General features: G+C 42.4%; 20 protein-coding genes across 20 annotated transcripts; 8 read left to right on the top strand and 12 right to left on the bottom strand.

Annotated features, from left to right (window-relative positions):
• Positions 1-16,421: 16,421 nt before the first annotated feature.
• Positions 16,422-18,857, bottom strand: K441DRAFT_574431 (HbrB-like protein; the record flags this gene model as incomplete). Its single annotated transcript, XM_067644099.1, has 1 exon — positions 16,422-18,857. One exon carries the CDS (start codon positions 18,855-18,857, stop codon positions 16,422-16,424), a length of 2,436 nt encoding a protein of 811 aa, XP_067501112.1.
• A 348-nt stretch (positions 18,858-19,205) lies between these two features.
• K441DRAFT_483396 (uncharacterized protein) lies at positions 19,206-19,460 on the top strand (the record flags this gene model as incomplete). The annotated part of the gene is made up of 1 exon (XM_067641910.1): positions 19,206-19,460. A coding segment is annotated over one exon (255 nt), but the record flags the coding sequence as incomplete, so codon positions are not given.
• A 480-nt stretch (positions 19,461-19,940) lies between these two features.
• Positions 19,941-23,344, bottom strand: K441DRAFT_574586 (uncharacterized protein; the record flags this gene model as incomplete). The annotated part of the gene is made up of 5 exons (XM_067644104.1): positions 19,941-20,538; positions 20,595-20,703; positions 20,761-21,642; positions 21,699-23,213; positions 23,263-23,344. The coding sequence occupies 5 exons, from the start codon at positions 23,342-23,344 to the stop codon at positions 19,941-19,943; spliced, it is 3,186 nt and encodes a 1,061-aa protein (XP_067501110.1).
• Positions 23,345-24,738: 1,394 nt separating this feature from the next.
• Positions 24,739-26,988, bottom strand: K441DRAFT_574054 (putative pheromone-regulated multispanning membrane protein Prm1; the record flags this gene model as incomplete). The annotated part of the gene is made up of 1 exon (XM_067644088.1): positions 24,739-26,988. One exon carries the CDS (start codon positions 26,986-26,988, stop codon positions 24,739-24,741), a length of 2,250 nt encoding a protein of 749 aa, XP_067501109.1.
• A 1,031-nt stretch (positions 26,989-28,019) lies between these two features.
• K441DRAFT_205087 (uncharacterized protein) lies at positions 28,020-28,997 on the top strand. Its single transcript, XM_067640507.1, has one exon. The coding sequence runs from the start codon at positions 28,221-28,223 to the stop codon at positions 28,719-28,721; it is 501 nt and encodes a 166-aa protein (XP_067501108.1). The 5' UTR covers positions 28,020-28,220; the 3' UTR covers positions 28,722-28,997.
• A 1,704-nt stretch (positions 28,998-30,701) lies between these two features.
• On the top strand, positions 30,702-31,187 carry K441DRAFT_449983 (uncharacterized protein; the record flags this gene model as incomplete). The annotated part of the gene is made up of 1 exon (XM_067641688.1): positions 30,702-31,187. A coding segment is annotated over one exon (486 nt), but the record flags the coding sequence as incomplete, so codon positions are not given.
• A 1,641-nt stretch (positions 31,188-32,828) lies between these two features.
• K441DRAFT_698416 (uncharacterized protein) lies at positions 32,829-33,931 on the bottom strand. The gene is made up of 3 exons (XM_067653059.1): positions 33,470-33,931; positions 33,357-33,413; positions 32,829-33,242 (listed from the first exon to the last, which is right to left on the bottom strand). The coding sequence occupies exons 1-3, from the start codon at positions 33,566-33,568 to the stop codon at positions 33,027-33,029; spliced, it is 372 nt and encodes a 123-aa protein (XP_067501106.1). The 5' UTR covers positions 33,569-33,931; the 3' UTR covers positions 32,829-33,026.
• Positions 33,932-35,446: 1,515 nt separating this feature from the next.
• Positions 35,447-36,980, bottom strand: K441DRAFT_688848 (uncharacterized protein; the record flags this gene model as incomplete). Its single annotated transcript, XM_067652236.1, has 7 exons — positions 35,447-35,571; positions 35,672-35,739; positions 35,898-36,095; positions 36,212-36,390; positions 36,499-36,535; positions 36,590-36,657; positions 36,780-36,980. The coding sequence occupies 7 exons, from the start codon at positions 36,978-36,980 to the stop codon at positions 35,447-35,449; spliced, it is 876 nt and encodes a 291-aa protein (XP_067501105.1).
• A 2,594-nt stretch (positions 36,981-39,574) lies between these two features.
• Positions 39,575-41,069, bottom strand: K441DRAFT_679579 (uncharacterized protein; the record flags this gene model as incomplete). The annotated part of the gene is made up of 2 exons (XM_067651278.1): positions 39,575-40,950; positions 41,024-41,069. 2 exons carry the CDS (start codon positions 41,067-41,069, stop codon positions 39,575-39,577), a joined length of 1,422 nt encoding a protein of 473 aa, XP_067501104.1.
• Positions 41,070-42,571: 1,502 nt separating this feature from the next.
• On the top strand, positions 42,572-44,401 carry K441DRAFT_688846 (uncharacterized protein; the record flags this gene model as incomplete). The annotated part of the gene is made up of 3 exons (XM_067652235.1): positions 42,572-42,618; positions 42,746-42,857; positions 43,022-44,401. 3 exons carry the CDS (start codon positions 42,572-42,574, stop codon positions 44,399-44,401), a joined length of 1,539 nt encoding a protein of 512 aa, XP_067501103.1.
• A 1,739-nt stretch (positions 44,402-46,140) lies between these two features.
• K441DRAFT_204865 (uncharacterized protein) lies at positions 46,141-49,777 on the top strand. The gene is made up of 6 exons (XM_067640506.1): positions 46,141-46,713; positions 46,832-47,045; positions 47,093-47,692; positions 47,748-47,875; positions 47,924-48,132; positions 48,182-49,777. Exons 1-6 carry the CDS (start codon positions 46,277-46,279, stop codon positions 49,657-49,659), a joined length of 3,066 nt encoding a protein of 1,021 aa, XP_067501102.1. The 5' UTR covers positions 46,141-46,276; the 3' UTR covers positions 49,660-49,777.
• A 1,266-nt stretch (positions 49,778-51,043) lies between these two features.
• K441DRAFT_664567 (uncharacterized protein) lies at positions 51,044-51,643 on the top strand. Its single transcript, XM_067649371.1, has one exon. The coding sequence runs from the start codon at positions 51,335-51,337 to the stop codon at positions 51,572-51,574; it is 240 nt and encodes a 79-aa protein (XP_067501101.1). The 5' UTR covers positions 51,044-51,334; the 3' UTR covers positions 51,575-51,643.
• A 157-nt stretch (positions 51,644-51,800) lies between these two features.
• On the bottom strand, positions 51,801-52,880 carry K441DRAFT_698412 (uncharacterized protein). Its single transcript, XM_067653058.1, has 3 exons — positions 52,652-52,880; positions 52,359-52,553; positions 51,801-52,289 (listed from the first exon to the last, which is right to left on the bottom strand). The coding sequence occupies exons 2-3, from the start codon at positions 52,539-52,541 to the stop codon at positions 52,074-52,076; spliced, it is 399 nt and encodes a 132-aa protein (XP_067501100.1). The 5' UTR covers positions 52,542-52,553; positions 52,652-52,880; the 3' UTR covers positions 51,801-52,073.
• A 1,324-nt stretch (positions 52,881-54,204) lies between these two features.
• K441DRAFT_574430 (Adaptor protein complex sigma subunit) lies at positions 54,205-54,872 on the bottom strand (the record flags this gene model as incomplete). The annotated part of the gene is made up of 3 exons (XM_067644098.1): positions 54,205-54,616; positions 54,669-54,751; positions 54,804-54,872. 3 exons carry the CDS (start codon positions 54,870-54,872, stop codon positions 54,205-54,207), a joined length of 564 nt encoding a protein of 187 aa, XP_067501099.1.
• A 462-nt stretch (positions 54,873-55,334) lies between these two features.
• K441DRAFT_688844 (Frataxin) lies at positions 55,335-55,834 on the top strand (the record flags this gene model as incomplete). The annotated part of the gene is made up of 2 exons (XM_067652234.1): positions 55,335-55,511; positions 55,577-55,834. 2 exons carry the CDS (start codon positions 55,335-55,337, stop codon positions 55,832-55,834), a joined length of 435 nt encoding a protein of 144 aa, XP_067501098.1.
• Positions 55,835-56,345: 511 nt separating this feature from the next.
• Positions 56,346-56,659, bottom strand: K441DRAFT_688843 (zf-CSL-domain-containing protein; the record flags this gene model as incomplete). Its single annotated transcript, XM_067652233.1, has 2 exons — positions 56,346-56,405; positions 56,480-56,659. The coding sequence occupies 2 exons, from the start codon at positions 56,657-56,659 to the stop codon at positions 56,346-56,348; spliced, it is 240 nt and encodes a 79-aa protein (XP_067501097.1).
• Positions 56,660-56,982: 323 nt separating this feature from the next.
• K441DRAFT_664561 (uncharacterized protein) lies at positions 56,983-57,953 on the bottom strand. The gene has a single exon (XM_067649370.1). It carries the CDS (start codon positions 57,780-57,782, stop codon positions 57,087-57,089), a length of 696 nt encoding a protein of 231 aa, XP_067501096.1. The 5' UTR covers positions 57,783-57,953; the 3' UTR covers positions 56,983-57,086.
• Positions 57,954-94,527: 36,574 nt separating this feature from the next.
• On the top strand, positions 94,528-97,145 carry K441DRAFT_204770 (exocyst complex component Sec6). Its single transcript, XM_067640505.1, has one exon. The coding sequence runs from the start codon at positions 94,670-94,672 to the stop codon at positions 96,950-96,952; it is 2,283 nt and encodes a 760-aa protein (XP_067501095.1). The 5' UTR covers positions 94,528-94,669; the 3' UTR covers positions 96,953-97,145.
• A 193-nt stretch (positions 97,146-97,338) lies between these two features.
• On the bottom strand, positions 97,339-101,247 carry K441DRAFT_574390 (NUC173-domain-containing protein; the record flags this gene model as incomplete). The annotated part of the gene is made up of 4 exons (XM_067644096.1): positions 97,339-99,120; positions 99,176-99,493; positions 99,544-101,133; positions 101,185-101,247. The coding sequence occupies 4 exons, from the start codon at positions 101,245-101,247 to the stop codon at positions 97,339-97,341; spliced, it is 3,753 nt and encodes a 1,250-aa protein (XP_067501094.1).
• Positions 101,248-101,470: 223 nt separating this feature from the next.
• Positions 101,471-108,325, bottom strand: K441DRAFT_641418 (uncharacterized protein). Its single transcript, XM_067646651.1, has 2 exons — positions 102,553-108,325; positions 101,471-102,483 (listed from the first exon to the last, which is right to left on the bottom strand). Exons 1-2 carry the CDS (start codon positions 108,128-108,130, stop codon positions 101,858-101,860), a joined length of 6,204 nt encoding a protein of 2,067 aa, XP_067501093.1. The 5' UTR covers positions 108,131-108,325; the 3' UTR covers positions 101,471-101,857.
• Between the last annotated feature and the right edge of the window lie 4,844 nt (positions 108,326-113,169).

Raw genomic sequence — 113,169 nt, 5'->3', positions numbered from 1 at the left:
AACCGCCGGTTAAAGTTCCTAGATATTTTAACACCTTATATAACTAAGAAATTTCTAGGGCGTTTTTATCTTTATGTTCTTCTGGTAGCTTATTATCTTTATTATACTAGCATTCTATTCACTTATCTAGGTACTTTAGCAGTCTGGGTTTATTAGGGTAACGGCTATAAAACTCCTAAAGCTTATAGGGGCTACCTATAAAGTTCTATATAGGGTACTAAGTAGGGTCTAGGTTATATCCTTTCCAACTAATATAATACTTTAACGTTCCCTTTATAAGTTTATAGGCTAGTATTTCTTTAATTTCCTATTTATTATCGTTGTTAACTTAAATTAGTAGGGAAGGTTTATTCTTTTATCCGGGTAATAGGTTATTTATAGCTTTCTATAGCTTATCCGGTAAAAAGATAGGGTAGACTTTAATTAAGTTTAGGAGCTTAACCTTATATAAGTTGCCTACTTTATTAAAAATCTTATATAGTCCTACTATCTTATAATCTAGCTTATGGCTAGGCCGTTTTATCTTCTAGTTCTTTATTATAACCTAAACTATATTATCTATAGTAAAATTAAGCTCGCGCCTATACTTATTTACTGTAAGGGATATTATTGCGGACACCTTAAGTTGCCCTTAGGATAACCCCCGGACGCCCCTCGGATGGTCGCCGGTCACATACCAGAGGCACGTACCCGTAATATATAGTCTCCATGATCCCAAAGGCCTTACCTCCTTAAGGATTCGTCTCTCTTACTAATCTATCCTGTTCTAATTATGTCCTTATAGCCCCCTATCTACAAGATCCCCTTATATTTAAATCCTTCCTATTCTTTTTTAGAAGGGTAGTCGGCTTTAAGGACCAGATTATTTGTTTATATCATTTATTTACAACTACTATCCTCCCTTAAAATCTCGCGACGACCTAAACAGAAACTCTATGGATACCTTATAGAAAGCTGTCGCGTAAAGGCAGGAAGGTCCCTCTAATAGCAAAAGATTGCGATAATATAACCCTTTAGGTAAGATGGTTGAATGAGCCCTAATACCTAAATACTCTAGGAGCTTAAAGACTCTTATACACCTACGGTTACCGCTGAGGAAAATGTAGATACCCTCTATAACGGTCGCAACGCTGCTAGAAAGTAACTAAAACCCCTCTAGCCCCACCTAGGCCAATTAGAAGATTAAGCGCTAGAGGTAACTCTAAGATCTTCCCCTAAGCTAAAAATACTAGAGGAATATACTAACGCGTTTAACTAGGGAACCAACCGGAACCCTCCTGGAAGACCACCGGCCTATAATTGGCATAGTAGTGGTATATAGACTGCTTATAAGCCAAGCGGGCCTACCCCTTTAGGTAATCTAAGCTAATTACTAACTTAGGACCCGAGCCTTATTGGGAAGCCTATACTAGCTACTAGTACTAATACTACCTCTATAATAAGAGCCTCCCCAGGCCTAAGTTTGGAAGGTTAAGAGCCCTATACCAATCTCCTTTAAGACGGATATCGGGAAGCTATTATAAGGCTCTTAGAAGCTATACGGGAGGAAGCTACTAATAAATATATTAGAACCCTTTAAGGGCAAATTTAGATCTAATAGGGTCTAATTTAAGCTAGATAAATTCTTTTATAACCTAGTTAAGGCTAAGGGCTTCCTAGGAGCTATCTAGTACCTACCTAAAGAGGTATAAAAGACTTAGAGAGTTATCTACGCTATAAACGGAAAAAGGATATAGACTAACTGGCTAAGGCCTCCGGTAGTTTAAAACTCCGCCATAGACCCAACGCCCAATAGTTGGACGATTGGGTTTGTAAGGTAGACAACTTCTTTAAGATGCTAATAATACGAGATAATACTAAAGAGCGTATACGCTGGATTATTAGTAAGATTAAAGACTAATTACTAAACTAGATTGCACTTAATTAGCTTATATGGCCACAGCTGCAAACCTTTTTAAAGAAATGGACTTAAGATCTGTATATTGTATAATATAATAATGCAGAGCTATTCTAGAATAGGATATAGCTAGACCGCCACGACTTCTGCCAGTTTATAAACTTTATAGAAACTCGTGCTTAATAGATAGATTTAGAGCCCTTTAAAAACAAGGACGGTAGCATTTATAAAAAGGAGAAGATCGGGTTTATCTAGGCTAAAATTAAGCTAGTAATTTATGATGAAATAAAGCGCGTAGGAGCCCTATTACGGATTACTATATATGCGGATTTTAAACGAGTAGTTCTAAATGCTGAAGACGCGGTAAGGAACTAGACCTCTTTTAGTAGGAAGCTAAGGGGTTACCAAAAGCGCGGGCACTTTAGTAGTAATATAGGGTAGACCTAACCTTTAAAAAAGCCGTTCTTAAAGAGAACTTTGGAAGGGTTAAAGTCAGAAACCTTAAATAATAGGAAAGACTCCTAGGGCTAACCTGATACCCGTCCGGCACCTTTATAAAAACACTCTAAGAAGTTAAGAGAAAACTCTAGAGGTAGATCTTATTAGAAAAATAAGTAGGGTGATAACCGTACTAATAATTTAAAAAAAAAAAAGCCCTAGTTGCGGACCTTTCCTAGCTATAACTAGGGCAAGATACGGAAGGAGAGACTCTCTGTATTGCTATTAAGCTAGAAATAATACTCCCTATAGATGAGGTATAATAGTTTTAAGCACTATACGATAGTGGCGCCGAAATTAATCTTATATAATATGATTTAGTAAAAGAGCATAAACTTATCCTATTGTAAAGGTGGCGGAAACCTATTACAGGCTTCCTAAATAAGTATTGGATTAAGCTATATAGTGCCTATAAGCTTATAGTATTAGTGGCTGATATATATAACCGTACTAAGGCGGTCGGCCCGTAACCCTTTTAGGCGGCTAACTTTATAGGTTATAACTTTATCCTTAAATACCCTTAGCTTGTGGAAGTAAATCTTAAGATACGCTTTAAGATAGGAGCCTTTAAATAGTAGAATAATAAAGATTTAAAAGGGCGTATATTACTAATAAGCTTAAAGGACATCCTAGAGAATATAGCCCTAGGTAAAATAGTATACGCTCTATACCTAAAGGAGTATCGGATTTAACCCCTATTTAATAGTAAGATGGGTATAGAGCTTAGTATAGATGATAACCCCTCTATAATGGAGACCCTATAGGGAACTACTAAATAGGTCGCGGAGATATTATAAGGAGGCGGCGATCTTAAGGATTTTATAAGATACTTTAACCGCTATGGGTTACTCTGGCTTAAGTAATATACGGAAAGTATACTATAGCACCTTAAACGCTGCGTTAAGGAGTTCCCTACCCTCTATTGGCTACCGTATAAAACGGTTCGATATATAGTGGTAACTATATATAAGTAACTATTATAGCGCATAATGCTGCCTGTAAGTATCCTAAGGGAGCTCCGGGACCTACTTAATAATAACGCGAAGGATAAACGCGACCCTAATTTGTTAAATATTCTAGTAGGCCTAAGGGATTTATTAAGGGTATTTTTGGGTAGGAGAGCTAAAGTCCTACCGTAGAACTTAAAGTATGATTATGCAATTAATCTAAAAGAAGGTAAATAACCGCCGAACCTTCCTATTTATAACCTCTTACGTAAAGAGCTTGAGATCCTATAGGAGTACCTTAATAGCTTACTAGAAAAGGGATNGATNCGGCNTANTAAGTCNCCGTTAGGCGCGCCGATNNTCTTNNTCCTAAAACNAGATAGAACTATAAGGCTATATATAGACTATCGCGGTCTTAATAAGATTATAATTAAAAACTGTTACCTACTACTACTGGTTAGTAAAATGCTAAATTAACTATTTAGGGCGAAGATCTTTATAAAGTTAGATTTATAAGACGCCTATTATAGGCTCCGTATTAAAGAAGGGGATAAGTAGAAGACCGCTTTTAAGACCTAATACGGCCACTTTAAGTATCTAGTGATGCCTTTTAGGCTAGCTAATATACCTGCAATATTCCAATCGTATATTTACAAAGCCTTAGGGGGACTAGTTGACCGCATATACGTTATCTATTTAGATAACATTTTAATCTACTTAAAAGACGAGAATTAATACAAGTAATACGTCCGCGAAGTACTAGAACGTTTAGATAATTAGGGCCTCTACGCTAAAGTGTTAAAGTATATCTTTAATATTAAGCAGGTCGAGTTCCTAGGTTACATTGTAATACCTATAGATGTAGTTATAGACCTAGTACGGGTGTAGACGATCTAGGAGTGGCCGGAGCTAGAGAGCTACTAGGATATTTAAGTATTTTTAGGCTTTGCCAATTTCTATAGGCGCTTTATCTATAACTACTTAAACGTTACCTAATACCTATCTAACTATATTATAGAAGCTTCCTAAGACCTGACCTAAGAAGTAAAAAGCTTAAAGGCGGTAAGGAAGAAAACTAAAAAGGGACTAACTAAATAGTATAAGCTATAGTTATAGCCTAGAAAGGTTTAGGAGGGTTTTTAGGAACTTTGCGTAAAGTTTATAAAAGCTCTATTGCTGCGGTATTTTAACCTAGATTAGCTATTAATAATGATAACTAATGTATCGAATTTTGCCCTCGCTAGTATTCTACTGTAACTTAATAGGCATCCGGACGCTACCTAGCTCTATTAGAGACCAGTAGCATTTTATAGTAGAAAATTCTAGGGACCTAAAGTTAGGTATTATACCCATAATAAGGAACTACTAGCTATAGTCAACTGCTTTAAACAGTGGCGATACTACCTTAAGTACGCGAGCTATACCACTTATATACTCTTAGATTACTATAATCTACGCTACTTTATAACTATAAAGGAGCTTATACCTTAATAAGCTAGATAGGCAGAGGAGCTTACGTGATTTAATTTTAAGATTGAATATAAGCCAGGAGAAAATAACCCTGCTAATAAACCGTTATGACGGCTAGACTATACTAAAGGCTTTAAAACGGGAGAAGGAAAATAGATAATAGATATCTTACTCCCTATATTGTAGAATAAGCTCTGGGTATAGGATGCTTAAGTACCCATAGCTCTATATACCGAGTCTTAGGCGGTATAAGCCCCATTGGTTTCTACTGATGTTCTGGCTAGTACCCGGTCCGTTACTAATAAGGGTCCAAATATACCTAGATAGGACGTCCCTAATACATTCTTAGAACCTAGTAATACACTATCTCTAATTACTAAGCTATCCCCTTAAATAAATAGTGAAGCTATAGAGTAATTGGAACTTGGAGCCCTGTAATAACTAAAGGACTTTAACCTTGTAGCGGCCTTCCTAACGTACGCGTATTGAAGAGTTATAAGATTTATAGTACTATTTAGTCTTATACTTAGAGTAGTATGGGATAAAACAGCTTTTACCTAAAAACCATTTAAAGGGTTAATGGATCTCATCCGTAAGGTATAACGGAGGGACGCTTCCTATGCCATTCTTAATACGGAAGCAGATTGGAAACGTGATGGAAAGGAAGCTACTAGGCGCTACTATTGGGAACTAGACCTAATAGGCCTACTGCGTAAAGGTGGTAAGGTTTAGGTACTATAAGAAGCAAATCTACGATAGAAGATTCTTATGAAGAATTACAATAATCCTTTAGGCGGCTACTATAGTTAAGCAAAAATAGTGGAATTACTTTAGCGCAAATACTATTAGCTAAGGCTTAATTAGGAAGTAAAGGAGTATATTAGCTATTGCGAGAAGTGTTAAGTATATAAGATCCATAGGCATAAGCCATAGGGTCTACTTAAATTAGTTCCCCCCGCTAGTGAGCTATAGCAATATTACGCTATAGACTTTATTACGGATCTCCCGCTATTTAAAGATAGCTAAGGATAAATATATAATTCGGTCCTTGTACTTATTAATAGGTTTTTAAAGTACGTTTAATACCTTCCTATTAATAAGATAATTAATGTATAAGAGCTCGCTAACCTAATTAAGGAGAAATGCTTTCTTAAAGTAGATTAGCCGCACTCTATTATTACTAATAGGGGTAGCGTCTTTATAAGTTAGTACTGGTCGGATCTATACTTCTATTTAAAGATAGACTACTAGTATAGTACGGCTTTCTACCTATAAATAGATGGGTAAATGGAACGCTAGAACTAGAAACTAGAGTCTTACTTACGGATATATTTAAATTACTAGTAAGATAACTAGTGCGAGCTACTTCCGTACGCGGAGTACGCTTATAATTTAAAGCAATATATATTGTATAAGTATGCACTAATCTAGATTACCTATAGCGTTTGACTATTTAGGTTTAATAGTATACCCAATAATTACTAGCTAAGGCCGTATAATTAGTTATAGGATCCTACTAGGAAGTTTAAGGACATCTATTAAAGAGTATAAGGATACCTTTAAAAATAGGAGGAGTAATAGAAGTATGCGAAGCAGAGCCTATAAGATGCCTAAAAGTAGTAGAGACTTTAGTATAACTATAAGTACTAGGACAAGCATTTTGGAGTAGGTAATAAGGTTCTATTACGTTTAACAAATATTAAGACCCGTTAACTATTAAAGAAGCTTAATGTAAGATACCTAGGTCCCTTTTAAGTTAAGGAATGAATTGGTAAGCTAGCCTATTGTCTCTAGCTACCCCTATCTATAGCCTATATATATTTAGTGTTTTATGTAAACCTACTAGAGCTATGGCATAGACCACCGCCGGAAAAGAACTTCTGTCTAGGTCCAATTAAACACCCTAAAGTGGTGGGCGAGCGGTATAAGGTTAAAGCTATACTATACTATAAGTCTGTTAAGAATAAGCTTTAATTTGAAGTTAAATGGCTAGGCTGGCCCGCTAAGAACTCTATATAGGAACCAGAGGATTACCTTAATTATTGCGAAGATATTCTAAAAAAATATTGGGACTAAGGTCTATAATCTATAAGTCGCAGAAAGCGCTCTAATACTATAGTGTTATCGCGACCTATAAAAAAAGCTCGTAAAAAGAGTAAATAGGTCAAATCGGATATGGAATAAATAGGCTCCGGAAACTATAAGGATAAGGCTACAGCCTAAGGCAGGACGGGTTTTTAGCCTTTTTACGTATATAGTATAGAGTTAATAGGGCATTTTGCTAGAATTGTATTCCTATTTATTAATCTATACTAAAAACATTATTCCTAGGGCTTCTAAGCCCTTTCTGAAAGCCTTATAAGGCCTTCCTAAGTACCTAATTAAGGTCCTTAATTGCTACTATATATAAGAACGAATCCTAAAAGTCTAAACCACAAATGCCTAATTTAAAAAGCTACTACGCCTTATTATTAGGAGTAGGATTAGTATCCATTGGGCCACTAAGTGATGGCTAACGAGAATGGGATTTAGATGCCTTAGTAGGCGTACAAGTAGGTATAAAAATAGGGGCAGGATGATGAGGTGTAGCTAGAGCAGAGACTCTTAAACGCTTAATACTAATATTAGGTCCAAACTAATACTAATGAAGCTCTTGCGGCGTAAGCTTATAGTTAATAAAGATACGCTTAAGCCTAGAATGAATAGAGACGTTAGCTGGCTGGTATAGTCTAGAACCACCAAGACCTTACTACGGTAACTGTTAGTTACCTATCCGGTAGGTATCCGAAGGGTAACCTACCTAATAACGTATTATATTATGCTCTTTTGAAACTTAACGCGTATATGCGAACTCCTTCCTATAGTAAACAGCAACCTTCTTCTTATTACTCCTATCCTTTACCCTATCCTTAGTATACTAACCTTGCTCTTGCATTAGGCGTTACTAGCTAGCTTGCTAGGAATTATAGGTAGTGTAGATAGCCGTAGTATAGTTTTGAATTCGGCTAAGTTGTTTAGCATTTACGCTAAAATAAGAGAGAGCCTAGGCGATATAGTAGTTAAGGATATTAAAGGAACATCACTACTTAGGCCTAGGCTATTAAAGCTTAAAGTTAGTAATAGAAATCTATTAAGAATAGAAAAGCTCACCTTAATATAACTGCTGCTCTTGGTATATATGCATTAATTATAAAGACTAAAGGTATTGGATTTAATGTAGTACGTCTTATTATAAGCCTCCAGAATCCTATTATTAGATTTCTAGTCTTTTAAAGACGTATAGGTAAAATTATTTAGGTAAGACTAGCACTAGTTATAAGTTAGCGGAGGTTAGGGTTCTATATATAAAGGTAGGGCTAGGATACGCTATAAAATCTACTTAGAAGAGCAGTTAGTAGGAGAACGAAGAGGTATATTAAATTATTAATGGAAAAAAAGAAAATCTTAATAATATATTGAAGATACGTCCAAAATTGGATAAAGGTTAATAATGGGAAAGTAAGGTGTTAAGGAAAAGGAGCTGCTTAATAAGTAAAGGTGTCCTTATACTTTACCGTCTAATACCCTTCTAGTAAATAGCCGCAACCTTACTAATATAACTCCGTTATAATAGCGCTATTTAAAAGGAAGGAAACACGCGTATAAGTTATTTAACTATTACTTCCTTATAAAAACTAACTACGTAGCTAGGGGAAGGCAATTAAGACGTTAAATTAAAGACATATATGGGTTAAATTAGACCTAAAACGATACTATAGTATTAAAGAATAACGTTATAGACGTTCTTGATAATCGTATAATAGCTATAATTACTATTATAAAATGTCCCTATTTGCTAGGTAGTAGAGCTACGCTAAATATACGGCATAGGACTACCAGATTTAAAACTATATACACCAAATCTTAAGAGATAAGTCTCTTTAACTAACTAATTAATACCTTAACCGTATTTAATAGCCTAAGGGTAAATGTGGGAATAATACGTTAGTGACGTAGAGGATTATAAGAAAAGGATTATAAGAAAGAATTATAGATTATATCTTAGCAGTTAAAGACAATGGTAAGCTAAGGCTCTATATGTTAAATCCCATACCAAAAGGTTCTATAAAACTATATTGGAATATTAAATTGCCTATAATACTTATGATTAATTATAGACTAGCATAAAGGCTTAGAAGTAGAGTTGCATAAAAATCCCTATATTAGCCTAGGTAGTCACCGGTATACTTCCGGTAGACTTCTGATAGGTTTTCTAGCAATCCTCGCGTCTTTTCTCCAGTCACGTTTTTCCCTTATTAAGGTTTTTTAGGAGTTTAAAGCAGGGGTTAGATAGATAGATAATATACAGCGGCATGCTAATACCTCTTTAATATCTCTCCGAACCTCTTCTGGGACGAGCCCTTATAATCTCCCTACCGCAAGGTAATAGCGATTGGGGGCCGACCGTAAGAAGGGGGGGGGCAATATAAGGGATATTATTGCGGACACCTTAGGTTGCCCTCAGGACAACCCCCAGACGCCCCTTAGATGGTCGCCGGTCACATGCCAAAGGCACGTACCCGTAGTATATAATCTCCATAATCCCAAAGGCCTTACCTCCTCAAGGATTCGTCTCTCTTACCAATCTATCCTATTCCAATCGTGTCCTTATAGCCCCCTGTCTACAAGATCCCCTTACATTTACCTACTGTTCTATTAATTTCTGGGCCTTTTTTAGGTTCGTATAGGCTACTTTCTAAACTTCTTCTAAGCGCTTAGCGTACTACTAGGCTTCCTTATAAGATAGTTTTTCGCGTATAGTCTAGGGCCCTTCTAGTCTTTTCTAGTTAAAGCTTATATAGGGTAAGTAACCCATTTCTAGTTAAATAGGGGCAAATCTGGTAGAGTTATAGGGTAGGGTCGCTTAGGCGTAGTCTATTAAAGGCAATAGTTTAGCCTAGTTATTTTAGAAGTAGTTAATAAAAGGCCGGAGTCTCTAGTCTAAGTATTAATTTATAATCTCCGTTTAACTGTCTATCTAGGGGTAATATACCGTAAAAAGCTTTAGCTTAATACCTAGAATTTAGGTAAACTTATTTCAAAAGGCTAATATAAACTACGGCCTATAGTTAGATATAATAGTATTTAGTAGTCTATAAATTTAGTAGACGTAGTAAATATACAGTTAGGCTGCCTCTTTAGCATTAATATTCTTATAATAGGGAATTAAGAACGGGCGCTTACTAAAGTAGTTAACTAGGATTATAACTATATTATATCCGTTATGGTTTAGAGGTAGCTTATAAAAGTCTATAGAGACATATTACTAAAGGTAGTTAGGTATTAGGAGGGGTTTTAATAATCCTAGGGTCTTATCTTATGGGATTATAGACCTATAGCAGTCGTTGCAGTTCTGTATATAGCGGTCGATATCTATAACTATTTCGGGCCAGTAATAGCGGTCGCCAATAATCCTATAGGTCTTATTCTTTCTAGAGTAGGCCATAAAAACCTAGGTATATGCTTTAGTAATAAGCCGAGTCCGTAAGTTCTATTTTTTTACTACTACTAGCCGTTCCTAATACTTAAGTAATCCATTTTTAAGGGACTATAGGCTGGTAACGTTCTTTACCTTTTTACGGTACTTCTATAGAGAAGGGGCCATACAGTTTATCTACAGCAATTTGTTAATTAAGTTAAGTCCTAAAGGGTTAATAGGATATATCTTAGCGCCTAAGGGGTCTATACTTAGTTCTGCCTATATTTAAGGGTTAAGGTACTCTAGTCGTAGTAGCGTCTAGGTCTATAATAAGATCTTCGTAGCCGTATAGTTACCTAGGTCTTATTCGCGCCTAGTAAAAGTATCTACACGGTTTATAGCGCCTGGTCTATATATAATTAAGAAGTTAAACTAAGATAGAATATCCGCCTAGCGTACCTACTAGGCTGTAAGGGCCTTAGTTATTATAAAGTATTCTAGGGCCTTATAATCTAATACTACTTTAATAGGTTTAGGGGTCCCCTCTAGCTGTATACGCAAGTGCTAAAAGCTAAAGATAATAGCTAGTATTTCTTTATTATAGATGTGGTAGTTTAGTTTAGTATCTATTATAGTCTTTAAATAGTATATAATAGGGTGCCATTCTCCATCCGGTTGCTTTTAGGAAAAAATACCGGCTATTACGCCGTTTAAGGCATTAGTTTCTAGCATTAAGGGCCGTTTTAGGTTAAAGTAGGTAAGTAGGGGGGCCGATACTAGCCATTTTTTAAGCTTATTAAAGGCCTGTATATATATAGCGTTAAAGTAAAAGGGCTAGTCTTTTCTAGTAAGGTGGTTAAGAGGCCGGGTAATCCTGCTATAGTTCTTAATAAAGCGTTAGTAGAAGTTATAGAAACCTAAAAACGATTATACCCCCTTTACGGTCTATAGGGGCGTCCACTAGTTAATTACGGTCGTTTTCTCTAGGTCGGCCTTAATTCCATTTATGCTAATAATAAAACCTAGGTACTTTATACGCTTAACACTAAATTCTAACTTCTTAATATTAGCCTAAAGGCTAGCTTCGCGGAGCCGTTATAAGACTTTATAGACATGCTCCTTATATTCCAGTTTGTTCTTTAAATAGATTATAATATTATCTAGATAGGCCGTATAGAAGTTGTTAAGGTAGTTAAAGAGTATATCGTTTATATACCGCTGGTACATAGCTAGTCCGTTAGTTAGTCTAAAAGGAAGTACCTTATATTTATACGTCCTATAACGGGTCCGGAATATAATAAAATTCTTAAACTTAGGGTTTATTCTAATTTAGTAAAAGGCCTAGCGGATATTAAGCTTTATAAAAACCTTAGCTCTACTTATTTAGGTAAGAGTCTTATTAAGTAAGGGCAGTAGGTAGCGGTCCTTGCGGGTTATATTATTTAGCTTATAGTAGTTAATACAGAAGCGCAGTCCTCTATTTAGCTTTTTAATAAAGAGAATAGGTAAGTTAAAAGGGGCTTAGCTAGGCTTAATAAAGCCCTTATTTAGGTTATTAATAAGGTACTACTTTATAGCCTATAATTCGGCAATAGACTATAGGTAGAGAGGGCTAAAGCTAAGGGTGCTTCCCTTATCTTGCTTAATCTCAATCTTATAGTTATATAGTTAATAAGGTAAAAGCATATTAGACACTGCCTTAGAGAATATATCCTTAAATTTCCGGTGTTAATTAGGCAGTTTTTACTCTATTAGTTCTTTATCTATAAGCCCGCTTTCTTATCTACTAAGCTTACTTTCCTTTTCTTTAATTATTTAGTTAATTTTGTATAGGCTAGTTATAAAGGTAACGGTATTAGGCTAAACTAGGTTCTAGTAGAATCCTATAGCGCTAATATAGTAGACATTAACTAGTGGGAGGTCCGTAGGTTTCTTTAGCGTCTATTAAGCCGTGGTTTACGGTATAGGGTTTATAGTCTTCCTTAGCTTATATTCCATTTTCCGTAAATTATCCTTCCTATTTATTAGTTTAGTATAGTGTCTAATATCCCTAGCTTTCCTTTATAGCTTTATAGGGTTCTTTATAGGGAACTTAGCTAGGTTACTACTAACTTCCTAGGTCTTTAGTACGGGTAGCGTAATATAAGTAGTCTAGGGGTAGTGTAGTATATAGATCCGTTACGGGTTAAGCTATACGTCCTTCTTAAAGGCCTAGTCTTTACGTATAGCATCGGCCTAGTAAATGGTATTAATCTAAGGCTGTATAAGGTTTTCTATTATAATACTAATTTCTTTTATAAAGGAAGGGGTTAGGGGTAGAGTTTTGGGCTAGATAAGCCGTCTGCTCTATACTTTAAGCTATAAGCCTAAATAGGCTAGCCATTTTCTTTTTAAGATTATATTATAGCTTCCTAAGTCTATAATAAGAAAGGGGATATTATACTACCTTCGTCTATTAACGCGGAGGTGGATCCGCAAGATAATTATAATAGGTAGCCCTATCTGTCCGTTATAACCGCGAATAGGGATTAGTTTAGGCAGTTCTTTAAGGGGTATATTTAAAAAGTTAGCCAGTTTTATAGCGCACTTTGTGTTAATTAAAGTAAAGATATTTACTTCTAAGTTAGCTAAAGTAGAGGTTAAAACTTAATATCTATTATAAAATAAAGTATAAGGGATAATGTAGCTTCTTTTACTAACTAGCTAACCTAGATTAATATATAATATATCGATCCCTTTTAACCCTAGAGAGGAGTCTTCCTCTAGGGTTCCTCTTTTTCTGGCTCTATATTATCCTCCTAAATTAATAAAACCTTGTTTATTTTTACCTTTATTAGGTAGTTCCTTATAGGATAGCCTATTTAACTATATAAGAAGTAAGCTCCTTAATCGCTAAGGGCCTATATATTAGGGTCACTATATATAGGCCGAGTGTACACTAGGCCTATAGTAGGGGTAGCTATATAGCTAGCTGCCGGGTTAGCTATAGGAGTTGCCGATTATACTAGGGCACTATAGGCCGTACTCGCAGTTCTTATAGCCTAGTTTATAAGGTTTTTAGTTTTTAGCCGGTTAACATATACCTTAATTTAACGGAGGCCTTAGTTAATAGCTAGGCAATAGTCTATAAGTTTCTTTAACGTCTATACTATAGTATAAGCTAGTAATATAGCCTACTATAGGTCTAGGGTAAGCTTATTAAAGAGGTCTAGTAGTAGGTCTTCCTAGGAGATCTAGGCCTATCTAGCTAGGTATAAAAAGCGGGTTTAGAAGGCTAAAAAGGTCTCCGTTATTTTTATGTTTAGGCTTTTATAGCTAAGGCAAGCGTTTTATACTTTAAAAGGGTCTTTATAAATAAAAGATAAGTATTTAATTATTTCTTCTTTAAAGATAAAGGGGTCTATTAAGTCTTTAGTATATCGCGGGCGTAAATGCGTCTAGGTGTCTTCGCTAGTACAGCTAAAGACATAGGCCATTTTAGCTTAGGCATTAGGGAAGTAGTCTATATTAACTTTAAGCTTATCCTATAATTAAAGCTTCTAATTATTAAATATAGGGTCGGTTCCATCTGTAAGTAGTAGGGGGTCCACAACCTTTATTAACCGCTTTAGTGCTATATAGGCCTTAGTAGATCCACTAAGGCGCTAGGATAGGGCCTAAAGGACTATAGTAAGTCTTTAGTTATCTAATAATAACTTATTATTAGATATAGGGGTATCTCTAGCTTTAAGTAGCTCTCGTAATTATTTAATTTTGGTATTAGCAGCCGCAAGCTCCGCCTAGGGGGTTAAAACGTTAATTATTTCTTCGTCTAAAGTATTTAAGGGTCCTACAGCTGCTTTACCTACTGCTGTAGTTTGTGGTATGGTAGTAGGGGTATTAGGTAATTCTAGGTAATTTCTTTAGGGGTTCTAGTCTATGCGTATCTTATGGGTCCTTTCCTTAGGATTCTATTCTTTTCTTTTAGGTCCTGTCCTTATAGTCCTAGTAATATCCTTAGGGTCCTATTCTATATTCTTATAGATATATTTAAGTTCCTTCTTAGGAAGAAAGAGTAGAGTAAGCTTTAGATAATGTTAGCGACTTAGTTAATTAAGACATAAGTACAGCAAAAGGGTCGCGCAAGCCTGTACGATTGGATTATCTATAAACGAGAATCTAAAGCTAAAGAAAGGAAAGGAGAAGAAGGGGAGCGCCGCTCGAAGCTATATACGATCTTCGCGTCACGTGACCGCAATATGCGGCAATCTGTGGCAACTTGCCGGTGCGTAGTTCTGCCAAGTTCTGCCAGTGCCGTAACAAGTACGGTTTTTGTGACGGCGCTGGGGCACCGCCCCTGCAACGTCTACATGCAGCCTAGTCAGGGGCTCGCTTAGAGACTTGGCTCGTGTATATAGACCTGTCCTTTCCTCGACCTCCTTCTGCTCCTTAGCTTAGTATCTTCGTAATATAGCATTCTACAAGCTTCGGTTCAGAGGCATTTGTACGAGCCGTAACAGTTTTTATAGCAAACCCCTTTACCACATTCTTAGTACATCTAATTATTACTAAAATAGATAGTTTGTCGTAGTAAAACCTTTTCTTATATTACCTATGCTTATATGTTAAGCCGAGCCTTCTCTATATTGTTATTAAAATTATCTATAACGTATTCCACCACCGAGCCGGCAGAACCACCGAGCCGGCAGATCCATTTCCCCACTAAAAATCGTAAAAATCACAATATAATATCTTAACAACCACTTAATAATAAATTCTAATAATTTAGATTTAGACTTTTATATACACTCTGCAGCTTCTATTAAAGTTGCATAGTATATAGGTTAGTAGTTTTTAAGATATAGTAATTTGGCCATATTTTGGCCCCCAAATTTTAATATCTTAAAAACTACTAACCTATATACTATGCAACTTTAATAGAAGCTGCAGAGTGTATATAAAAGTCTAAATCTAAATTATTAGAATTTATTATTAAGTGGTTGTTAAGATATTATATTGTGATTTTTACGATTTTTGGTGGGGAAATGGATCTGCCGGCTCGGTGGTTCTGCCGGCTCGGTGGTGGAATACGTTACCGGTATAGATATAGAATCGCCTACCTAAGGCATCTTAAATAAGGGTATATTTAGTGCTTATATTCCGCTTAAGAAATCCCACTTTTAAATTAACAGCTAAAGTTATAGTAATTATACAGTAAGCTAAAGAGAAGACCTTTTCTATACGCCTAAATTCGCGTTTCTAATATTTCTATTATCCTTATATTAGATTATATATACAGTCAATCGAGTAGCGCTTCCAATACGAACACTATAAAATATCGCGATAGAGCCTTGATTATATAAAACTATTTATTAATATCGTAGATAATGCTGCGTGATGCCTTTTATTAAGAAAATGCCTGCATTTGAGCATTTGAGGCATTGGTTTTGATGTTCAAAACCGTAAAGAGCCCATAAGCTACGTTAGGGAAATAGTAGGGTAATGTTTTCCTAAGAATGGGAAGACGGCGAGTTCAAATGGGATTTGAGATTTATAGTGACAAACATAGCTATTTGCATGCAGATTTAGTGATATGGTAATACGCTAAGATTTTAGTCTAAAGGATATATAATGTGCGGAGATTCGGAGAAACGACATAACTTTAAGTACACTCTGACACTTTCAGACGAAATTTGAGAGTGGTGGGAGTGTCTGTCGTTGAACAGCTTAAACCCGCTTATTTGGCTTTTGAGAGATAATTCGGACCTTGGTAGATAAGAGCGCTCGCGGATAGACAGGTAGGAAAGTATCCGCGTTCAAACTATGACTTGTATAATGGAAAATGCATGCTAGAAGGACACGAGACACCTAGCTTCTTGATGACAAGTACATGATGATATGACCCATAAGGTTACCGCTTCTCATCCATTTTTGTATGTGCAAATGCGAACTCATCTGGAAGTCCTCTGTAAAACTGGACGAGTAACTCTCCTCTCATAAAGCCTCGCACGCCTCGTAACATCATCCAGACCCACACTTACCTGTTAAAACGCCTCTACAATGCACCCACACGATCCAAAAACTACAGAAGCATCCACACTGATTTCCGACCCAATACGCGCATTCAAACCCATTCCTCTCCAAGAAAGACAGAATCATACCGAGTCTCACTCTACGCCACTCCCCCAATAGCCAAAACCCCACCTCTAGGCACTCTCGGTCCTACAAATCCTCTCCTCTGCCTGCCCGTCCTGCCTCTACCTAGCCAATTGTACTTCAGCTCTTTCGTCAGCCTCTCCATCTTCGCTTGCGCCTCATCTCCACTCTGCACGCTCGCCAGTACGCTGACGCACTGAAGCATGCGTCCGACGGTCTCCGTGACCTTCGCCGAGTCCATAGGCTGAGGCGGGGGAGGCGGCGCGGGGGATTGCAGAGAGTGCGCGGAAAAGGAGCCTGCGGACGTATTCGAAGTAGCGCGGGAGCGCGAGGACGTTCCGAAAGAAGTAGAGGAGGGGGTGGAGTCAAGCAGGGTAGAGCTTTGGGAGTTGTAGCTGCTCATCGGGCCCGCGCCGGTGCCGTCTGATATGGATGTAGCAGTACTGGGGCGCACTGAGGAAGAGTCAGGGATCGGATTCGGGCTGTCCACGCCCGCGTTGAGGTTTTCTAGCGAGAGGCGCGAGAAGATGGCCATGAGCGTGTCGTTGCGGGGGAGGATAGCTATGTCGCGGAATGTGAGGAGAGTGATGCGGCGAACGTCGAGGTCCTCACCGAGTGTCGGGATGTTTTTGTTTGAAGCTGACATGTCGCTGTCGGGGAGTGCGGCGCCCCAGAATTCAGCAGCTGTGGGCGCTGTCATGAGAGAACCACGGCCTTTGAATTCAAGGTCTAGTGGCAAAAACACTGCTTGAAGGAACGGGAGAATGGTGGTAAAGACCACAAGCCACATTTCGACCAGATGGGGGATGAGACGGTCATCCGGGACATGGCGTAGTGTTTGATCCAGCGAGGAGAAGCCGGTTTCAAGGAGTTCACTAAGATCTTCTATTAGAATTGTTGGCGCGCGCTTCTGAATGCATATTCTAATGTGTACGGAGACGAGCGCATTGAAGTCTTCGATGGGCGGGCGAGGGTCTTCTCCTTCAAAGATGTGTAATAATCGTGCCTTCAAGAGCGGCCAGGCATCGTCAGGCGTAAGTCCTGGAATTCCAAAGGAGGCTCCTAGTCCAGATAGGTCATTTGGATATGATAGTGGTGCGCCTGGAGATGGACCTAACGTTACACCAGGAGAAGCTCCAAGACTGCCCACCCCTGGCCACTCGGAGCGCTCCTGGCTGAAAGACTGGTTTCGTTCCCTAAAAGGGGGCTCTAGAGAGTCAACAAGATACGGTGTAAACGAAGCTGCTTTCTCCTCTTTCTTCTTCTGTCTCAATGCGCGACCTCCATGCCTCAAATCCAGCCCACTCATTGATGCCGCGAATGTGCTTGAATGGCCAGGTGATGACGGCGCCGCAAACGAGTACAGCGGCTGCGGAGCATTCGGATCCGTTGGTCTCGAGTTACTCATCGCTGAAGACAACGGTAAATGATGGTCATCCTTATCCTTCAGCCTGTTCTTCTGTCTCGATAGAAAATGGTGTTTATGCTTCTCCTTCTCCTTCTCCGGCTGAAACATTGTCGCCCTCTCGGAAGGCACCAGCGTTGATGTTGATGCGTTCGCCGAAGAGTAAAGAGACGAAGCACTCGACATGCTTGGATCAACCAGACTTGTGGTCGACTGGTTCATCAACCTATTCAGAGCGCCCGTGCTATGCATGCTTATCTTATTTGGCGATGGCAGCGCTGGGTGCTTCTTGTCAAAATCTCTATCCTTGGAGATGCCGATGCTCTTCGGTTTCGAAAATAGTTTCATCTTCGACTTCTCCTTGACCGGTTTCTGCTGTAGCTCTGGCGGCGCTGGTGAACCGTGATCGAGCGGCAGACCTGGTGAATGCTTTGGACTCCTGGGAAATGCCACATTTGCTGCTGTCGTCGCCGCCATCTTGTGTCCTCCTAAAATCCCGTTTTGGTATGTCATACCGTTCGTTGCGAAAGTTACTGTGGTGGGCACTGCAGGCGGTGACGATCCAGGCGGTCGTCGTCCAGGCGGGGTTCCATTATTACTCCCTGGCTCTGGTATTGTGGTTGAGCGCTTCCGCATGTGGTGCGGATTCTGGACATGCATTGCTGCTTGAGCGGCAATCTGCGACGCTGTAAGGTGGTTCGACATTGCGGGCGCATTGGAGGGCAGGGTAGGCTCAAAATAGCCTTGTGATCGCTGGCGCGGTCGGTGGCCGAAGTGCGAGGTAGGGGTGGCGTGCTCGACGGTGGGAGAGTGGTTTCGCAGGGGCAGGTCGTGGGCGACCCCGCGGGGAGCTGCGGTGGGTCGAGAGAAGTTCTGTCCAGCAGCGGTATCAACAAGTGCGAGCACAGGCGGCTTGCCTTTTCGTGGCAGCAAAGGCGATCGTCGCTGCACAGAGAGGGTGGTGATTTGCGAGGAGTCAGAGTCAGAGTCGTCGCTGTCTCTGCTCTGGCGGTAGGTGGGTGTTACGGGGGGAGGTGAGGATGTCATTGCGCAAGGTTGTACAACGTATAGATGAGCTATACGAGGCTTGATATTGCGATCCAGGTGTTAATATAGCCTGATTCAGGTCATAGCCGGCACAACAGGAGGCAGATATAAGAGAGATATAGATGTCTTCATCGGAGATCCATAATGGATGGTCGTGGCGGTGACGGCAGTGATGGCGTTTGTACTTGGGAATAATACGAAGTGCAGGGCTGAGGTTTCGACAAGGTTCTCCATCGAGTGAGGATCATGCAGTCCTGCCTCATCTCCGACCTCGCTCCACTAGCAGAAATTTACCAAGCTGAAGAACGCGCTCCTATTCCTCCATCAACTATGTCTGCACCTGCTCAGCTCACTGCGCACTACACTTCCCCGGGTTGCAGCGCTAAACACTTCATCCACTCCCTACCGGAGCTGTCGTCTAACCCCTCCACCACCGATCGCACGGCTTACCTCTCGAAACTTCGTGCCGAAGCTGTTGAACTCCAGAGTAGTATCAACGCCTTTCTAACACAAAGAATGGAGGAGGATAATGCAGCGAGTGGCAAGCCTGCCGTTGATGATGCGAAAGAGGAGGATAATTATGGCGAGGAAGTTGTCGAAGAGGATGGATGAGAGACTGAACACTCGTACAAACAATAATTCGCCCTTTCCAAACATCTGGAGTTAGGGGAGCAAACAAGAAGGGCCATGATCAGAGCTGCTCTGTTCAGACGGATTCCTATAAGTAGACAAGGATGGGACTATCGTTGTCGTAGTGTAGAAAAATACACGGAACACCACATCGGCTGAGGATGCATACATACTGCTAATAGAGAACGTATTACGGATCTAGCAACTCGTTAAGGGGGGCATACAGCGTTCGGTTGCTGTTAGATATTATATAGCAGAGTAAGGAGTAGATGTCAAAGTGGACCTGAAAATGTATCTGATGGGGATATGAACAACCAAGAAGCCATCTCCAGTGTTCCAATTGCAATGCCTCTTATCCAATCTCTTAGGATAACATTGATTCCATATTCACATGTGTCACCCTTGCGCTACCCACCTCTTTGCTCAATTACAAACCTCCCTACTCAACTCTTCTTACGTCCAGCCTGCTCTCCTCCCTTCCGTAAACGTGCCCGTGCCTCTCCTGCCTGCGCTCCCCTTCATACAACCCGAATGCACTACAGTGTTATCCGCATACACTCTGATCGCCGACCCACCAAACCTCTTATGGCAAACAGCACAGTGCCTATCTTCGTCGATAACCACCCTCCTATTCCTCCCTCCAGGGTGTGCTTTCCCTCCCGGTCCCGCATTCGCACCTAATAGTAATGCTGCCTCTACTCCCACTTTCTCGACGTCCCTTAACCGCGCCACGATCCTCTCCTCGTTCATAACGCTGTTTGCGTTCCGTATTCGGCCGCGGAAGTAGCTCTCCAACTCCTTCACAGGCAAGGACTCAGGAACCAGGCCGAGTGTGGTGGAAGCAGGGAGACGAGCACCATGTTTGGATAGTAAGTCGAGAGCTGGGGGCCAGTTGGGAGCATGAGGAGGCGGTGGCGTGAGATAAAGACCCAGGAGCGTGTGGTATATTGAAGGTTCGGCATCTTCGGGATCAGTGGCTGTAGGGCGGATGGGTGAATGTTGCGCGTTCGTGGAAGAAGGGACCGCGGAAAGGTAAGTTTGGTTGCAGTATCTAGAGGCAATGAAGTGAGTAGGGAGGTGGGGAAGAATAGAGGGAGCGTGTCTTACTCTTCCGCCTTTTGGTAGTCTTTAAGTTGGAAGACATAAATTTGGAGGGCTTGCCTGTGCTGACCCATCTTGCTTAGCACGATAGCGCGACACTCGAAGAAGTCCGGATCTTTTTAGGAAGAGTGTTAGCCATATAGCGTTACATGTACTACGAATAAGTGCTTACCCTCTGTCGGCAGTTGGCTGCGAGCTCGAATTTTGTTGTATTGCGTGCTGCTCTTCAAAAATGCCTCTAATCTCCCCAACCACTGCTTCCGCTCATCACCGCTCTCAAACTCGTCCTGTCCCACTTTCAGTCGTTCTAAATATAGATCGATCAGACGCTGGTGGAAATCTGGTGTGAGATCATTCAACTCTTCAATTATATGCTCCAGATACCTCACTGCCAACTTCAAGTCAATTCGCTGCAGAAAATCGAGAACTTTGTTTCTCGGCAAGGTTTCCGCATTTTCTGTATCCGCTAAGAATATCTCCATTCCCAGCTCGGGGTCTGTCTTTAGCGGCCATTCTGCAAATTCGAGAATCAAATCGATCATCTCGGGAGGGAGCTGTTGCAGATACCCTATAGTCCTCTGTGAACCCTTCAAAGCAGGTGTGACCTCGTCATCCGCCTCGCTCTTGCCAAACTTCTCGAGTAACTCTAACGCTTCCCGATGTAACTTTTTGCCATGCAAGAAGTCGATAAGATCACTGTATCTTCCGCTCTCGTACAATTTCTCCTTGACGACATCCGGGTCGCAGAAATTATCTAGGCGGAAAAGCGGCCCTGCTAGACTAGGACTCACAAGCATATACGCTCGGAACAGAGTAGTGTCAACTAATTCTGCGACTTCGCGGAGTTTGATCTCCCAGTCGATAGGTTCTGGTGGTGATGGCTCTAAGATAAAATGGTGGAACGGAGGCTTGAAGCTCTCGGACTCGCTTTCGCTTGGAGGCTGAAGTGGCTCTTTGAGGGTTCCGTTGGTATTGATGTATCGTTTTAATTGTACTCGGGTTTGTGCGAGGAATGCACGAAGTTCATTGACTGCAATGGTTAAATCTCTCCCCTCTGCAGTATCATTAGCGACCATACATGTCTATAGTACTGAATTCGTATATGCTTACCTAGGGGCTTGTCTGTTGCTAATGTTTCCGAGATCTTTCCTCTGATGCTTGCAGTATCACTGGAGTCGGTTAACTTCAACGACCTCACCGACGATGTATCCGAATCTGCTTTTTTATGTTCTGTCTTGAACTTGCCGACCATCGATCGACCCAGTGAGGATACCGGTGTAGCTATGGTAGCTTTACTGTTAGTCGTACTTGTGCCGCCGTTGGCTTCCTCGTGGTCAGCTTCACTCTCGGCGTCCTTATTACTCTCGACAGAAGAGAGATCTCCAGCGATAGACTTGGGGTAGAGGGCAACGACCCGCTCTGGAGGTGCTTTGGCATCCGAGAATAGCTCTAGGGCCTCCCGATACTTTCGCAAATCAAACAAGCCTTGTGCTTTGAGCATTTTAATCTCTCGGACCTGGCCTCGTTTGTCTTTCAGTAGCGTATCCTCAAGCATCCCGAGTAAGCTTATGGCCTCGTCATATCGACCGCTCGCGACCAACTCATCGATTTGGGAGTCGTAGTCCAAAGCGTCCATTCTCCATATACACCGATCACTAGCCACCAGAAAGCCCTTCCCTGCGTGAGCTAGGCTGATGTTGGGCTGAGGGACGTGGAGGAAATTGGCATTCGGTAGAGCTATCGTCTGTAGCAGCGACAAAGTATCGGGGTTCCGGACTTCTAGCCCTCCTTTAGAAGGAGGCTGAAGCGCTAGCATATATGGATAGGAGTATCCGATTGCCTCTGGGGCTGAAGGCCAGGGAATTTGTCTTTTTTCTATAGCATTTCCGTCTGTGTCGATGAAGAGCGTATTCACATCCTTGGCCAACAGCATCTGTCCTTCCCCCAACCTCGTTGCCATTGGCTTTGGCACCCAGCTTCCCATACCCATGTATCCCATACCAGAAGAAGTGATGGCGCCGAATCGAGAGCCAGATTGACCGCCAGCGTCTCCCAAACCACCCGGCTTGTTGATGTCCGATATTTCCTGGCTATCAACATCCACCATGACAAACCCCGGATCCATCCCAGCCACAAGCTTTGTCCCAGTCGCCCATGTCAGTGATTTGACAGCCGCTACAAGTATGACTTCTGTTGCCTCCTCAGAGAGTTCCATGTCCTGCCATAACCATAATATTATCTTCCGCTTGACCGCGACCGCAAGCCGCGACACGATAGAAGGTATACCCGTGTTTGCATCCTTCACAATATCAGATGTGACCGCGAACGAAGTAGCGCCTTTGGTCTTCTCTAGCCTTTCCTGCAGCGCATAGCTCTGGAGGTCGTGGATGGACACATAGCTGTCGGAGAGGGAGACGAGGATATTCGCCTCTTTGATGATAGCAAGCTGCAGGATCGGTCTGCGAGAGAACTTTTCCTCTTCGCGGAGGAGGTCCGCAGGTCGGGTTTTAGGTTGTTCGGGTTGCCGATCGCCATTCTGCTCTGTCGTCTCGGTTTCGTCGTTGAGTTCGTTCACTCTGTAGATACGCAGGCTGCCAGTGTGCAGGCCGACAAGTACTCTATCGCCTATAATATCCATCAGAGGGTAAATCCGCAGTCCCGGATGGCGACTTACCATAAGCTAAGATAGATTCGATCCTGGATTTGTCCCGTTGTCTAAGCTCGATAATAGGTCGAGCTGTAAACGCGGACAACATGGTGGCACAGTAGAACAATGTCTGCTAAATAGTGATACTTCAGGTTATGCGACCACTCCAGCGCGGTCGTTTTGTGCTGCAAGCGCCATGTTGTTCGGGTTGCAGCTGCGAGAGAGCTTAAGCATGAGCATCATGTGGCTTGAGCTTCCGATGACGATTGAGGTCAGTGCTCCGTATCAAAGAAATGCTGCGTATTCGGAGCATTCATGATTCACGAAAATTGTTTGGCTTACGGATTCTCTTAAATGCAGTACACATATCACTAGGAAGTTCCATATAGTTGTCCGGGAGAGATTTTTTTGGCTTGGCTCTGTAGGGAGCTCGTAACTCTCCGCCGATATTATTTACAAATGAGTGACTGATAAGAAGCTAGCAGCATAACAACCTAGGCAAAAACTAATCCCACCCGGTTCAAACATCTTTTCAAGTCACCTCCCCTCTCTCGAAACAGAGGTTCGATGGGAACCGAAGTGACACAAGCACGTCCAGAAAGCCCCGGCCGAAGCAACGGGATCCAACAGGTCGCAAAGCGCAATACCCAACCCTACATCCAAAGGACGAGGATACTTCAGCCAGCCGTACAAACAACGACACCTCACTCTCCTCCAGCTCCACCCGCATTCCGTCTCGATCTTGGTCCTGAAATGAAAAGAGAAAGAGATAACGGGGAGGAAGGATTAGACGCTTGTTATCGATCTGCACTTACACTGCTCCGTTGGACAAGACAACACAGAACGGGTCAGGCCAACAGCTCCTCCTCCTTCTCACCACAGTCGGGTCCGAAGATACAACCGGAAGGGCAAGTGTAGAAGGGAGCAAATGAAAGGCGAATGAGCGATCATACCCAATCTGTCCGGCTCGTGCACAGCGCCTCACCAAAATCAACAACATCGCGTCCTAAATCCAATCTAACGGACCTCGCGGCCAACCGGGCAAGCCAACGGGAAGGCGGGGAGGAACTCAGATGGAGAAGGGAAATGATGGATAATGGAGAGCGCTGGAGAGGAACGGGATTTAAAGGGCTAAAGGAACAGACATACCCAAGGAGACATCTCGCGCTCGTGACATAAAAGATCGTCAAAATATCTAGCAAAAGAATGCTTTGAAAAACTTCAAATGTTCGAGGGGATATCATCCAACGCCGCGCGCAAAATGCAGAGCAAAACACAAACAATAAACCAAGAATAGAGTACACCAGTTTCCACCAGAGAGAACCGAAGTTCATCATCTAGCAGTTTTCCAAAGAGCAAAGCATCGATTTGGAAAGACCTCAGGGACCAAGGTACGTAACCTGAGCAATTACGTCTCGTCACAATCCGACAATTCGCATCCTCGTAGACTCAGGACTCAAAAGAGAAAAGGTCAGGGAGGATTGGCAATTGAATGCCAGCGAATTAGTCAGAAAATGGATTGTTCGCGGATTTTTCGTTAAAAGGGGAGTTTCCTCCAAGATCTCCGTGGCTGCTCGCTCGTAGATGGCCGGGGCGAGCTACCGAATCGCCGACGTTGTGCGCACCGACTTGGCCAACCTTCTCAGCTTCCGAGCTATAGGCGTTAGAAGTTGGCTCAAAGGTTGGGAAAGGTCGGGGTTGAATTGTGTACGGTGCGGCTTTGTTGACAGGATACTCATACGGCGGTGCTGCAGTATCAGGCTGGAAGTCGTGGCCTCGAAAGTTTTCAGTGACAGGATCAACGATATATGCTTGGCCACCTTCTGCACGGGTTTTTTGGCGCCAGAAAAGGAGCATACAAACACGGACTACGCCAATGAGCGCAACGAAGACCCAAATTAGAACGAGGCAGCTTGCAATGATTGCTTCTGTGCGAATGCCATTCTGAAGTTTATTCGTAAGTTCGAGAACTGAGGCAGAAATTTCGTCCGCGGTGCTGCTACCTGGGTCGGCAAGGAGATTCGCCGAAGAAGAATCACCGCTGATTTTGGCTATGGCACCAAGTGAGAAAGTGTCGTTTGCAAGCATAGGGAAGTTAACGTGTGCGTTATCTGAGACCCATGTTAAGGCTTTCTGAAAGCCTTGAAGCTTGAGCAGAACAAGGCAGTTTAGAACACCCATAATAGGGTCATACAGAATAGTCCCTCCAAAGGTAGTATTGAGTGCACTCGTCATCTGGTCCACAAACTCGTTTAAAGTTGAATTTACGGCTGTAGTGGTAATGTTAACCCATCCGAAAATATTCTCATTGATGTCGGCGTTTGTTGTGTTAATAGCATCGTTTACCCCATTGGCCCAGGTCTCGGAAGCGTTGTTGAGGGAGCTGACAACCTTATCCGCAAAGCCTGCGACCTGGCTTGTAAGTGCTGGAATCTCCTTTTCAATTGCCTTAAGGAGGATGTATTGGCATAAGCAGGCGAAAAGTCCAGCAAGTCCCAGGGAGAGCACAAAAAGTGCCGGGGTCGACGTCGCGTAGGCCACTGCCCATCTAATAAGAGTCTGCCGACGTGTGGATCCAAAGCGGTTTGCAACCTTGATACCGAATGTCGCTGTATACGGTCGAGAAGCTATGTAGATAACGTCCATTGAGTCGTACCCACTTTGACCGACAAGCTGGGCTCGTTGTTGCATCTTTTGCCATCGTCGGATCTCTCTATAGGCCATAGGAATGCATGCGAGGATGGCCAGAACCACAACGACGCCAATGAAGATCTTTCGGGCCATCATCTCCAACTTTACTAAACCGTCGAAGAAGTCGTTAATTCCGTTGTTTTCAGAGCAGAAGCTAAGTTGTTCCTTTTGGGGGACGGGTAGCGAGGAACGGTTGAATGTATAATTGCCCAAGGTTTCGCTAATGAGCTTCTTCACTTCTTCGAACGGAAATTTGATGACTGTTTCGGTGAAGTTTTGGACGTCGGCAAAGGTGGGTATGGAATTATTGAGATCCTGCAGGCCTGTGGAGATGTCGGTAGGCATTTCCAAATTCTTCAGCTTCTCGATATCCGTATCAAGGTTCAGCGTTGGTGGGTTAATATTCGCGAAAGGAATGCTCTTTAAACTGTTCATGAAGCTGTTGAAATCCGTTTCGAAGGTGCTTGTGACGCTAGCGATATCGTCTCCAATCGCGGGAATAGTGCTATTTAGAATTTTGACTACTTCATCCCCGAGTTGGACTGCGGCATGGAGACTTCCACTGACAGCAAGAGTGATTAGACACACGTAGGTCTGAGTCATCATGTTAATAACAAATAGAACAATGTTCTCAACGGCGGTGACACTGAGGTTTATCATTGATAGGAGCCCATTCGCTCCCCTTTCAACACCACCAGCGGTTAGCTCATTAACACCCTGTGCCATGTAATGAGGCATAGATGCCATAATGCTGCCAATATTTTCTACTTCTATACAGGCACGGAGGGCTTGTTGTCTAGCCGAGGAGAGATTATCGTTGATGCCAGCAATGGCGATAAGGGTTCTAACAAGAACAAGGAGGAGGAGGACAGTCCAGCGATTAAGCCATACTTGTGAGAGTCTAGCTCGAAGGCCGAGGTATGGTGTGAGGTATGGTGCTTGGTGTATTGAAGGCCGTGGTACATTTTGTGGGGCGTAGTAGTCTCGCATCTCATGATCGCCAGCGGAGAGAGATGGAGGCACAGCCGGGAAGGTTTGCTGTTGGTTCTCTGAGGAAGCCATGATGGCGGCGGGTGGTGCAAAAGGCCTCGGTCTGTGAGGATGAATATTAGGAAAAAGCCAGCCAGCGGCAAATGATGCGGATGCAATAACAGCAGAGGATCAGGAAGATATAGAGATGTGTGAAAATGCTTTTTGCTTCGTGGGTAGAGGAAGGCAGGGGAGTGCGGTTGATGATGCAAAAGAAAAAACTGCCAGAGAGTATGTGGTTGCAGTGAAGATAATTATGGAATTAGTGAATGGAATAAAGGAAAGAGACAATAGTATTCATCCACAATAGCCACAACAAAGAGAAGTGAGTCAGTGAAAAGCAATGCCGGGGGAGACAAGGGATTTTGTGAGTTTTCTTATAACGACAAAGGAAACGAATCGACATGAAACAGAGCAGCTGCACGTACCGCGAGAACTAACAGGACCGAATTGGCGACCTCTGTCTATTTTCTAGAACAAGAGGCCGCCCGACTGAGGCGTTTCAGCAGCCACTCAGTTAATCGTGGCTCTATTCTGGAACGAGCGGTTTCTTCGATCGCGCGGCCCAAATAGCCGCCCCTGGAGGTCAGAAGAACTCTTAGTGGCCAGTCATTTGGTTTCCCAGCTGCCAGCCTGCGGGAAGGTCCGAGCAATGCGCAAAGACCCTTTGGCCTTGCGATTGCTATATTCAACCTGGACGTCGGTCACTGGTCTGACGGTTTGTTTTGAGCGTTTGCCCTACGTTCCCAGACTTGCGACCATTGGATAGCAGCGGCTGAAGACGCAACGACAGCGCGACGCTGCTCGAGCTCTCAGAGCCGGTCAACGTTACGGTCGTGCGTGCTCTCAGGTATCGCTGACGGATTGTCGGTCGCAAGGGGACAACACCTAGGTGGGGGGAAAGTCACAGAGGAGGTGTCCATCTTTCGAAAGTTCGTCGCAACCGACCGTTATGTAGGGTTTCGTGGGGAGGCCGGTGGCGTTGAAATGGGCTATTCCCTGTTTTGCCAGGCTCAATGCAGACGTCATCTCATCAGTGATGGCGAAGTTATAATATCTCTATTGTTGCAATCATTTTTGCGTGTCTACAAGCCACGAAGCTGTTCAGAAATTACCCTACATGAAAGTCCTCCCTTCTCTGCCCTTCTCCACCCTTCTCAATGCGCGCGATGCGCCCGGGAGCACGATTTAGGCAACTGGGTTGTCGCCGCCACCGACGAGCTGCCAAGCTTAAATGAGTGGCTGCGGCGTAGCGCTTGCTGCAGATGTACCAAAGTCTTTCCCAGGGTCTGCAGCACTCCTTCCGCCAATCAACAACGCCTGCATCAGCGCCCTTGAAACGAGAAACAAATTTGTTTGTCAACTTCATCGCTCGTCGCACCACAGTCCTTAAACACCTTTCGTTGCGCTCGCATGGAAACGCAGCGCTATTTCTGGTTTCATCGCCCATGCAGCTGAATGGATATTCCCAGTCCCGGCGAGCGGTCACGCGTCGTACCAGGAAGTTTGAGCAGTTGTTCATGCCTCCGCTTTCCTCAATGACCCCTCTCGCCTTTGTAGACATCAACTCTCATACTGCCAACAACCCCTCACACGAGGTAAGTTTCTTAAAGTCTGACCTGACCGCCCTGTCCATAGTCATGGGTTATGACCGATCAATCCTCTATCCTACCAGCACAATGGTTGATGCGACAATGTGCGCAAGATCCGAACAGCGGTGGAAAGACACTTGTATCCAATCTGGAACATGCGGCTCGTTTCAATAAAGTGCATAGCAAGAAGAGATTAGAGTTGAAGACAGCATTCCATATGATTTTTCATGTCTAGCCTTCATGGAGGGAATGCGACTGTCCTCACACACTTTCCGAATCATGCTCATCATGCATCCTCATATTTCTTCTCTTTCAATCCAATTTATTCTTGCCGCATCCTTAACTATTTACTGCCAGTCACCAATATTATTTGAATGTCGTTCAAGCTCTCTTTCAGGCCAGGAAAATCTTTATGGGCGGACTGGTAACTATCAATGATGTATTGAGCCATTGGCGGGCGCTTGAGGAAGAGGTGAGGTCGCGAGAACGCGTTTTGAGTCAATTGTTTCCAGGCTAGTAGCGTATTGTATGTTGAGTCCGAAAGTCTCAGATGGTGAGTTTGACTCTTTGATGCGTTGAAGGGAATTAAATCAGTGCTGCTGTCTAGTTGTAATCCTGACCATTGCTCTTAATAGCCGGTCCTGCTCTCCACTGCTGTGAGTTATACCATTATCAACCATGTAGCTATTCGGCACTGAAATACCTCCATCTGCACATCTCCGAGTTCAGTCGTCCGCGTCAGTCGCCTCATACCATAAGGCGGTGTAAATATAGATTGCTTCCGACCATCTTGTGCCGGTAATGATGTGAGAGTTCTTCTGCCCCTATCAGTTAGAAGCCTTATCAGCTCCGGCCGCATCCCTCGTTATTGATATGCCGATTATCTCCCTTAGCCAGAGACCCGCCATTGCCGACCAGACAGCCACTAGATCTTGCGAGGTTTGCTGATCACATGTCTACATCACTCATTTACCTAACTCATTCACCTTTTTCCTACGCTAACCTTCAATTCCTACTAGCCATTTCTTGCAACAACCCAGGTCTTCGAATGGCGTGAAGGCTTCTTAATAGCATCCGTTGCCGCAACCTCCAGGCCAGTCTACAACTGGAAGCAATCGCCGCAACCTGAAAGCGCGGCAACTTTATCACTGATCGCCCACCTCTTATGTAGCGCCCTCACACATTGCAAAATTCCTCACACCGCCTGCTTCGGGAGGTCGGCGGCATTTGTATCTAAAGTATTGTCAGGTGAAATTGGCTCGTGACTCACTCTATTGACAAACTAGGAACAATAGCAAGGAGCAGGCCTCAGTATTCTTATTTATCCACATTCTTATTCATCTACGCGACAATAACAGCAATCTACCATACGTTTCAACTCCAATCTAGGCTCCACCTCCATTTAGTTTTGGAGACTCATCTCTGCAAACCCCAAGCATCTTTCCGAGTTTCCTTCCATTTATCTCAAAATCTTTATCATACTCCACGGATCTTAACAATCAGCCCTCCTGTAGCATATTGCATGACCAACCCCCTGTCTGCCTAAGCTATCACTCAACCAAACAAATCCGGGAACTGTTGGTCATCTCTTCCTTGAGTTTATGAGTCCCCACTAACTTCTCCGATGGCCGATTTCAGGAACATATTCGTGTAGGGCTGATACTCAACCCTTTAGGAAGTGCGCGACAAAGGACTTCAAGTACGTAGGTAAAAAACCAGAGCAGGATGCGCGCTGCTGTGAATGATGCACAAATGAGATGGAGGGGCGTATGGAAGCTTCGAGGGAGTTGAGGTAGGCTCGTTCGGTCTATTGGAAGCTCTTCATGAGTTCAGGAGCCTTCTTCAGTGCGACTTCAAATGTGGACAGACCATACATCGAATATTGCACAGACCATACATCGCTATTCCACAAGCGCTGTTGACATTATGAGAAATCGCTTAAATCGGGTGGTCCAAAGAGTGGATTGAGAAATTCATATGTGAATGTCCGCTAATAAAATTTAGACTTAGGTGTTTTTGACGGAAGATCAGTCCATTGCTTCACGAACGGATTCAAAGCAGATTTTTTCCATCCTTCCTGGATTCTGCCAAATCCCTCATTGCCTTTGGATCTTTCCATAGCATTAAGCCATTCTTAAAACCCTTCATCCTCCAATGTCCTACAGTTACTCGCTGTCGTGGGCGTCACCAGAGACCAAAGAATCAGAGAAGTTTCAAGTCTGCATAAACGCAATGCGTCGTACGTTTCCGAGGTCAGAAGTTGCTCAGATGGATATGCCGGCTTGGTTAGAGCATCGGCAAGTAATTATTCAAGCTCGAGGGCGACAGCTCGGAAGAACAGTTGCAATCAAAGAGGAGCAGCGAAAGCGAGGCCTACCGCCAATTGCCACCCCCCTAAAAGGAAAATCTCTCATGGACAACCGCAGCACAGTGTTATGCCAAAGGACTATCTGGTGCCCAAAGTGGGATTTAAAGATAGATAAAGCACCATGGCCCACCTTAACCGAATTGAAGTGGGAAGGCGATGATCGAGCAAAGACTAGCGTAGGACGTTTTTTACCGCTTCCGCGCGAACCAGGCAATGCGACTGTGGCATGGCACCATCTCCGCACGTTACCAGCCTTCGAGTTCGACGAGGTGCGGAAAATCCCCACCTTAGAAGACATCCTTCTCCCCGTGGACGAGATTGATGAAGACAAAGTGCCGCAACTACTTAACGCCGAAATTCTGGACGCTATCGACTCCTACGACATTTTCTGACAGTACCCAGGCCGGATACATCTTCATTGTGGCAGTGAATCAACAGATGTGGTGGGGAGATGGGATAAGGCATGGAGTTGGGTGGGCATCACCAGCAACGACTAATCTTGGGAGTTAACGATTGAACGATTGAGCAATCATAGAAGGCAACATGAGGGTTTTTATGGATTTGGCAGCGGTGCGAAGATAAGAAGGCGGAGTGTTTTGTTATTGCGTGATCTCCAAAGGATACCTTGTAGTATCGGCTTTGGTATTTGATTCGATTTTTGGTTTCTATTTTCTTTTTCAATTTCACATACACCTCTTCCTTCCTCTCAACGTACAACCTAACACTCCCACTTGCGGTAGCATTGCCCATTTCACTACCCTTATACCCTACATACCTTTCTCCTTTTTTTCTCTCTCCATAGCATGATCGGCAGGCTCTAGCATTGGGATGGCGTTGGGTACGGGAGTCAGTTATTCCAACACTTAGCATGTTGCCTCTTGTTTTCCATTTCTGGGATTTGGGGCCCCAGCACATAGACGTTTCATCTCTGTAGAGTAGCCCCACCCACTCTATTTTTAGGCTTCTTATTTCTATACCTTCTGCAGCTCCATGCTATGGGCTGAACAGATTCTATCTCAACAAATATCATGTTTTGGCGAATTCTCTAAAGTGAAGTGTCGACCGAGTGACGGTTACTTTCGGCTACTGTCGGCATGGCGTCGATCACCACATCAAAGATAGATCAGGAGTCCTGACAGCTGATATTGACTGTATATATAACCAAAATGCGTACATTTGTGCCCAAAAGTAGGTAAAAATACGTTAAAATGGCCGTGCTTATTACTTCAAATGGTATAAATTCTGTTGTTTAATCACCAAGATCGATATGCGCTTTCAACCGGATACGTTGAGACGGCGTAGAGGCTCAAGAGCCAGCTTGAATGGACAGAGTTCTCATTCTGAACTGTTCGGTCAACATGAAAAAGCAGGTGAGACATCGTCTGAGACATCAGCTGGTGTTTATGCTCTTCGCTCATACCCTTCGGTCCGTAATCCCGCTTTTTCGAGATACTAGTCTATAGACAATAATTGGAATTTTATGAATGACCTTCTCAAAACACGTACAGTACCTCCAGTACTAAAATTATATTCTGAATCTAGATAAAAAAGAGGGAAACTCTGAATCATCCAACATCATGGCCTCTTCTGAGGCCCATTCTGATATTGAAAGAGCGAAATAAGAAATATACTCAACATAGTGGCGCTTTGGAGATAGACGAAGCGATCTATCCTAATTAGGTGCAGCCCCAGCTAATCAAAACAGTTCTCTATTAGATTTGCTAACGGCGTGACTAAATTTAATCAACTTCCTTAACCACTACTCGGAAGGGATGGCCGCATCTGCATGTACAAGGTTTGCGACAACATCTTATGGAATATTCACAGGCAGCCATCAGCGAAGTAGAGGCATAGAATTTTGCTGTTGTATATGGCTATTTATTTTTACCGAATTACTAAACTGCTGCCAATTTATATCTATTCGAATGCAAATGCAATCCTCATTTTCCACCAACCCATTTTTTAGTATTAATCTCTCTGCAGGTCAATTTTGACGGCGATTACCTATTATGTTCCTATCACTCACATAATTCCCAGAATGCCTTAAAAAAAATGTCCCGTTGCTAATTTCCATAACTGTCTGTCATTTTTCACCCTTAAACCGCCACAGCTCATTCCTGTGCACTATCAACACAAACAAAACTCCTCACTGCATCATTCCACCTATCCGGCATGCTCGAGACTCCCGGATACTCCAAGTGCAACGTTCCATCTCCTAAATCATCGCAGAGCCCGTTTCTAGGTCCAAAGGTTACATCAGCCTCGTGATGCGGCACAGACGTGGGTAAGAAAAATTCTAGGAAGTCAAAGCAGAAGGGCTCATATATCTGTAATTTAGGAAGAGGTACGCAACCTTACTTGAAAAATGTGCATGAGAATCCTGGGTCGGGTCCGATCGAGGACGCAGTGCCATCCAGCGTAACGCAATTGCCGCCACCTACCGGTTGAACATAGTGGACGCAGTTTCCACCCCAGTTAACATCCGAGCAGACGTAGATCTTGGATGAATATATCAGTAATTAAGATGGGCACTTGGGGATTAAAAAAGACATACACCGGCGTCGTCGCGTTTGTTGAATCTGGAGGTTGGGAACGCGGATGTTAGTGCGAGCAGGAGCGCGAAGATGCTTTGGAGGAAATTGATGGACAGCATGATTCTGATTGATGCTAGGCGGGGAACAGTTGACAGAGTATGCGGGAAGTTTCTGTAGCCCCGAATGAAGGCAAATTACCAACGCGCTGAAGCAAGTCGGAAAAAACTTTGGAATAGGTCTATTAATTATACATGTAGTGGACTCTGCTAATTTAACCCTTCTACGGGTATCCCAAACGGCAGGCATCTATAGCAGGTAGCTCCCGTGACCTTGGAATAATACCTCATTACATCCGGGGAACCTATTGTTTTCCGTGTGTGATGTTATGCTGCAAACAGCCGAGTCCACAAAAGGCGTTGTGGTTTATTCGAAGCGCGAAACAAATCATTCAGGTCGATTTGAGGCTCCACAGACATCCTGGCTGACCTTGGGGACTGTTTCACTGCATGGTGTTCTTCGATGCATGACGGATGGCAATTTGAAATGCTGGGTGTGAGGACGTACTGTACCCGAACCCTGCGATTGGAAAATTTTGGCGAGGATGATCTCACACACCATCTAAGCTTCTTTGAACACATTTGATTCCATGTCGGCATTTTTATCGACGATACGAATGTGGTGGAACCTAGAGGGATGCTCGAGGGTTTAACTGTAGACGCTAATAGTAATAGATCACCGGTTTAACTTCTCCGCTTCCTCGAGTTACTCCCGCATTTGTTGCGCATCCGCAGAATGTCGACCATTTGGCCTCCCAAAATATTTGGAAAACTCTCAGTTATGCTCTCGCTCTTCTTTCTCTTTAGCTAGTTATTTTCGTAGCGACGTAATATCCTGCTCCGCCGGTCTTGTCAATTCATCACAACCATTTTTAGGGGCGCTCAGTTTCGACCTGGGCTTAGTAACTCTCCAAGGACAAATAACCACATCTCACCCCACTTATACAGCTGTCTTATAACCTGGAGATTAGACATTACGTCGCGAACTACAGAGTACCCCTCTGCATCCACCTTCCCTCAGTTCCGGTAAATCAACTCTCAGTTGAGCATTGGTAAACCCTTGCTGAAAAACGTGCTGAATCCTATTATAAGCCCAATGCTCCAGTTTTTATATAGTAGTATCGTAGCCAAACATGAGTTCCCATGGCTCAAAGGAAAGAATCCAAGTCACCTTTACCGTTCAGACGAATCCCAAGACACCCACACTGACAAGTACGCTCCGGTCCCCAAGCACCATCCCACAAAAACCCCACCTCGCGCATCATCATCGCTCCTAACTTCTAGAGACGGGGGTGGCAAACTCCAAACCTCAAGCCAACGACATCTTTGATTCGGGATGAATAATCCACACCTCGCTCTCCGCACCATCCCTGCCTTTACTCCGCGCCGTCGGCGTCCGCGGGCCCTCCTCCACATGCACCTCCTCGCTGACCTGAATCCCGTTCTTCCACGAACCCGCATGCACCTCCTCGCTGACCTGAATCCCGTTCTTCCACGAACCCGCATGCACCTCCTCGCTGACCTGAATCCCGTTCTTCCACGAACCCGCCCTCATCCTCATCGGCCTCGAACGCCGGCCCCCTCACCCATACGAAGTGGTTGCGCTGGTCACGGCGCTCTTGCCGCCGCCGCCGCCGCCGCCAGTGATCTTTTCGGACTGGGTTAAAGTTGGAGTGGAGTGGAGTGGACTGCTAGCCTTGATAGGCAAGCGCTAGCCCTGTCTAGGAACGAGCTAAACTACAAGTAATTTGGACTGGAGTGGATTTGAGCTCAAATCCACTCCACTCCAGTCCAAAAAGATCACTGGCCGCCGCCACCGCCGCCGCTGTTATCGACGCGGCTGGCCAGCGTGCGCGACGCCTTGATGTCGTGGCTCGAGAGTGACCGGAACGGGAACGACTGGTTGTGCGGGTGGCGCGGGGTGCGGGCCGAGCTGGAGTGCTAGGACGTGCTGAAGAGGGGCGGGAAGAGGCGCGAAAGGAGGGGCTTGGTGCCGGGGAGGCAGCCGCATACGATGCCGATGTTGATTTCGGTCGAGGTGACGGGCCACAGGATCGCTGCTTCCCCTGTGGAAGAGGCGTTAGTAAGGGGTAAGGGCGGGTTCGGCATAGGTGATGGATGCGTGGTACGGGTAGGGGGAATAGTGGTATGGGTAAGGAGACTAACAGTAAGGGTCGTGAGAATTAAGGTAGGCCTCGAAGTACCACATACGACAGATGCCTGCCACACATACACTGCACACGAGCCGTTAGCCTTGGCACCCAAGGAGGAGTTCTTCTGATTATCTGCTTGCACGTAGCAAGTACCGATTGCCGTCGGTACTTGAATCTTTTGTGGGGTACAGCAGATCCGGGCTATAAACATAACTAAGGGAGTGGGGAGGAATACGCACATGCAACCGACGGCAAATACTAAAATAAGGCCAACGCGTTGTTTGACCGGCAATTGAATATTCCAGAGAGCTCGGGCGGGCCAAAGGAAGACGAGGAAGTCGCTGAAGCTATTCAGCGCCGCGGCTGCAAGAAAAGCGGCGCGAAAGTCGATGCATGTTTTTTGTGTGATCGTAGCGTCCCATTGTGTCACAACAGGTCTGTTGAGATCCAATAGTTAGCCCGAATTTCAAGAATTGTGGGCAGGGTAAGATGCAGCAAATACAAGGATTTTAGGGAATCATGCTGGTGGTTGAGTTAAAGATGTTACACCTACAAGCACGAAAAGACCATCGAGAATACGACCCCAATAGTCCAACAACTGAGGTATATGATAGCAATCCAGCAAAAAATCTTATTTGATCTCGATGGGAATAACCGTAGGTAGCTAAGGCAAAGGGAGATCTTGGTGAGACTCAAGGATATTGGGATGAGTGCGTTAGCGGCGATGGCCATCTGAGATAAATTAGCTAAGTTTTTTTGTCGCTCTCAACACTTCTACTCTATATTAATAGGGGTTTCTGTGATCCCACGAAGGATTATTAGAGGTAGTTTTAAGCTTACTTTCGCATAAGTCTCAGCCCAACCAGGTTTTATGTCCCTATAAAGGGTCAGGATGACTTCATAAAACAAGAATTATCTCATCAATACGAACCAAATATGATAACCGAGTCCAAAAGCGGTCGTAGCACATCCAATTATCGAGATGGGAACCGCGAAAACCTAGATGCATTGAATAGTAAATATTTTGTCACATAGGTTATGGTGAGGATTCAAGCAATCTAGGATTTGAACCTCGAAACAAGAGAGCTAATAGTCAAGAGGGGCTAACCCGAGCAACGTACCGCAGCAGCAGCGATGACCCAATCGTCTGCACCTAGAGCGGCCTTCAATGTCGCCCTAGAGTACAAACGTGCAGCAAGAAAGATGAGCATTAAAGTCGTGGTGGAGAGGATCCATCCCAGGGCGAGATTCACACGAGTCTCGGGGTTCACGTAATTCGGAGTTGGCCAGTTGGCCATCTCTTCAGGTGTAGCCGTAACCATTTTCAGTTGAATGGAATGTAAGCAATGCCCCTGTGTACACATCAAGGTGTGACAAAGACGAACGAGGGTGTGTGCCTGAGCAGAGACGAAAGGGGCAGGGAGGATGGGCGACCCATATAAATGGAGAAGGATTTGAATTTTTATGTTAGAGACACGACAGCAACTCGTTCTCGAGGAGAGGGATGGCTGCCAAACCGACCTGCTCCAGACAATAGCTGCATATAGTGTGGTCCTAGGAAAGCTAAAAAAATGTGCCCGGTGTGCACCAATCAATGAGCTGCATGCACGGACGGTAAGTTGTTCTACCAGATCACATAGATCGGGAGAGGCTGAAAAGGAGGTAGTGGTTCGGGCTTAGGAGGAGGCTTTTTTGCAATCTGAGACTTGGAAGTAGGGTATTTGGTAGGCTGTACAAGATCTATATTGTTGGATAAGCAGTTACGCACTGTACTAGTGGTTGATTTAATTCATGAAGTTATCTATTCTCATTTCTATGCGATAGTGTTGATGTCGCGCACGAACCACAAAATATACTACCCCATCATTGCAGGGATAAAATGCGGGAAGAGAAGTGCCTGACTCGACCCCACAGTTGCTAATTTCCTAGATGAAGGGGGGATTTCTCTGATCTAAACCTGAAAAGCTGGTGGGTCTATTTGGAATGCTCTTCCACAAAGCCGTAATCCTTCAGCGCAGGGTATGGTCTGGCTTGGCACCTGCTGCTGCCACGTGGTTGGGCAGAGGCGACTGAGCCACGAGATTTGGCTGTTTTGGTCTGGCGACCTTGGAGGAAGCCTGACGTCGAGTAGCGCGGAGATTCCACGATATATGACTCGGAAACCGGAAAATCGTGCCCTGGTGCGTGTCCGTACCAGGCCAGTAAAATCTCCTACGTTTTCTTGCCAAGACGTTGGATACGCGAGCAGCGTGGAGTGCATCTCGTGTTTTTTAAGTCCATCGCTTGTCCAAGGAACAGGCGGTGGTCTGGTGCTGCAGAAAAACTCTGGCCTTGCAGTCCATTAAGAAGTCGTCTCGAGGCGATGAGATACTTGATTTCCGCATCGAACTAAGCTTCCTCACTGTGGCCAAGTCGGCTCAGCCCCCAGGGTCCAAAGGAATCTTCGTCAAGTCCGCAACCTTTATTCGTAGCGTATTTTTCTAAGACACCTCAAAAAGTTAATATAATCAAATTTTGGCTATATTAAAAGCCCCGAGGATTACAAAGTCGACAGCAAGACGCCGTCCTCATAAAATTACGATGGGACGGAAAATTCCAGATTAACCGAAGCGGGCTCAAACCGAATACTACAGCATGTCCGGTAGTTAGCGTCTTCCTCGCGTAGCTACTTGCTCGGAAAACCCCACCTGGCCTGCTTCCCCGTCTTGGCAGTAAGCTTCTGAAGACCTCAACATCAAAATCAAATGAAGCTTTGAATTGTATGATGATTCGCCTGTATACAAAAAGCTTGTGGTGTTGTTCCTTGCTCCGATCGTTCCTACCACTTAGTGGGCGCCAATTACTGCCTGAATTTGTTCAGGCATAGACGAAATTAAAAGATCTAGATCCTTAGGTATAATACAGTCCTATTCTTTGCGAATTGCTTTAACTGTTGCCTCCCTAGTTATTGGGCGTAGGCGACGCTTTGCGACACCTGAGGTAGTATTTCACGATAGCGAGCTGTCGCTGGTGCTGGGGGCTTCGATTAATGCGTTAGAGGCTTAGAGGATCTAAAGAAGATTGGAGGACGTATTGTTTAGTAGTTCTAACTAGAGCTTTACCATGAGATCGATTCATGTACGGCTTTAAAACCTCGTATCTCCGCCAGCAGCAGCGAGGATGAGGTAATTCGGCAAGCTCCATTTGATGTTTGCAGCCAAGACGGAGTATATATATTTGAGGTTAGCGGTGGCTTGATCTAAAAACACTAACCACCGGACGTGCCTACATGCTGTACTTTCAAATCCACAAAACAAAGTGGTCCGGTTGTTGCTCGGTGCAGTTCCAGCAGTCGGAAGCTTCCGATAGTGTGCTTTTAAAGGCTTCGGCTTGCATGAGTCATCCCAGGTCACCCCGGGTTTGACAATTAATCGTTTGCTTGACCCCACAAGTCGCAGCTTCTCCGCAAGAGATAGCCAGCAGCAGTGAACAGCTGATGATATATTAGATACAGTCTGTAACTATAAGCAAGTGCATCTTCAAAACTACGCGTTCGACATTAATTCCATCGAAATATAGGTTCCAAGGCATAAGTCTGGAGGTGCTGTAGTCATCAACACACTACACGCTTTTGAGAATATCAAAGTAACACCGGCACTAGACCTGATCTGTCATCACGCCTGATACGCTTAGATCATCGAATGTCCATCCTTGTATTACTTGTTCCCATATTGCGCCATCCTTGGAACACGCGTGCTTCGCGTCGCAGAATCGCCGTGAACGCCTCCATCCAAGCCCACCCTCTAGGCTCGGCACGGCAACTCCTGGGCCCGTAACGCCGGTCACTAGGTCCCATTCTACAAATCGCTGCGTGGGTATTAATGTCAACGGATGATTACTTCAGGAATTGAAGCAAATGCCTGCGACGGTGCATTATTTAGCCGGCGACTGCATTCTGGAGAGTCAGGCTCACTTCGCGATTCCCTTTTATTAACTCCTCTAGAAAACTGGCCGCTTCCATCAAAACATTACTCTTGCTCAAACCGCCGTTTCGCAGTTCGGGCACTAGATCGTGAAGCTCTTCGAAGCCATGCTTGATAAGATTTCGTCTTTTCTGCTCCGAAAGGATGTGATTGCTACGCTTTTGCTCTTCCGTTAGGTTCTCTCGCTGCGCTTTCTGGCTCGCCGACGAGGATTTCCTCTTCTTTCCAGAATTGTCATCTTGGGATGCTTTGCGAGCCTTGATACCTCGTGATAGAGATTGGCTCTTACGTTGCACAGTCGATGTCTTGTCGTCGACCGACCCATCTCGCGGCCTTGATTGATGAGCGTGCTTGCTTTTCCGCCGCTTCTTTGCGGGCTGGGCACCGTTCTCTTCATCCTCGTCATCAGTGGTCCCGTCCTCGGATTGGTCAGCCTCATCACCGGCCAGAGGCATTAGCTCAATAGGGAATCTGCGGAGTCTGCGGGGCGCTACCGGGCTCGATGGCTGGGTGCTTTCAACACTTGGAGCGACATCTTTAGTCGAGGGTTGTAGAATGTGTAGGTCGTGCATCAGTCGTCGTGTGACTGCATCCTCAGTATCTTGCGGCGATGAGACAATGTATCCTGTCGGGTTGAATGCGTTATCGGAACCGAAGGCGTATGGTCTCTTCAGCCGCTGCCTATGACTTTCATCTTGCTGCATTTGTGGATGATGTTGCGCCATCTGCACAAACTGAGCAGCAATAGACGCGTCGATGGAGCCGTTTTCTGCGTGATTAGGCAGTAATGCCGCCAGCTGTTCTGGTAAGGGAGTATGTGAAGTGGGAACCGTTGGAGATTGAAAGAAATTTGAAGAGTGAGGACGAGGAGATGAGACAGTAGAATCAGGCAGAGGGTTGAGGTCGTACATGATGTTTTGGTTGGTATATGTCGCCTCAGGCGAAAGGTTGGCCGTTTGGCTTGACTGAGCGTTATTGAACAATGTAGAAGCAGCGCGTAAATCATCATCAGACGTTATATTTGACCTCCTTCGATTAGAATTGCCGGTAAAGCCATGATCATCATGGAAGCCATGCAGTGAATGCGATGGATCTGGTACTGTGGTAGACACGCCGTGTATTGTTGGAGGCGGATCGAATGGCCAGTTAAAATCCGAGAGACCATCTTTCGGGTGGAAGCCTGCATCTAAATTATAATCTTCAGTGTGGAAAGGATTTGTGTTGTTGAAAAAGTCTGCGAGTGACTGATTCTCGGTTTCACTCAGGAGAGGAGGGGCGCCAGTGAAGAAGGCTTCGGAAGACGCGGCGAAATCGCTCGCGCTGAAAGTGTCTACGAAGCATAAATGAGTTATCCTCAGTCAAGTTACATGACACCTATCAACCTCAGCGAGGCGCATACTTACAACCAAAGGGTGATGTATCTTTCGCAGCCAGATGTGAAGAGTCCATACCGAAATGGCTCTTCAGCAATGGGCGCCTGGTACCTCCCGCCAACCCCGGAAACGAAGAGACGGCAAGGGTATCCAGCTTGTCTTTTCTTTCAAGTTTGACCTGAAGGTTGCAACTGGCGGGGCCAGAAGCACCATGGTCTGATCGGACTGGTGGGCTGAGGGCTCTGGCGACAAACGGGAAGCCAGAGGTAATCGCCTACGCGACAAAGCTTACAGGAGCGTCGAAAAGGAGTAGTAAATATAGGGGCTGTTGAGTGATATTTGGTGTTCAAACTTGGCGTTAAGGTTTAGGTATTTAGGTATTTAGGTATTGACTTTGTTGAGAGAGGGTTCCGTTGGGTTGCTTGCAGTCGAGCCTGAGTGACCAGTCGACAACCGAAGTGGGAGTAGGTCGAGAGAAGAGAGACGTAAAGTATGAGTGCCAGTCGCAGGCGTCGTAGGTGTTATAGAGCATCAAGGAGCAGAGAGTAGCAGCGCTGACATTACTGCGGAGGCCCCAACAGACGTCTTCTTTAAGGTGTTGTGTCGAGTGACCTAGTGGGTTGGGCTATCACATGCGAACGAAAAGTGATCGGTTGTGCAACGGTCGCCTCCGCATCTCGACCTGGAGGCTGCAGCTGCCGCCCACCCACGGCGACCGCGTGCTTTATTAGTGACCATGCAAATGCCCTCGATGCCCTACCCATTTCTATAGCCCACAACACCCCGCAAATTCTCTCTACAAGTTGCTGGACGTGCGATTCGATTTATCCGTCACGTTACGCTGCTCTACTTTCTTGTCCATCTCGCCGAACACGCTGCTCGGCTTCACGCTCTCCTGTCGCCACGGATCGCCAATACGCTCGGCGTCCGGAGCTACGAACGGTACGTATCCGGATGTTTCCAACTCCACCCCTCCTTCACGCTGCCCATAAGCTCCCCTCCCAACTGCCATTCCCTTAGATGTGCAGAAAACACGTTTCAGCCCTCCAGCTAGCTTTTGACAATAATATGGCATCTTTCCCGTGCAGCTCGCTTGCCCAATTTCGGTTATTTCTCCTTGTCTATTTCATCAACTCCTTCCCCACGGGGCGTTAGGATGGTGTTTTGAGCAATGTTGATTCCAGCCTCAGCCCTCCAATTCGTACCAAGTGCGGAGTGACTTCCCCTCCGAACACTCTCTCGCAAACTTGTCAATGCTCCAGGCCTACTTCGGCTTTAGTTCTGGCCCCTCTATGACTTCTGTCGCTGACGTTTGTCAGAGTGAAGCGCCAGGGCATCCATTTCAACTCCCTGCCGCACACATTGGCGGTGAGCACTTCCACTGCTTCAACCGTGGCTTTCTCATATGATATCTGTCTTGACTGGAAGAGGTCAAGAGGTCGTGTTGAAGCTCAAACAAGTCTATCCCCTTTTGCTGCAATTGCCCAATCCTGCCACCAACGAGAAGAATTTAGTCACGCTGCATGAGGTCGTTAGGCTTCCCTGTTGCTCATCTTCCTTGGCTTCTTCTTCCATGACATGGCCAGGACTCAGAATGGTGGTCGACATATCCAACTCGTCAAGCCGTAAGTTCACCCTACCCCTTTCTCGAGTAGGTACTTTAGATCAGGTACATCGGATTTACCTGGATGACCGATTGCAATCAGATGCCGAATGTGGGGGGTGTTGGCACTAATTCTAACATCTTCCCAGGCTTGCTAGGGCGTATCTCCTCGGGTATCTCTCGAGCACGAGTCCAAGGATCGTCAGTGTGCTTGCTGCATTGGCGAGGCAAAAAATAAGCCCGGCAGTGGCGTTGCATCGGGTATGTTGTGTGGCACCTGGTAGAGATGAAAATCCCTAATTTCCTCCTTTCTGTTACACTCCTCGCATCCCATTTCAGAGAACTTGTATCTTTCTTCATATCTTCTGATAGCCCCTTTACATCCCCGGATCCATCTTGGAGACTGACCGGTATGCGCAATCAAGCTATTCCAGGTTCTTCGTCAGGCCGCTGCCCTCAATCGCTTTCCCGCATTTTGCGGCATCTTAATCGGAGGTTCTACCTTACTCCAATTGCCCCTTAAACATATATTTATCGCACTCAACCAATTCCTTGGACGAAAGAAGTGGTCTATCGATGGGACTTCAATTGAAAGACTAGCGAAAGTTCTCGCTGCTCTCATCTCAGCTTCCATCAGCTTTACTCTATTGAACAGTAGGCCAGTCAGTCGCATTGAATTACAAGGCACAACTTCAACCCAGGGAATACCAATTTCAGGTCCAAACAATGACCCATGTTCATTTAAAGAACCACCTGAAACCACTGCACGCTCTGACGCTCCCAGACCGGCTATGCTACCGGCCTCTGCCTTGGCCGGCAGAACCATGGATCTTACTCTCTTCGCCGTAATTCGTGCGCTGGACGTACTTATCAGCGGTATGTGGGCACGCACCACGTCCCGTAAAACTCGCTCTACTGCGACAATCTCTCGAAGCACTCCACCAATTCTATTCTGTCTCTCCGCCGCGACAATCATGCATGCCTGGTTCTACACCCCTTCAAGATTACCATCGACCTACAATCGCTGGATATCGACTGCTGCAGAACTAGACAACCGGCTTTTACTTGTATTGCGACATGCTCGTTACGGCACTTTCACTTACGGTAAGGACACCGGTATGGCCCCACTACTTGCCTCCATGTGCAAAGACTACGGGCTTCCAGAGCAGTGGGGTGATCCTGCCAAAACAATCCCGGTCCCTTGCGAACTCGTGCACATGGGCTGCGGGAAGAACTGCGAGAAACACGCCCTAATACGCTTCTGGCGCGGGTGGGCCTTCGCAGCACGAATGTACGCACCACTGCAGCTGCTCATGCTGCTCCGCGGCGCCCGAACCAAAGCACGAGGCCGCAGCAGTCCCTCGAAGCTAGCCATCACCTCCGACGCGCTGACGAAAGCCACGATCGACATGACGCGCAGCTCTGCCTTCCTGGGCGCTTTCATCGCCCTCTTCTACTACGGCGTGTGTCTCGCGCGCACGCGTCTCGGGCCTAAGCTCTTCTCGCCCACCACCATCAGCCCCCAGATGTGGGACAGCGGGCTGTGCGTGCTGGCTGGGTGCGCGCTATGCGGCTCCTCCATCCTGTTCGAACGGGAGCGCAAGCGGCTGGAAATCCTCTTCTTCGTGCTGCCGCGCGCCGCCGCGGTGTGGTTCCCGCGGCGCTACTTGAAAGAGCACAGGTGGAGGGAGCACGTCGCGTTTGCGCTCAGCACGGCCGTCGTGTTCACGGTCGCGCAGGAGCGGCCGGAGCGCGTGAGGGGCATGCTGGGGAGTGTTTTGCATGGAGTGCTGAGTCAGGGCTAAGGGCTAGGGCTAGGGTGAGGGCTTTAGCCACAAGGCCCGCCGGGTACCTGGTTGGCGGTTGATGCGGGGAATTTTCGGGTGGCGGCGGAAGCTTTTGAAACAGAGGTGCCTTGAGCCCTCTGACTGTGTTGGTGGAAGGGCTTTTTTGGTGCGGGGTGAGTGATGACGACGTCTGCTCAGCTTGAGGTGTTTGATTTGCGGTGCAGAATGTGTCGCATATTTCGTCTGCTCGTGATTTTGGTAGAGCCAGGACTTGTTGGCATTGTCTTCTAAGACGCTTTTGGGCCCTGTATACTGGCCGGCTGTTGGAATGTTGTAATTTGGTAACCTTAGCCTTCGCTGCATGTATTAAGCTCTGTATTTAGCTAAGAGTTCAAGGCGTGAAAGCTTGGTTGATCAAATATTTAGGTATGACCATAGGCCCAGAAGATTATAATCCTTATAATCAGTTTAGGGACATGAGTCGGGTGCATCGGGCCTTTTGCAGGTCCTTGGAGGCTTGTTCGAAGTACTTCTTGCACAGCAATGGCTCGACGAATCACTCACGATATCCTCTCCTAGAGTAATTTGACATATGACCGAGATGCGACTGTAGCATTCCAAGCTTTGTCAACACCAACTGCCAGCTCGTAGTCCTGCGCTCCCGAGACCATTCGAAGGTATTCACGTCTTTCTACACTACGAAACAGAAGATGGTTGCTGGTCATGTGATCTGCACCGACCTCTTCTCCTGTCGAAAGCCAAATGGGGCCTAGTTCAGGGGTTCTACAGTGGGGCCCCCCTACATAATAGCCTAGGTTCTCTTCAATTTGATCCTCACACGAGTTCTGACATCTCTCATTTCCATCTCTGAGAGTATGGATGTGGCAGAAGTATGCTATAACATGTACGGGAGAAAGCAAAGGATGCGGTTTCTTCGACCCGTGGAGCTCATCTCTCCATTCAATAAACCGACCCATTACCGCCGGCATCTACCCGGGTACGGAAAGATTCGAAGTTTGTTACTTTGTACGTCGACTGGTGTGTTTCTGTATTAACTAATCTTTTCCCTTCTCCCCCAAGCCAGACCTTTTTCAATCAGGGTACGGGAAGTATCAATGAGTATTACCTTCGCGAGTGCCTTGATTTGTCTCTCATCTAATCCGCGGGTGTTGGAAGCGGTAACCGCTGCTTCAAACAGTTTTCTGCATACTATTATACAGTTCTGCAATTCCGCGACTTCATTCATGTCTTCACTTGGCAAAAGATCTGAAGCGGGCACTGTATACTCTCGAAAGTTATCAAATTTTACTGCCGGTTTGGCAGTTATGACGTTTGCCTGCAGATTCTGAGACTATTTCCCTCGAGTGCCGCACTTTAGTGAGCATATTCGGTGCTTAATGCCGTTGTATAGAGTCGACTCTTGTCTCCATGGTTCACAATTCGTTTTAAGTCATTGACTCCCTCTAGTTCTCCATTTAATTTTTACCTGTAAATCCCGGTAGGGGTTCATCTTTCCTGGATTGAAGTGGTTGAAATAAAGTTGTGGGAGCTTCGAGGTATCTAAAACTAGGTTAACAGCTACAGTAAGCTTAAACCTTGGAGGTCTTGTTCCATAAGTCATAACATAAGGAGAAACCACAATGACAGTTTAAAGGTAATCCCTTTCATTTCTGCTCCCTTCGGTATTATCTGCCGCAAACAATTTACCGTATTTTTCGAGTATGTTATCGGCATTGTACTTAGATGTCACGTGTGCACTGTCAGGTTGAGACCTAGCCTTGCAGGCAGACCTGTCCGCAATTCCTTCTCATTTCACTTTGCTTTCCTTCTTCCTACTTGCATCTGGCTCAGCTAAGACATCTTCTTTACATTTGTTCTATTTCAAGAACCATCATGACAGATCCCATATCGCTCACCGGAACTGCTGTCGGAATTGTTTCTCTTGGGTTAACCGTTTGCCAGAGCCTGGTATCATACTACGACTCGTGGAAGTCTCATGATGAACAGGTCAAGGAGGCGGTAACGAGAATTGAAGAGCTCGAAAATGTCCTAGATGTCCTCAGTGGGCGGCTTGCTCGTCTACCTTCAGATCACGAAGTTAGTTCTCAGGTCCAAACGTTGACCGTGTCTTGTAAGGCTAGCATGAAAAAGCTAGAGGACATATTTGAAGAATGCTGTAAGGCTGGGAACCCATCCACCCTCAAAGAGAAATTCCAGGCCCAGAGGCGAAAGGCATTATTTCCGTTCAAAAAGGATACTCTGGAAAGCATCAAGGCTACATCACGTGATGTTATTGGTGTCCTTAACATTGCACTACAAACCCTACAAGTGTATGTTGGACTTTTTCCAGCATTCTCTACTCTATATGTGCCTTTTTTTCATTTCGGTTTCTTGACCAGGTACAGAGACTACTGGAGGCTGAAAACCCGACTAACCACAAAATCATAGAGACATTCAGGTCGAACAAATTTCGATGATAAACGAGCACTTCAGTAAGTTAGACAATACCGTAGCTGGCCAAGGGTCAGCAATACAAGCAAATTTGGCGCAAATTTCAGACAGATCAGAACGATTTGAAAAGAGCGTGCTCGTCGACCAAGCCAGAATAATGGAGGCACTCTTGTCACAGAAGTCTTCCGAAGAGCGGATTATTGAAGCTTTGGTATGAACTAACACCCTTGATATCATATCATTACTAATGAACTCAAGAAATCTGAGTTGCAGAATTTCCAGCTGAAGTTATGTCAAAGCCCTAGGCTACTTGAGACAGCATGTAATGATGCTCAGAGATTAGGAGTATTCAGCGAGCAACCCGATATAACATCTTTAGCATCATCAGACTTTACACACACCCCAATTAGGAGTCTTGTGCCGCGAAATCGATGCACTTGCACTACACATCCCAAAGGAGCAAAAAGTTTCCCTATCACCCGGAGTAAATTTTCATTCTGGCGCGGGACTTCTTCACATAGCGAAACATGTCATTTTCGCTACCGTGATAGAACCTTTGGGCTAGGGCTTAGGGTCTGCTGTTTCATCCTTTCAAGAGCAATCCAGGCAACTTTAACCGTAACTCAGGGTGCTGGGGGTTGTTCTATAAGCTCAGCCTTGAAGTACCGAGCGATTGTTCCTGACAACTCTCCTGCATTTAAGATTGTGTATTCCGCCGAATTGGAATTCACCCCAGGCATTGACGTTCAAAGCTTGCAGCATCACATAGAAAATCTATTGCAACAGTTAAAGAAGCTTTTCAGGGACGGAAAGGCGTCGCCAACGGATATATGCCAAAACGAAGGTAGTCTGCTTCATGTGAGCAGAAAATTCACATATATCGAATATGAAACAAGAATTGACAAATTTCCAGGCTGCTATTCCTGCAGGGGATTCGCTTACTTCTAAATGTCAAAATGGGTTGATTGAAAATTATCATAGATGGATTTTTGGGCTAATTAGCTTGGGTGTTCCTACGAAAGAGTTCGATTTTTATGGGAGGTAAGAGCCGCCGGGTTAGGTTGACTTTCTGGACCACTGACTATTTAGAACGGCAACAGACCGCTTATTAGATCATATCAATGATTACGGCCTCAAGCCCGACCGCCGTACTGGCCTTGGCCGTATAATATCTGATATGTTAGAGAACACCGATGTAGAGCTTACTGGAACAGACGCGCCCATAACTTACCATCCACCGGGCGACAGTCGACCAGAATTCGTGGAATGTGTTAGGGTATTTGAAGAACTCTTTGAAAGTAACGTACTTCTTGTGGACAGCGAAGGTTAATTTCTAACAATGAGTAGCTTTGCAGTGGGGGCCGCTTTGCGTAGCGGTTGTTCGTAAATCAGAAACTGAAGTCCTCAGGATTTTAACCAGCAATCCTGATGCAATCTCAGAAGAGAATGACCGAGGGCAAAGTCCACTCCATCTATCGTGCAATTGGCCTCATGGAATGTCTCTTCTTCTCCAGTTCGGTGGCACCAAAATTATCAATCGCCCTGATAACATCAACCTTCTCCCACTTTATTATGCTTGCACAGTCGGATGCGTAGAAACCGTGCGGCTCCTCTTAGAAGCCGACAGTGCTTTCTTCTCTAAGAGGGCATTTGTTTGCCACGGTGATGGAGATGTACTCCAAAGAGCTGTAGATTGTCATGCGGACACACTATTACCCCTTCTTATTCCTGCTTTGGTTAACAGACGAAACCGGCTCCAACAGCTAGCTTTTGAGCATCTACCTGAACATTTGTATAACTCCCTCGGCATTTGTCCTGACCGGATTCTAGACAAGCAAGCTTACCAGACTTATATTGCGTTGGCCGACAACGGCGTACTAGTGCCGGCCTCACTTACTTACTCGAACAGAATTCAAACAGTATATCACAACTTTCTCACGCCGAGAAGTGCTGAAATGCTCTTTGAAGCTGGATTCCTTGACATCGATGAACTCGATTTCCAACGCGCTACACCTTTGATGTATTTCAATGCCTGGGCGGGGGGGGAATACATTCTTTACTTGCCTTGGCTGCTGGGCAAAGGGGCACACATAGATTGTATATTGCCAAGTCTCAAAGCAGGAGATTCAAAGTGCATGATAGTACACCAACTCGCTTGGATGCTGGGCACATCTTTCTTTCATGTGCATTTCCAACAACGAAACGAACAAACCCTTAATCAGGATGGGGCCCTTTCCAAATTCTGGTTGTATCCCGAACAGCTTCGCAACGTAATAGCAAAATTTTTTGGTAAACCTGTATTCGATGAATGCGTATGTTCTTGTTCAAACAATGGCTGCTGCCCCGCCACCAAATTTCTCCTGGCTTCCAGTATATGGACTCGTGGCAGCAAATGCAACAAGCAGCAGGTGCGCCTTTGGTTTATAGACTGGATCCTTGGGTATATTGAAAAGGTTGGAGATTGTAATGGTGCTCCGGATTGGCTTTTGGCCGAGATAATTCGGTTCGAAACATTCTCTAAGCTTTGCCTCACGCATACATGCCGGAATATGTCATTGCTCTACTTGGATGAGAGGCCATACTACGAGTGCTTAGCTCATGAGGAAATCAAAGAAATTCGAGAAGAGGAGCGTTTAATGATTGCACAATTGGATGACCTAGTTGCGGAATTTGTAGCAAAGTACACAGAGCTTGGAGTACCGCTACTGGAATTTTTTGAAGGATACTGGGAAGACCGAATGGAGGAAGTTTTAGACAAGTCAGGATCCGTAGATGAAGAAGAAGTTCGGCGTCTTACAGAGTTGGGTGTGGTGTTGGAAGAGTAGGCTCTGCAAGTAAAAGGAACTACTGTCAGAGTACACCTGCTTGTAGCGATGGTGTAACGAATGATGAGTAAGGGTCAGGGTAACTGTACGATATGCTGGTTTGCCTACTTCTGCAGACGAAGAAGCTATACACATAGCTATCTTGTAACCGACTACCGCACCCTACATATCGCTCTGTATTACCTGCGTAACACCTGCGTCTCGCCTGCGTCTCGCCTGCGTCTCGCCTGTTTCAGCTACATTTTAGTCTCCCCTTTTGATTTATTACTTGTACCTTCTTCGTGTATATATAGACGCTTTAGAGCTACATTTACAATCAAGTTGCTCGTTCAATTCTCCCACACTGCAGAGCTTACATATCTGGCTGGTCCTTCCCCCTAGCAGATATGAAGAATCTCAACCTTTAGATGATCGTAATCGTTCGCTTTTCTGCCCCTGTAAAGACTTCTTCATCGTTATAAATAGTGCAATGACTAATTCGCTTATATGCACCATCAGTAAGACCAACACATCTGCGACTCCCCGATCTATCCTACGATCAGCATCGAGAGCTCGTGAATGAGAATCCATATTGAGAATTTTCAAACACAGGTAACTTCCACAACCGGGAGCCAGGGCCCTGGAACCACCTTTAGCTGCATCTGGCGGCCAAGTTTCCTCGATTATGACTGGTACCTTTTTCACAAAAAGTGCCTCTAAGCAAGGTCGTCGATGGTCGTGCCAAAATTTAGCTCGCTTTGGATAATGTCTTTCGTTGTAATAAGATTTTGCTAGTTTTATGACTATACTCATTTGATAAACTCGGGGTTTACTGCCCCAAAGGGTACTGACGATAATGATGTGGTTGTGTTGGCTTTGATTACTTCGAATACGATAGGTTGCCTTATTTCTTCTCTATAGCTATAGTAATTCTATGTCTAGGGACACTGCTGTCCACTTTTGGTGGTTTTATTAGCAGTTTTGAGTTGCCTTTTACTAGGGGCTAAGACTTAAGCAGGCTGTCTATTCTAGTAGAACTTTCAACTTTTAGTATTTCGACAGAGAGGGCCGTAGTGTCGACTAAAATCGGCTTGTCTTACCACCCTGTTGCTACAACCTTCCTCATGTATATATAGTCTCTGTTTCTCCACAGATCAATCGACACACGAGTTCCTGACCTGGTATTTCCGGTCAACAATAGCTGATAATAGGATTTGCTGGAGAGAAGTGCAACTGTCAGTGGTCAGCTCGGACTGTAGTCCGTAATTCTTCACCCACTACCCCATAACACATTTGCCGCCCCTCAAGCAGTTTTTAACATCACCAGGAGCACGGTTCGTACCTCAAATTTATATACAGCCATGGCAAATTGTTTAATATTCAATATTTTGTCAATAAATATCAATACGGCGTTATACTGATGCTGAATGCTAATAAAAGCCCGATCTCATTTCTTAACGTTATGAATTCCTAGACAAAAGAAACCGGTCAACCAAATCCCCTCACATATACGTCCCATCATAAACCAGATCCCACAACGGCCGCCCCTTCCTCCCCAGCTGCCCCCCAACCTCATTCCTCAACGGCCACTCACTCGCCGGCGCCTGATGCGCATACCACGCCCCTCCCCCATCATGCACCCCGCCATCGTAACCCCCCGCACTGCCGTACGAAGGGTCGTAGTCCTCGACTACGCATGCTCGTTCGAAAACGGATCCCGCAGCCCAGCATACCCCCCTGTCCCACCCATTCATTCGCCGCCGTGTACCCCGCATGCGCATTCCCGAACCGCGATAGCCCAAACGCTGGGCTGAGCGGGGAGAGCGGCAAGGCGGCAGTCCCGCCAGCAACACCACCACCAGACCCCCGCCTCCGCCCTTCCCCTCCCGCCCCTAGCCCCGCCACGGCAACCGTCCACACCCCCGTCCCCAAGTGACAGCCTCCGCGGACTCCTCGCCGGCACAACCGGCAGCGCACCCCCCTCCCTCATCCCATTTCCCTTCCCCGGACCCTCAGGCACCGACCCCAAACTCCCAAAACTGCCCCGCGACCTCGAACCGCTAGGATGGTACGGCACTACGGGCGGCGGTGGCGGCGGGGGGTTATGCTCGTAACTCGGCCCGCCAATCCCACTACCATGCAATCCGGAGTCGTCGTACGCGCGGTGCGAGAGCGGTTCGCCGGCGCCGCCACGCAGCGGGTGGTGTGGGGACGTGCCCATCGCCATCGCCATCGCCATCGCCATCCCTAGATTGTGGTCGCGGTCGTGGGAGGTAGAGTGCCCGTGCCGGGGTGTCGTGGGCAGGAATTCCGGGGTGGGAGGGCGGCTTGCGCGGGGGTCTTGGTAGTTGTGGCGATGGTGGCGGCGGCGGAGGAGGAGACAGCATGCGAGGAGGGTGGCGGCGAGGGCGAGACGGCGAGGAGGATGCCGACGCCTAGGCCGATTTTGGTGCTGACGGAGAGGCTGGGGAGGGGGGATTGGAGGGTGTGTTAGTGGAGGTTGGGGCCGCGATGGGGATGGCGATGGAGCCGGCTGAGACGGTTACGAGGGTTGTGATGTATTTTGTTGTTGTTGGGGCGGCGGGAGATGGGGATGAGGAGGCGGATGAGGATCCGGATGAGGAAGGGGAAGAAGCCTGGGTTGTCGTGGGCTGTGTCGCGGAGTTTTTTAGTGTCGGTCTTTCAATTGTACGAGATATGAATGGGGAGAGCGGACATACCGAAGCAGAGGCGGTTGACGGGCCGTATTGCTGGACCAGGTAACTCTGGATATCGGTGGGCAAGGCGGTAAACCAGGCCAGCTTCGACCCGCCTAGGAATTCTAACATGAGGATTTGGGAGACGGCGGGAATCTTGGTTGCGGCCACCTCGCGGAGAGACTCGGGATGCTGTGAGGAGCACATCTGCCAGAGACTCTGAGAGAGAATTAGTATAATTATTCAAATGGGAAATTACTATAGAAGACAAAATATAGATATTCAATGAAGAAGACGACCAAACCAAAGGTACATACGGATCAATGGCACTTTGCTTCTTCCTCAAATCCACCCTTGCTGGTCTAGGAGCAGGTGTAATGGTTGGTTTTGGTGTTGCAAGACCATGATCTCAATAGAAGCCCCTCGACTCGGTAATTGCCATGAAGCGGAAGATGGAGGAGTGCATTTTGGCATAGGAGAATAACGCAGGTACAATCACGCCGCGGGGCAGATCAGTTCAGTGCCTGGTGGCCCGTCCATCCTTTTTAACCCGCCACTCCTCCCTTCTCGAAGGTTGCCCCAGACTCGCTGATCGACGCCACGCCGTGGCTTGATCAACATCTATGGTTGACGTTTCCATGCAAACAGGTCCCGACCCTGACTTCGGCACTGCTTGGACTGGTTTAGTCTGCAATGCACTGTGGCTCGTGAGAGGGGGAGCATGGGGAAGCGAGGTGGAGAGGCTGTGCACGGTCCACAATTTGGTCTTTTGGCCAACGTCAGGATAAGCCTAAAATATAGTATGCCATCGGCAACTTGACCTGCTACATTTAGCTTAAGTGGCGAGTAGGGCTGCAGAGGTTACGGAATATATTTCCCTGCGCAATCAGCGTTTTAAAGTTTGCAGTGGATGATGGAAGCACGTATGCCATGTATCATAATAATTCCTCGTCTAGACGGGACGAAGAAACGAAGAGAGAGCAGTTCCGTGTATGGGAATACCCTAGGGCTTGATTGTATAGAATTTCTTTTCAGAGCTAAAAAAGATTGCTGCATACTCAGGGTACCTACAGATCGTCTGCTCAATCATCCACTGAAACGACCACACGAGCGACGTTGTCCCGCGGTTTTGAAGGACCCTGGTGCTGATAGCGTGGGCCAAAGAACCCGGGCCCCTCCGTCCAACGAAATCCTCAGCACGCATCGCACCTTTGCCAACCGTGCTGGGATAATCGCACTTGTCAAACGGGTCGTGTTGCAGCCGTGACGATTTGCATGCCATCCCCAAAGCACCCAGACGTACAAGGCTTACACAACCTCCAGTCGCAGAACTCATCAGCCTCGCACTCTAACGACTTCACGCAAGGGCTTCTGTGGCATTCATTTGTAGGCAAAATATCTGTGGAGGGCCAAGCGCCGATCTCGACGTGTAAAATTCGTCTTCTTGCTCCCATCGAGAGATCAATGGGTTAGGAGGGACAAAGCCATACGGATTGAACCTGCGGGCATCGAAAGTTTCCTCTGCTCTAATTTGATGCTTCACTTCCGAATTGAGCATGAGATATCAAGAACTGAAGTGTCCGACAGCTAATACAAAATGCTCGCCATGGACTGCCTGTATCAAACAAACCCGATACGCGTGCGTGCTCACATAACAGTTCTGCTTATGGCTCGTCTGGCTGTTTCTGCTCGTCCTGACCTCCTAGGCCCTGCTCCACAATACACCTGCTCTTGATTCCATCGCATAGGTGTGTACTTCGGGGCGCTCAAGAAAAACCTGGCCTGCAAGCTTGATACGCCGCGGTATGATGTGTTATCAGGCGTCTGTCGCCCACACGTTATCTTCCTAGCACCCTTATATCCCATTCTCTCATCGGCCTGCCCAAACGCCCTCGCCCCTTCCAAATCCTGCAAGCCCTAATCCTCCCTTCCCTTCATTAACAGGTCTCTTCGCGACCCTCCCCTGCGCCTTGACTCCGTCAACAACTTTATCCAACTGCGTTTCAACAACGACACCTCCAACAATCAACTCGCTGAGTGCTGCATGAAGTGTCTCAAAGTTGAAAATCAGGTCCAATTCGCATACGTTCTCGAAGAGACGGTCAAGCGCCTCGACGAATACTTGGATTAGGTCGAGCAGCGCAAGCGGAGATTCGGTCGAGGTAGATATAATAATGAAGTAGAGAGTCGCATAGTGCCGATAGGTCACGAGGGAGGGAGTATCATTGTGGGGTGTAGTGGGAGTGGAGGACTTGCTGCTGCTAGCAAGGAGGGGCGGAAGCCTAGAGAACTTTGTTAGAGGCGAGTCGCGCGATGAAGACCACATGCACTTACGGGAGGAAGTTGCAGGATGAGTTGGGGCGGTTGGATACGAGGGTGAAGATTTCGGATATTAGACGTTGCTGTACGCTTGTCTCCTGTAATACAATCGTTAGAACGCCAGTAAGCCACTCCTCTGAAGAGCCATACCAGCTGGGTGTAGAATTTAGTGAGGCGCGGCTGGCCGGAGTTATTGAAAACAAGCACAGCGTTTATCATAGTGACTCCAGCTTAGCGCATGCAGATATACGGTCTTGAAAAAGAGTGTTGAACAAAAGCAAATCGGAGATGGTCCTGCAGCGTTGAGATCTCCAATGTGGGGCTTCGGCGGGAAGTTGCAGGGCCCAAGCTCCTTGAAAGCTTGCCCGCATCTCTTTGGATACATTCTATCGTCACCTTTACTCTATCTAACGCTTCCAATTGCTATATCGAGTTCTCTTCGTTTAAGTTTCCTCCTATACCATCAAAATGCTCTCAAATTCAATGTCCCGCCTTAACAGTGCTGCCCTTCGCAGCACCGTCCGCGCCAATGCCCATCCACGAAGCCCTGTATTATCCTTCTTTACGGTCCGAAACCCTATCAGCACATCTCTCGAACGCCAGGGAATTGCTGCATCTCTAAATAAATCGAATACATATGCAGTCCGAAGCTTCCATACCTCGCCTCTCCGCAATGGCATCATGCCAGACTCAGCGGATCCAGCACCGAAAGAGAGCGAAGCGAACGAGCACGTCACATCTCCGACGAACCTCTCCTACGAGGAATACAACCAACGCGCAGATGAGTACCTAGGCTTGCTAATGAACAGGCTTGAGCAACAGCAAGAAAGCCGACAGGATTTAGAGGCTGACTATGCTGTAAGTTGATTCGTCCTGTTTCGATCTTAAACGCATCTTGCGCTGATTGGTCGATCTTGATAAAGGCCGGTGTTCTTGAAGTCAACATCGCATCAAAAGGAACCTATGTTCTCAACAAGCAACCTCCCAACAAGCAGATCTGGCTCAGCTCTCCACAGTCTGGCCCTAAGCGATTCGACTGGGTCGTTACTGGGGAGTCGATGAACCAGAAGGAAGGCGGCGGCGTCGGTGATTGGATCTACTTAAGAGATGGAACTTCTTTAACAGATTTAATCAGAAAGGAGTTGGGTATTGAGCTGGGTACTGATACCGATGTTGCGTAGTCGGAACCATGTGACTAAACGAATGTTACAATCAACTTTTGGGGCGGAATATTGGTTGCTGAGTTTGGAGCTGTCGTTTCATTCTGTGGACGTTGCTTAACGTGTAAGTCTCACGCTGATCAAAAATTCATCACCATTTCGATAGGGACAATAGTTCCTTGCTGCCATGACGCCTTACTGGCAGAATTCTCATGAGTCTATGAACACTATTTGTACACCTCCTTTCATCAACCTTCGCTTGCTATCCCACGTGTAACCCTTCGACTTCCTATGCCCCTTACGCCACAACACCCCCGGTGCCTCTCTCTGCGGCCAGTCTAGTGCTTAAGCCAACAGGTATGGCAGCATGAGTGTGACATGCAATGATGTGTGAGACATGCATGGCATTCGGCTGCAAGGTGGCACTCGCGATCGACAAAGTACGAGGGAGCCGGCAAACGAAGAGTTCTGATGACTCGAAGTGCCTTCTCCTGAACCAACCCCTTGATACTGATCGTCTGTCTCTCTGCCATCAAACTGCAACTACCACCTTCTGTGGTTCACCCTGAGCCTCTTCTTTTGGTAAACCGTCCTAAATGTGTCACAACAGTTAGCCTTTCCTTGAGATCCCCAAATCCAATCACAACACCACAAAAGGCAACTCACCACCTCAAAAATAACTTTAATCATCAAACTGCAGCTTGGGCAGACAGCAACCTCCTCTCCGTCTCGCAGATCCGAGACCGCGATCTCGAAGCGGTCGCCGCACGGGCACGGGTAGTGGTAGATTTGTAGCTTGGGATCGAAGGTCATGTCTTCGATTTCGATTTCGTCGTAGAAAGACATACTGGGCGACTGCGTAAGTTTAGTCGTACACTGTCTTTAGTTTTATAGGGGTGTTAGTTGGCGGTTCGTAAAAAGAACTGTAGCCTCAGTGGGTTGGAAATTTTGATGATTGCCACGCGGGGACTTGAGTCACAGGGCGGATCGGGTGGGTGAGCGGTTTTTTTTTAGCTGCGACTTGCCAAGGTGGTAAGTGCCGAGTGGACGAGAATTAGCTAGACCAAACAACAAAGTTTTTGAGAGGACATTTGGTTATTTCTATAACACCGGTCTAACTTGTAGAAGAACTCATAGAAAGACGCCTTGAAGAGGTCCTAGAGTTGTGTTGGTGGGAGACTTGTCATCAAATTGGACTACATAAGCTCGAAATCTAAGATAAAGACATAAGTGTTTCTACTGGTTGCGAAATGAGTTAGATTGGTATGTTGAATCAGCCAGGAATATATCTCCTCGTCCACCAGAGTCGGAACGGCATGTCTTCATTCCCGTCTGGCTGTCCATACAGGTGTTCATTCATCCCCATTTCTTCCATTGCTTTATCACCCTCTTTTGACATTGAAAGCGCAATTGCGTATAGGTAGCATCCATATTTCGTGTATTCTCTCTTTATTACGTCATTGATTTTCGTAATGTCTTCCGCAACCGCCTTTTGAAACCGCTTCTTATTGCGCTCACTCTCACATTTGAGCTCTATCACCACATTCTCCCGGTCCAAAAGATTGGCGTAGTCCATGTTGTCGTTCTCGGGGTTGATGATGAAATCGGCCGCACGTGGGCTGGCTCCTTGGGGGTCGGCATATACGTGCTCTTCTCGATCAGCATTGAACAGTGCGGCCAACTCAACCTGCGCCCAGCCTTCCCAACCACCCTTTCTCTGCCACATCTCACCAATCTTCTGTCTGTTGGACTTGTCGTCGCCCCAATCCATAATTGCGTCGAAGACCATCCCATGCACAGTCGTTTTGCCCTCATCATGAGCTTCGTCTTCATCATGAGACTCGTCGCTCATCTGGCCGGAGCTGTCACTCTGATCGTCGGTGCCATTTCCCCCCTCAAACTCGTTAGTCCAATACATGCCACTAACTGGATCATAGAAGGTTTGTGGCTGATGTGGTCCAGAATCCATTGCATAGATCGATGGAGAAACTTCGTCCAAAGACACCGGCGATGCAACACTCAGTTATCTCAAAGTAGTGTTGTGTTAACGATTTTGGTATGTGGACATGAAACGGAAGAAGTCAAGTTCCTAAAGAGATTCTGCGAGGCTTAATTTCGGCTCCAAGCGGTGTATGGAAGATGAAAATAAAGGTGGGTCGGTCTCTTCATGGTTCATTTAATGACACTTATATACTCGCATAGCAATGCAGGCGCTACACCAACCGCCCAACCATAAAGACGGTCACCAATCGCTGAGCATAAAAGGTCTTGCTAACAAGGCTGAGGCATTCAACTTTGAGAGATACGGAACCTCGCCAATAGAGCGTTATCATAGCCTCGCTATAGACAAGGCTGAGACATGCTGTATCACGATCATTCTGATTATCTGACCAACCGCAGACCAAGATTCCAGGTCCCTCAGCAGTCCTCGCAGAATCCATACGTAGATAGTAATTTCGTGCTGTGTCCGCCGTTTTTAGCAGCGTGGACACGCCATCTGCGAGCGCGTCACCGCCCAAGAAAGACTGCATTCCTGCACGGGTGCAGATGACTCCCCCGCCTTTACGGTAAGTATGTGCAAGGCAGCTTATAATGATTGTGGTGTCGTGCTCGCGCGAAAGTTGACGCTTTCGAAGATTGGCGGACTAGTGAGTAGCGGACAGCGAGCGATCCAATTAGTGCAGTTAGTTAGCTATTTTTCTCGAGCTCGCAGCTAAGCTAACTGTTAGACACACTGATAAGGACTATCCTTTATGGCCTACTTTGGCTAAATAGACGCGATATAAAGGTAAATAATTGCTACCTAATATAATTATACGAAACACGATAGTAGAAAGCTTAAAATTAAAAAAGAACTTAAAATATATTATGATAGTTATAATATAGTTATATAATATATAGATATTAAGGAACTTTAACCGCTGGTTAAAGTTATCTAATTAGTTAGATTTGCCTTGTTAAGACCCGCTATAAAGATATTAGTTCCGCTTACCGCCTTAACTAAGCTAATAATAATTTTCTATACCTGGTATAGAAAATCCTAATTGGTTTATTTAATAAGTAAAACTGGTAAAATACTATACCGCTACCTAACGTAAATATATAAAACATGATAAGTTATAAGTTTTAACTAAAATTAAATTATTTTAAACCTTTAGCTAAAGGGGGGGATTATAACGGGACTAGCCCAGTTATAGTAGGAACGTCTTAATAAAATACTTAACGGATAAATTCTAACGCTTTAACTAAATTCTGCTAAATTCTACTAGCTTTATTATTAACTCCTGCTAAGTTCTACTAGATTAATTAAATTCTACTAAAGCCCGTTAAAGACTGCGTGCATATATACGTATATATTAACCGCTAAAACCCTTAACTATTTAATTATAAGACTCTCACGTTATTCCTTTCTCTTCTTTATATAATATCTTATTCTCTATAAGAGCTATATACTCTAGAAAATATTATTAAGAATATTAATAGCTTCTTAGGCGCTAGTAAAAGCTTTATATCCTTTAAGTCGCTATATAGTTATAACTGATTAAGAAGCTTCCTAAATACCTTAGGCCTTATATAAGTTAGATTTATAAGTTATTACTTATAGCCGTAGAGCAATTACAGTATCCGCTTTATTTATCGCTATATATTAGTATACTAAGTATAAACGCCCCCCAAAAAAAAGCTTATTGCGATTATAAAGGTTAAAATAATAAAATTAGATAAGATTTGCAAATGTAACAGCAGTATCACGATTAGGGTATGTGGAGTCGCCATATTACAAAAAGTCGTTACTTTAGCGTAGGTTATTCCGACACTAGTTATTAGCGACTTAGTCAATCGAGACATAAGCACGGCAAAAGGGTCGCGCAAGCCTATACGATTAGATTGTCTATAAACGAGAATCTAAAGCTAAGGAAAAGGAAAGGAAAGGAAAAGTAGCAACGCGAGGAGTTATATACGATCCCTAGTCACGTAAGAGCTACGTAAGCCCTGCGTCTACTATAACGTCTACCATAGCTACCGCTTTCTGCCAGTGCCGTAACATTACCCCCTCCTCCGTAAAAGCCTGCCCTTAGGCTTTATATGTCCGTATTATACCTATAGGGCGTTCTTATCTTTATGCTCTTCCGGTAGCTTATTATCTTTATTATACTAGCATTTCATCTATTCGTTTAGGTACTTTAGCGGTCCCAGTTTATTAAGGTAATGGCTATAGAATTTTCAAGCTTATAGGGACTGCTGATAAAGTTCTATATAGGGTACTAGGTAGGATCTAGGTTATAGCCTTTCTAACTAACGCGGTACTTTGGCGTTTTCCTTACTAGCTTATAGGTTAGTATCTCCTTAATTTCCTATTTATTATTGCTATTAACTTAAATTAATAGGGGGGGTTTGTTCTTTTATCTAGGTAATAGGTTGTTTATAGCCTTCTATAGCTTATCTAGTAAGAAAATAGGGTAAACCTTAATTAAATCTGGGAGCTTTACTTTATATAAGTTGCCTATTTTCTTAAGGACCTTATACGGTCCTAATATCTAATAATTAAGCTTATAACTAAGCCGTTCCGTCTTCTAGTTCTTTATTATAACCTAGACTATATTACCTACGGTAAAGTCAGGCTCGCGCCTATACTTATTAGCCTGCTATTTTATTAATTTTTAGGCCTTTTCTAGATTTGTATGGGCTACTGTCTAGGCTTCCTCTAAGCGCTTAGCGTACTACTGGGCTTCCTTATAAGATAGTTTCTCGCGTATAGTCCGTGGTCCTTCTAGTCTATCCTAGTTAAAGCTTATTTATAGTAGATACCCTATTTCTAGTTAGATAGGTGCAAATCCTATAAAGTTATAAGGTAGGGTCGCCTAGGTGTAGTTTATTAGAGGTAGTAGTTTGCCCTAGTTATCTTAGAAGTAGTTAATAAAGGGCCGAAGTCTTTAGTCTAAGTATTAATTTATAATCTCTGTCTAACCGTCTGTCTAAAGATAGCACGCCGTAGAAAGCTTTAGCTTAATTCCTAGGATCCGAGTAAACTCGTTCTAGAAAGCCGATATAAACTGTGATCCTTAGTCCAATATAATAGTATCTAGTAATCTGTAAATTTGGTAGATATAATAAATATATAGTTGGGCCGCCTCTTTAGCATTAATATTCTTATAACAGGGGATTAAGAAAGGGTATTTGCTAAAATGGTTAACTAAGATTATAACTATATTATACCCGTTTCGGTCTACTAGTAGTTTATAGAAGTCTATAGAGATATACTACTAGGGGCGCTCTGGTATTGGAAGTAGCTTTAATAGTCTTAGGGTCTTATTTCGTAGAATCGTAGACCTACGGCAATTATTGCAGTTTCGTACATAACGGTTAATATTTATAACTATTCTAGACTAGTAGTAATAGTTACTAATAATCTTACAGGTTTTATTTTTTTAGAATAGGCCGTAGAGACCTAGGTATATACTTTGGTAATAAGCCAGGTTCGTAAGTTCTGTTTTTTTACTACTACTAGCCGTTCCTAGTGCTTAAGCAGTCCAGTTTTAAGGGACCATAGGCTGTTAATATCCTTTGCCTTTTCGCGGTACTCCTATAGAGAAGGGTCCGTACGGTTTGCTTATAGTAGTTTATTAATAAGGTTAAATTCCATAGAGTTAATAGGATATATCTCGGCACTTAAAGATTTAGTACTTAGTTCTTTGTAACCGACTACTAGTACTATGCTAAGACACTAGGATGCTGCCTGGAAGGCAGCATTAGCACTACCCTCGTATACCTCCTATACCTTATATTACCCTATTTCGACTACGTATTAGTCTCCCCTTTTATCCTATTACCTATACCTTTCTTATGTATATATACCACTTGATTTCCATAGATTTATAATTAAGTCGTTTATTCAATTCTTCGCACTGTAAAGCTTATATTCTTCCTATATCTAAGGGTTAAGGTGCTTTAGTTATAGTAGCGTCTAGGTTCGTAATAAGATCTTCGCGGCTATCTAGTTATTTAGGTCCTGTTTATAACTTATAAGAGCGTCCGCACGGTTAGTAGCGCCTAGCCTATATATAATTAGGAAGTAAAACTAAGATAGAGTATCCGCCTAGCGCGCCTGCCAGGCTATAAGGGCTTTTGTTATTATAAAATATTCTAAGGCCTTATAATCTAAAACTACTTAGATAGGCTTAGGGGTCCCTTCTAATTATACTTGCCAGTGCTAGAAGCTAGAGATAATAGCTAACATTTCTTTATTATAGATTAGGTAGTTTAGCTTAGCATCTATTATAGTCTTTAAGTAGTAAGTAATAGGGTACTACTCTCCGTCTATCTACTTCTGGGAATAAACACTGGTAATAATACTATCTAAGGCATCGGTTTCTAGCATTAAGGGCCGTTCTAGGTTAAAGTGGGCGAGTAAGGGAGCGGAGACTAGTCGTTTTTTAAGCTTATTAAAAGCCTGCCTATATACGGTATTAAAGTAAAAGGGCTGGTCCTTTATAGTAAGGCGGCTAAGGGGCTAAGTAATCCTACTATAGTTCTTAATAAAGCGTTGGTAGAAGTTATAGAAGCCTAAAAATAACTATATCCCTTTTACTGTCCGTAGTGGTTCCCACTAATTAATTTTAGCCATCTTTTCCGGGTCTGCCTTAATTCTATCTATACTAATAATAAACCCTAGGTACTTTATTCGCTTTATACTAAACTCTAACTTCTTAATATCGGCCTAAAGGCTAGCCTTATAAAGCCGTTATAGAACCTTATAGACGTGCTCCTTGTATTCTAACTCGTTTTCTAAGTAAATTATAATATTATCTAGGTAGGCTATATAGAAGTTATTAAGGTAGTTAAAGAGTATATTATTTATATATCGTTAGTACGTAGTAGGTCCGTTAGTTAGTCTAAAAGGGAGCACTTTATATTTATATAATCCGTATTAAGTCTAAAATATAGTAAGGTTTATAGATCTAGGGTTTATCCTAATTTAGTAGAAGGCCTAATAAATATTAAGCTTTATAAATACCTTAGCTCTATTTATTTGGGCTAGCGTTTTATCTAGTAGGGGTAGTAGATAACGGTCTTTACGGGTTATATTATTAAGCTTATAATAATAATTAATATAGAAACAAAGTCCTTTATTTAGCTTTTTTATAAAGAGAATAGGGGAGGTAAATAGGGCCTAACTAGGCTTAATAAACCCCTTTACTAGGATGTCCATAATATACTACTTAGTAGCCTATAATTTAGCAATAGATTGTTTATAAATGGGGGTATAGCTAAGGACATTTTCCTTATCTGGTTTAATCTTAATCTTATAGTTATACGGTCGGTAGGGTAGAAGTATATTAGATACTGCCTTAAAGAATACGTCCTTAAACTCTTAGTACTAATAGGGTAGTTTCTGTTCTACTAGCTCCTTATCTATAAGCTTATCTTTCTCTTAGGCTAGGGTCTCTTTTTCTTTAATTATTTAATTGATTTTATATAAGCTAGTTATAAAGGTAATAGTATCTAGCTAAACTAAGTTTTAGTAGAATCCTACAGCGCTAATATAGCAGATATTAACTAGTGGGAGGTCCATAGGTTTCTTTACGGATATTTATTAGGCCGTATTTTGCGGTATAGGGTTTATAATCTTCCTTAGCTCGCATTCTATTTTCCATAAGTTATCCTTCTAGTTTATCCGTTTAGTATATTATCTAATATTCCTAGCCTTCCTTTATAGCTGCGTAGGGCCTAAGTTCTCTATAGGAAACTTAAGTAGGTCACTACTAACTTCCTAGGTCTTTAATGTAGGTGGCGTAATATAAGTCTAGGGGCAGTGTAGTATATAGATCTATCGCGGGTTAAGCTATATATCCTTCTTAAAGGCGTAGTCTTTACGTATGGCATCGGCCTAGTAGATAGTATTAATCTAGGGTTATATAAGGTTTTCTATTATAATACTAATTTCTTTTATAAAAGGAGGGGTTAGGGGTAGGGTTTTAGGCTAGATAAGCCGTCTACTTTATATGTTATGCTATAAGCCTAAATAGGCTAGCCATTTCCTCCTTAAGATTATATTATAGCTTCTAAGGTCCGTAATAAGGAAGGGGATATTATACTGCCTTCACCCATTAACGCGGAGGTATATCCGTAAAATACTTATAATAAGTTACCTTACCCGTCCGTTATACCCGCGAATAGGAATTAGTTTAGGTAGATCTTCTATAAGTGCATTAAGAAAGTCAGCTAGCTTTACAGAATACTAGGTGTCTATTAGGGTAAAGGTATTTACTCTAGAGTTAACTAAGGTAGAGGTTAAAACTTAATATCTATTGCGAAATAAAGTATAAGGAATAATGCAGCTTTTTCCACTAATTAGCTGTCCTAGATTAACGTATAATATATTAATCCCTTTTAATCCTGTTAGTTATATAGGGTAACTTACCAATAACAACTACTCGAGTAGGTTATAGTAATGTTGGTTAATTAATCTATTGATTGGAATAAGGAAGGGCGAGGAGCTTAAGACTCCTCACTACGCTAGTGCTACGGCGTTACGCAACAACCGCTTGCCTTATTCCCGACACTAGCAACTCTTCTTTTATAGTTACTATCTATATATAAATACTGCTTAACTAGCGTAACAAATATTAATCCTCCTTACTTACTATTGCTATTATAATATAAGTCTCGCTATCCTAAAATTTGCCTCTTAGCACATGGTACTTTCTTACTTAGAAGTTGCGGGTAAATATTATATTAGGGCCGCTAAGGCGCTAGTTATAAGCAAGCCAATAGCAATTTTCTATCCTGGGGATAAAAAATCCTAATTAGCTGGTTAGAATTAGGGTCTGCAGATTATTATACTCCTACTCCCTTTTAACCTAACCTTTAACCCGTATACGTAGAGTGTTTATATTAATAAACATCTTTAGAGCCTTATTTAGGTTTGCCTTTATTATTCTATTTACTAGGTTATCTTAACCGTTAATTTATTAAATCTTAAAGAGTTCTTACTATTTATAGGATTAATAAAGTGCCATAATGTCAATTATAAGGCGCTTCTCCTTTATAGTACTAAGCTTAACTAAATACTTATAGAGGGAGTATAAGTTAGTATATACGATTATAGGAATAACGGGAAGTTTAAGTTAATCTATAATTATTTTTAGGGTAGTCCCAATTATAATTACTATATTAACTCTGCTAACCATTCTATATATCTCTAATACTAGAACACTTTAAGTAACATATTTACTTTTGGTTAAGCTCTAATAGATAAGATTGCCGTAAATTATAAAGTTATTCTCTCTAGTAGATTTATTCGCGATAATAATCTTATATCCTAACTAGGAGCTAAAATCTTTATTATTTATAAACGATTTATTAATAAATATAAAGAGCTTAGCGGTGGGGAGATTAGTAGGTATATAGAGTAGTCCCTAATTAAGATAGTTTATTTACTAGAAAAGACGCTTATTTAGGGTAAGAATGTTATCCTTAGTTAGTTCCTAGTATTAAGCGGCAATAGAGAGGTTAAATAAAGCCTTAGGTTAATAAATAGAAGCAATATAAACTCCGCAAGCGCATTACTCCATATATTCTTACTTTAGAGAATTAATATTAATAACGTTAAGCTTTTTACCTTAACCCTTTTAGCGCAAAGTAATAGAATCCTTATTTAGGGAGAGGATGCATCTATTAAAGAGTAATAGTGTTATTAAATTAAGCTTTTTCTTTAGCTTTACTATAAGATTTACCTTTACTAGCTTATTTTCTCTAAGAGCTAAAAACTAGTTATCTCCCAAGATAATTATATTATTAGTTTATATACTAATAATTTTAAATAAAGTTCCTATAGTTATAATAAGGAAGCAAGGATTAAATATAGAAGTAGTTATTAAAAGCTTCTCTTTATAGTACTTACTATAGGTAGCCTACTAGTAAGTTCCTGCCTTTATAATTCCATATAATAGCTTAAGCACAACTATAATCATATCTTTAGGATACTGGTGGCGAATTTATTCTAAAAGGTATACTAATATTAAGCGCTAAAGGTGCGTCTCTAATTAGGTATAGGCTTAAGTAATATCTTATAAATAAACCGCTATTCTATTTTTTATTAAGGAGGAAGCTAGCGCAACAATAACTCGCTAACTAGCTCGTTAAATTATAGGAGATTATATAAGAATTACCTCCTTACTATTATCGTTATAACCTTAGATAATAAGCCTTAATTTCTTAAATAGGGCGTTAGTAGCTTTGCCTTTAATCTTATTAACTATTCTTAACTTAAAGATATAAACTTTATTAAACTTAGTAAGGTTATACTTCTTAAACTTAAAGACTCCTCTTATAATAAGACTATTAATCTCCTGCTTATTAGATGCTTAAAAAGAAGCTTTAGGAGTTATAATACAACCTTCCTTTTAGAGCTGTTTTGTAAGCTTAAAGTTAGCCTTCTCCTTAGCTGTTATAAAGGCCATTAATAACTTAACTCTATTCTTAATAGCGGCAATAAATTGCTCTTTAAAATTAATAAGATATTAGTAATTTTATAATCCTTTTAGGCAACCCCTACCGCGTTATAGTTGCGGCACCTCTACTATAATTATATTAGAATCGTAGTCGCCTTCTAGAGTATATTAATGATAGTTCCCTTCTAGGGCATCCTATAAAGGCTTAGAACTATTATCTTTATAGTAAGGCTTAATAATAGTTAAACTGAATTAAGTGGGTATAAGAGGCCAGTCTAACCGAAACGTATAATTATCTAATTAATAGTATAGAATAAGAGTTACTGGTAAGTAGAAGATAAGTTAAGGTAGAACAATCTTTATAAATAAAGGATAATGCTTTCTAACCTCTTCTATTTAGAGACTAATTGCTAGTTCTTCTCTAGAGGGGAACTAGCTTCCTATATATTTCTTCTAAGACGCTAATAAAACCTTTCGCCCCTAACCTGTCTAACTGTATCTTCTAGAATATAGATAGGATATATATAAAACCTTCTACCGTCTTATTAGATATGTACCTTCTAGGGGATTCTATTATAATTGCCTCCCCTTTTAGGGTCTTAGTCCTCTAAGACTTCGCCTTTACTAAGCTTTTATAGAGTTCCGGCTAAAACCACTAGGGAAACCCTTAGTGGAAAGGTATTTTATAATGCAACTTATTGCCAGCTCTTTACTAGCGCAGAACTTTACTTTATCTTTTATTCCTCTGCTCTTTTTCTACCCTAGCTCCTTATAGTGCTTTTATAATAGGATTTTAATAATAGTAATAAAAATTTGGTGGGATTTACCTCTCTAATTTTAAGAATTTGTTATAAATAGATCTGGAGGTTATCTGGTGTAACGTGTTAACTAACTACTATCCCTATTTACCTAAATAGGCTTTAATAATAACGTCTTTTATTTTAATTTCTTTTTATTTATAAGTTGTTGCCTTTTACTCGTCCTTTTATTAATAACACTATTTGTCTTATTCTTAAATAGGCTGTTTTTATTATATCTTGCCTTTTAGCTTCTATATCTTTAGCCGTACTTCTATTACTACCTTATTATCTTTTCTTAACGCGTCTATAAGTAATAGGATTCCCTCCTTATCTCTTATAACAATACTAACTTCTTAAAGTATCCTCTTATAATAGCTTGTGGTCCTTCTACGCGTCCCTAAACCGGCGGTAGTATTATTCCTCTCCTAGTAACGCCCTAGATAGTATCTGTTACTCCTATAGCAGTTTCCCTAAAATGCTATTATTGCTACGTTTATGCTCTTATGTAGGATCCTTCCTACGTTTGTAAAATGCCTTGCTCTAGTAAAAATAAATTTAAGTGCTCCTATTATTGCAGTAGGAGAAAGACCTATATCCTAGTATTTCCTATTCCGTCTTATTTTAGATTTTACTAATTATACTAGATCCCCGCTGTTTATATATATAAGACTTATAGGCTCTAACGCGCTATCTAAGATTTCTACTAATATCCTAATAATAATAGGCGGGGATAGAAGGTGTTTTCCCTTGCTTATAAACTCTTTAATTTAATAAGGGTTTCCACTACTGTAGAGACGTAACGTTTTTAAATATATAGTATTTAGGAGCGCATATGCGAATAGCTTATCTTTATTAATAATAATATTTATACTCTTACGCGGGCTACTCTGGCTAGGTAAGTTTCTCTAGTAACTTACTTAGGAATTATGCTAAATCCCTTAGCTAATATCTCTCTAATCCCTATTTAGACGCTAATTTGGAACCTAGGGATACTAAAAATAGTAATAAAGGTTAAGATAAACGTTCTCCTTACTAGTTTCCTACCTATGCTAGTCCTTCTAGTACCCGTTATTTTAAGAAGAATATTAGTAGAAGTACTAATAATTCTAGGGATAGAGGAGCTGATAATACTGTTAATAATAACGTTAAGATAGAAGAAGAGGCTCCTGTTACTATTGTTAGTATTTAAGTTATTATTTAGCTCTTTTCTTCTTCTTATAGAATAGCTTTATATAGTGCTTCTTGGGTTCCTCTAGGATGCCCTATTATTAGGAATTAACTTTATACTTTGGGGATGCCTTTATTCTAAGCTTTGGTGACAATCTATATAAATATAGTGCACTACTATAATCCCCATATGTGATAAACAGGTAGTGTTTCTATAGGTGCCTTATAATTCCTTAAAATTTCTAATTCTTTATAGGCTGTCCTTTTGCTCCTCTTTATACTACTAACCTTACTATATATCTCCGGTGCTAGGCTAAATACTCTCCTTTTATCCTTAGGGGATCTTTCTAAATCCCTAAGGCCACTTCTTATAGTACTACTACTCCTTTTTAGATAGCGTCTTCTTTAAACAGTATCCCTAATAGTTCTCCTATAGATCCTTATAGGCTTCCCCTTATAGAATTCTAGGATCCCTGTTATAATAGCGATACGTTTCCGTTCTTAATACCTATACTTAATCCTATAGTTTTAATTTACGGGGTCTTCCCTATTACTTTACCTATAGTATATCCGGAACTATTTTTAAATCTTTACCTTTGGTTCTTAGGAAGGTTTTAATTACGGTATTATATCCTAGCTAAAGGTACTTCTTAGGTTCCTAACTGTTATACGCCTAAAAGTATCCTTCCTAATAAACTAAAAATTCGCGCTTTTTCTGGCGCTATCTTTAGTCTAAAATATCTTCTATATTCTATTTTAGTTCCCTATTAATTTCGCTAGGTGGGGGCGGTTCTGTACCATCTCTTCTCTAGTATAGCTTTAGTAAGGAAACATAAAATATAAAATATATTAGATAAGATTTTAGTAATTCTAATTTATAGGCTTAGTTTCCTTTAATTTTCCTAACTATCTTAAAGGGTCCGAGCTATTAGTAATCTAGCTTCTTCTTAATGCGTTTTATTTAAATATTTTTTATAAATAGTAAGACTTCATCTCCTATCTTAAATTCTTTTGGTATATATTTTTTGTTATAGTACCTTTTTTATATAGCCCGGGCGTCTAGTAAGTGCTTTTTAAGTTCCTCTCTGCGAATTCTTATTTACTTAGTTCTTTTGGACGCTACTAGTGCCTCTTTTTTAGGAATAATATCCTTAACATTTTAGGGGGTATTTACTTTTACCCCAAACAATGCTTTATAAGGGGTCATTTTTATACTACTATAGATGCTTATGTTATACACGTACTACGCTAGAGCTAACTATAATGTCTAATTATCCTATTAATAATTAATATAGTAGCGGAGGTAGTGTTCTAATAACGTATTTAGACGCTCTGTTTGCCTATTTATTTACGGGTAAAAGGCAGTACTTATCCTTTGCCGTATTTTTAATAAGAGATAGAATAAAGACTAAAATGCACTATTAAATACGGTACCTCTATTAGATATAATTCCCCTTAGCGTGCTAAATAAGAGCCACCGTTTTAAAAACAGGTCTACTAGTTCTATTGCCGTAATTGTTATTATAATAGTAAAGTATCCTAAAAACTTTATATACCTGTTAATAATTACTAGGATAGCGTTAGTAACCTCTCTAGTTCTTATCTTAGTAGGGGGTAAGCCTATAATAAAATCTATTATTAATTCTAATATAGGTCCCTATAGAATAAGAAGCACTAATAACTCGCCATATAGGCGATACCTAGATATCTATATCCTTTAGCACGTATTACACCTTAATATATAGTCCTTAACCTCTTTAGACATTTTATCCTAAAAGTATTTCCTTTAAACGGCCTTAAGGGTTCTATTAGCACCGTAGTAACCCCTAAAAGGGTTATTATAGAAGACCTTTAGAATTTCGTCTTAAATTGCTTAGTCCTTTAGGATATATATAGCACCCTTAAAGCGTAACAGACCCTTTTAGTCTTACTACTATAGCTTCTTAGTAACTCCGGCTAAGTTAGTCTTTACTATATCTTTCTACCTCTCCCCAAAGGCGAAGGCGTCTCTTTATTAAGCTTAAAGAAGAAAATCCGGAAAGGTTTTATGTAGATTACTTACTTTTATTTTACTTGCTGCTATTATAAACTTAAGGCGTAGTACGAGACGTTTTAAACTATTAGTGCTAGTAGATTCTTTTACCGTTATATAGTGTGCTATATTACGGATAGACATCTTACCTATCCCCCTTAAATCCGAAAACTTGCAGCTAATACGCCGTTAAGTTAAAGGTGCTGTAATACCTCTAGCACATTCTATAGAATTCTCGCTAATTTTAGGGTACGCTAACTTTATAACGTCTGCTTAGTTTATAACCTAGTTTATAACTATATCCTACAGCTCTATAATTATATTGCTTTATAGCTGTATTACTAGGACCTCTACCCTACTATAAAATTCTATAGTTTTAGGGAAAGAGTCTTCTTTCTTCCTAAGCAAATTTTGTAATGTAGGGATTATTTCCCCTATGCTGTTCTAGATTCTCCCTATTTCGTAATCTAGACGTCTTAATAACCTATTAGTAGGATTTGTCTTTCCTAGGTAGTATATAATCTTAAAATTATACTATAATAGTGCCTCTACCCGCCTAGCTTGTCGACCGCTTAATACCTTTATAGTTATAAAGTATTTTAGGTTATTATAGTCTATAAGGACTTTAATAGGGTAATTGCTTCCTATATAATAATATCGCTAGTGCTTTATTACTGTAACTATCGCGAGTAACTCCTAGTCGTGCGTTATATAACGCTATTTTATAGGGGTTATTTTTCTTAACTAAAACGCCATAGGATGCCATTTTCCGTCTTTTAATTAAGATATAATTACCCCTAGGGTAAAGCCGGATGTATCTGTTTTAAGATATATACGTAGCTCCTAGCAGAAGTGTATTAGGATAGGCGCCAATATAAATAAATCCTTTAACTGGTCTATAGCCTACTTAGTAGCTTCCCTAAATATAAAGGGTTCTAACTTCTTGCTATTCTTAGATCCTTTTAGTAGATTAGTAATTAAGATTATTATTTATAAGTAGTAAATAATGAACGTTTAGTAGAAGCTCGCCGTGCCTAAGAAAACCTATACTTCTCTAAATATTATAGGGTAGGGCTATTTTCTAATAGCGTCTACCCAACTTTTCTCTATTAATACTCCGTTGACGCTAATAATAAAGCCTAAAAAATTAATGCTAGTAGTATAGAACGTGCACTTTTTTAGGTTTATATAGAGCTTATATTCCCGTAGTCTTTCTAGTACTATTTATACGTGGTGCGTATATGCTTTATAGTCGTTAGAGTAGACTATAATATCATTAAGGTAGACTATATATATCGTATCTAATAAGCCCGATAATGCCTTATTAATATAGGCCTAAAATATTACTAGTGCGTTAGTGAGCCCGAATGGTATTATTAGGTACTTAAAGTGGCCGTACTGTGTTTAGAACGCCGTTTTCCACTTATTACTAGCTTTAATCCAGATTTAATAGTATATATCTTTTAGATCCAATTTTATAAATATCTTTACGCCTAATAGCCTATTAATAAGCTCCCTTATTAAGGGTAATAGGTAGCAATTCTTTATAGTAATCTTATTTAGTACCTAATAGTTAATACAGAGGCAAAGGGTCCCGTTCTTCTTAGGTATAAATATAATCGGTACCCCTACTAGGCTTATAGAGGGCCAAATCTATCCTCTCTAAAGATTGTCCACTATATATTAACGTAGTACCGCTAGTTTATTTTCTAATAGGTTATATAGTGGTCCAAAAGGAGGTTATTTATCCCCTATATCTATCTTATACTTAACTAATATAGGGTTAGGTAAGGTTTATATAGCCTCTTTACTAAAAATATCCTCTAAGTCTATATATTCCTATAGAATCTCTAGTTCCTTAACTGCGTATAGCCAGATATCCGAAAATAAATATCCCGTGTCCCCGTTCTTAGTGTTAAGAGTAGTATATATAGTATATACCCACCCTTCTTCTTATATATAGTTTAAGAAAGTCTCTTAATCTTTAACTATAATACGCGGTTAAGACTTCCGATGTTAATATAAGGCTAAAGGCCAATTAATATCCGGATTAACTTGGTGAAGCTATAGGTATCCTAAAACAAGATTATACCCCTTAATTTCTGCGGTATAGAAGCGTATTTTCTGCGTATCCTATAGACTATCGCGGTCCTAGCTGGCTATAGAAAAAGCCTATTCTCTATAGTATGGAATCTAGTAACCTTTAATGCTTTAAACGGTATGTACCTGCGAGTCACTAAGGTCTAAATCCAATTTTTTTTACTAGTAATTAAGAAATAAACCCTATAGTTACGCCGCTATCTATAAGGCAGTCTCGCGTTGCCTATTTATTATTAACTTAAATAGAGACAGGAATAACTATACAACAGCTTACTCCCTCCTTCTCTTACTAGCCTAGTGTAAGGGAGTGAAGATCTATTAGGCTCTCTCTTTTCCCAATTAATCTGATTCTTATTTCTTTTGCCAGCAGAAGCGCTTTATATAACCCTTTTTACCGCAGTTATAATAAACGCGTAACTCTTAGTTCCACTTATTTAGATTAGGTTTTTGCCTATTATTATTCTAGGGCTAACTAGTATTGCTCTAGGGCTTTAAAGCCTACTTACGTTATTTTTCCGTAGAGTGGTTGGGTTGGAATCTACCCCTATTATTAAAGCTAGGTCTAGTCCTATACTCTTTATTATTAGTGTTTTATTCCTTTCGCTTGCCTAGATAGTCTCTTTTAGTATTCTTAATTTAAGTAGCTTTAGAGATAAGCTTTTCTTAAGAGGTAGGAATTTCGCCCTTCTCCTATATAGCCTATTAAATCTTAGGTCATAACTTAGCAAGTAGCTAGTAAAGTTGTATAGTATTATCCTATAGGTCTAAGTAGGGTATATTATCTTTTAGTTCTTCCAAGTAGTTTATAAACTAGACTATACTCTAGCCTTCTCGCTATTTGGCGTTGTAGTATTACTAGTTATAATCTATCTCTTAATTAGTAGGGTCTTAGACCTAATTAACTAACTAGGACTTAAGTTCGCTAAATTTAAGGGGTATAGTAAGTTTCTTCTTATAGCATATTTATAAACTCTTAACAGTGCTATATAAGAAGGTAGAAGTAATTAGTGTCTAATTATACTTATTAGAGTAACGTTTCGGATCTAGCCGAAACTTAGTTTCGCATTAACGGATAAAACAATTATAGTTCTGGAGACTATTATTATAGTACTTATTAGGTTCCTTTGTGCGAAATTTAGGGTTTTCTAACATTATAGTATAGTATAGCGTTATCCCTTTGAGTCCGCTTTGTGTCTAGGGTGTCTATACTTCCCCTAATTGTCCTTATAATTGTTCTTAGTAGTCTTAATATACTTGTCTTAATCGTATCTCCAACTCCTTTGTTTTTTATAGGGTCTCGTATAGTAACCGCTCCGATAACTCCCTAGCGGTAATTATTCTTAAGGGTCTTATAAGGTTAGATAGACCAGCCGTGGCTTCTTTATAGGAAGAGGGAATGCGCTCCTTTAGGGAGACTCTTTAAGCCTCTTACGGTAGGGGCGTCGTTTTAGGGGGTAAGGAGGTATAGCCCGTTATCGTTAATTAATAGCCGTATGTTCCTTCCGTAAAGGATTAAGAGCAATTAGAATTATAAGAGGCTAGTTTAACCGGAACGTATAATTATCTAATTAACAGTATAGAATAAGAGTTACCGGTAAGTAGAAGATAAGTTAAGGTAGAATAATCTTTATAAATAAAGGATAATGCTTTCTAACCTCTTCTATTTAGAGACTAATTGCTAGTTCTTTTCTAGAGGGGAACTAGGTTCCTATATATTTCTTCTAAGACGCTAGTAAAACCTTTTGCCCTTAACCTATCTAACTATATCTTCTGGAATATAGATAGGATATAGATAAAACCTCCTACCGTCTTATTAGATATGTACCTCCCAGGGGATTCCGTTACAGTAGGTCTGTAAGATATTTAAATAGTATAAGTTTAACTATTAATTATAATAAGTTAATATAGGCCTAACTACCCTCCCTTTATACGCTATACGTATACTTTAGACTAGAGAGGCAGATTAAGTGTAATTAAGGTATTTAGGCCATTTCTTATTCCTAGTACGTCGTTGACCTAGTATATAGCGTAAAGACGTTATACCTCCTTTATTACCTTACGAATAGCCTTAGCTTATTATATAATGGAGGGAGATAGTAAGGAATTATTAGTTATTTAAGAGTAGGCGCTAAAGACTAGTAATATAGGTATAAGTCTATCTAGGCCAGCGGAATCGTTAACGGCTTTAACAGCTATTTATAAGGTAAGTTCTTTACTAGTATCCTCTAGTTTTAAAGAGATAATTTTATATACGCGGCGTAATAGTATATAATATTGCTCTACTTTTCTAATACTATTATATACCTTAATAAGGAGTTCCTTAACCTTAATTACTATTGCCTTTATCTATTATTAAAACTCTATAAATAAGAAGTTCTTTCCTATATTATAGACAATTTAATTAGGGGGTCCTAAGTAGATATTAATCTAGCATAATTATAGGGTATCTTATATGTTCCTAGCTAACATATCCTTTAAAAAACGTGCGGCTTAGAAGAAGGTTAAAAAGTTAATAACTTAGAGTATTAGCTTGCCGCTAAAATATATAACATTAATAATAATATAGAAGTTAAAGTTATAGTTATCTTTAAAGGTGAACTTAAATCGGCCAGGGGACTTCTAGTTTATTTAGTAGTAATAGTAGTACTTTATAAAATACTTAATTGCCTTAACCTTAACTTTATAACCTGCTCGCTAAAGAACCCTAAGTAATTAATAAATAGATAGGTNGTTAAAACGACGGTATAGTTAACGTAACTCTAACTTAGTTAGGTAGCTCTAAGCAATACTCTTTTTTAGATAATAAAGGAGCAACTAAGGGTAACCCTACTTACGTATAACAGGTACCTAACTATCTCCCTATATAAGCATATTCTTAAGGTTATTAAGCTTAACGCCTAATTTATTTATATCTTTAATGCAAAATAGAAATACAGTATTTGTGGGAATAACGTGGAAAGTAATGCACCCTAAGGGGGTTTAGACCCTAATTATGCCAAAAAAAATTATAGTACCCTTACTAAAATACATCATATATTAGCCTGCCGTTAAATAGCTAATCTAAATAGAGTTATTAAGCTGCTAAAGGGCTCAAACTTAAGGTTCTCCTGCTATAGATACTCCTACGGCTCTAGTATCTAGTATAATACTATAGAAGACATTCGCTAAGTATCTATTATTAAAGAAGAACGTAGAGCTCTCCTTTAGCTTATTAAAGATATCTAACTTTATAATAGAATGGAGCGTAGATTAGTTATTAAGAACAGCAATAGTTTATATGCTATCTACCTTACTATACTTAATAAAGTATTAGTTAGGTAAGTAGTCCTTAATTTCTATATCTATAAGGAGCTATTTAGCCTTATTAACCTTACCCTTAAGATCTTCTACGCCTTTATATTAAATTAGAAAGCTTTAAAAGTAGAATATAATAGTCTTATAATTTTTAATATTTCTTATACTTTAGCGAAACTTATTATAATAATAATAATAATAATAATTCATTGCTTAACGTCCGATTTAGATCCCTATTGGGCCTATGCGGACTACTCCTTATATACATATAGGGAGAAAACTCTATTTAAGAAAACCCCGTAATCTATCTCCCCGCCTTTTAAGACTCGCCTATAAGGCGCCTGCAAGGCGCCTACAAGTTACCTATAGTGCTCTTACTACCTTACTTTTTAACCTTTTTAGGAACCACTACTGCCGTAACAAGCTTACGGACGCGCTAGTATCGTAAACTTTACTCTACTACTATAGAGTTATTAGGGGGCGCCCGTTACTCGCCCCCCTACCCTTTATTATTATTTCCCTTATAACCCAGAACTGGTTTAGTATATTTTGGCTAATAAGCTACTAGGTAACCGCCTTAAGGCCTTTTTATATTAAGAGCAGTGTATTATAGTTCTCTATACTAGCTACTAAAAGTATTACTTCTTGGTTAGTGTGTAAGGGGCATAACAGTATTATATATTTTAGTGTCTGTTTTAGCTAGCTATATTTACATCTTAGGCTACCTACTAAGACACCCACCCGGTAAAGCCAGTCTTTTAGTCCTATTATTCTTATTCTTAAGAGTGTCGCCATTATATTTTCTGCCTTTGTTAGGCCTTCTCAGAGCCCTAGAGTGTTTACCCCCTATAGCGTTAATTATACTACGGCTTAGGTTCCTCTTATCTTAATTAGCCTCTATACCTTTAACTTTTATATACCTTTTTAGCGTTGGTCTAACTAGTATTATATTATAGTAGATAGTTTCCTAGCGTTCTTTTATACTCTACTTTAGCTCCTTTCTCTCTTTTACTGTTATCTTTACTAGCCTCTTACGCGTCTCCCTTTCTCCTCTATATGGGCCTGGGCCCTAAAGCAGCACTATTTTTCTTCTGCTTTCTTTACCTGTTTCTCTATTATGTCTTCCCTACTTTAGGGTTATTGGTTTGTTCTCCTATAGGGCGCCCTAGGGTCCCTCTATAGTTTATTTAGGCGTGTCTTAATATACTTTATAATATTAAAGTTACGTTTATTTTAGGCCCTTTATATTGCAGCGGCTTTAATATATAGTTGTAGGGGGGGAATATTAGCTTCCTTCTTAAGCAGTGCTGTAGCCGTTCGCTTATATCCACCTATTATACTCTAGAGGTAGGCTATTTAGACCTTTTAGAGTAGTTTAAGGAGCGACTTAGGGGGGCCTTTTTTAGATTCTCTAATGGCCCAAATACTAGACCTATACGTTATAGTTGGCCGGACAACTGCTATGTATAATAGGCGTAACCTCTAGAAGCATAGGCCCTATATAGAATTGACGATCCTAGATAATATAATGTACTATACTTAGCCCTTATGGGCCGCTTATGCCGTATATACGCTCTACCGGAGCTTGCTGTCTACCTATACTTCTAATACCCTTAAGCCCTAAACTAGTTAACCCCTAAAGCCTTAGATACGGATTATATACTAAAGATCTATAGATTGGTTGCGTTTTCTTATAAAATGGATTAGCTGGTATTTCTCTAGTNAGAATTAGACTCTATATCGTCTTGCCTATTCTATATAGGTGTTATAAGCTTTCTCTAGCATTCTGTAATTCTCTGCGGCTAATAGCCCGTATTTAATTAGGTTTATATTATTAATAAAGCCTATTTTCTGGGTTGCCCCTTTCTTAAAGGAGTTAAGCAGGTTGCTTATAAAGAAAAGGAAGAGTATAGGCGAGAGGGGTAATTTTTGTGGTATTTCTGTTGTAACTGCAATAGGGGGGCTCTGGTATCCGCTAAAAACTAGTAATATTTTTTTCTAACCTATAAACCCTTAGATAAATTATATAATCTATTTTAGGAAGCCTTTTACCCTAAGGATATATAGGAGACGCTTATAGGGTATGTTATTATAGGCGCTACTAATATCTAGGCTAAGCATTAATACTATAAAGTCCCTTTACATCGCCTATATAGATTTAATGGTGGTAGTAAGTAGCGTAAGTACTAATAGTGTTAAGCGGTTCTTTCTTGCCCCTATTTGGCTCTGTAGTAGTAGGGTATATTTCTTAGCCGTGTCTGCTATATAGTCTGCTATTACCTTTTCTAAGATCTTATTAAGGGTGTTTTTTAAGGCAATAGGGCGGTAGCTTCCTGGGATTAAGTAATCTACTTTACCTTCTTTTTATAGAATAACTGTTATTATGGATCTTCTAAGTTGTGGGTAATATCCTATAGTAAAGTATGCTTTAGCTATATCTGCAAGCTAGGGTGCTATAAGTAGTCTATAGGTCTTTAAGGCCTTATTTAGAATCCTATCTAGACTTAGTACTATATTATTTAAAAGGCGGCTAATAGTTCTGGCCATTTCCTTTGTTATTATGTTGCTGTTAACCCGTAGGTAAGTCACTGGTGCTTTACCCGTGATGTTACTAAGGTCTGCTAGAGCTGGTTAGGGGAAGAACCTTTCTATAAGGATCTTTGCCTTCTTATTGTTATTATTAGTGGCCTATAATTCCCCTGCTCTTTATAGGGGTAATAGGTATAAGTCTTCTGCTAGTCGCCCTACCTTTTTCTTTACCCATTTTGCTATAGCCTATAGGCCCTTATTATAGGGGAGGCTTAGCTTAGAAGTATACTTGTTTATAAATTATCTCCAGTTATTTCTTACTTCTTTTTTTAGGGTATTCTTTAACTGGTTTCTTATGTCTTTATATCGTCTCTTATCTTTAGAATTATAGCTACTTAAGTATTTCCTTTTTGCTTGTTATTAGCTAGCTATAAGAACCGCGTATTATATAGACTAAGTATATTACGTATAGGGGCCCGGTTTTAAGATTGGGCAGTACTTTTCTAGCCTATTTTTAATTGCTGCCTAGATCCTTTCTAGTCTTCGGTTAATTTCCTTAGGGGTGGCTAATAAGCCTTACTTATTTGGTATTAGGTAGATTTCTTTTAGGTCTTAGAGTTGTTATTTAATTGTATTAAGGAAGCTATCTACCTTAAGCATCCTTATTATATATCTTTTACTATTTAATTGCGCCTTAATATCTAAATCTAGCTGTATCTGGATAGGGATATAGTCTAAGGTAAGTGCCTATTTTTCTTTGGGGTTATACCTTTTAAGTCTCTAGTATAGGCCTTTGTCTATAAATATAAGGTCAATTATACTTCTAGCGGATCCTTATTACCATATAATTGCTCTAGGGGGGGTGGCTAGCTTAAGGCCCCAGGTGTCTATAGCTTTTAGTAGGCACTCTACCTATTATTTAGTAGCGACGTAGATACCCCCCTACCGCGAGTAGTAGAGGTTTATATCTCCTAGTAGGATAGACTCTATGCCTTTGGTTTTAAGTAAGCTTATTACTAATATAATATTCTCTATTTATGGGACCCCTTTAACCCTAGGGTTATATATATTAATAATTTATACCAGTCCTCTATATGTTTGGATTATTATAACTATAATATCTAGATTAACTGCCTACTATAACTATAAGGATAGGCTAATAGTTTTACTAATTATAAAGTATACGTATATAGCTGCTTTTGGTTTATATAGGAGCTAAAATCCTTAGGGGCAGTATATTGATTGTGTGTAGGTATTATAGTACGGCTCTTATATAGTAAGGATATAGTATTTCTCTAGGTCTAGACTGTCTAGTAAGGGCCTTATAAGACGGTGGTTTGTATTACTATAGTTATACTATATAATGGATAGGTAGCGGACCCCTAGCGAGGGTCCTTCGCCTCTTTATTATTCCTTACTTCTTCTATTTTTACTTTCTCTAGGATATTTAAAACTTCTATCTCTTATGTCTACACCCTAGTTACTACTTATTTTATATAGAGCTTTCTATTCCCGTATCTTGTATTCCTACTAGCGCTTTTATATCTAAATCTGTTATTATCTCTAGTTCTTCCCCTATTCTTACTAATTGGCTATATACCCTTTAAGAGTTGGCTACGAATATTATATTTGCCGCGTTAAGTCTAATTCTTAATTATCCCGGTCTTAAGCTTGCTGTAGCTGTCTATAAGGGTCTTCCTATAGAGCATCCTCTTTCTTATGTTTCCCGTAACCCTTATATCCCTATACGGTCTGGTAATGTCGCGCGGTATTACTTCTGGCCCATTAAGGCTTAGGATAGCTAGCCTATCCCCCTAGTATTAAAGGTAGGAAACGCTAGAAAGGTACCTATACTCCCCTAGCTTATTACCTATTATTTCTATTTATATAACCTAGCGTATAGTTATTCCTATAGCTGTTAAGCCCTAACCTTCCGTCTCCTATATTTAATATAGCCTTTTCTCTCCTATGCCTTATATGTGCTTTAGTAGCAGTTTGCGTATTTTGTTTAGTTTTAATTTAAGTAGTATCTTATATTATAGGGGCCTGCATAGTAGCCGTAGCATACCTATACTGCGCATATAGATTGGGTGTGCCCCTATTATATATAGTAATAGTATTATTTTAGGCGGAGTCTATAGTTATAGAGCCTTATATTATATATAAGGCTATTTATAATAATACCTTTTTAAATAAGGAGTTTTTGCATTCCTAGTATATGTGTGCTAATAATAAGGGAGCTATATATTTAACTAGCGTTTCCCTAGTAAGTCTCTAGCGACCCTTATATTCTTTTATTATTCTTATTATATACTTAGTTTACATTTTCCTATTAAAGCTATTAGATTTAGGTAATCTTAAGTCCTAGTATAAGGCGTTCCGTTTGTTTTACTATCTTATATATAGTTGCTATATTATCCACCTAGCGTCCCTTTTCTACCCTAAGGCTTAGGGGAACCGCTAGGACTTTAACTAGGTAATCTTCGCGGAGCACTTTTATGCCAATATATTCTCCTAGCCTATCCCCTACCCTAACGGCTCATTCCTTTACCTATCGGTCCTTTAAGATAACTTTAATGTCTCCGCTCCTAAGGTATTAGACTATAATAGTGTTATAAACCTCTTTATAAATCTTTATAAGGACTTCTGTTTCTAATTATCCCCTAAGCCCCTCTACTTTTTCTATACTTAGTTATATTATAATTATATACCTAGATATTGTCTTTAGGGGAGTAGGTTCCCTGTGCTATAAACGCGTAGCTATAGCGGCCTAGGTGCGGTTCGCCGGTAAGAAGGGTTTTTATTTATTTTTAATTTTACTTAGCCGTTAGAGGATTTAATTAAGGGTTTGCTAAAGGGGCGCCTAAGGTTCGCTAGACTAGCGGAGCTATTCTACTAGCTGTATTAGTTTATTATAGCTAACGGTTGCTCCCCCGTAATTATAGATACTAGACGCGTCTAATAGGCTTTATATTTTGTTAGATGCCTTCTTAATAGAGGTCTTTCCGCTTTATAGTGTGGTATTCGCCTATTCTTATTATAGAGGGCTATTGCTGGGCGTGGTTTTAGTGGACGCGCGCGAGTATAAACCACCGTTGTTTAATATGTGCCTCCCCTATAATATATGCATCTTAGGGGGATTTTCTAGGTGTTTTTTAGGGTTCTTTTAGTTGGTTTTAGTCTTTTTAGGCCGGGTGCAGCAAGAGCTGTAGATATTCCTAGTATGGCGAAACTTATTATATACCTCCTTTTATTTATTAAAAGAATGCCTAGTTAACTAGTAATTCGGTTTTTTATAAATGTAGCACTTCTTTTAGCGATTATTTTAAAATAAACCTCCATAAGGACCTCTACCTTTACCTTATAGTCGTTAATTATACCCTCTACTATATTGCCTACCCCGGCCACTATATATTTAATTAGTCCAGTTATAATTATATTAGTTAGGCGGGTTAATTAAAGTAGGTTAGAGTTAGGCGTTAAATTGCTATACTTCTTAAGAGCGTAGAGCGGTGCTAATAGAAGATCTTAATTAAGTATATATACCTTTATAAGTATTTACAGGATTAAAAAGAGCAAGGTTATATTCTTTAACGCCTTAATATACGCTAATAACTTAATTATATAGGCTGAAATTCTCTTAATATAATTTAAATAAACCACGCTAAATTATATAAAGTTAATTAAAGAGCTTTTAAAGATAATTAAGCTAAGGGATACCTGGGTTTATAGCAATAATCCTTAAAAAGGTAGTCTCTTTCTATTCTAATATATACTACTACTTATTCTCTTCTATTTTAAAGTAGTATCTTAACTTATATATTATACGGCCAAAATTATATCCTTTTCCTACTAAATAATTATAATAGAAGGTACTAGCTCGGCCCTTAAGCATAACAGAATAGGCGTTATAGTATTAATTAGACTCTATTCCTACCTTCTAGCAACAGTTATAGAAGATACGCAATTTCGAATTAAGAACATTATATAATTTCCTACTAAACTTCTTTTCCTAATCTAAATAGAGCTTTATAAGCTCTATAAGTAATTTTAAACTACCTCTAATTTAAGATTAAGATAAAGGAGATAGGAGTTACATTATAGGCTACAGTAGGGACTTAGGTTAAGTTAGTAGAGTCTAAAGGTTATTAAATCGTGAAGTAATAGGATCCTATACCTGCTCTTATTAGGGTATAGTATCTAAAGTTAAAGTTACGGGTTAGATTAAATACAGAGGGGTTAAAGGTGGAGGTAGATTTATCTCTAGAGGTATATTACTTAGATTCTATTATAAGTTAAGCTTCCTTATAGTGCGTAGTTAGTGCTTAACCTCTTATTAAGTCTATTTATGCTCTTCTTTTACATTAATAACCTGCTCCTAAATGTTGTCTTTAATAGTACCCCCGTCTATAGGTATAAATACTCTATACTTCTATAAGAAGTTACGGAAGTTTTATATAATATCCTTCTTTATAGGAGTCTATATTCCCTTTATCCATCTAATAAAGTCCTCCCTTACATAGTACTATAGCATGGTATTATTATATTTACTATCTTTATAGTATGCTATACGGTATAATAGGAATCCGTTTAAGTCTTACTAATTAATATCTTTAAGGTTAGTTATGTCGGTATTCTATATCTCTAGGTTAATGTCTTTCTTATACTTCTTTAGGTAAGTTAACGCTATAGTGGAATCTATAAAGGTATACAGAGGGTATTAAGGTTATTATTTAACGTGTAGTTAGGTATTAAGGTAGTTGTTTAATGCGTTTTAATAAAAAGATTAAGGAGAATAAAGGTTATTTAACGTGTAATTAGGTAGTAATTGTAATCCTATAGTCTATAAAGGTACACGGGGGTATTAAGATAGTTATTTAACGCGTTTTTAATAAAGAGAATAAGAAAATAAAGGTTGTTTAATGCGTTTTAAACGTTAACTTAGGACCCTAGGTTTAGTAATACTTCTAACCTAAAGTACTTAACCAAATCTTTATAAACGCGGTTATTCTATATAATAGACGCAACTTAGTATCTCCTAGTACTTAGTAATACTTCTATTACTAGTTTTCCGCAAGTTTAAGATAGTATAGTATCGCTGAGATCCATTCCATATAAGCGTATATAGCACCCTTATATAAGACTATTTCTTCTATTTAAAAACCTAGCTGCTCTATAGTTAACTATATATTTAACCACTAATTAGTATTAGTTATATAGGGTAACTCACTAATAATAACTACTTAAGTAAGTTATAGTGATGTTGGTTAATTAATCTATTAATTAGAATAAGGAAGGGCGAGGAGCTTAAGACTCCTCGCCACGCTAGTGCCGCGGCGTTACGTAATAACCGCTTGCCTCATTCCTAACAAATCCTAAAGAGGAGTTTTTCTCTAGGGTTCCTCTTTTTCTAACTTTATACTATCCTCCTGTCATGGGACGGGGCAGTGGCTATAAGACGTATGTATTTGAGGAGTCTATAAGACGTTACGCGATCGATCGTAAGGGTTGAGGGCGTAAGGAGGTGATATACCTACGCGTAGCTGACATAAGCTATACGCGAGGTGTACGTAAGAGCACGGGGCTCTCCTATGGAGGCCCCTGCGGTGGGGTTCCGTGACACTACCCCCCCTCCTATAGAGGCGGAGCTCCGGCGACGCTGTGGTTACTATATATATGTAGAAGGGACACTTAGGGTATAGAAAAGAAGAAAAGGGGGGTATTGCTGAAGGCTTAAAACAACGTTATGTGATAAGGCTTGGTATCTAAGAATCCGACTAATTAGACAACTTTAACCGCCGGTTGAAGTTCCTAAACATTTTAACGATATTCTAGTTATGTGATCGCACTTTACCGTAATCTGATGGCAATCTAATAGTAATTTGCCCCTACGTGGTAATATATAATAGTTTAACTTTATAAGGGCTCCTATAGAGGATTAGGTATAAAATCTCTGCTTAGGCCCGGTTTCTATAGGTTCGCGTAGTAAAAGTCGCTAATTAGATCCTTTGCATTTTTAAAGTCTTCCTATAGTTGCCATTTTGGCTGGTTTATGTTAAATCCTATATATATAGCTCTATAGTAGAGCCGTTGTCCTCTGCCTTTGCTAAAGTATTTAGAGTTGATAATTTGTTTAACGGTTTACTCCTCGTGGTTCTTGTCTTTATTCTCGTCTTAGATTAGTACTAGTGGGGGTTTAGGCTATATCTGCCCCGGTAAGGGGTTAGGCTAGTAAAGGTATAGTAGCTATAGGTGAAATATAGGCTATATCCCGCGGGTAGCTAGGGTAGGCGGGAGCTCTAGCTCGTATACGGCTCCCCTATTAATGACTTATTTAATTAGGTAGGGGCTAAGGTTCTTATAATTAAGTGACTTTATAGGCCTCTATATAGAGATATTGCGTATATCTAGCTATACCTAGTTGCTAACACGCATCTCCGGTGGTGGCGTTCTATAACAGTCGGCGAAGTAGGCCTACTTTACTTAAGCCTAGGCCATTTCTCCCTTGCAGTAGTTAAGTAGATTTTTTATATGGTCTGTATGCTGGTTGGTAAGTAGCATCTTAAGGCGTTTTCTATATAGTAGTTTTTTATTAATAGGTTCTGGTGGTTTTATGCTAGATTAGGGGTAATATCCCTTATTCGCGAAGAATGGGGTAAGTCCTATAGTAGTTAAAATGTGGTTATTTACTGCGAATTTACCTAGTAGGAGGTGATCTACCCAGTTATCTTGACTATAGGCGACTACCTATTGTAGGTATACTTTTATGCTAGCATTAGCGTTTTCCGGTTGCCTAGCAGTTTTGTAATAGAAGGATATAGATATCTTAACGGAGATACTAAGGCGTTGGTAGATTCGTCTCTATATATTAGAGCCAAACTGTGTGCCTTAGTCGGATATAATTAAGTTAGGTAACCTATGTAATCGGTAGATTTTGCAAAGGAAGGCGTTAGTGACGTTGCTGACGGCTACGCCTTCGGTTAGGACGTAGTGGCGCTCTTTTATGAGTTGGTATATTATTATAAGGATGTTTTTATAGGTACGGCTATGTCGCTTATAGGGTGGTAGGTTAATAACGAAATCTATAGTAATATCTGCCTATCGTTATATGGGTACTGGTAGAGGGTGCAGTAGTCCTTGGTACTTTGTATTAAAGGCCTTAGCGCGCTTATAACTGTGGCAGGCGCCTATAAAGCGTTTAACTAAGTCTATTATTTTAGGCCAAAAGTAGTATTAGCTAAGAAGCTTATAGGTTCCTCCTTTACCTAGGTGGCCGCTTAATTAGAGGTTGTGGGCCATTTAAATTAGTTGCTGTTATAGATTTTTTAAGTTAGGAATAAATAGACGGCCTCTATAATAGAGCCTATTCTCTTTTACTTTTAAGGCTGCTATATTAATCTGGCCTAAGCTTTAGAGTTTAGTTGGTAGCGTATAGGCGCTAGCGGTCTTTGCGGTAATAAGTTAATATAGTAATAGGTTAACAGAGGTATTATATACTGTGGTAATAAGCTTATTAATTTTAGGAGGTGATTCTAGTTCTATAGTGTGGAGCTAAGGTATAGTTAGCTCTATTGTAGGTAGTATACCTAGGGCCAAATTCTATACTTTTAGGATCGTTTGTTATTAGAACTGGTTATAGGGGTTATCTTTAGACTAAGGAAGGTCTTGTAAGCGGCGTATTAGGCTATTAGGCTTAGTACCTTATACTCCTAGCCTATATGCGATTTTAAAGTTAAAACTAAAGAGGAACTCGTTCTAGCGTGCTTGGCGTTAGTTTAGCTATTTTATAGTTATAAAGTACTTAAGGTTATAATAATCCGTAAGGACTTTAGTTGGCTAGTTAGGTTCTGCTAAGAAGAGTTCTAGTTAGAATTCCTTAAACGCTTATATAATCGTAAGAAGTTCCTTATTATAGATCTTATAGTTATATTCTTATAGTATAAGCTTAAATAAATAGAATATGACTAGGTGGAGGAGACCGTTATCGCCTATTTAGGAGAGGACGCCTGCGTTAACGTGGTCTAAGGAGTTAGTCTTAAGATAAAGTTATTGTCCTGGTATAAAGTGAGCTAGGATAGGTGCTTTAGTAAAAGCATCTTTAAGGTCTTAGAACGCCTTCTCGTATTTAGGCATCTAGATAAAACGTGGATATGTTTTTTTTCTTTTTACAGAAAGGCCCTTTATTCGCATTATTGCTATAAGTAGTGCTATAACACCCGAGAAGTTGTATATGAATTTTTAATAGAAGTTAGCGAAACTAAGGAAAGCTTATACGTCTTTAATGCAGTTAGGGGTTTACTATTTGGTAATTGTGTGTACCTTCTTAGGGTCTATACGGATACCCTTAGTAGTGACGATTAGTTTAAGGTATTTTACTTCTATAACTAAGAATTTGTACTTCTTTAAATTAATATAAAGTCCTGCGTCCCTAAGGCGCTATAGGACCTTTTAAACGTGCTTAGTATGCTTAGAAGGGTTATTGCTATAAATAAGTATATCGTCTAGGTACGCAGAGTAGAAGTCGTTAAGGTAGTCTTATAAGGCGTTATTAATATAGCTTTAGAAGCTGCCTAGGCTGTTATATATGCTAAAGGGCATAATGGTATATTTGAATTGGCTAAAGCGTAATGCGAATACGGTTTTTTATTTGTTACCTTCTTATATTCGGAGGCAGTTAAAGGCGGCGATGATATTAAGCTTGGTATAGATTTTGGCTTGGCTAAGCTGCTTAAGAGTCTTATATATAAGTGGTATGGGGTATTAGTTCTTAATTGTGATAGCGTTAAGTCCTCTATAGTTAATATAGAATTAAATACCTCCTTTTGGCTTCTTAGTAAGGAGGATAGGGGCGGCTACTAGGGATATGCTGGGGCGAATAAACCCTTTGTTAAGGTGTTCGTCGATATACTTTTTAACAACTAGAAGTTTGTCTTTTAATATTAGGTAGGGTCTCTTATAGGGTAGCGTTTTTTTTTATTTAATATTAATAGCATAGTTATTAGGTTAATATAGGGGGAGTATATCTACGCTTTTTTATAAGTATACGTTAATAAAGTTATAGTATTTCTTAGGGAGGAGCTTACGGAGTTCCTTGTTAGTAAGTCCTTTTTTAAGCTTTATAAACTTCTTAAAGTCTAAAGGTAAAAGTCCGTAGAGTTTTATGGGGGTATTATTTTCTAAAAGGTTAACTATATCTATCCTATTATTATAGAGGACGTAGTTTTGTTCTTTATTAAGCTTATATAGTTATAATTAGGAGGCTATAGTAACGGTCTAGCCTTTCCTATATGCTATGTGGTAAAAGGCCGCGGCACTTATATAGTAGTAGTTAGTTATAGGTAGGGTAATAAGGGGTTCCTTAGGTTGGTATCTTGGGGAGTAGATAGAGGCGGCTAGGCTATATCCTAGGTAGGTTTCTTTACAGTATTTAGAGTTAAAGGTTGCTTTTCTCTTTTTCTAGTTAATGGCGGGGTTGTATTATTTGAGCTAGTTTATTTTAAGGATAATAGGGTAGTTAGTAAGTAGTATAATATAAGCCTAAAGTTCTTCCTAGTGCCTATTTATGTTTAGGTGGAGTTATGCTATATAGGTAATCTTCTATATAGTATAACTATTATTAGCAAGTTATAGGGCGCGGGCTTTAGTAAGGGGTAAGGTAGGTAGGTTATAAGTGCGTACAAATTAGGTATTTATAAATTTATCAGTAGCTCCGTAATTAATTATAGAACGGCTTTTATATTATTTTTTAGCAGTAGTTCCTATTACGGGTAAAACTATCTATTTCCGTCTATTTATCTTTACTAAGTTATCTATTAAGCAAGCCGATATATAGATCCCTTTATTATTAGGGCGTCCTAACCTATGACTTAGGGCTAGGACTTAGCGTTTTCCGTTTCCGTATCTAACTCTACCGCTATTACTACGTCTTTATCTTATACGGTAGTAGTATATAGTAATATATTTGGTGTTTAAGGTACTAGGTTAGGTATTAGGCGGCGGCTGCTAAACCTAGCTATTGGGTAGTTTGGGCTATAGCTGTAATAGCCTTCTTAACAATATCTATAGTAACGCTTTAGCTTCTAGAGTAGCTCGCGTTCTCCGTTTAGTAGCTTCTACAGAAAGGTTGGTATAAAAAGGTCAATATTAGGACTAGTAGTGTTACTTAGGGTAGTGGGCGTTAGTGGTTTAGTAGGTCCGGAGGGCTTCTATAGGGAGGTCTTTAGGTAGGGGTTTATAGTAGCGATCTAATTTAGTTGTTGTTTAATCTTCCGTATGGCTGCTACCATATTATAAATATTATTGTAGTTATAGCTGGTGGCTACGTGACTAAGGCAATAAATAACTTTTTTAAGGAGATCTTCCTAGTCTTTAGTATTGTCTTGGGCGAGGGCTCTGGTGTATTCCTGGAATTTAATATAGAACTTATTAAATAATTTAGTAGGGCTTATTTTTAGGGCATGTAGTTTAGCTTAGTTAGTGGCTAGTAGGTTATAGTCGTAGTATATTAGGTTAAGATCGTTAAGGATTTTTTAGTGGGATTGCCACTTCTAGGGGCTATTGGTCTCCTATTAGGCGAAGAGTCTGTTAAATAGTATACCCTTTATTCGCCTAATAATGTAGCTAATTTTAGTGTCTTCCGTAGGAAAAAGGCAGGCGCTTTAAGTTAGTTTCTCGCGGATTTATATCTTCTAGTGGCTGTATTCTTTGCAGTTTCCCTAAAAAACTAGAGGATTAGGGTAACGTGCATTAGACCCTACGGTAGTAGCTTAGGTTTAGTCGTTATAGCTTTTATCGTTGCTTTAGTAGGGGTTCCTATTAGGTAAGGCTGTTTAGCGCTAACTCTCTATCGAGCGTTAAGTAGGTAAAGTTGCTAGGGGCGTAGAGACTTAAGTGGCGTTATATGTAGTAGAGAGGTGTCTAGCGTTATTACGAATGTGCTTGTTAAGCTAAGATTGTAGATATTTAATTATGCCTTCTTTTTTAGTAACTGTAGCAATAAGTGCGATCTTAGCCTTCTTTAACTATTGGATGTCGCGTTTAGACACGCGGAGGTTATCTTTAGTTTCTTAACGCGTGTTGTCGGCGAGCGCCTCGCGAGCTTGTAGGTCTTGGATGATATTGTAATCTTAGGCAGTATGCATCTCAGCTTATATAAGCTTTAGGTGGTAGTTTTGTAGAAGGCGGTAGTATTTATTGGGTTCTTATACTACTATTTTTATAAACGTCTCGGCGTCTCATATTTTAATTTTAATAGGTAGTAGCCCTTCTGCTTGCTTGTCCGTAGTTATATAGTTAATAAAAGATAAGATATTATTAGTGTCCATCTCCTTAGGGGTTAAGGCTAGGGCTGATAAATCGAATTCTCCTGGGATTAATTGGCGTTGTAGGTTAAGTATAGGTATTGGATTATTCTTTAGGTTTGATATAGTGGCTAGTAAGGAATATTGTCTTACTATTGTGGGTTCCTTAAAAGTATAAAGTAAGGTAACTTATAGGCACGCTGCTTTTGGCAGCGCTTATAGTATTGCAAAGACGTAGAATTGGTTATAGGCTGGGTGTTAGTAGTAAAAAGGCGCAACGTAATGTCACGGGACGGGGTAGTGGCTACAAGACGTATGTATTTGAGGAGTCTATAAGACGTTGCGCGATCGATCGTAAGGGTCGAGGGCGTAAGGAGGTGATATACCTACGCGTAGCTGACATAAGCTGTACGCGAGGTGTACGCGAGAGCACGGGGCTCTCCTATGGAGGCCTCTGCGGTGGGGTTCCGTGACACCTCCTAGATTAATAGGACCTTATCCACTTTTACTTTTATTAAATAGTTTCTTATAAGGTAGCCTTTTTAACTGTATAAAAAGTAAGCCCCTTAATTGCTAAGGGCCTATATATAGGGGTTACTATAGGTAGGCTAAGTAACGCTTAGCCTATAGTAGGGCTAGCTATATAGCTAATTACTAGGTTAGTAGCTAGTATAATAGGCGTTATAGGTTATACTAGGGTATTATAAGCTGTTTTTATATTACTTATAGCTTAATTTAAGGAATTCCTAGCCTTTATCTAGTTAGCTTATGCCTTAATTTAATAAAGGCCTTAGTTAATAGCTAGGTAGTAGTCTATAAGTTCTTTTAACATCTATATAGTAGTAAAAGCTAGTAATACGGCCCGCTATAAGTCTAGGGTAAGCTTATTAAAGAGGTCTAGAAGTAGGTTTTTCTGGGGAATCTAGGCTTACCTAGCTAGGTTTAAAAAGCGGGTTTAAAAGGCCGAGAATGTCTCTATTGTTTTTATATTTAGACCTTTATAGCTAAGGTGGGCGTTCTATACCCTAAAAGGGTCCTTATAAATAAAAGATAGGTAGTTAATTATTTTTTCTTTAGAGAGGAAGGGTTCTGTTAAGTCCTAGGCGTATTACGGATATAGATATATCTATACGTCTCCACCGGTACGGCCGAAAACATAGGCTATTTTAGCTTAAGTAGTAGGGAAGTAGTCTATATTAACTTTAAGCTTATCCTATAATTAAAGCTTCTAATTATTAAATATAGGGTTAGCTCCGTCTATAAGTAATAGGGGGTTTATAACCTTTGCGGACCGTAATAATCCTAATACTATATATTAGGCTAGGGCCTTAAGGACTATAATAAGTCTATTTAATAGGTCCTCGCTAAATATAGGGGTGTTTTTAGTTTTAAGTAGTTCTTATAGCAGTTTAATTTCGGCATTAGCTGCTGCGAGCTCCGCTTAAGGGGTTAAGATATTAATTATTTCTTCGTCTAAGGTGTTTATAGGTCCTATAGCGGCTTTGCCTACTACTATATTTTATAGCATAGTAGTAGGGGTATTAAGTAATTCTAGGTAATTTCTTTATAGGTTCTGGTCTGTATATATCTTATAAGTCCTTTTCTTAGAGTTCTATTCTTTTCCTTTAGGTTCTGTCCTTATAGTCCTAATAATATCCTTAGGGTCCTATTCTATATCCTTGTCCTATTTATAGTCCTATAGATATATTTAAGTTCCTTCTTAGAAAGAAAGGGTAGTTTAAGCTTTAGATAATATTAGCGACCTAGTTAATTAAGATATAAGTACGGTAAAAGGGTTACGTAAGCCTATACGATTAGATTATCTATAAACGAAAATTTAAAGCTAAGGAAAAGGAAAGAAAAGAAAAAGTAGCAACGCAAGGAGTTATATACGATCCCTAGTTACGTAAGAGTCGCGTAAGCCCTGTGTCTGCTATAACGTCTACTATAGCTGCCGCTTTTTGCTAGTGCCGTAATACTAGTTTAAAAATAAATCACGTCTAAGCTCCCTAAAGTAACACTTATTATTAAAGTGTTACTGCTTATTTACCCTATACGTGACTTAATATAACAATAGCCATTAGTATTAAGATATATTTGGCACCAAAAACCATATCGTACTAAGGAGTTTTGCCTGTATATAGCTATCTACTATAGTTTTACCTAACAGTTACTACTAAAGCGACGTCCATAAGCTCTTAGACGCTACGTTAAAGAATTTAAAATATAAGCATATAACATATATAATGAGTTTTTAACTAATATCCTAGTTTTAACCGCGCTAGCAAACCACCCACCTATTTTAGCTAGCTTATTACCTGTCTATACAAGTAGAGGTTATAAATATTATTACTAGATAAATGGCGTAGAGCGTATGCGGTAGGGGCTGTATATATAGCGTAGGTTACCTAACTGCCTACGGCCTAATAGATAGCCCGACCTTTACTACCCCTTTATTTCTCTTTTGGTAGACGAGATAGACACGAATAAACCAAGAACCAGAACTACTTATTGCAATTGCAGTACCCCCTAGGTAATACCGACATTACCTAAAGCAATATACTGCTGCATTAAAGCTTAACCTATTACTTTCTTATATATCAACTTTACGAAATATATTACTAACCTATAGCTATACCTCGCTAGCTTTAAGCGCCAGGTGCAGAAGATTGTCTATAAGCTACTTTAACTGCTTAGCGCGTTGGCGGCTTATATAAAAGCGCTAAAGCCTATATAAAGGTACATGGAGTTTTACCTACTACTTTTTAAAAGCGCCTATAAGGCAAACACTAATCTTATTACAACGCCTATACTAACTAGTATTATATTACTCCTGCTAGTAAAGCAGTAATTATTTAATACTATATCTACCTTACTAAGGCTAGGTTTCTATATTAGTACTATATAATTTAGACAATTGCTACCCTTATTTTACAACGCGAAAACTCCTACTTTCCTCCCTACTATAATATCGCGCTACTAGGCAAACGCTAAATATATAGCTTCCTTAAACGCTAGGGCGAGCTTTATACTTACTATATATAATTAATTAGCTTAGAACGAGCTATTGCTAGCAATAATCCCGCCCTTATTAAGAGGTTCTTTTCCAACTACTCTAATACGAAGACTTAGTATAATATTAAGGACGCTAATATATAGAATATAGATAAGACTAGCTACGCTATAGGCTATGCATACGCCGCTAAGGTAGTAGTTTTAAGAGGCAATACTATTAACTTTAAGACGATTAACGGCTTTAGGGAGTAGATATTACAAATTAATTTAATTGGAATGTATAGGCAGACAATTCCACCATTTATTATTTTTAAAGGACGCTAATATATAGAATCTCTATAGTAAGAGGTAGAGGAAGCTATAAGCGAGTGTATACTAGCGATAAGTAAGAATAGATAGTTAAATTAAAAGCTTAGAGTACGATGGCTAGAGTACTTTAAGTAATATACTAAACAAACTAAGGTATAGTAGAGGCTAATAGAGGACGGTAATAATAGTAAATATAATAGCTACTGGCTCTTAGTTATAGACGGCTATAGTAGCCACGTTAATATTAAGTTTGTTAAGCTTTACTAGTTAAAGAAAATTATACTAATTTATCTACCGCCGTATTTAACGTACCTTTTACAGCTATTAGATCTGGTTATATTCTTAGTTATTAAGCAACTATATTTATCTAAAGTTAATAAATATACGGCTTATAGTATTACTAGTATTAATAGAGAGTACTTTCTAAAAATACTAGGTGAGATTCGGCCGCGAATATATACTAGAGAGTTAATTAGGAGCGCCTTTAAGGCAGTAGGCCTCTATCCCTTTAACCTAAATTAAGCTTTTAATCGCTGCTCCGTATAACCTTCTACTTAACTATCTATACCACCGCCTTCCTCTAAATATGCAACGATTCTATCCTCCCCTATATATCCTCCGCCACCTAATAGCAAATACGCTTAAGCTCGGTACGCGCGTATAATCCTTTACCTAGAAACTACATAAGAGGTGACGGAGGTAGTGGTTTTAAAGCTAATACAGCACCTACAATCCCTAAAGAACGGCTTAGAGATTATACAGGCTAAGAATAATAAACTTTGGCAACATACTAAGGAGAGAAAGGCTAAAAAGAAGTAAAAATAGACTATAATTTCTACCGAGTCGGTTCTTACACTAGAGGCAGTAAGAGAGCTTACCACTACTAAGCGCGCCGCCAACAAGGCCAAAGAGCAAGCTAGGCTTACTAAGGAATAGCTTAAGAGAGATCGTTAGGCAGTAGAAGCACTTGCTAGGAAACAAATTAACGCTAGAAAGGCAGCTAGGAAGAAGGCTGCTAATCTAAGAAAGCTGGCTAAGGAACACTAGCAAGAGGCAGTGGAGACAGGAAAGGTAGCAAGTAAGGCGCAAAAGAACTCCCTTACCGCCGCCAATATAGCTCACAAAAAGAACACTAAAGAAGCTTAACTAGCGGCTTAAATAGCAGCTGATTATGCGCTATTAAAACAGTTAACTGCGGAAGAGCTCCAGAAGCGGGCGAAGGACTCCATTACCGCTATCGCCGCCGCTGCGGCTCTCGTTAAGCAACTTCAAGATGCAGCCAAGGGAGCGGGAGGAGCTACTTTACTGGAGGACACTCAGCAAGGGCAGGTGACGGATAGGTTGGAGGACGACGATACAAGTAATCTAGGCGACGAGGAGTCCTCAGATGAGGACGTTGAGTCAATTGGCGACCTTCGGTGGCCGATCGACTGGCCAATTGAGCTCTAGAACACCAATGGCCGACTTAATATAGACTTTATTATATATATTTATGGCTTCAAGGCTCCCTAGAAATAATGCGATGATTTTTAATGGGTTTTACTAGTGTTTTGTCACCAAATTAACATTTGGTGGCATTTTGGTGTTCAAATCGGTCAAAACTAGGGTGTCGGTCAAAACCCCATCACATACGTTAGCGATTTTCTGCCCCGTAACCAAGCACGAGCTGATCTAAGTTCGGCTAAAATTCCACTACGGAGCGTCTGATTTATGACATAACTCTAACCCGGAGTTTCGCCGGCCGGACCTGCAGGCCTCTAGTCCTGAGCAATCCCCGTGTCCAAGTCGTACTCGAGACCCCCAAAGCTGCCAACAAGCCCTCATGGCCATACCACTCTGCCCTTGAGTAACACACCACAATGAACGATGCCGAAGCCGTCACCATCAAGCTCGCCGAGCTTCTCCGGCACCCCGAGGACCTCGACAAGATCCCCGCACTCAAAGCCGAATTTACTCGCAAGAAAGCCGCCATAGATGGGCAGCTGCGCCATGGGCTCAAGGAGCAGCTAGAGGTGACACAGGCAGGTATGAATAGCATCACAGATGGCCAGCGCACTGTCAACCAGATCAAGGAGGAAATGATGAAGATTGACAAGCTGTGCGCGGAGGCGCAGAACATGATTCGAGACTTCCCGCACATCAACCTCGTTGCGCAGACACATAGGAATTTTGAGCAGGTGGAGAAGATGAAGAGGGATATTGATGGGTTTGAGGAGAACTTGACGAGGCTAGAGGCATTGCTGCGGGAAGATGACAATGACCCGGGGAACCAGCCGAATTTGTTGGAAATACATTATGGGCTGACGCAGTTAAGGGATATAAGGGATGCGGCAATGGATCAGATCAAGAGCTCGGAAGAGGCTTCAACGGAGCTGATTGAGAATTTAAGGTTAGACACTGGGTCTACAGTACAGGATTCCTTCAACAGATTGGAGGATGTGGTTGGCTGGTTTGATGAGCATGTTGGGAATGCATGTATGAATCTGATACCACTCGTTCAATCTGGAAACAGTGGCATGGTGGTCAGATTGGCTTTGGTTATTGAGGAAGAGGAGAAGAACGATAAGAAGGCCAAAGCTCTCCAAGACGCGCAGAGGGAATACAAAGAGCTAGCATCGCGCTTCAAGTCTATTGCGACGGGGCCTAAGGAATTGCGAGGCTACAAGGAAAAATTTCTCAAGGCAATCGAAATGGCTACTACAATCCAGATCGACGCGTCGAATGAAGCTTTCCTAGACGACTCTGACAAGCTGGAGAAGTGTGTTCGTTGGTACTTCAACGACCTTAACACCGTCAAGTTAGGCATGACAGGCTTGATGCCCAAAAAATGGCGGATATTCCAGACATATGTGAATATCTATCATAAGCTCATGCATGATTGGTTAATCGAGCGCATCGACGACCCAGAGCTCAAACCCGCGCATATGTTGGCCATCATTCACTGGGAGGAGAAGTACTACGCCAAAATGCAGAAACTCGGTTTAGCTGAAGAAAATCTTTCCCCCCATCTCATCGACAATCGCGCTGCAGAGCTGGTCCGCGAGTACCGCCAACTCATCATCAAAGCTGTTGAAGAATGGATGGACCGTATGGCTGTTACTGACAGGCAGAACTTCCTGGCACGTAGCGAGGCCGCGCTCGACACAGATGAAAATGGCTGTTTCCGCACGAAGACTCTTGGTGACATGTGGCGTATGCTTCGCGAGCAACTCATATTTGCCGGCAACAGCGACCGTACCGATGTGGCAGAGGGCGTTGTCGACGCCATGTTCCGCGCGCTCTCTTCCCGCCAGCNCATGTGGGAATCCCTCGCCGACGCAGAACTCGCGAAGTACTCCGCTCCAACTGCGGACCAAGAAGGATTGCAGCCGCTTCAGGATTGGCTAGTTGCAGTTGCTAACGACCAAATCGCTTGCATCGACGAGGCCAACCAGGACGCAGACGGCTTGACCTCATATCTTACCCTCTTCAACCGCGACATCACGCCGCTAGTATCCCCTGCCTACGTACCTACAGTAACGACTCAAATCGATACCCTCTTGACCGGCTACGTCGATTTAAGCACCCACTTCATCCACATCTTCGCCTCCTTAATTTTCACCGTGGACTTCCGGTCCATCATGTCCGAGTTCTTCACCCCAGCCTGGTACTCCCAAAAACGCATCGGCCAAATCGTGTCGACATTCCAAGACTACCTAGCCGACTACGAGCGCGTCCTACATCCATCTCTGCGCGACATTCTCGTCGAAGAGCTTGCCGACGAGCTCCTCGCGCGCTACCTCTCCGCCGTGCGCAACCGCGGCGCCAAGTTCCGCCGCTCAGACCCCTTTGTCGAGAAAATCAAAGACGACGTGCTCACCGCGTTCAATTTCTTCGAGTTGTACCCTTCTTTCCCGGAAATCAAAACGAAATGGCGCGCCGTCGATGGTTTTGTCAAACTCCTCGAAGCGGACAAGAGCGCTGTCCCGGCCATATACGAGTCCGTTAAGGGGCAGTATTGGGACGTGCAGATTGGATGGATTGAGGCTGTGCTGAGGGCTCGTGATGATTTTGAGAGAAGCATGTTGAATGCGGTTAAGGCGAAGGCGGCGGAAGTCTACGTTGAGCGTGGATCTGAGACGATTATGAGTAAGGTCAAGTGAGTAGCATAGATACGGCATGAGTTTAGCGTTTCTGGATTTAGAATTTCGGATGCGTTTGAACGCGCATGCTTTTCGTGTACTCGCTTCTGAGATTGGTGAGCGGTGCATCGGGTCTGGTTTAGATGGCATGGCGTTTTGACTGTACAGAAAAAGCTATGATGTACTTATACCCGAGCCTTGTTTCAAATGTTCATGGATGCGCAAGTTATGTTCTTAAAAGGGGTTTCATTAAGATCCATTCTATCATACCTGGCTCATGGCCTCCCTAAGCAAACTTCTTTCACTCATAACAGACCATAAACGCCTCTTCGCGCCCAAATTCCTGTATCCCATCCTTAACACTGTCATACCATCATCACGACTATCGGAATCATCATCCATTCGGGCTACGCCTTGGACTTCATCCATCCCCCACCCCTTTCTCTGCCCCTCCCACTCTTATCCACTCGCCCTCCCCTCGTTTTCTGAACCCCGAGACCCCTCCTCTGCGCCTTAAACCCCCCTCTTCCCCTCTGCCCTCCCGTTTTCTCCTGCCTCATCGCCTTCATCTTCTCGCCCACCTCCTCCTCATCCACCTCCATCTCATCATCATCTTTCCGCCTGCGATTACTGAATTTCAGCTTCCCCCGCTGCCCGCGCTGCGCCGCATCCCGTCCTTTGATCGCATCCACATACGCATTAATACCGCCCTCCAGCGTGCCATCGCCGGGCCCGCTGCCATCGCCCATCAAGATATCGCCATCGTCCTCGGCCTCGGAGTCCTCCGGCCCGCCGAGAATAAGCTTGCCGTCGAGGTTGACCTTCGCCTTCGACTTCTTCGCCGGGACCGCCTTCTGCTTGAGTGGTTTCGTTGACGAGATATTGCCCAACGCGCGTCGGGAGAGGAGGTCGAGCGGCTCGTCCTCGTCCTCGACGATGTACGTCTTGCTCTCCTTCCGGTCGGCCTTGCCGCCCTTCTTGCGCCCCATGACCTCCTCGTCCGAGACGTCGCTGCCGTCGCTCTCGTCGTCGTCGTCGTTGCTGCCATATACAGCCTCGTCGAACTCGGACTCGAAGTTGCTCTTGTGCTTCGGCGCGGCGTCCGCCTCGTCCTCATCCTCCTCGCCGCCTTCCTTCTTTCTCTTCTTCCTCTCCCGCGTCTTCCGGATGTTGGCGATGAGCTTGCGGTCTTCCTCCGGACACGCCTTCTCGACGACGTCGACGCCGAAGCGGCGGATCATGCGCTCGAGGATGTGCTTCACCTTGGCCTTGAAGTGGGCCTTGTGCTCGTGGCTCCAGACCATCAGGTTCGGGACCAGGGCTTTGAGGCGCGGCAGCATGAGGTCCTGCGGCAGCGAGATGACCGAGACCTTGACGAAGCCAAGCACCGAGCGGACGATCTCGCGGTTCGGGTTCTGGATGAATATGTCCATGAGCTCGAGCAGGTTCTGCACTGTCTCCGTCGATATGCGCGATTGGAAATGGTACAGGATTCTCGTGACGGCGGTGATCGTGGCGGAGATCATGTGCGGTGTGCTTCCTGCCAGACCTGCCGAGACCATCGTGAAGTACTCTTCTAGCGTCGCTGGCACGGATGGCGTGTCGGATGACATATTTGGAACTTTTGCGTTAACGACGGTGCCACCGAGCGCCATCTTCTCCCCCATGGAAACTAGGAGGTCGAAGGCAGCTGTGCGCGCTTTCTCGTTGACTTCTTTGGCTGAGATGACAACTTCTGGGAGGATTGAGGGTATGAAGTGGAGGTCGCTGTTGGGGATGAATTCAACGATCTGAGCGATAGCAGCCAGCCGGTCGCGGCGGGAGGGTGCCGATGCTTTATCCGAACTTTGTAGTAAGAGCTGTTGTAGCTCAGTATTTCGTTCTTCCAGCGCAGCTTTGCCGATGGGTGACTCGGCGAGACGGGGAATGAGCTTGTAAGCTTTCTTCTGCAGCTGCGGATCATCGTCCTTATTAACGATGAGAGCAGCCATTTGAAACAGGGTGGGGAAACTATCGCGAGGGAGGTAGATGGAGATTGTAATGACAAGGTCCATGAGTGTGTGGCTCATTGGTGGCATTTTATCTTTCGTTTTCTCTTGCTTTTGCTTATCGGCTTGTGTTTGGGGACCACCCTCACCAAGGGAGGACTCGAGGTGGGTCGTAACTCGTACGAAGGTTTCCATGAGTTCCTGTGAGAGATGTTACTACCCGTCTAGGAATAGATAAGAGATTCTACTGGCTTACCTTCTCCGGTGTGATGCTCAGATAAGCATTTATACAGCGAAGGATGATCCCTCTGTATTGCGGTAGAGTCTGACTGTAGACGTTGAATAGCACTGCTAGTAGATTGCTAGCGAATCCTGCCAAGTGATCAAGATTATTCTTCGCATCAGCTTTGGATACTTTTGACTGAGCGACAAGATTTTCTTCTTCGTCAAATAACTCTATTATGGCTTTGTTAGAGTCTACGAGGTTTTGCAGTGCCCTACATAGATCTGTCCTTAGATCCGCCTGCCCATATAGCAAGTTAGATAATAGTTCCGCAAAGCTCTGATCGAAAGCCTAGAACAATGTCAGCGAGTTCGGCAAAAGCGCAAAAATGTTCGACCTACTTCAGTAAGATCAAGCGGCAAATCACAGTAACCGGGCAGAATAGACCAAACTTGCTGTACAACGGTCTCAAACACCTTGATCTCCATAGTTTTCTCTGCATCCCCGTGCTCGAGAACTCGCTGAAAAATTGCCTCGCTTAAGGGAACCATATCTGATCTAAAATGTGCCAGGCGCGTATTGCTTACGGAGTCTCGGAGAATTGGCAGCATCCAAACCCGTCCAGGGTGGCCTGGAGCGGGTTTCGGAAGGTTAAGCGGTAAAATCTTGAGGACGTTATCTGGACCCATGGCCCGTATCGCTTTTGCAAGGACTGCATCGGCTTCTTTCTTTCCCGCGAAGGACTCGTTTCCTCGCAGTTCCCCAATGGTCCTGACCACGTTTGAGAGAAGCGGGGCTGAACGCCATCGCAACGCTTCGAATATTGCACCGAGAACATTGAAGACCTCCATCCAGGCGGCTTGGAACTTTATGCTCAAGAGATCCGTAGCAGTCTTCGCTAGCTTCTCCAGGACTTTCTCGTCAAATATTGAAGGGTCCAGCAGGACGTTGTCTGGTATGCAATTTGCCATGAACGAAATGAGACATTCTGAAGCAGAAATACGGATGTTGTGAGAAGGAGAACTAAGGAAGTTGGATATCATAGCAAATAAATTAGGAAGGTTTTGGAAAGTCTCATCAGGGTTGATCTGTGCTGAGACATCGTAACCTCTGGATAAGACAGCTATCCATGGGGGAAGCAATTGTGAATCATTCTTCGATGGCTGTAGCTCCGAGATCACCTCGAGTAGTCGAGGGAGCTTTACAGAAGACACTTCATCGGCCATTCCAGCGAATATGACTTCAAAAACTTCGAATGCAGCCATGGTAAGGTATTCATTGCTCGACTTCGAGATATTCAATAAGAGTTCACAAAGCGAGTCAATCTTTCTACTCGGCCAGCCTCCAGAAGCAGTCGCAATGGTCTTGATCAGTTGTAAAGCATGAATGAGGCCCGGTTCATGATGTTGACCGTCACGTTGCGACTTGTGCTTTTTACTTTTGCCAGCAGCATCTGCAACATCCTTCAATGTTCGTAGCGCAGTCTCCGCACACATATCTGCTGCTGGGTGATCCAGCGACGGACTTGGCGGTGGATTTTTGAGGACTTTAGACAAAGCATCCTGTGCCCGCTTCCTCACTTTCGGTCTGTGGTCGACCGCGATTGTGAGCAGTCCCGCGACCGCCCTCCTCGGGCTAATCTGCGTTTGCGGCAGCGCCCATGCCTGTGCATCCTGTATGACCAACAACGACTCCAAGCATCCTATCGAGGATCGAAGAAGCGGCGCTTCAGCTTCCGGATGTGTCAATGCCGGCGCAAGGCTCGTCAGGATCTGAGAAAATTTCGACCGAAGCAGCGGCGCGGGGACGTGTGGCGTGACAAGGTCCAGCAAATACACCACGGCAGAGGCAACTTCTTTGTTGACGATGCCCTTGCTTGAGGATATGTACTGGCTTAGAAGCGATAGCAGCGCAGCGAAGTATGCTGTGGGCGTGAACTCGGAATTCTGATCTCGAAGGGTGTCTTCGACCGCGGACAGAACCACTGCGGTCTGTGATCAATGAGCACGAACTCGCAAGAGCGAATTGTACGAGTAACTCACCTGCTGCTGGTTTTGCAGCCGTGGAGAAGAGCGAATCTTCGCAAACCTCTCCGTTAAAGACATTTTGGCAGTGTAAGAACTTCGCTGTGGTGCACTACTTGGTGTTTGCGGTCCCGCCTTGATAAAAAGTTCAACCTCGCTTAGGAAAAATATTGGCGTGCGACCCTGGTGGTTGATCACCGCAAGGATCTGGAACAACACCTTGGAGGCTTTTAAGCGCAAGGGCAATTCAAACTATACGTTATAGGTTTATTTCACTTCAGCTATGCGCCAGACCCCCCCCCCCCCCCCCAATCGGTCCTGAATTACGCCACATTCAAAACATCCTGTCAAATCCAGGAATGAGAACATGCAGCCTATCAAAGAACATGTCAACGACGGACTTTATCTGCCCACTAAGGGGGGTCTGGGTATAACACCGCGCATAGCACTCATACATATCCGAACAGTCCAGTCGGCCCACCGGCTCCACGCTCGAGGTGTGCGAGAAAACAAAACCCCCTATCCAAAAGTAAAAGAACCCAAAGAAAATCTGGTGCGAGGTAAACAAAATTTTTCCAACCAACCGGGACCAAAAGAAGATTAGAAGTAGTACCAATCAAACAACGAATCTGATAAAGCCCGATACTCAAGAAGATGGAACCTAGTGCAAGGAAAAATTGAAGAGTCCTTTTTACTCCTCCGCCAGTGTCTCATCAAGTCTTCCTTTAACACTGTTTTTGCTTGCCTTCCTCCCGATATGGAGAAGGCTGAGCCGCTTTCTCACACTACCCACCCTATTGCCAAAACTGTGACTACTAGATTGTTCGCTCTTGCTGGTCTCAGGTCTTCGATCAATACTTTGGCTATTGCGACTTTGGGCCTGTGTTTGGACGAGGCTTTGATTTTGCGGTTGACTTGGTGCGGGTGCGGACTCATTTGTAGATGTTTGGTGTAAGAAGCTTAAGCGATGCTTCCCGGCGTCTTTGCTCCTGCTGCGTGATGATGCTCGGTTTGATTGATTTTCGACGTCTTCTTCTACAGGTGGCTTGGTCTGCTTGCGTCCTTCGCGAGGTTCACTGACAGAACCGCGTTTGAGGAAGGTAAGGCTGAGGCGATTCTTCTCATGGCGACCTGGTTTGATTTCGGGGACTACGCTCGTCTGTGTACCGTTGATATGATTGGTTGGAGGGGCAATAGGACTAGTAACTAGAGAAGGTGAGGAAGCTGCAAGCCAGGAAGTTGTTGGCGATCGCATTAGTGGGCCTTGGGAACCCGGCATGAGAGCTGTTAGCTCATACGCGAAGGTAGCTTCGAAACCTGAGTAATTTGTTAGCTGACTGCTAGCTTGTACGGTTGCCTTGAATATTTTATTCAATTTATACGTACGTTGAGTCAGGTCTGCTTTGGTGGCTTGATGAGCAGGCCGAGAGTATAAAGCTAGGCATCGTTTCATAACTAGAGCGTAATCCATCATTGCCACTTTCAGTGCGTTTTCGAGAAGATTTGCTGGACGTTCTTCCTCTTGCTCTTCCTCCTCCTCCTCGTCTATTTCGATGGAGTCTCGAGTTTTGGGCAATAAATCACGATAATTCGCAATGCTCGTTTCAGAGGCTGGGTCAACTGCCATCATCAGCTCCTGCGTAAGAGAAGTGAAAGCAGAGTCCTCTCCATCCGCTGCTCGCTTTTCCAGTGCAAGGAGTTCCGTTGTCTTTCGTGCGGTACGTTCTATAGCAGTTTGTAAGGGTGTCAAAGTGACATTGCCAACGGACGTGATTTCACTTCTCCGAAGAATCGTTGGGAATGCCTCGGCTGTTGTGTAGACAGTTTTTTCAACAGTTTGGTCCTTGATGCTGGCCTCTGGCCCTTGCCGTCGGGAGGTCGTTGTGAAATGGGTCGGTCTGGAAAGCAGATAATAGTCCCGAATCGGCTGTGCAACCTTTGCCCGCTGATAGATTGGATGAAGCAAATCCTTTTGGGGACTGACAGGGTATATATGCAGATACTGGCCCTCAACGTCTTCCTCTCCACCTGCTTGTAATATCTGAGCAGAAGGATGTTGCTGTTGCATCCGATCTGTGAACGTTGCTAAGCGGTCGCTTGGTGAACCTTCAAATATGAATTGCTTGTCTCTCAGACCAACCGGGAATCCCAAGCCTTTATACACAACGCGGAAATACCGAGGATTCTGCCTCTCGCCCTTACTTATGCTTTCATATATCGTTGCCATCGCACGCTGGGTTCGCGCCAGCTTCGAGAAGTCAAATATGTTGTGCTCATATTGTGTCGCGAGCTCCATGTAAGTTCCCAGAGCATTATCCCATGATAAGCCATCCTCGTAATACTTGATCATCTGGAAGTACAGCTGCTCTTTTCGCTCAAAGGAGGTCTGGGCCGGGAATGCTGGATCCACTAGAGCTTCCACAACCATGGTCGGGTCCCACTCGTAAAGCTCTGCATGAAGACGCAAAGCAAGGCCGGCCTCGGTGAAGTTCTGGGCGTCGGCCTGAAGATTCACGAGCTGGTGGACATATCTGATATAGATGTCCTCTTTCTGCATATCTTTCAGGAACTCCATAAGGTGTAGAGTATCCATTATATGGAACACCTCCCCAGTCGCTTCTGTGCTGTGCACAGCAACAAGGAGATCTAATAATTCATCAATGGTAGTAATGAGGTTCTTTACGGCGAGGAACAGCGGGTCTTCCGGTTCCTGTGCCAGAGGCTCAAAGAGGTCTATCAACTCTCCGATGAAGAGCTTTTGTAGGATGCTTTCAGTTAGATGCTTGGATTTGAACAACCGATCCAGACAGTCGATCATTTCTGCCTGTATTAGAGCCAGATCTTGGCTGAGGGTCCATTCGCTAACGATCATCGTTTGCAGAACTTCAATCGCAACGCTCCGTAATCCTTCGTGGACGCTAAGGCAAAGTTCTACTATCGGCGCAACCAAGCCTGGAACGTATTGCACTTGGAACCCTCCCATCTTTTCGAGCCCGTACTGTTTCCTGTCTTCAGAGCTCGTCTCCCAGCCAATAGCCTCCCAGCTCCGTCGAAGCAGGTCTGCTCCTAACTCTCGAACATCACCGGCTATCTTCCACACAGCTCTGCGTTTCTGCTCAGGGAAGGTTTCTAGAGCAAGAGCGTCGCTTCCAACAAGCTTAAGGAGCGCATCAAAGAACGCGCGCCAAAGATCGGTGTTGAATTGATCTGCTTCGTCAGGATGTGGCAGGAAGGAGTCGATGAGAATGCTTGCAAGCTTTTCCAGTGTTCGCATAGTAGCCTTATGGTGGTATATGTGAACGCTTAGCCATGAAGTAGGGAAAGCTTCACCATCAAGGATCGAGATGTATACTTGCAAGGCACTGAAAAGGAAATCCGCAATGTCCGCTTTGGGCCAGTCAAGGTGGATAATCGTTGGTAGGCTGGACATTGCTGCCAGGACCGCTGATATTTCAATGAGAGCCTCGTCAAAAACTGCAGCAGTAGTTGTCGGCCGAGAAGGAAATGGATATGAAGTTGGGAATAATAAGGAAAGAGAGCTCTTCGAGGAGCGTGGTATAGATTGAATCGCACGATAGGAATCGGCCAACTTTGGGATGTATTCGCAAGCCTCCTGGCCTAGCTCCTCAACTTGAGAAGCTACGACCGAGCAACAGAGGCGTACTTGGTCTTTCCACTGCTCAGTGACAGTATTTACCTTGCCCCAATGGGGAGCAAGCCAGCGCACTGTATTGCTGAGCAGTACCCGTCGAGTGTCCGGTGTCTTGAAAACGTCGACTTGCGCGAAGTGAATGATGAGGACCAGTATGTATAGAACAAGCTTTCCTTGTGCGGCCGAACAAGAATCAATGAAATCTGAAGCGAGCTTCAAGATTTCGGTGGGAGACATTGAGGGTGATAATTCAGGTAGCCAGGTATGGAAGTGTTGGACGACCAGTGTCTTGGTTCCGATAAGAATCGGTGCTGGGTTCGCCATGAGAGCCTCTAGTGACTTGAAGATATTTTGTAGGTCCTTCGTAAAGGTGGGCTGTCTACTGGTAATGCCAATACCAGCCTCTTTTTCTTTTTGTTGTTGTCGTGCATTCATGATAAACTTAAGAATGTGGCTACCGACCTTGAATGTTGCTCGCAGCCGGCGAGATGATTCCGGATCCACAGGGTTTGCCAATAGTCTTGTGTAGCTTCTAACCAAACAAGATGTTGCGAAAGGATATTTGAACCTGTTTGCTGCGTACTGATCAACCAGTGGGCCCAAGTTGAAGCGCCGATCATGCACTATTCCAAGCACAATAACCAAGGCGTTGAAAACCAAGTCTTCGTACTCCTCACCTCCTGCATACTCAACCAAAATCTCAAATAGTGCATCGAAGACTTCGTTCAAAAGCTTCACAATCTCGATCTCGGGGACGAAGACAAATCTTCGAAGGAGTGCAGCGAGTTCTCCAGAGGCCTGGTCACGCCATTTTAGGAGGCCAAGAAGATTTGGATCCTGAGAGTATTTCGTACTACAAAGATATGTGCGAAGGTGGAGTGATGCCACTGGACCGGTAACAGATTCGTCTTTTCTTCTCGAGCTCCATGGAAGGGCAAGGTAAGCTCCACGACCCGCAATCATGCTTGAGGTATATTCATCGTATTTATAAAGTGCTAGAGAATGGTCCCCGTCACGAACGAAGGCATCCTGGGTCCAAAGTGGCATCCAGCACAGAGCAAAGGGAAACCCAGGAGCGTCTGCTACGCTCATAACAATATGAGACCCAGGGACTTCCTCGGGGCTGATAGCAAGCCGAACCGTAAGGTTCCAACCTCCGCCCCGCTCAACCGCAGTTGTCCGCCATGCTGTATGCCCAGCACTATTACAGGAGGGATATATGCAGCCATCGATTCGCTCCCCAGTGGACTTACGAACCTCAATTGTTAGCTGAAGGTTACCCATCCCGGAAGTTTGCCCGAGAGGGACGGTTCCAGACTTAGGATGAGAGAGGAAGGCGTTACGTGGGAGGAAAGGCTCAACCAACGTCAAGTAGATATCACTTCTTGGCTTGGTTGGAGCCCCAGAGAATCCAATTTTCCGCGTCTGTTTGATATTGTGGAGTAAAGTTGGAGTCTTTTCGATCAACGTTTCTGCATCCGGATTGGCAAATGCTTTCACGTGGACATTGAGGCGGTTCACAAGCGAATGCTTCTTGTATCTACCGTTAGCACTTGGATACAACTCAGTGAGCAAGCTATCCCATTCCTCATTTTCATCCACTATCTCGTCGAAAGGCGATGGAGGTGTCCATAAGGTAACCGATTGTTCCGCTTCTGATTGAGATTTCACTAGAGGGTCTACTCGGAGAAGCCCAACAGCCACAGTTCGCTTCACGGTTTTCTGATCTCTAGATGGGGTCCTTTGTTTAGCAGATTCAGGTCGACTATCAGCAGTTTGGCCTCGATTAGAATCAACACTCGTTGGTCTATGTTCGGAGCTCATGTTGATCGCTTCGGACTCCTTGCGTGCTTTGTGACCGAACATGATGCTGCGACGTCCACCCTTGATGCTTCCAAACTGCGAAGCCTGGAGCGGGGGTGCATTCTGACTTGATGTGCTCTCACGCGGAGCACTGGAGCTGCCGAGGCTGGAACTGCCACAGTAGGGCTCGTTGGTTAATAATTTGAAGACGAGGAAAAGATTCGAGCTAGAACCCGCTCCTTCGCCAATATCCGTGGAACTTAGATCAACAAAAAGGGCCTTCATTTTCTCCGCATTAGGCCCTGCTGTTGCACCTTCCCGCGCAGAAAGGTCAATTGAGTACACTTCGGATAAAGGTTTTGGGGCAGAGCCAGGAATTTTAAGACAGAGATGTATGCTCACTTGAGCAGCTGTCTGGGTGAAGTCGCCTAGGACATTTCTAATGCTGACGAATAGATGATGAAGATTGTGTTCGTCAATGTGCTGGACAGGTCGTTCCTCGAGCAAGCTCATTATGGACTGCAAGCGTGTAATTTCAATTGCGGAGTCGTCCCCGGTCAAGATCCGACCGCTCTGTGAGGGGCTACGCACGATCACTTCTCCACAGAGCATCTTATTGCCGCTAACAAGATCCCAAACGGTCACTTCGCGCACTTTACGCAGTTCTTGCGCAGTCAGCACCTTATGTAACAACTGCCGTCGCGCAGTATCTAGGCGTTGTACCAAAGCCGACATCTTGTCCAACGTGCTGTACCGCCTTGCAAGAAGAAGCTCATGTAACTTTGTAGAGTGCCATTCCCTCAGACACGACGCGATTTCATCTACCAGGGGTTCTTGTGTAGAAGTCGGAGTTTCGTCACCAATCTTCAGCATCGGTACAGGTGCCGGAGGTCGCGGAGCATTTGGGTCGCGTGAGGTGACAGATATTGGCGATAGCGGGAGCATAAGCTGCTGAAGATGATCTGAGCGCGCCGTCCATTGCGATCCATGACTTCCCGCTCTCTTTTTATTCGACTTTCTTCTCGGCAATGGAGACACAAGGGATGGAAGAATTAATATTGGATCAGGCTTCGAGATTGGTTTTGTTCGCGGAACGGCTGTTTTGCCAGGTATTGAAGTCGCAGATGCGCTTTCAGTCGGGGTGATGACGCCGTTGGTATGCTGTTCTGCATGGCTGCCACGAGAGCTGGGGATTTTCTCAATAATGTCTGAGTTGCACCCAGGTGTTTTGCCCTCTCCAAGCACCTCGCGAACCTCGACGCAGCATCGCGGAAATATTCCAGAAAAAACGCGCGCCTCAAGGGTCTGGCCCCTGACACTCGTCAAACCGGCTAGCAGTGACGGAGGCGCAACCAGATATCCTCGATACCAAGCTCCATCCTTCCCTCCCTGCTCAATTATGTATAATTCGTCGCCAATCTCAAGAGGTAGGTCGGCGGGTGACGAGGGTTGGAAGGGATATACACAGATTGCGAAAGCAATCCTAGGAAGAGGCCTCCAACCTGGCATGTCGCACACGCAACCTGATCGCGCTATGTTGGACCGTGTTGGAGCGAAATCATTACGGGTCGAGGAGGTCGAAGGGGTCTCGCAGATGGACTCGAGATGTGTAGCTGGGTGCTTATGTCGCGTTGCTCATCTGCATGAAGGACGCCCCTGATGGAATAGGGACGGGATGGAGCGAGCGATGGACTGAGCGCCGATCGGTAGAGATTCTGGGTTAAGATGTTCAATTGGGTTGAGTGTCTAGCGTAGCAAGCCAGCCAGGGAAGGGAAGCGGGCGAATGATATGGCGGAAAAAGCCAAGCCAAAGGAGCAAGAATTGAGGAAGTTAGTAGAAAACGGTTTGTTAAGGGTCCAAGCGTTGCTTGACCCAAGGGGCTGTTCCTGCGTTTGATGTGCTTGGCGTCGTCTGCTCATCATCGATTCTACCTGACGGTTTCGACAATGCCTTTGCATGCTACCAGTAGGCTCTACATGTCTGACAACCCATGCCTGGCAATCCATGCCTGACAATCCATGCCTCTGCTGGCCGGCTTTTCCTGCCTATTTCCACCATGGAACCGTTCGGATGATTGTCAGCATATTATCGCATCGGGAGAGAGGTGTAACCACCTCATAACCAATATCGTGGTGTGCGCACACCTAAAGGCCGCCGCTCAAGGATCTGATAGCTATCTCGTTACAAATCCAGCAACATAAATTTGCTTAGAAGTCATGTGAAAAGTTGTTGCTAGTCTACAAGTGTGGCCCAAAAAAAGGCGCCAGCGCTAATTATGGCACCCGATTTGGCGCGCTACCGTACAGCGTCTCTTCAATTCCGGTGGTTAGCGCAGCCACGTCTGCACGGCCTTTTTGTAGGGGAACTTTTGGTATTTTTGCTGTTTAAGGGAAAGTTAATAAAACACGCTAACCACCGGATGTGCCAGGAGGCTGTAGATCTGCCGCCCAGCCTGCGTTTCTAGTAACCAAGTGAGGTCCGTTCAGCCTTTTCTGGATTCCATTTTACAGCTTACCAACAGCAACAACGACTGGTTATGCAGACCACCTAGCGTGAAACAACTTTATCATGCTACGCACTTGGAATTTCCAACATGAAAAGAAGCCGCGTCCACATCAAAGACTACACTGTGGGGTGGGTTTGTGCCCTGCCTATCGAGCTCGCTGCGGCACAGGAGATGCTAGACGAGGAGCACTTTGACCTACAACGGGATAGAAATGACACTAATCTATCACACTCGGTCGTATCGGCGAACACAACGTCGTCATCGCATGCCTTCCGGTCGGCCAGACAGGCACCAACTCTGCGGCTCAGTTGCAGTTCAGATGAAGTCAAAATTTGTGTCAATACAGTTCGGCCTAATGGTAGGTATCGGAGGTCCGGGTCCCAAGCGCTGAGTCAGAACTACAACTTGGCGATGTAGTAATCAGCCAGCCATATATGCATCACGGAGGAGTGGTCCAATATAGTAGATATTATAGTAGATATAAAGCTTTAGTGGAGCTTTAATAAAGCTCTATATGGAGCTCTATATATAGCTTTAAAGGAGCTTTATAGAGAGCCTTAAGCAAAGCTTTATATAGAGCTTTAAGTAGAGTCTTTAGTAGAGCTCTATACGGAGTCTTAGCAAAGCTTTATATAAAGCTTTAAGGGAGCTTTATAAAGAGCCTTAAGTAGAGCTTTATATAGAGCCTTAAGTAAAGATTTAAGTAGAGCTCTATATAGAGCTTTAAGCAGAGCTTTAAGTGGAGCTTTAAGCAGAGCTTTATACAAAGCCTTAAGTAGAGCTTTGTGTAGAGCCTTAAGCAGACCTTTAAGTAGAGCTTCGAGCAGAGTTCCGTGTAGAGCTTTAAATAGACCTTCAAGCAGACCTTTAAGCAGACCTTTAAGTAGCTTCGTGTAAACCTTTAAGTAAACTTTTAAGTAGAGCTTCGTGCGACATTTAAGTAGAGCCTTTAGTAGAGCTTTATGCAGAGCTTTAGTAGAGCTCTACGCGGAGCTTTAGTAGAGCTCTATATAGAGTCTTAGTAGAGCTTTATAGAGAGCTTTAAGGGAGCTTTATAGAGAGCCTCTGGGAGAGCTTCATGCAAAGCCTTTAGTAGAGCTCCGTAGACAGCCCGTATAGAGCTTATATAGAGCCCGTAAAAGCCCCGTATAGAGCCCCTAGTAAAGCTTTAATAGCTAGGGAAATTAATTATAGAGTCTAGCTTTAAGCTAACGTATTCCACCGGCGAGCTGCGAACACCAGCGAGCTGCGAACCCCAAAAACCACCAAAAATCGGAAAAAGTGCACCTTAATATCTCGACAATGGCTTAATAATAAATTCTAAAATTTTATAATTAGCCTTTTATGCCTATATTAAGACTCTTAATAAAATTCTAGCGTAATAAGCCTGGCCGTTACCTGGCCGTTATTGAAATATTGGGTTTTGGCCCCCAATCTTAAGCTAAATTACAATATCTTTAGAGCTATTTAATAGATTACTTTTTAAATCTAATAAGAGGTTTAAAATAGGTATGAAAGGCTAATTATAAAATTTCAGAATTTATTATTAAGCCATTGTCGAGATATTAAGGTGCACTTTTTCCGATTTTTGGTGGTTTTTGGGGTTCGCAGCTCGCTGGTGTTCGCAGCTCGCCGGTGGAATACGTTAGAGTTATTATAGATTAGTAAACTCTTAGTTAAATATAGCACGTACTAAAACTAAGTTAGAGGCTTAACTAAAGGCTTTATACGAAGCTCTGTTAAAGGCTCTACTAGAGGCTCTCTATAAAGCTCTACTAAGACTCTATATAGAGCTCTACCGAAGCTCCGCGTAGAGCTCTACTAAAGCTCCGTATAGAGCTCTACTAAAGGCTCTACTTAAATGTCGCATAAAGCTCTACTTAAAAGTCTGCTCGAAGGTCTGCATAAAGCTACTTAAAGGTCTGCTTAAGGCTCTACTTAAAGGTCTGCTTAAAGGTCTGCTTAAAGCTCTATACGGAGCTCTGCTTAAAGGTCTACTTAAGGCTCTACTTAAGGCTCTGTATAAAGCTCTACTTAAGGCTCTACTTAAAGCTCTATACAAAACTCCGCACGAAGCTCTGCTTAAAGCTTTACTCAAAGCTCCGTACGGAGCTCTACTCAAAAGTCTACTTAAAGCTTTGCTTAAAGGCTCTACTCGAAGCTCTATACGAAGCTCTACTTAAAACTCTATATAAAGTTCTACTTAAGGCTCTTTATAAAGCTTTTTAAAGCTTCGCGTAAAGCTTTACTAAGGCTCTATATAAAGCTCTACTAAAGCTATATATAGAGCTCTATACGGAACTTTACTAAAAACTCTGCTTAAATCTTTATATAAAGCTTTACTTAAAGCTCTACTTAAGGCTCTTTATAAAGTTCTGTTTAAGGCTCTTTATAAAACTTTACTTAAGGCTCTCTATAAAGCTCCTATAAAGCTCTATATAAAGACTCCGTATAGAGCTCTACTAAAGCTCCGTATAAAACTCTACCAAAGCTCTATATAGGGCTCTATTAAAGCTCTATATTTACTATATATTAAATTAAATTAATTTTTATTGACGTTAAGTTCTTATATAGATTAATATTATACTAGATTATATAAAACTATTAAGCCTTAATTAGTAGGAAGTAGATTCTATTTATAGAAAATAGATATTATATAGTAGGGATTAATTATTTATAAGTAATCCTTTTAGGATATTTATATATTTATATATACGTTTTTATAGACCTATTTTATAAATAAGTAAGGAGTAAAGTAGTATTATCTATATCTACTTAACCCATTATAGGCTCTATACCTATAGTTAAATCTATTAAATTTATAAAACCTATAGCTTTTTAAAGTATATCTTTCTAAGGTTAAAATTTTAAAAATTAATATAGTTATTACTTTATTTTTAAATAAAAGTTTTATTAATTAGTTTTTAATAATATAGCTCTATATTAAGTAAAGCTACTTTATACTAAGTAAGGTAGACCTATAAAATAGAGTAGCTAAATATAGAAGTACTTAATATTGGTATTTATACGTTCTTAACTTTAGTATATTTTTATAGGTAGTAACTACTTATCTCTTTAATAACTAGCTAATTACTTAAGGCTTAATAGCTTTAGCAGAACTCCGTATAGAGCTTTAATAGAGCTCTATATAAAGTCTTAGTAGAGCTTTATATAGAGTATTAAGTAGAGCCTTTAGTAGAGCTTTATACAGAGCTCTGTATATAGCTTTAAGCTAAAATTATTATATATTAGTAGACTTTTAATTAAATATAATATAGGCTAAAACTAAGTTAGATACTCTACTAAAAGCTCTACTAGAAATCTCTATATAAAGCTCTATTAGAGGCCCTCTATAAAGCTCTATAAAACTCTATATAGAGCTCTACTAAAGCTTTATATAGGGCTTTACTAGAAAGCTCTATACGAAGCTCTACTAAAGGCTCTCTATAAGGCTTCCTTAAAACTCTACGCGAAGCTCTATATAAGCTCTACTAAAAACTATACTAAAGCTCTACTAGAGGGTCTATATAAAGCTCTATTAAAGCTCTATATAAAACTCTATATATAACTCTATATCTACTATATACTTAATCTATTATAGGTCTTATCCTTACTTTTAGTCTCTTTAGTAACTACTACTGCCGTAGTAAATATATAGACGCACTAGTATTTTAAGCTTTACTCTCCTATTATAGAGCCCCTAAGGGGCGCCTATTCGCCCCTTTACCTTTTTATACTATTTCCTTTATAACCTAAAACTATTTTAGGGTACTCTAGCTAATAAGCTACTAGGTAATTACCTTAAGGCCTTTTTATATTAAGAGTATTATATTATAGTCCTCTATACTAGCTACTAAAAGTATTATTTTTTAGCTAGGATATAGGGAGTATACTAGTATTACGTACTTTAGTATTTATCTTAGCTAGCTATACTTATACCTATAGTTATCTACTAGGACTCCTATTCTATAGAGTAAGTCTTTTAGTCCTATTACCCCTATTCCTAAAAGCGCTACTATTATATTTTNTACCTTTATTAGN

Source organism: Cenococcum geophilum (assembly GCF_001692895.1).
Source record: "Cenococcum geophilum 1.58 unplaced genomic scaffold K441scaffold_38, whole genome shotgun sequence".
Lineage (NCBI taxonomy): Eukaryota > Fungi > Ascomycota > Dothideomycetes > Gloniales > Gloniaceae > Cenococcum > Cenococcum geophilum.
This window is presented reverse-complemented; position numbering and strand designations above follow the sequence as displayed.

Coding starts and splice junctions, on each gene's coding strand:
- K441DRAFT_664567 (XM_067649371.1), top strand. CDS start 51,335: ATGCTCGTTCGAAAACGGATCCCGCAGCCCAGCATACCCCCCTGTCCC.
- K441DRAFT_698412 (XM_067653058.1), bottom strand. CDS start 52,541: ATGTGCTCCTCACAGCATCCCGAGTCTCTCCGCGAGGTGGCCGCAACC. Junction 52,290..52,358: donor CGTCAACCGCCTCTGCTTCG/GTATGTCCGCTC, acceptor TCCGCGACACAG/CCCACGACAACCCAGGCTTC.
- K441DRAFT_204865 (XM_067640506.1), top strand. CDS start 46,277: ATGACAGATCCCATATCGCTCACCGGAACTGCTGTCGGAATTGTTTCT. Junction 47,046..47,092: donor AGCGGATTATTGAAGCTTTG/GTATGAACTAAC, acceptor AATGAACTCAAG/AAATCTGAGTTGCAGAATTT. Junction 48,133..48,181: donor ATTTGAAGAACTCTTTGAAA/GTAACGTACTTC, acceptor AACAATGAGTAG/CTTTGCAGTGGGGGCCGCTT.
- K441DRAFT_664561 (XM_067649370.1), bottom strand. CDS start 57,782: ATGGATTCTGGACCACATCAGCCACAAACCTTCTATGATCCAGTTAGT.
- K441DRAFT_698416 (XM_067653059.1), bottom strand. CDS start 33,568: ATGCTGTCCATCAATTTCCTCCAAAGCATCTTCGCGCTCCTGCTCGCA. Junction 33,414..33,469: donor ACAAACGCGACGACGCCGGT/GTATGTCTTTTT, acceptor TATTCATCCAAG/ATCTACGTCTGCTCGGATGT. Junction 33,243..33,356: donor GCGTCCACTATGTTCAACCG/GTAGGTGGCGGC, acceptor CCTAAATTACAG/ATATATGAGCCCTTCTGCTT.
- K441DRAFT_205087 (XM_067640507.1), top strand. CDS start 28,221: ATGTACCAAAGTCTTTCCCAGGGTCTGCAGCACTCCTTCCGCCAATCA.
- K441DRAFT_641418 (XM_067646651.1), bottom strand. CDS start 108,130: ATGCCAGGTTGGAGGCCTCTTCCTAGGATTGCTTTCGCAATCTGTGTA. Junction 102,484..102,552: donor CAAAGCAGACCTGACTCAAC/GTACGTATAAAT, acceptor CAAATTACTCAG/GTTTCGAAGCTACCTTCGCG.